Below are 142,023 nucleotides of genomic sequence, written 5' to 3'. Positions count from 1 at the left end.
TGTGAAGGCCGTGCGAGTTCCCTCTCGACTGCAGAGTGTTTAGTGCGATGAGATTCTCGCCAACGGGACTGTTGTGGTTGTTGAAGGTGGCCATCATCAGTAAGCCATCCACCCTGGTTTAAGACATCCATTCAGATCAAAGTTTTGAAAAATCGAGCTGCTTGAGAATGCATCGGATTCTTCGAAAAAAAGTAATCATATCCAAAAATCAAGTCAAGAAGAAATGAAATGGACATTATACAGTGGCAGCGACAGTGGCCGTCCCATAGACACTGCATGGAAATCTGATGTGCGATAAGTTCGTAGGCGGTTTAAAGTGACCCTAGGTGAGACTACATCATGAACACGTGTGTCGCATTTGAACACATACTCCTTTAGTGCACAATGCAGGTATTTTTTGCTCACAGTGAATTTATTTTAAGTCGTACTTTGTTTAGTTTTATCAACTGATTCTTCGAAGACATCATCTCTTCTTCCAGATACCCATACCTCTTGCAACAATATTTTCCGTATTGGTTCATTCGTCAGATAACGTTTATTTAAGAAATTTTTAACTCACCTAACAAAATTTGTCTCTCTCTTTTTCGAGTACCTTCTTTGATGTTTCCAAAAGTAACTACATCTTCTTCTCTCATCTTTTCACCCATCTGTGTAGCGCTTTTGGTAGTGAACATCTTCTCCGCTATCGAGTAGTTACTCGGATAGCAGATGTGTACGAAATCTTGCGGCAAACCCTGCGGAGAGTCTCAAAGACACCGTCCGCGACGTCAAATGCAGCACATGAATCCGACATCGGCGATGCCCACGGAAATCCCGATTGTGTCGCCGCGGAAAACACTCGAATGCGCGACGAGGAAAAAAGAAACACTCACTCGGCGGACGGACGTCATCGACGTGCCATTCGCAGCTGCCCATCTTCGTTAGTCAGAAAAAGAAGTTTGCGCTGAGACTCATTTCGAGTAGTCGGAATGAGCCCGACAATGACGCGCCGACGTCTCTAGGTGATTTTCTCAGTTCGAGTTACTGCATAACTGCTGCTAGAGATATGGGAAGGTTTTTGCCACTAAATATGTTTCTCTTTGAGAAGTGGGAGAACTAATAGAACAAATAACCATTAAACCATTTCTAGTTATGAATATGACGGTTTCAACAAAAATAAGGAGAAATGCTCGGAACACAGTACGGACTAAGTCAACAATTTAAGTTCTTGGAGATTCTCTGGTCTTGGTTTTCCTTAACCACTAGCTTTGGTTCCACGTTAGCCCTCGGTCTCATACACAGCTCCTCTTCGCAAACACACTCCACCAGTATTCCTATGACAATGATACCAGTACGCCCGATCGTACCAGCACGACCAATATTTCGCTTTCAAAGTAAACCATACACGCTGATTAACATTTTTGAGAATTGGTATTTTCTAAAATCTTTCCTCAAAAAGCCGTAAAGTTAGAGTCATCTTTATTTAAAACACTCGTTTATCAATCATAGTACGATGTACGTTAACCGTATGATATGTTATTTTCAAGGTATCAAGGCTCAAATGGCATAGTTCTAATTCTCTCATATGAACTAACCATTTGTTTACTGTTTATACAACTATTGCTTTGATCTCCAGTTAAGCGCTTTAAATCCAATGAATCGAAAGAGCGGAAGCCGATTTCTGGCAATTCCTGTTGGGATATCAGATTTTGAGACACGTAGAACAGGTGACATTAAGACCCGATCGTGAAAGCTCTCCACAGATTGGAATCAGCGCGTTGAAGGCTACACGTTCGTGCAAGGATCACACCACATAGTCCATTTATAACTTCACTATATAAATGAACTTTATAGTTTAGGCTTCAGCTTAGGTCCCTCCACTGTGAGTTACTCTGGCAAGGTCAGATCCTACTGTAGAGGAACTCTTCCAGCAGAACTCCTCACCAAATTCTATTGAACTCTAAGGAAGGAGAGTACTTCATGTTTAACACGGAGTTTTTTTTGGAAATTTTCTTTTCATATTTCCAGTAATTTGATGGCAATTACTACTTGAAAGATTGGAGCACTGATTTGACTGCTTTGATTCAAAATCGAGTTCTCTGGTTGTTGGAGTGTTCCACATAATTAGAAAGCTTTTCTTATGTGTTTGGTTATGTGCTGCTATCAGTGCTGTAGCATATTTCAACTCTAACTGGAGTGTGTGAAGGCCTCGTAGCAAAAAAAAAAACGAAACAGTGAAGAAATAAGATCTTTCCGATAAGATTTTGCCCTGTGCCAAGATCAGAAAGTCGTCCTAACATGGTGTAAGTTTTAATCTACCACATCATTTCTGGAAATTTATCTTTTTTTGATGACGCTCTCATGGACAAAACGTAAACAAATGAACAAGGTTGCATTTCCATAAGATTCATAAGAAACTCTTTCTTGTATCTTATGTGCGCTTGTTCAATCTCGAAAATATTGGAGTTGTTAAAATTCGACTGTTTGGAATCAACCAATGTTTGTTTGCTGAGAATTACCAAAGAATTTCTACGTTTGTTCTAGAAGAAAAATAGGTTGAAATAGGACATTCCATCCAGTAGATGTGTACTCATTCCTTGATTGCTTCCATTATCAAGATAAAATTACGTTGTTTGGGCGGATGGTGCGTAATCGAATAGACTCACCACCAATCGATCCTCGTAAATGATCGTTACGCTACTGAAAATAGCCGAGTTGTAGTGATCCTCCTTCATAAAGCCGATTCTTCCGTAAGTTCTCGATAAGGAACGTCTTGGAGGGTTGTTTTTAAAAAGGAATGCTCTTTCTCCATAAGGCTGTGATCGCTGAATCTGCGTGGGACTTTGAGAAAAAAGCGCACCACAACTGAGACATTATAACATAATCCTTTTTTTCATTCACTTTTAAACAGGAGGAAAAATGTGAAACGCCTAACCCTAATAATTTCGGTGTCGGTGTCGGTTTCGGTGAATGGTCATTTCGGTTACCGCAGAGCTAAGAGCTAATGAGGAAAATAAAACGTTTAATGAAGAATTTGCCGCATATTTTTCTGCAAACGGCCTAACGAGGTTTGTTTATGAGACAACTTGTTCAATTGTGGCCATTTTCGCCAAATGTTCATACTGGTGAAAAATACTCAAACTGACTAAAAACGGCTCATGCACAAGAAAAGAAACGCCTTGACATTAGTGGAACTAGTCCTATTAGAGGGAGAAAGTTACAGTTTTGCCCTAAAATTTGCTCAGCATGTACAACCCTTGTGTTAAGGCGTACATCAAATGTAACATTCAGTATTCAAGGTAGCGAAAACCATGCTTTTCAGTTTTTAAGGGTTTTTCCCAAAGCATTTCATTTCATCTTCCATTTCATCTTCGCGAAAACTTCCTCAACTCTGGAAACTCTTCGATGCTAGAACTCCTATCACGAGGACACCAGCCTGACAGAAAACAACTACAACAAAACACAATTTTCCATCACTCTTTTCTCCGTAAGAGAAAATAAATCACGTGTTACAGCGGGTTATCTGATTTTGCGTGTCCAACAGCTTTTTGTGTCGATGAAGGATGAGAGCGAATACTTCTCGATAAAGTTGTGTTACACATTTATCGAATATTGATGACAGCACTTGGGTTTCGCCAAGCGACCGCGACGCTTCCCTTGCCACTCACGTGCGCGATCTACGAGAATCGACGCGTACACTTCTTTCTTCAGTCTTTGATATCCACATAGATAAGAAGTGAATTTTAATCCAGACAAGTTACCGTAGGAATTAGTTTTGTTTTCCTGTAGATTTCAGACCAGCAATATTGCCAACATTTTTACCAGGATTCGCGTGGTTGGAGCTCTAATCTGTGGAGGAAACGGATGTTGCAGGAGTTGTACCTCCTCCGAGTGCTGAAAATGTACCCCAGCGAAAAACTCGCAAGGAAGTTGCAACGTTTTCTTGAAGGAGACGCTCTTTGAGATAAAACACTGCGGAAATCATCAAATTATGACACGTTCCGCTGCCCAAGCAAGTTTTATTCAAAAAAGTGGTTTTTCTGGAAAGAACTACAGCACACACCGCGATTCACAGCAGCGATGACACCTGTGATCTTCGGAGAGAAATGGCTGGATATTTTTTGGAGCAGTCGCCCGAGCAGGCAAATATTGAACTTGAGGTAAAACTAATCCCAAGTTCATACTCCTCTTTCTTGAGTGTACAACCAGGAAAAAATCTATTCTCGTAACTATTAGAACCTGTTAGAGCGCCACTTAGCAATGGTGAAGTGTTTAACCCCACTTCACAGGAATTATTGTGGAGCCTGTGGTCTTTCCTGTTGATGTTTTTAAGGATTTTTTTGTGAGAAGGAAAGATATTTAATGATAAGTTGTAGTCGAATAAGATAAAAGAGGATCACTAGAGAGCTTCCGAAGACAAATTCACTAAAGATAGCGCCAAGTTCGAAGAACTTAATAAAGTGATAGAAAACGGAATTGAAAAGCATGGATCGAAGTACTTATGAATTCCCGGACTCTGCAGAGCTTGGCGTGTTTTAATTGCTTTTTTTAAGGCAGCCGGAAGATCATCTCACACCATTTTAGTGGATCCGCGTTTTTGTGGTGCCAATGTTTCGTGTTCCCGCAGCAAATCGGAAGACCTCTCTTCTCAACACCACACCATGACTTCTTTCGTCTTCCAGCATGGAGAGCGCTGATGTGAATCATGAGTGTATCTTTCCGTTACTTCAGCTTTAATCATCAGTTTTTGAATTCAAGGGTGGAAAGCAAAAATCCACGACCTGCCCTTGACTTTGGAGAATCCGAAAAGGACGTCGAAGCCGATGTATCAACCGTAGTGATACAACGTTAACAGTTTCGGCTCACTAGTTAATGCAACTCAGTTAGAGAATGATATCATAAAAACATAATTTCACCATTCTCACATCTTAACATAGCCAGGAAATTTAGTGAAGAATTCTTCTCTGTTCTCAAACAAGAACCCCCAATTCCTCCCATCCCACCCCAGAAGTCCCTCTTGACCTGAACTCTCAGCTTTGCCATTCCTCATGACATTCGTGAACAGAGCGGGTGGAACCGGTTATTTCGCGCGTCTACGCATCGTCGGCAGATTGTCGTGCGTTTTTTGCGACCCGAAAAAGAATCGCGCGCACGGCGGCGGGGCAAAGGCGGCCCGCGTGCAATTCAGGACCTGTCATCGGCGGGCGCCCGCACACAGCCGCGTGTGTGTGAGGCCCGACGACCGGCAAACCACCACCTGACTGGCTGAGCGTCGGGGCGCATCACAACGCAAACAGTACCCACACACGCGCGGCGAGGTTCACGGTGCCGAAGACGAAAATGAGCGGATTTGCTGCCGGAGGTGCCCTTGGTGGAGGACTGCAGAGTGTATGCGGATGCCATGTTGCTATGCGAGGGAGTTTTTGTGGATGTTAGCTATTAGATTCTATTCCCAGGAAATCTGAAACGGCGGCGCTGATTTTGAGATTGTTTGTGCAGCAAACTGACGTCGAGATGCATTTTCCGTTTCGGATCTCGGAGAATGTATAGCTGCGACGGAAAAATTCTTAGGAATACAAGTTAGCTACGCATTCCAATGTGAATTCATGAACAAGTTTTCAAGGGGAACATCCAGAACATAGGTAAGGCACTTACCTATGGCATTAGGTTTTTGATTTCGGGAAAATTTTCTTACGATTTCTTTCAACCCGCTAACCATGTTTCCATTGCTGAATGTAGCGGAAAGAAACATTTTGAGCGATATGTTTGCGAATAATTTTCTTCCCGTTGACAGAGACAGCGGTGTGAGGTGAGGTGTTGACAGGGCACAGAGATGCAGAAAAACTAGAAAAATGCCATCTGGACCGCAAAACAAGCCAGTTTTTCCCCCACTCTCGAGCACAACAACTTGTTTGGATTCTGTATTCTTCGCTCGTTTCATAAACAATTTCTTAAGGATTTTTGAATTTGTAACGTACTGAAAATGTTGCAAAGTAGTATAGTAATACGACTTTTTGATCTGCTAGAGGTTGACTCGCTAGTGCGCCTAATAATAATATTGTCCTAATAGTTCCAAATTAATTTCCTTGTCTACCTTGAGCCAGGTCGGGGTAGGCCACCCACCTACTGCTGTGTGAAACCGTGCCCTGTTTACGTTTTGCGACGCCGATCGTCAACACATCATTCCAAACATGCTTATTTTCTCTTTGTTCCCCACTATTCTGTAACATAACATTCGACCACGCACTGTTTGAATCGTATGAACTTTTTTCTGGATAAACACATGATTGTTTAGCGTAAATGCTGTGCAGAATCGAACTAACGCATTTAAAAGTGTTTTATAAACGTTCGGACAATAACATTTCAGAATATAAATCTGTTTTCGCCACTGCAGAATCTGTTCCTCATGCGATTTTCTTCTCATGCACTTCACTACCATTTCATCAACCCCAACAAGCCTCACTTTCTACTGCTTTGGCAATGAAATAAGTTAGAAACTGATAGTGGATGTAAATTTCATTAGTTATTCATTTATTCCTAACCGATTTCGTGCACCGTCTTGTCGTGGCAAGCCTAATTAAAACTCAAGAAGTCCAGAACATTTCTTCCAGAATATACTTTTCCAACATTCTGGATGCACGCAGTGTTCCATTGTTTGGAGTGAACTGTACTCTAACTGTACTGATACATATGCATTTCATATTTAATTGAGAGCGTCCCTAGTTTCGGTGGCAATTTGTCCAAGGGTCTCATCTGTTTCTAGAGCTCTATTCCTCTTCTGCCTTCGAAGAGGTGAGGGATTCGTATGTCTTATGACTTCTAGTAAAAAATAATTAATGACTTCCAGAAAAATATAGTTCATTTGTTTCTGCTTGCGCATATACATCACTAAAAACCCCTCTTACAAACTCATTTTGTGGATTCGAGAGTCCTTTTCTACATGAAATTAGGAGCATTTCAAGGGATCTGACGAATTTTTTCCCAGAAACTGATGGCTTTTGTACACACAATAATATTTTCATCTTGTCCCGGCATTTCTCTTCCACCTACGCAGACAAGTGAAAATTTTTGATGAGTATGCAAAGAAGGAATGAAGAATTAAACGATAGAAAATTCTGTTTCGATTCAGGAAAAACTGTCATGCATGCGTCATCAGTACGAATAATCGATTCACCAATAATTTTGACCTCACATAAAAAATAGCGATTGAAATAGTGAAAACACCTTCGCAACCGCCTTATCGCACTTCCGCACGAATGTTACCGATCTTCCAGTCACGAGCACCAATAATTGAGACTTCAACTTTCACTGATTATTTTAAAACTGGGAATTCGCTGGTCTTCCAAAGATTTTTTTTACTCTAGAAGAGTTATTACCTTCTCTTTTGTGAACCTCCCATAGCACTGAACTGCCGCCTATGACCCTAATCTTCAAACAAATATGCCGGGAATCATCTGAGATCTGAAGCAAATTTGTTAATGGCTGCTCTTGATGAAGTGTTTTAAATTATGAAGATCACTCCCGCTTTGCCCATGTGCCAGAAAAGCTGCGAAACTCGTCAGCCCTTATCAAATGCTTTTTCCTTCTCGAAAATCAGTCATCCTAAAGACTCATAACGAAAGTACTACGCTCAGAATCGGAATCAACCTCTTCTCAATATTTATCGTCTCCTCCTAATTACATTCAAGCCGATTAGGTTTATAAACCGAATAAATCTGCAAAGCACCCATCTTTCTGCTCTTTCTGCTCTTTCTGCACCTTCATATTGTTGGATTTTTTTCCCAAATCTGCTTACATATTTATATTTTTTATCCTTCCGTAGTTTTTCTCTCAATCTAAGTTGTAATTTTTCGAGGAGCTTGCATTCGTTTCAAAGTCCCAGAGAGTCCCTCGATGCGTGGAATTTTTCTGGCCATTTTTGACTTGTTCTACAGTGTAGGGTCCACTAGGTCCAGTAGTTTTCATGTTTTTCGAAAAAGTTCCAAGGCTGCGATCACCTGGAAAGCCAAATTCTTCACACGGGGATTTTTGTCAGGTCCCCGCGTAGTTCGAATTGCCACGACCGACGTGGCGTTGATGTGGGGAAGTGCAGGATTACATCAGAGAGGGCGCGTGATGTGCGGCTGCGGCGAGCGACGGCGACGGCCCGATAACGTGCACACACTCCCCACCACCACCGTAACTTCTACCAATAATAACAATACTAGTACTATTAGCGTCGGATGAAGCAGTGTGCGACACAATATTACACACATTTTAGCACTATTGAACCGTTGTTCACCACGAAAGAGCACTTTTCAACGATAAGGGCATTGTAAGGAAAAGATCTCGGATTACATAGTTCGTACTCAGCTGTGATCAGTTTTTCTCCGAAACAATGGGCGATGTATTTCTTCGCAGCTTTAGGCACGGATTTTCTGGTTGGAGAACACCTTTGTCACTGAGGTAATGAAAACTTCGATGAAATTTCCTGATACATCCTTAGAGATATTTCAAATTATCTTTAGACCTTACTAGAAAATAATAGGAATCGAGGTTCTTTACAATATCCTTTTCCTCCCACTATTTATGCTCTTCGGACCTCCGAAGTTGAATTTTTCAAAGTAGCATTTGAAAATAGAAGCATGAAAGCAGAGATGTCCACATGATCGCGAACTGGATCGCCACCGAGTCGATAGCGACATAATGGCAGATGACAGCGCAAAATTGGTGCCTATCTCAGAAAAAAACGACATTTTGGGGAATCAACCGCCACAAAATTATCTTGTTTTTGTCAGACTCTGAACAAATCATCCACTAATTTTGCGGCGAAATTGTTTTCGTAATTGATCGCACCTGTTCTCTTTTCTTTACACTTATTGATCAACGAAATGGAGTTGCTCAGCAGGCTTTTTCCCCTACTATTTGAAAATTCTAAAGAGTTCTTTGAACTCATTTTTCTCTTTAGAATTCGCTGAATTCTGCGGTCTCGAAATTCTTTTCAATTAAAAAGGGATTGAATATGTTTTTTGAAATTAATTCTTTAAATCTCCAAATCAATTCACTCTTTCTTCAGTATTTAGAATCCTCTGGAAGTTATGTTGAAAATAGTTTCTGAAGCCGTTAAAAATCGATAGAGTCAGAGATAACGGGCGATTACAGTTCTGTACATTTAAGTGGCACTTTCCAAATGATCAAATTTTCATGTGCCTGATTTCTCAAACTCATATCATAAAAAAAGAATATTTTCTCAGAAAAAGAGAATAGTCAGCCGGCATTCCACACCACGTATATCAGTTTACCAATTCCTGAAGCTTGTTGAGTTGCGTATCCAGTGGAACTTCTCAACTCCTAGGTTATAGACATGTGAATTGTCTCAACTCAACTGACTACATTTAGATTTTTTCGCTATTTCTCCATTATAACATTTGCTCCTGCTACTAGTGGATGCTAGATGTCACAAGCACACGACCAGGATAATCCTGAGAATCTCATCTAAATTAAATCCCTCATTTGAAACTGCTTCATTCCAATTCGAGGAATCTTACCAGGCTCCTGCTGGAAAATCGACGTTCTTTTTTTCTCTGGTAGTGAGGAGAAGAACAAATTAGCCAGTGGGAATTAAAATCGGATGGGAATTTTTAGAACTTTGGAAAATAATCGAGTAGCCTCTAATCTAATCCTGGGATGGACTGTAATTAGCGTCAGCTGTTCATGATCTTCTTTATTGTCCATCCACACATAAATAGATAGAGGAACCCAGCGAAACCACACTCCTGGATTGTAATTGATCGTTTCGGGCAGTGTGGTGCTCTCCGGCAGTTTCATGTCATCCTGTTCGCTGTTGTGTACCTCCAAGGCCGTGCCGTTATGTTACAAAGTCGACCAGACACAAAAGATGACGACGGAACGGGGCCGAAAAATCTCGTTGTTCCGATCGTCAGCACCGTTTGAAGGGCACTTTGCGATGTGTTCAGTGTGCTGGCATTCTTTGTATTCTGTAATGGCGCGATGGCGTGAGCGGAAAAAACATCGCCGCCGCGTGGAATGATTTGAAGAATTCCCTCTGAAACAGCTGTGCGCCGATCGTTGACGACACGTCGAAGGTCAGCTGATCGACCACACCAACAATGCGCCGGCGATGACGCATGCCCGACGAAGTTTCGGGCGAGACATCGACCAGGAAATGATCAGAGATGAATGGATAGTTTTATACAACAATGTCGTTAAGCAAAGGTGCTGAGTGTAGGCTTAGGAATTTCTCCAGGAAAAATCTCATTATAGCGTCCCACATTTATAAGTTCCCTCGTGATTATAGAGCAATATTCTTGAAGTGTATCCTCCCTTTACATGAAGGGCCTAATCAAAAGATTCATCTAAATTCTGGGAATATTTCATCATTATTTTCTCGGCTTTCAAAGAGAAAAGTCACTGTCCACCTGAATATTTAGAAAAAAAATCCGAAAAATTCCAACGAGAAACCCGAAGAATTAGAAAAGAAAAAAGAATGAAATTCGACGGAAAGCACCCACAGCACTTCTGAGATAGTAGGAAAAATTACGAATACGAGAATCAGGATCGCCCGCATCTTCACCTCCACAGTCCCGTTTCTTAAATTGGGTGTTATCAGTGCATACATTTCGCTGCACTTAGCATTTCCTCGCACAGCCGCAATCCTGGATCTCCTTCTCCACATATGAGATGATCTGAGGACTTTATTTGACCACCTTGATGCGTTAAATAACACCGAACGTGTTTGGTCAGATCCAAAGATCAGCAAAGTTCCATCATCTGACGTGTTTGCTACTTTCAGACAACTTTTTATTAATTTCACCCCTGCACTGCACATGTTACTACAGAACTCCAATAAATAACCATCGGCGAAGTTTGAGACCGATCTTGTTGCGAATTGTTTACAGGGTAAAGGCCAAAAAAAAAGAGAAAAAACTTGCGACTTTGATGGAATGAATTTTTAAAGAGATTCATAATCTCTTAAACTATGTGTAGGTACTGGTTTATTACAGTGGTCGTGGTTGGATTAGTAATTAGTTTCAGAACACACGTACGTTTAAGAAAGGTTGCCTCTTTATGGATAGTGTGATTAGAGCAAAAAGTAATTTGATTCGTTTTGGAACTCGCACTTCACCTGGAATTTACACACTTACAAACTATCGCATAAATCGAACCCCATTACGTGTGACTCGAACAAAATCCTCCCAAAAAAGAGAGAAAAAAGAGAAAAAGTCTGGCTTTTTGTCACGTGAAGTGCAGCTTGACACGCAGCCATGAAAAAACACAACTGACAAGATAAAAATTGCTACTGCGCGAGACATCGTTTGTTACTGCACAGAAGCTGCATCGGTTATCGCCGCGATGGAAGCCTCAGGAGGCTAAGAAGAGGGGAACGTGGCCGGCCGTCTTCTGACTTGAAACCGGAACTTTTCTTACGTCAGCTCTTCCCCCGCTCCACACATCCGCCATGTTCCGTTCGTCAGCATTGCTCCACTCCCTCTGCTACGCTAATCGCCGCCAGTTTTGAAGCTGAACGTGTCCGCATCCCGCGGTCCCCGGCGGCGGCTGTCACGATGGTTAAGGACGCTCGATTGTTGATTGTATTCTGATGCGGACGTGATTCCCTGCAACTTTCGCCCGTCGTCCCACCGCGGCTGCACAGATCGTTTGTCGAATGCGACGACGACTGCGCTGCAGGCTCTTAACGCGGCGCCACGCAGAACAAAAAAAACTCATCCACAGCGATTTTCCCTCTTTGCCTTCGGTTTCTGTTTTCTCCTCGAATCGCAAAAAAGACACTTCAGTTTTGCTTTTTTGAGCAAAGCGAAACGTAAGAAGGCCACTGTAACAACTTAGGCGACATATTTGCACAATTAGCATGGAAATAAGATGGAAGACGTTTCGTCAACATCAGTAGATGGTTTTATTTTAGTTTCCTAGTCAATAGCGAATAACAATAGACTTATGTAAATCCCAAAACTCTGTGCACCATCTCTGTCGAATATTCGAGACTTAGATCCCCCTACTCCTTCCTTTTTGAAAGTTTCCTTCTGAAAACTTATGTCCAGCCCAGAACACCTTCACTTGCTATTCTTTCTTATTAAGATTTCTGGACTTTCTGACTGTAATGTCTGGATAAACTCGGTCCCCTCCTTTGAGTGTTGGATCATCACACAAAATTTATGTTTCGTGCACTATTGAGTACATTGCTTTCAATTTATTCAGTAGTTTCGACAATTCTCAGCTTTCTTCCTTTCACGTTTCCTTATAATTGTGTAGCTCTTTGTGCCTTTATGGCGGAAGAGCGTTCAAGACGTCCAAGACTGTGTCTCTCTGAACGACTGGAGCTTGGCTTGGTCGAGGCTTGCCTGCGTCTCCTCGGGATATGCACCTGGTAGTTAGTGTCTGGGGGGCATTTGCGGAAAAGTTTACGGGATCCTGTTTACCATTTCCCTCGTTACATGCACCGAGTGTCCAGATTGCGGCACTTGTCTAGCGTACTGTACTGCATGCTTGTATTGTTCGTCGAAGTTTTTCCACGACAGAAAGACGTGACAATCATCAACAATTCTCCTTAATTCGATTATAGACAGGTTTTTGGGCGGCTCTCGATACCAAACGCAAAAAATTCATTCAATAAGAATGTATGTTAATATACATTCAATAAGAATTCTATGTATATGTTATTTTTCTAATATCTTGTGTCGAGTCTTTGCATATCTTTGTTCCCATTTTTGGAGGAAAGAATTGAATTTTTTTTTTGAAATTTTATTGCTACAGATAAACTATCAGGAATAATTTCGTTTTCGAATGATTCCTTATCATTATCATTATCAGCAACATGTAACCAGTCAATTGGCAACGTTTCAGCGCCCGTCTTCCAGAAGAAGAAGGAAAGCCGTATGAAAAGTCGTTGAGTACGTTCCTGAAGTCATCGAGGCCTTTGAAAGTTTTCTCGCGCACATGCTGCTTCAGAGCTAGGAGCAGGTGATAGCAGTATAGGGCGCAGTATGGGCTGTAGGGGTATCGTCCAGCCCGGGTCCTCCAGAAATCGCCGTGTCCTTTCGCCGTCTGAGAGCTCGCGTTGTCAGGAGCAATGCGGCTTCGGAGGCATTCTGGGCGCTTTTCGCGCACTGCATCGGCCCATCAGCAGTTGTTTCATGTAGAAATTGGGGTTGATCTTCTGATAACTCCTTAGAAGCTCCCAAAACGGAACACCTTACGAATCCCAGAATACAAAAAAAAAATCAAAAGTGGGAAAATTCTGTGTAAATACCCAATTAAAATTCTAAAAGAAAGCAATAACAGTTGTCAAATAATGCTGTGATTATAAAATCTAAAGCTAAAGAGAAGGAAGTTATAAAAGCTAACTTTTCATTCTTTTCCCCTGAATGGAAATTAAAACAGCGGTACAAGACGGGTATTTGAAGAACAGAAAAAGTGAGTCCAAGAAAAAAGGTGTTCACTACTTTTTTCTGCTGATTTCACTGGATAACTTTATCTTATTTTCCTTATTCCTCACGATTTTGTCAAAATCCGACAAACTCTTGCTTTTTTTTTCGAAAGATACCTTTTTTAAACTTTACTTCACAGAAGTGTTTAAAATTTCAACAGTTTCCAAACACATTTATTTGTTTTTGTGAAAGCAGTTGCGGTTCTCAGCTTACAAACTACGTTTCCATCTTGCAGAACTTTACTGGTGTTCCCTGCAGCTTCCATCTACAGTAAAGAGAACTTTTCTCAAATAAAATTCTATATCTTTTTCTATGACAATACGGCAAAGTTGAAAAGTATCCTAGAAACTTCCAACAAGTGTTGATTTTCAGTGTATTTGCACATTTTGCAGTCTATCACTAGCTTATTAATTGCGAGTTGTTGCAGTTTGTATGGTTGAATTTAAACGCATCGTATCATGAATTTTCGGTCTTTGGAACTCTCGTAGACAATACAGAGTCCAGGTTCTAGATGACGAGTACGTACATGGTCGGCTGTAATTCCCCCTCGTTGCCCTCAGAAGTAGCGTGGGAAACTGCCTTATTTCCTACGAGGTACGTTAGGAAGCGCCACCCTTGTACACGCGTAGCATCCGCGAGCGAGCGGTCGAAAATAGATGAGGTCTTCTCAGCAGCCACTTCAAGTAAAATCAGTGAATAGGCTACTGAGCTATAGCATAAGGGTTCTGTCGTAACTCGCAGGAACTCGGTCGTTTTCCACCCCGTCTTTCAGGACCATTAGGGAAAATTCAGCCTGGCGACGCTCATGCTTGTAATTTACACCACGAATTCCATATTGTTCCCGAGCGATCCAAACATCGAAAATTTTACGATACGTCGCCTTTTTAAGATCTGATCTAAACAGACGCCTACCTCTGCAATGAGGGAAAAGAAAACTAATAGCTCTGCAAAACTCTGAGTTCTACTTAACTTTACGCACATTGAACTGAATCTTGTCCGTAATTAACCAAAAATCATAGAATAATTAACGATGGGTCATGTCCTCAACATTGCTAGCCTTATGTAACAATCATTCCGTCGCTGTATCTTAGCCTCTACCAGCAAACAAGTACAGTCAGGCCAAAACCAGCGGTTGTGCCTACGTGGGACCCCCGAGTCGGACTGTGGAAGTGAGTGAGGGTCCCGCCCACTTCGAGTACAACCGCTTACTCAGTTGGAGCACCTACTTTACCCGACTGCAGTGCAACAGCGCTGCTACGAGGAAACATCCAATTTAACCTTCATTACCATTTAACCTTTATTGAGGAAACAATCAACTGCCAAATAGTTGAAGGTAGGAAACCAAATGAGAAGAAATCTGAGATCTCGATTAAAAGAAACTAGAAGTTGCACCAAACAACGACTTTTATCCAAGCGCACTCGCCGAAACCATTATCCCGTTCATCAGGATCGTATCGAAGTTCTAGCTAAATCCGCTACCATATCCCGCTCACGGTGATCGTGTCGGGATCTTTCACTAGTGTGGTTACCGATTTGCTTCGATTTATGTCAAAGTGCTCATTTTTTGTCTGGAAGGAAGAGCAAGCTATTGAATTAAAACAGACTTGGCGTCAAATGTTTATTCTACAGCTTCTGTTTCCTGCTTTCTGACCTATTCTCTCGCGTCTTTTTTTTTCTTCTGCAAGACTGATGTCCAAAAGAAACTAGCATCGAACAGAAGGAACTGCTCTTCCTAGAGGAAATTGCGCTGCCAAGCTTTCTTGCGTTTGTGTTTCTTATTTATTCACTAATCATTCATAGATCAGCCTCCAAGAGAATGGTACAAAACCACAGAGGAAGCGAAGAACATTAATAATGACAACGGTGGACATCTCGTCCACTGGTACGAGGACTCGCCCCTCCAACCTTCTTTGCACTCATTTTAGTTTCAGAGTTTTTCTTTAATCGAGAATGATGCACTGCCATTTCACCTGCACTTCCCTGAGGACGTAAAAGTCCCCAAATTAGATTCTAAACATTATTTCTACAGTTACAAGCCACCTTTCCTCGTTTTCGTACCCCCGCGTGCCTGTTCGTAGCCACCAAGATAACCCCCGTCTTTTTGTGTCTATTTTGAATGCTAGGGGAGAGTGTCGCTCCTTTCTTGTTCGTGTGATAAACAGCGATGGGTCGACGGCGGTGAGCGGCGACGAATACTTTCCACGACGGAGTCGCGCTATCATCAAGTGCGAAAACAAGGCACTCGCCAAACAGACGCCAGGAGAACTGCTCCTCGACGACGAGTGCTCTCCATCGAGAGACACGCAACGCGTAACGTTATTTACGTACAATTACGGAACAGACATTAATAGACTCCTTGGGAGAGGATACGATCCTTGTCTGGTGCCCACAGTGGTGTTGCGGATGCTTGCGCTTCTTCAAGGGGATATTTCTTCGTTTCACTTGTTTTTTCCCCTCTTTCCCCATCTTCCGATGATGGTATCGGTATCACATCAATCATTACTTGTGCCTGGTTTTGCTGCTAACTCCGTTCTACGTTAGGATCACTAGTAATCCTAAGATTTGATGCTGTTTCAAAGATATTTTTGCAGTTCAGACAAGTTGCATTTCCCAACTCACGCCGACTTTACTGACTCATTATGACCAAGTGAACGGCCAAACTCTTCGAAAATGTTGTTTAGAAATACGCAGGACGTGGATTTATTCTAATCTTTTTCTCTGGAATTCTTATTGTTTAACATTAACTTCTTCTCATCCACCATCACTCTCATTACTCGAAGATGTTTTCTTGCGCTATCTGTTTAGTCACGTTTTCAGCGCACGAAAGCGGTCACTCTCATCCTTTCGTGGCTCGAAGTAGAACGTTTAGACCCCAACGCCTAGCACTATTTATACTTCAGATTGGAAATGAGCAATTACCAACATTTATATACGGGTCCACTTTTAGACCTATCAGCAACTGTTTTGGTTCTTATTTTTTGGAACATGTGACCATCTGCCACGTAAATATTCAATTTCAAACTTGAGAGAAGCTGTGAATTAGGATTTGTAGCTATAAATGTGCTGATAAATGCTAATAGATGTGTTCCACTGCCACATAACGTCATCGCGTTTTGTGCATCTTCTAATTTTTCAAACTACGTAAATTATAACTAGCCAAATTCAAAATTAAACTGCACTCAAGTCAAGAAATCAAGTTGAAACCGGCTGGGAAGCAATGGGTTCATTTCTTGTTCCACAGAAATCGCTAAAGTTGTGATTCACCGTCGTTGGAGGAACAATGATAGAAATGATAAAGAAATGCATTGCTTCCTTCCTATGACGCTGTGTTTGTTCATTCTCTTCCCATGATATTATGAGAAATGCCGATGAATGAGCCAGTGTCTTCATTGATAATATAATACGAGCAGAATTCTTGCACAATTCATGCACTTATCCTCAGCTACGGAAAATTGGAAGGTCCCACTTGAGGTGAAAATTCAAATTATTTTCAAGAGTACTCTGATGTGTATCTATTCTTCTTGTTCGAGAAAACTGGCCCCTCTTTTTTATGACGAGAAATTGAAGTGATAAAACCACTTGATTCAATCCTCGCATTTCAAAGAGATCAAAAACCTCACGGAAGTCCTATACAGCAAATTTTATCCTATCAAATGCGTGTCTGTCACCGACTGCTTCCCATTTCTCCAATCTTCGAGCCAGAGGGTGTCATGTATAACATAATAAAGTATAATCTTGGCGATATCATTTCTATCTTATTCTATTTCTATTGTTTATTATCTGTTCGCATTAAAAAAAAAACTAATGGATGTGTAGATGAACAGTGCTACGGCAATCGTCTTTTTCACAAAAGGGACGAAAAAGAACCGTTGCTTTCTGTAGCACTTGACAAAAATTACTCCAAACGAAAGAGAATTATCTTGTACAGCTTCTGTTAAGCACCTTTGTTTGTTTATTACTATCCGATGTAAGGGCCTCTTGGCCTCAATTCGCTAAAAAAAACTTGTTGCACATAACAAGTTCCTGAGTTTTCCGTGTCCAGCTATGTTGTGGAGGCGTAACTACAACAACAATCCATCTAAATCATCGCCCTCTTCCCGTTCTTATTTTCTTCTGCTCTCGATATTTTTCGAGTTTCTCCTTTCTGGTTATTGTTGTGGTTACTCGCGCAGGTTGCAAAAAGCATGTTTTTCTATCACATTGGATCATCGTTCAAGATGAGAACGACAAATAACGTGGATTTTGCACTGGATCTTCTCAGGCTCTCGTTATTGGAATAGAAGGGTGCGTATTCCTCTCCAGGCACTTTATGTTTTGAACTAAAACTAAAATCGGCTCCATCAGATTCAGACTCGTTCTCAAAATTTCATTCAGTTGAGTTCAGAAACCTGCACTTTGCAATGTATCATTCTTCCTTCTTCTCACATTTCTAGAAAAACACAGTAGGATGGGAGAAGTCTGACGTTTTAAAAGGCTTCTTTTTTGCTGTATGCAATGCGTCATCGCAGACTTTATGGAATGAGTCAATGGCAACGTGTTCGCGGCAAAAATACCCCAGCTTCAAGGCATCACTCCACGAATCTAAGGTGGTACGGATTTCAGATGGAGTATTCGTGTACGGGATCGTAGATTATGGAGAGAAGGGTGATCCCGTCCATTTCTTCCTAATTTCCGTAAAAAACGGCCCGGAAGATGCGGCTTCGAGCGTTCTGGCGCGCTATTTTCCACAACGGGTTCGATTGGAGCGCACCAGCCGTGTGCACACGCCTCATCTTCCCGGCCGTTTTTTTACGGAAATTAGGAAGAAATAGACGGAATCACCCCCTCTCCTTAATCTACGATCCCGTATACGAATACTCTACCTGAAATTCGTGCCACCTCAGGTTTGTGGGGTGATGCCTTTAAAGATAGCTATGATCGAATCTAATAAAAATTCCGTACGCATTTACGTCTCAATATTATTCAACCAAAGGCTTTATACACGATTTTGCCTGCAGCTGGTTTTTTAATCAGTACCTTTTTTCCTTACATTTCGATTCCTACTTTCGATGTTGCTCTGTCTGTCGTTAGTGCCTCTTTTTAAGTTGTGCCATTATTTCAAGTATTCTCTTTTCGTGTAAATACGTTCTTGATTTATTCGATTGTAGAAGAAGTCTTTCAGCGCTAATTTCTTGTTGAATGTGTCCAACCGGGTTAGCGTGATGAGCTTCCGATTGGAGCTCGACAAAGGGAATAGAGGTTGTGTATCGTATAGAGAAATCTACGAACATTTTTCCATCTCTTATCATTTAGGTGGAGTCCCAATCTACCCTTCATTGCGATTTCTGAGACTGCGAATATGAAGAATTATCTGTTTTGTTTGGATTAGCAGAATTCTCAGATTTTCCAACTCTCTGTAGACCGAGAGAGACGACAACTGAATGTATAGAGCACCCTGAATGGGATACTACCTCGCAGTTCATTTTCGCTCGCCTCTCGGTCTGTGTGGGCTGCGAAAAGTTGTACCTGCAAGGCTTAATTATTTCTCCGACAACATCACTGCTTAATTTTTCTACTTCATATCTTCAAATAATATATTTCCTGAGTAATCACAGACTTCCGAGTACAGTAGGGAACGGGGAATACCCCACGTCTTTCTTTTCTTTTTTTGGTAACAGATTAATTTGGTCTGTGGTCACGAAAGATAACGATCGTGATCATAACATACGGCTTGGGAAAATCAGTTGGGAGCGAAGGGTTTCCTACCTCACCAAATTTAGCAGACCGCATGATATTGTTTAATTATTTTATTCCTAGCCTGCGAGTCCCGATTTTTATCCTCGAAACATTTTGGCTGCATGGGAATCCTGCGGGGAAAATCGAGTCCGGACAAATCAAATTTCGACTCGCTCATAACGACGGTTACTTGAAACGTTCAGCAATGATGCTATTCAAAAGAACGACCATTGAGAAAAAATCGAATAAGATATCTCGTTTAATCTACTCTGCTGCAAACTTCCAGTGTTTTTTTTTTCGAGAAATGCAAATCGTACAGATAGATTGCAGGAAACTATTATTCATTTTTTATGAAGATAACCTCAACCAGCGACTGCGGACGTCACCAATACTTCACCTCACAAATTTCTGTGACATAGTTGTTTTTTTAGGAAAAGGAAAAAGAAGGGGAACTTGAACATATGCATTTTGCTGTTCACCATGTCTTTCTTGTATTTACTACGTACACTGAGAATCGCGCAATTACCGATTTACGATAGTAAAGTATTGAAGCGTTACGATTCTTCCATACTTTCCAAGTAGGATCCTCCCGATATCATACGTTTTTTTCGGGTATCTTCGCCTTCGTTGTCATCCAACATTGAGCTGATTTAATGTGTTGCTTTCTTTTCTACTTAACTTCTTTCTTTCCCCTTTGTTCTCCAAGGCATCGCATTTTCCCTTCAGTTAGCCCCCAGAGACGCTAGAGCTTCTCTGATCGGGAGTCTGTCCTGGAGATTCCATGTTTCTCTTGTTAGCTAGTTTAAATTCTGAATATGGTTCATCTTACAATCGGCGTCGAATTTCGCTAACCGGCTAACCGCGTCACGCCTTCGATTAGGATTTGGCAGAGGAAAGTGTGTGCGTGTGTCATGCAGAGAAAAAGAACGTGCACGTCAACGGGAGCCCGAGTCGTTTCAATACATCTGGATCCGACTATATGTATGATTGTTTTTGTTTTCTGAGTGCTCTTTGAATACTTATTTCCTATTTACATATTGATCATTCGTAAACAGCATCGTCTTTCTTTCTTTTCACAACTCGAAAAAAAAAGTATTTCCGCAAAATAAGTCCTTATATATCTTCATTTGCATGCAATGATTTTGTTCTGAACAAACAAGCCTGGAGGAAATCAGTACTGGCGTCTTCGACCACGGCGTACATTCCTTGATAGGCCTTCTGAATTGTGTCTTTTGCTTCTAGTACGCATGTTGATGTGATCGCTGTTTGCATCTGATCATTAATTCGCTTCTCACTGTTATTAAGTGTGATTTGTTCCAAGAGCCTTTGCAAAGAAAAGTTCCACTTAATCCAGCCTGCTCCTACGGAATTTACATGACATATCTAGTGGTATTCGTACTACAACACACATGATCCTGTGCACATCAGCTTGAGGCACAGAGGATATGAGTGCGATGGTCCCAACGCCTTCATCATTTTATGGAATGATGCCTTAAAAGATTACGCTATTGCTATCACGTCATCTGTTTTTTTCTCTGCTTCATTCGAGTCCACTCCCCGATAAAACACTGAAACGCTTAAACACTAGGCATATTCGGGATTCATTAGTGATTCTTCGAGTAGATTTCTGAGGAGATAATAACACAGCTGATATTATTCCCGCTTTTTTGGCCTAAATGTGGTAGCTTAGTCCTTCCGTAGAGCATGTTTTCCATTTCGACTTTCTGTTCGCTTCTAACTAGCTCTCTTTGTATAACTACGGTGATGATTGGAGCGACGCAATACGTACAAAACATGAGGTGGCTCCTTTCCTTGCTCAAGACGGAGTTTCAATCTAACTTTGGTGCAGATTCATATTCAACGAATCGAGGTGTGGTCAAGAATATTCCTGGACTTTCTTAGTGCTTCCATCAAACTTCTGTGATTGCAGACAAATTGGTGAAGTCCATCGGCTGCATAGGAATTAAAATTATATGTCCCGATACAGAAATCATCAGTTCTTCCGTTCTTCTGTAATCAGTGCCTTAAACAACGATAGTGTTGTTTTGTTCTGGAAAAGGCGAGACACTTTTTCAGGCGAGAGGAGGGCGATTCGGCGCAGTGCGATGACGACCAGGAACCGGCCCGCCGGCAGCGCTACATAAATACCGCGGTGATGTCATTTTAGGGTTTCAGGCAGAAGATGCAGAATGTTCTCGTTACGTTTGTTTAGAGGAAGTTGTTACTTCTTGTGGGTTGTTCAATTCTTAAATCACTATTATTATTTACTTCTGATCCATATTTATTTTTCTCAAACTACCAATTCTTCTATAAATTTCTCGATCCTTTCTCGAGGTTACAATAGTAGTGATCTGTTACTTAATCCACTAAACAGAAAACTGCACGTAGACGTTCGATCGAGGACTTTACCAGGCAGTTGTACTTGGGTCAAAATGACATGAAGTACGGACTGTTGACAAGGTTGCACTCGAAGGGGCGCGATGGACCGTAGCTGTTGGGATCGTGTAAGGATCGTCGCTACCGCCACCCAACTCTGCAGTTCGAGGTGTCCCACCTCAATTCCAACCGATACGCTCCACCGCACCGTTTCGAGCGCAGCCGCTTACGCAACTGTCCGTGCTTCATGTCGTTTTGACCCCACTATATGGTCTTCTTGGTTGACCTAAACCTGCCAATTCTTACATTTTCTTGAAGTACCCTCGATCCATCTTCGGCGGCCTTTTCAGCGTGGAATTACAAGAGAGGCTCTTTCAATTAGTTATTTAGAATGTTCACCAAACGGTTCCTTTTCGGAGTATTACCTGATATACAGAAATTTTATGGCGTGAGAAGGAAGCTAGAAAAAAACTACAGACTGTTGACTGAACTGTTTTCAATGTTGATGACCTAGAGATATCTCCCTCAACAATGACTAGATTAAACATCGAGATTTTCTTTGGGAAGTAGATAAGCGAATCTCCCCAAGAAAACAACTTCGATTCCTTTTTTTTCATAGGGCTATCATGAGGAGAATTAGATTAGATTTTAATTCAACACTAGAGCTTATCTCATTGACCCTGATGATCACGAATGTGTATGGTATAAAACAGACTTAGCTGTTATGGTTATTTGGTGGCATAACTACTTGTATCGTCCGAGAGTGCGACCGACCACGCTCTGCCCGCTCATTCCGTCGTTCCCATTCGTCGGCACTGTTCTCCGTCTGCATTGTATAATAAATGAAACCACTGAACCACCGTCTCGGTCTGTTCAAATCGGGCATGGAAACCCTTAAGTCTGGCACCCACTCAATAGAGCTCACTATCGAAGAAAGTGTTTTCACAGCTCAATGCAGGAATCAAAACACCGGTGTTGCTGTGAATTGAGTGTGAAAAAAGACACAGGAACTCTAAATCCAGCCTCCCATTTTATTGATAAGGTAGACAATACAGCATTTCCTTAGTTGCTTCTCGAACATTCCTTATGATTAAGCGATAGTCTTCCTCCCAAATATTGAATTACCACGTGTTCTTCCCTTAGAATTCTGTAAAGTTGCACCGAACCGCAACGAAACATGGTCGAATGTGTTCCGTACTTTTTTCAGAACTGAACTCATTCAGCTACCACTCACATTTACCATTTACCATTCAGCTTCATTCATTCAATACCAATCTATATTGTTAATTAAAGACGTATTGTTTCCGCAAGAAAATGGACAAAATTAATACGGGAGAAACTGTAATGTACGTGCATTACTTAGCGCTAGGACCCAACAGCACCCCTACATGTGTTCTACACAAAAACCCAACGCCTCTCTATCATTAGATTGCAAACTGTTTTTTTTTTGTATCCTCATGTTTATCCACATGTATTCAAAGGGATTGTTTAGCATAATACTACTCTGGGATGATTTCAGAGGCCTCTGGATCAGCAAAGGGCCGTGAATTATACCTCAAATCATGTGATACTATCTTGATCGACTCCATTCTATTCTTACACCAAAGTCAAGTCAAGCTATTCCTTTAGGAATAAGATGATGCCTAGTTCAAATTCTCTCCCTGTTTTAACAACTTTGTGGATGCTCTTTAGGAATATCAATCAATGAACCATGATACATCTCTGCACGAGTGCATATCTGAGATAATAGTATGCAAATGCTTCAGGAGAGAATTTCATGTTGACTCCCCTAGCACATCAAACCTTCCCCTCTCCAACCAGAGCTTCACAATTCTCGAATTTTCCATCTGGTAGCTCGAAAAACAGGAAGTTGAATAGACATGCAGTAGTTTGAATGGCTGTTGATTCACAGTTGGTGTTTAAGGTATGAATCATTCATAATGCTCTCTGATGAAACACATATGACTAAACAACTATGAAAATTCTCTGAATTATTCTCGAACGTACTTGTCGTTCTTTGCACAGTTGCGTGATTCAATTCATCCATATTCATGCACGTTCGATTCCTCCGCACGTCCTCTAGACTCATCCATATATCTCATAAGAAGTCACCCTATGACGTACATACACAAGTTCTGTTCGAGAGGGGCACTCGTTCACTTCGACGAAAGTTCCCCAAAACAAATGGTGTAATCTACGTGGCTCTGTATCCATCTGATCACCCCTCGCATTCCGTCTTTGTCATTTGTCATCCACACTCTTCAACTAGTCAAGTTCCTCAGAGAGGACAAAAATTTGTGTCAAAAAGAAGAAAAGAGGGCAAGGAAAAATAGGGGCTCTAGCAGAAGCAATGATGATATCGATTGTGATCAGATCAGAAATCTGACCGTAATACTGGCTTCACTGAAGAATCTAGGACGTGGTTCTTGTGAAACTAAGATACTTCGTTATTCATCTTTGTTAATTTCCATCGGGGCAAGCAACTCGAAGAAAAGCAGTCCAACCCCTCGGTTCTATCCGTCATTATCGCCTTGTTTCAAAATTGGAAGAATTTAATAGTGTTAAGAGTGTGAAAGGAATCAGCCCCGCGTCTTCCACACAGCTTCTCCTTTTTTTCCCCACAGAAAATGTTGCGTCCCAAGATTCGGCGCTCCAATGCAAAATCGATGTGTTAGAGACGCAGAGCCCGAATTGTCATCACTCTGTCGACCTGGGCTCTCATAGTCATCAGTGGAGCTGTTGCGTCGACTGCTGCCGTTCTTGATCGCTTCGATTTTCCACCGTTTCATCCACCGTTGACGGGATCAGATGTAAGTGCTTCGCTAAAGATTAGGATTTGGGGCTCGTATGCTCTGGAAGGTGGTTGAGCAGCAGGGAAATGACGTGGTTAAATGTGTTGTTGTGAGGATCTTCTGGGTGGTTGCTTTTCTGGACACTTCTCGAAGCTATTTCACATATAGATATTTCCTTGAACGCTGTATGTTCGGTACGAAGGCAGTGTGAGGGTTGATTTAGTAAGCAGAGCATCATTTCTCGAATGACCCTTACAGTGAGCGGTTTGTTTTTAGAACTCTTGCATTCCGCTGTATATGTCTTCATTTGTTGTCGGGCGAGCTTACCTGTCTTCGGTTTCCTCGGTTGTAGTCCTTGACCCCACGATCCGCACCGTTTGATGAGCTCACATTGCGAGCAATGGTCCCTGTGGATGACCTCATCTGACCTGGCCCGTGAATATGAATACCGGCGTCATCATTGATTGGAACAGGTGCCAGCCACGGCCCCTCTTCGAAAGTGGCGTGCTCGCGCAAAGGAATTGCTTTTCTTGCGACTTCAGCTTTTAACAAAGGAAGATTCCACGTATCTTCTGGAGATATCGGCTGACCTTGCGACACTAGACATACCTCAGCGGCAAGTGAGGGTCAAAACGATAAGATCAGTCGAGGTCAATGTTGAGAGTCATCTTACTATGGCGCCACTTTTCCGGAGGACTGACGCGCGTTGATGTCGATGACGGTTCAACTAGTGTTGACGAGTTGTGAAGGAGATCATAAGTTACATACTGCAGGCCACACACCCACTGTATCAAGTTGTACTCGATAAGTTCGCTGAAAAATCGCTACTTAAATCATCACACAATTACACAGTCAGCGAGTATGAGTTGTCTGTGAAGGAATTAGATGAGCTTCAAAATTGTGACAGTGTAGTAGCAAATTTATTCGGACAACTCATACTTGACAGAATTATTTACAACAGCATGTGGAAGCTGTATCTGCGCCAAGTGGTAATCCCTAGATCATTCGGCTTGATTCCTGTGAACGTTTTGCTACTGGCATCGGTGTTTTGGCATTGCTTTGTGCGGCACTCCGTCCAGGTACTGTTGACGAAGTACTGTGATTATTGTTTTCATGGATAGAGCGGATATCGTTAGTAGTAATATTAACGGGAAAGCGTACAATAACCTTTGTCTGTGCACACCTCTTTGCATCGCTCGATGTGGTTTATTGGATATACCATGAAGCAAACGGAAGTTCCAAATCCTTGCAGTTACAGTATTTGGTAGGAAGTAAGTCTGTTAAGGCCTACTTTGTTTTCTTCCCAAGGAACCGCGTGTTTTGTGACGTTATTCAAAATGTCATATGGCTTGGAGTGATCGCACTTCTTGTTTTGCTATGGGATCAGAAATTACTGTGGTTGCACCTTGAACAGAACATCAGATGCGATGTTGAGGTTACTAGACACATGGGCTGGGAGCTTTTTCCTGCGTGCTTGACATCACGTGAGCATGATGTGTGTGCGTCATCGATTTTCAGTGTGAGCTGTGCGGTACTGCACCACCAATACATTCTTGAAAGACTCTTTGTGTATGGCTCCTTTAGCAATTCTTTTGCGAATACTGTTGTTCCCGAATGACCACTGTGATCGAAAGGAAAATCTTTGGTGCTTTGCGGAGTTAGTGAAAAGTAGTAATGCAGTCAGGGAGAGCATTCTGTTTCGGAGTAGTTATCTGGAACATCAAGAAGAGCGGAGACAATTAGCGTCATTCGTTTGACGTCTTCTCATCGTACTCTGTGCGTCACGTGCCGACCCCAGAGTACGGCTGTACTCATTCAGCCGTGACCACGCCCCTCTGCGGCGCCAGCCCCCCACTCCACACAGCAGTGCCGTCGTCGCCCCACCCTCCCAGCCAATGCTTACCGCCGTTCTGGGGGTTCTTGTGACGCTGTCAGCCAACCACGCAAATGTCTCCATGGATTTGACTCTTCCTTATGCTATGGACACTATAGACAACTTACAGCACATTCCCGTTATTCTCCCTACGATTTCCTATTCTTCCACTTTCATCTACCTCAAGACTTTATGAGGGAAGAATTTCTTCTTTTATTGCTATGGTGTTTTCACCGTCAACTCACAGTACTTTTCATTGGCTATCTTCTCGTTGTGTGAGCGAATGTTTCCTGAATGTTGTTTCGTGTATATAATGATTAGCGCTGCAGGTCTTTCGGTGTGTGCTTAGTGAGAGCGTGCAGTAAACACCCATGATTGGGTCTACTTCGATTTCTAATCTTGGTGTACTTTTTTTCGGACGTTTGGTCACTTTTTCATCTCATGCTGCCGGATTCATTGTGGAACGAAGCGAAAGACAGTCTCAGTTCGTTTTGCGCACCTGTTTTAGTTCGTCCTAGTCGTCTTAGTTCTGTTTATGTTAACATTTCTTGGGTTCGACTCACTTTTCTGTTCTAAAGATTTTCTTGTACACATCTCCTAGGACCATCTTTTTCTTCCTTAATTTTTTTTGTCCATCATCCTGTCATAGAGATGAACTCCGTTTCTATGATTCCATTTTGTGCCTTATACTATAGTGAAAATCTTTTCACTTTTGACGTGTTCCGACTTCACAACGTAGCCTGTTTCACCATAGCTCCTACTTTTTGTCTCCCATATTTGCTTGTACGCAACAAAAGAAATGGAAATTAGAGATATAAGTAGGATTGCCTAATTTGTAGAATATTTCTTATAGTATATAGTAGTCTTATAGTATTGTCAGTAGTTTGCGTTCTTGTCTTAATGAAATCACTTCTCATTGTTCTGAAACAGATGCTATTGAGAAGGCAACACAAACAAGTCCCTTCAGCGATAGGAGTGCTTCTATTTTTTATTCATCTCGAGAGCGGTTGGTTAATTTTCCGTTGCCGTTGTTTGAAGAATGTGTGGGGCCTTTATGTTGCTTAGTGATGCTAAGTAACTCAAAAAGGTTTCTACTGAAAGGCTCAATAGCCTTCATTGCTTCTATTATGTGAAATCTCATTGCATATAGCAGTTGATGAAGGCGTTTCGTCGTTGATTATCCCTAGTGTTATCACTAATTGCCGAAGGAGAAGGGGGCGAGGATGCTTTTTACGGCGCCGATCTTGATATGGCGTTTGTTTGCACTCGTCAGGTGGCGCGGCGTTCTGTTGGCTGAATTGTCGAATTGCAAACGAAACGTAGTGAAAATCGCTCGCAGCAGCGCGGTTGTAATGCATACGGTGAAACAAGCTAATTCCGGGGAATACCGTTTGATGGGACAGGTTAGTAGACAGTGTGGGTTATTATTGCTTCCCACTTTTCCAATCTCATATTTTTAGCTTTTCCTTGTCGTGTTGTTCAAGCATTCTAGAGTATTGTTGTCGTTGAGGTCTCTCTCTGCATTAGTTCGGTCTAATTTTTCGGTTAGCAACCTTATTTCCGCGTGTTGTCATATTAGACGAGGTCTTTCATACCAGCCAGCTGTGCTCTTTGTCAGTCGTGAATCACCACGGCTTATCCTTTTATCTCAGCCCTCGATTGAAGGAACTCTGCTGTTCAAGTTCATCCACCGTACGCTGTTGCGGAGACGGTGTATTTGCGGTACGATAAATCAGTCACCTCAGTCTCAAACATCACACTCATCATTTTTTTTCCAATGAAAGCATTTATTTGATTGATTTGGTTTTCTTTTTTCTTATTTTCTTTGTGTTTGCTTTTTTCGATTGGAATCTATAAGAGCGGTGTGAATTTCTGCTCTATCAACTGTATTGAACCGTGCTGTTGTGGATTCTCGGAGAAGGAATTGTCGTTTATTTCCCGGATTCACTTGCTTTGCTTTCATTCGTCATATCTCTGTTTCAGCGAGCACTCATCGCCACTTTTGTTCTTGCTGGAGCTCAATATTGTGCTGTTTCTAGTATTTGAAGGTGGACTATGCATTATTTTCCCCTCAATATTTAAATGTAGACTATGCATTATTTGTATATAAGTGACGACAGGTTTCTGATGTGTTTGTGGGGCTAGCTGTCCTATGGTGGTCCCTTGTGTTCATTCTGTTTTCTTGTTGCCAGTTTTGTGATGGACATATTCATACGTGCTTTCCTATTGGAAGAGCTGGGAAATTGTAGTCATTAGTACTAATCTACAGAGTAGGAGAAGAGGCGGATCCTCTAACAAGTCAGTAGTCTGTCATCCTTCCGTTCTTCATCAGTTTCTCTCAAGAAAGGACTGGACTGCTTGAAGAGCTTGAAAAAAGCCGCTCAATATTCTCTATTCATATACAGTGTCTGTACAATAGTTGCACTTTGTGAACATATTCAGTCTGCCTTATTCCACCGTGACGCTTCATCTGAAGTCATGATTGCTCTCCTCGCTTCTCAAAACAGTTGAATTTCATCGCGGTGGTATGCGAGACCGTAACAGACATTCTAGCAAACAATGTTACGCTTTTCTTCGCTAGCGCGTGAGTACTGTGACATCGGCAAAACTTGTTTTCTTTCATGCTTGTATCTTTTAGAGGCTTGGGAATGTCATATATTGCTACTGCTGCTCTGTATTCATGCACCCATTAGAGATCAGTCCGACTTTTTTTTTAAACTGCTTCTTCTCTTGTTCACTATCCACTATTTTCACGCTGATTACGCGTTGTTTCTGTTGTTGCGTTAGCACTCTGGTCATTTTAACCCTACTCGTTTTCAGCCCGGTACACCGTGTATTTTTTCCTCTCAGGTAAAGATGGAGAATCAACAGCAACCATCTACAACCTCTCTTTGCCGGAACGGTTGCGGATTTTTTGGATCACAGGTAACATGAATAATATAATGTAGTACATGCGGGATTTTGTAATATTCGGCATACATTATACAAAGTGGATTTACTTGTGCATGTGTGGAAGGTACGATATGAAAAAGTTGTCAAGAAATTGTTCAAACCTTAGGTCCTCAACAGTCACGTTAATTTTTAAATTTTCGAAAAATTCGCTTTGAAATTCCGTATCTCTGAAATCTGTTTATCTTGAGTTTAGTTTGACGAGGATTCAATTCTGTTCCTGATTTTTCTATTCAAAATGATTCTTTTGTTTGCATAAGGGCTGAGAGTCATTCACTGACATGAGTGGAAGTTTGTTGATGTGTATAATGGGTGTCATGTGGGTTATGTAGTAGTTTTGCCTGCTCGCATCTTAGTGAAGTTCTGAGTCTGATTAGAAGCAAACAGTCATTATTTGTTGTTTTTGTGCTTTGCACTTCTCTGTCATTATTAATTGCTACTTCCAACTTTTAGGCGAATGAAGGTCTGTGTTCGAAGTGCTTCAAGGATTCGATAAAACGCAATCAGGACACTGCCAGGTTATCCCCTACGGGTATGTTTTTGTTTTGTTGTATCTGCATTCACTTGTCATGAATACGGCGTCACGGTATTAGCGAAGGGCTGGTTTATCGGTGTGTATACGCCGTATCGATCGGCAGTTGCTGACGGCGTAGTCTAATGGAGAGCGGGGGGCGCAGTGAGGTTTTCGATCTGTTTGCGGGCGGGGAGCGAAGTGTGTGGGGACGCAGAAATGAGCGCTGGGAGAGACACGGAAATACAAGCAATGTCCGGAAAGTAGGGATCCTACCACCTCTTATGAACAATTGGGAAGTAGGTGCTCTCTGATGTCCAATTTTGTCTCGACTTTTCGAGAATTATTTATCCTCATTACAGTGTTATCGATTTGCCCACTACATTTCCTATTTTTAATGAGGTACCGGATTAGATCAAATCTATGCTATCTGTACTACAGTATACTCTCAGCCCAGAAAACATGACGAAATGAGTGAGGTGGTTGATACTGAAAGCGCATGGAAAATGATAATTATTATTGGAAGCATTTTCGTGTACTTGATAGCTAAAGAGGTGAAAAAGTTGCTTGTAGTTCCCATGCCCATGGCTGCATCTTCTTCTACTTTGATGTCTGATTGCCCAATGTCTGAGCCTCCTGCCCAGACTTGTGCCCAAGCAGCTCATGCTGCAAGCGACGTCACTGCCAAGTTGGAGAGCGCAGAGGCAATTGCTGCTGCTAGCCAATCAGAATCCAGGTATGCCTTATAAGATCATGTTATGATGTATGTGATTTTTTTCCTTAAACAGAACAATTTGTGTTTTCTTGGATACAACTCCATCATTCCAGTTCTGCGGTTGTTGCTGAATCCACAGCTGTTTCTGTCGAAGCCCCGGTTCCTGTAAAGAAAGCCAATCGTTGCCATGTCTGTAAGAAAAGGGTCGGCCTTACTGGTGGGTGTTATTCGCTGTTTTGCGTATATTTTCATAACTATAACAATCCTGAAAGACCAATCTTCCAGGTTTTACATGTCGTTGCGGTGGACTTTATTGTGGTGATCATCGTTACGATCAAGCGCATAACTGCTCATTCGACTATAAGACGATGGAGCGCGAAGAGATACGCAAAAACAATCCCGTCGTTGTGTCGGATAAGATCCAGCGAATCTAGGCCATACCACACAGCTCCAACTACCCCGTGAATGCGTCTCCCACTTTTTGAACTTTTTCGTTCTGTCTCCACCGTCATGAAGAAAAACTGTGTCCTTTTTTCCAGTTTCATTTTCATTTGTCCTCCTCCTCGTTGCGATTCGACACTCAGTTCAGTTGATCCGTCGACTCGTGACTCATCAACACTCAGTCATTATACCCGATTCTCTCTGTAATGGAAAGGTTTTTTAATGTATATGTGTGTACCCCACGGAGAATATTTTAGGTCGGGCCACCATATTTTTTTTGTGCTACCGTCTTTTCAAAGTTCGTCACTGATTCGTATTATGTTTTCCTTAGGCTTATCGACTTATCCGTCACTCCCGACCTCCGAGTTCTCTCCAGGGGACCGCCGCACACGCTCTTAGCCTCTGTGATCCGAATGGTCTTTGTTACTGCTTGCTAGGTCGTTTTCGTTTTTTTTTTCTTCGGTATGTGTCTAAACATTTGCGCGATTGATCAGAAGTCTATATCCACGATACACAACCATCACAATTCCCTCCGTCCATCGTTGTCATGTAGTCAGGACGCGCGCCCTGTTGCGCGAAAGGCGCGCCGCCCGCAATTGCCTTGTGTATTGATTTATTGATTTGTTGCTTGGTTGACCTAGTTGTGTTGGAAACAGAAAATCTTGAACTATCTATATCCGAACTTAGGCCCATACAAGTGGTTGCTTATGTTGGTTAGGCATTGAGTATATACACAGGCTCCACTAATGACGCCTTTCTATTCGGTATGGACGTCGCCTTCCCACATTTACACCTTTTGTGTCCTCCTCATCACATACCTAGGTATATCTATTCTTCCTAAGAAGGCTGTAAATAGTATGTAATGAATCGTGAATGATATTGCAAATAAATGGCTGTGTGACGATCTTCATTCTGTTGTTTGTTATTATTTCAGGCAATCGATTGGGCTTTGTGAATGAACGGCTGAGCTAGTGGGGGCCAATGTGCTCAGTCAAAATTTCGTGCTCGAATGGGAATTATTGGTTGTGGCGTTTGCGTGGAGTGCAAGGTGTGATGCATAGAGCTCTAAAGACTAAGCCTTAAGCAGTTTATTATGTTCTGTCATTTATTTTGGGGAAGTTAAGGAGAGTAGTTGTAGTATGGAACAGCCACCGGGAATTGTAGTTAGTCGGGGTATGGTGATGTATTGAGTGTGTAGATACTTCCTTTCAATGTGTATATGATTAGTTCATAGGTGTAATCCCTCCGCATAAGAAAAAAGAAAAACTGGGAACTTCAATGATGCAGTTCAATTATTTCCAGAAGGTTACTCTTTAGTGAAGAAATATTCACTATAAAATGCAGCAAATGCATTATGCTTGCTGAAGCCTTGGTTTTTACTTTCGAGCTATCTGCCAGAAGGTGCATCGTTCCGAAAAACGCGGTTTTTTTTCTCGATATGTGCTCTATTTGATGAACTATCTGTGTTCTATTTAACGATGAACTAAGTCTCCATATGAAAAGCTGCCTATTATACAACTGAAGGAGAGAAAGAAGAACTAGCTGAGGATTACATTCAAACAGGAAGTCCGAATGATCTCCTGGATTCTGGGACTGAAATATCGAGTGTACGCATTTCGAGGTATTTCATTCACCAACATTCGTAGATGCTGTCATCAAAATCCTGAGGTTGTGAACACGATATGGGTACGCAGATCAAAAGCCTTACGAAGTGGATGACGGTATTCTTTAAAATATGTGTAGGTGGTATAAATGATGAGGCAAAATAGAGGTTCAATTCAGATGAACATGAGCAGTTTAAAGTGCATTTTGCTCTATATTGTCCATTTTTCATTTGCAATTGGTGAATCTTTATTATTACGTTCACGCATATGTAGTATTCAGGTATGTAGTCCTTGCAATGTTTACTGTCACAAAGGTTGCTGCGTTGCGACCATTAAAGAGACCACTGCGAACCAAATACCAGCTGTATAGGACGGTCGCATTTGGGGGAAACACATGAATAGTTCCTGCTTGTTCCTGATTGGAATGGTACGCGAAATTCCTAAAGATCCGATCGGTGTGTCATGTTGACCTCAGTCGGCAAGACGTGTTGATGAGTCGTGATGCTCCGTCTGTGTTCAGTGTGCATCAGCAAGTGTTATGTTGTGCCTGTTTGTGATATATGCCGACGAGAAAGCGAGAGAGGGGACCGAACGAACGTATGTGGCGTTGTTTTGGCGACGTTGTGTTGACGACGACGACTACGACGGCGGTGGCAGGCCCCCTCGTCGCGGCCGAATCACCATTCTGGTGCTGGAAGTGGAGATTGGTCCGGTCGGTGCGGGGGGAACAGTTGGAGAAGAGCATTCAAATTCCGCGTTTTACTGCAGTAGTCACTTCCCAGCACATTCACTGTAATTTGTACAAACGCAGTGCAGCATTCTCGCACTGGAATTTGTTAAACGCGTATGCATTGTCCTCTGGGTCATGAGAAACCTTCAGTTATCTCAGCACTAGAACAATACTTTGAGAATTGTTCGGAACTTCAAATCCAGATCCAGATGTCATGAAATCTACTCGGAAAAAACACCAAAACAACGACGCAAATGGGGCCCCCTCCAGCTCTCACCCAGCAAAATGGATCGCTAAGAAACGCCATGTATAATACAAGGAAATGGAAGTTGTCTTTGACACCAATGTAACTGCAGTTTTTTGTGATGACAATTGTGTTACTGCGCACGCTTCATGATGTTTGGTGCTGTATGTAGGTGTGTTTTCATCGATTCCACATCAGCTCATGCTGACGTCGAAATACGCGAGAGCTGTTTTTCCGAGATACGAAACATTGACGACAACAAGGACTTTTTCCAGCACGTGGAATAGAATGATATGTCTGTGAAGAGGTTTGCATTTGCGTTCATTTGCCATCTGAACAAAGGATGCTTCTGAGAGCACAAAAGTGCACGAACGGATAATCCCAACATGCCTTTTACATATATTCTATAGCACAAACTTACACAAATCTTCCCCTTATGACCAAACGTGTTGTGCTCAGTGAAAGGCAAGAGGAGTGCATTCACGTCTCAAAGTGCAATATTGCGTAGACAGCTACATATACACAAGCCGGCGGAATTCTCAGCTGAGCTTATCATTAGCTAGCGGCTGCCCGAATGATAGGAGTACATTCGTTATCTACTGTAGACATTTGACTGATGAGAGCCTAGCTTGATTCATCGGGATCAAGCGGAATCAGACGATGTTCTCACCGCTTAGTCATCCAGATACTTCGGAACCGCGGTGGTGCGCAGCACGAATGGTTCAAATTTCTGATCGGACAGTATTTAGGTGAAGATCGTAAAGAATTGGATTTAGGGTGGCTATGCTCTTTCTCACGTAAAGTGTCAGCGTTTGTTGCTATGCGAAATATTACGGGGTAAATACTCCTAAAAAATCTTACGTATGATGACAACGACCATGATATCCCTCGACTAGTGAGAATATGTTTTTTTGTTAACATTGAAGATAAACACTTCGAAAGAAGGAACATGGTTTTTCAATCACCATTTTTTACAGTAGCAAAGCAAAAAGTAGGCCTTGACTATTTCGGAAAAAAGGGTTTTGCTGCCCTTTTCCTTTCATTTGCCTGAAAAAGAATCAGAAAGCTGAGAATTGGAATACACTTCAGCCGTCTGGAGAACTTCACCGTAAACTTTTTGGATAATATTTTCAGTGATCTGTGCTGCATAGTGATGATATTCTTAGGCATACTGTGGATCATTCCCTAATTCCAACCTAATTAGTTCAGTATCCTAATTAAATGTCTGCTGTGAATGTGAATACACCACATATGCAAATGTCCACTACAAACGTTCTCTGCTTCGTTAAAGCTTATTATGTTGATGATAATCTCATAATTATAGAAATAAAGCGACCAAAAAATAATATAATCATAACATCATGTTCATGTGCTATATTATTGTGATGTCCCTACGACTGTAGCAGGTTCGTGTCCTAATAGGGAAAGAATTTGTAAAATATTAGAAGTCTCTAGTGACCGTATCCTATTTGAGTATATTTCTTCTTCCTGAAATAAGAAGATTATGTGAACCGCGACGAATATTTTCTGCGACCATTTTTAGGACGAACTAGTACTAGACATGAAGCAATCGCACCTGCGAAAAGAGCAGATTCACGTGTTTAAAAATTCACCAATTAAATTCAACTATTCACAGTTCATATAATGTTTCTTGATACCTTCAAATGTTTAAATGTTTTCACTAGTGCTGTTAAATGCGCGGTAACTGAACAAGGAACCTTCAATGAGAACGAAGATCGGTTTCCTTGCGCTATGTGAACGATTGTGCTGCTATAATCATGGGCCGAATTCCAGGCGCTGGCTACGGTCTGTACACTGGCCGGTGTGACTGTACACTAAGCAAAGATGAGAAGACGCCAATTAAGAATTACGCAAATTTGAAATTTGTAAAATGTGCACTTACATACTGTAGGATCTACTATTGTCATATTTTATCTATTGCTGTCAGACTGTATGTACTACATTTTTAACGCTTATTTCTATTTATTCTTATTGTGTACATGCTGTCTACATGCATTTCTTATTGTATCTACATGCACTTCTTCCCTTTTTCTGTTTCACCTGCTTGATTGTAAACGAAAGCCATTTTGCTTACAGTTTCCTTCCTTTTTTTCTGTTGCAAAACATTTTTCTTTTGCTATCCTAATATTTTGAGATCATCTGCAGACGAGGCGTTCAAAATTCTCTGATGAATTTGTATAAAGGGCAAGGTTCGTTAACAGTAAGGCTCTTCCCCAATTATTAAAAGTAGCTTTTTTTAAGTGTTCGTTTTTGACAATTGTTAGCGCGCAAAGAAGGCTGATTTAAGCCGCATCACTAGCATCTCTGAACGCGGCAATGAGTGTTTTTCACTTCGATGACGCAAAACTATGTGCGCTTCAAGCAATTTTCCTCAGCACATCAAACAAGCACAATCAAAGGTCTTCATTATTCGTATTTTCTATGTTTTACTCCTCTGTATTCATGTCACCCCTTGGTTTCCCATTCCTCGCGTTGTGCGTCCTCTATTCGTGAAGGACAGAGACGCAGAGAATGCCATTCATTCTTCCCAGTGTTTAATTTTTTCGGTACATACTGAAAAGATGATGAATAAGGTGTTTATTTTCTGGAAAATGTCCACTTTTCGTTCCTAAGTCAATAATTACTAACTACTACTTCCCTTGTGTATACCAGAGATAACAAAACAGCCACACCCTATCCAACATTCAAGAAAGCTAGACCTCTGTGTGGAGCAGACCCAACCTCTGCTGACCTACAACTAAGCGGCTTCTAGTACTCTGCTCTATCTTTTTTCTGTTTCACAGCTATCGATGTAGTGTTTGTCATTCACATCAATTCCGGCCCAACTGGAAAATAAGTGCCTTTTTTCTCGTGGATAAAAACTCTCCCAACGAGTTATCAAACTCACGAGATGTGGCATTTGAATTGTTCGAACACCAAAAAGAATGAAAAAAAGAAGGCAGACTATGAATTCTCTCCATTCTACTACGGATTGATGCAAAGAAAAGTAAACTTTCTCTTTTGATAGCCTTAGCAATTATGGAGAGAGAGAGTTGGGCAGGAGGGAACGAAGTTAATTGAGTTCACAAGGTGAAGAAAAATGCAACTGAGCATGGTCGGACCTCGCCGTTTGTGACGAAATAGGACTTTTGTTTGTTTTCATTTCGCTAGGGTGACAATCTTGAAGAACGCGGTGGTTTACCAACCCCGCCAGTCGGTGAAAAAGACGAGTTTGTCGAAACGTGAGGCCAATAAAAAAGTTTCACCTAAACCTCGTTGGCATAACAAGAAAACGTAAACACTTTTGTTTTATCAAAACTTAAGTTGTTGTCGCTGTGTTTCTGTTTAATGATTTTTAAAATTGCAATATGTAAATATAGTCTCTCCCTAGGCTGATTTCAACCTGCAAAAACGTTCTGGATTTTAGGTCAGGCTTAGTCTATTTCTGCTCACTTTGACACTTTTGATTAGTACATATGCAATGGTGAGGTGTAAAATTCAATTGTAATTGATAATTGTCAAAATAAAAGATAAATGGACGCTGGTCCTGTTAAGGGATTTCAAAGCTTTCTAACTTTCATGGCATAGAAGTAGTTCGACTTCCTTTCCGTCTATGCACAGATAATGCTGAGTCGAAGTCCTGCGATTACGCGCACATAAGGAAGAAAAAACCTCAAATTGCAGAAGATATGAGGTTCCACAGCGAATCACTGCCACTGCCTTCTGCAAACACTGCCGAGAGTCGAAAAGGAAAGAACGGTAGGTGAAATAGACGATGCAAAAGTGTGCAAGGGGTGAGTTGTTTGTGCAAACGATCCGAACATTTCTCATTTGCTGGATGTCGCTAGGGAGGAATGTGCATCTCGTTTGCGTTCACACCATATCGGAATGTAAAAGGGTTGAGCCTTTTGTTCGTTCTCGTTATTGTCTCGTTTTCGGAAGACGGATATCAATTCTAACAGAGAATTTGAAGAGAAAATAAACGAATTCAAGAAAGAATCTTTTTAAAAAATTGTATAGAAGCCCACAATATTACGTGCACTCTTCTTATTCACACATTTCTGCAGTCTTTCGGTGATAAGAAATCTGACGAATTGTTATGTGCTGAAAGATAGAAGTCGTCAAACTTTGAACCTTCAAAATCTTCGAGTTCATAACTCTGCTTTTGCTCATGTTACAAACTACAAAAATGTCAGCCGAATAGCTGGGATTAGTTGACCACGTATGTGACGTCGTCAATCGGACGAAGGCCCTTCGGGCGGCGTTGTCGTCGACGGTGGCGAGACGAAATCAATGCGGTGCTTAGACGTAGTCGATCGTCTGTCTGCTGTTTGGCCATTCGTTCAGCCCGTTATGCCCTTTTCGCATGAAAAACACGTGTGTGTTTGTGAGGAGCGAACACCGGGGAGAAGATGAACGACAGCGCATCACGACGATTTCTGTCGGGCCGGCGGCCGGCCGTTCGACGGTCTCTGTTAGCGACGGGTTATCAGAGCCGGGCTGAGTGGGTGATGGAAGGGGGCGAAACGGGGGAGCAGCATGAAATAGCCGACACCGAAGTCGATCCCAAATACGGAGGAAAGGGGAAAAAGAAGAAAGAGAAGATAGAAAACTTGATATCTCTGAACTGATCATTTTCTCAATAAAAGAACTAATATGAGCCCAGAAAAGAAAGAGTTTTGAAAAGAAATAAGCTGTGCAAAAATTTCTCAACAAGTGAAGAGAAAGAGAACCGATTATTTAACTATGTATCGAGTAGTTTTGAGCGTACAAGTTCCCTCTATCCCCATCCATCCCATTCTGTCATGAAGAGCACAGAAGCGCGAAGTTAGACGAGGTAAAAAAGCTAGAAAAAGACAGAGTTCGCTTCAGTGAGCGCCACGGCTCTTTCTGCTGCTACGGAAAATGGGATATAGAAAAAGAGATGAAGCGTCAGTACTTTGAACGAACATCAGCTTTAAACGTGTGCTGGCATCGGCATTTTCAGAGGGTAGAACGAAAAGAGGCGACTTGCAACCTCTTTTTCCCTACTTTTTATCATTAAAAAGATGGATAACGCCTGGTAACTCTGCTAAGCTCATTTCCTACCCTATTCATCTCTGGAACAAAATATTACGATGTCTGTCGAAGTGATCATCGCTGAGTAATTCCTAGACTTTTGTCCTTTTCAATTTCTACCAAACCGTTCGCGACACCCCAATTCTTCTGGGGCACCACATATCCTGAATTTTCGGCTCGACTGTACGCGATTATAGTAAGTTGCCAAAGAAGTCGGTATTATTGAGTTCAGAATTGTTTTTAGTTCTTCTGCCGTGGAGATCTGCAGCCAATCCGGTCGCTGCTGAGAATGCAGAAAAATCCTGCTTAATAATTATTAGCATTTGAGTGGTTATGCAACAACATCAACCTTGGACCAGAAGATATTATTTTCTAGAGGAGTGACGTGAGGTTTTGTGACATAAATTTTACGACTTGTTGTTATGATCGGGGATTTGTAGGTTTGGTCTCTCTCTGTGCTATCTATCCGAGCGGATCTGTTTTCTGTAGTTGGGTGGGAAGAGAAGCTTACTAAAAGCTTAATCGGACCAATAATTAGCGAGAATTTCAAAACAGTCGAGGTTTTCAGACGATAATCTTTCACAATGTTTCAGATTCCAAATAAAATGATAATGAGTACAATTGTAGGAGGCAGGACTTCAATATTGTCATCTATGTTGAAGTTCGAAAAGATATTTCACTATTAATTGCATTTTTCTGATGAGCATGTTTTCAACTCAACTAGAAAGTTTTCAAATTGAGTTGAAATTGTGCTGATCAGGAAATTTTCGAAAGTTTGTGGGAATTATCGATCAGGAGTTCCTGCAGGGAACTCCATGTCCCATAAAAAGCCAGAACTTATCCATCAGGGCGCATGCGCCTTTCTTGAAAGGTTATCGTAGTATATGGCGGCATTGTGGATGAATCTATGGAGGTACTAGCCACATACCCAGACCGCCGAAAAAATCCTTAATCGACCGTACATTTCCACACTTGTGCCTTTCTTGGAATTTTCTCCGACTTTCTCCTGAGAACTGGTATCATACTAGGTGCAACCTGCGCCATTTATCTCATGCTCGTGGATTGAGTACTTTAAAGGCATCACCCCACGAATCTGAGGTGGTGCAGATTTCAGGTGGAGAATCGTATACGGGATGGGAGACTACGGAGAGAGAGGTGATTCCGTCCATTTCTTCCTAATTGCCGTAAAAAACGGCCCGGAAGAAGCGGCGCCGCACAAGACTGGCGCGCTCCAATCGAACCTCTTGTACAAAATAGTGCGCCAAAACGAACGAAGCCGTATCTTCCGAGCCGTTTTTTACGGCAATTAGGAAGAAATGGACGGAATCACCCCCCTCTCCGTAGTCTCCCATCCCGTATACGAATACTCCACCTGAAATCTGCACCACCTCAGATTCGTGGGGTGATACCTTTAAGTGGCACATCTATCATGTACAGTAGCCCTTACATATGATGCCTTCCTTGCATGTTTCAGGAACGTTCACGCAGCAATTGCACATGTAAGGCCCAACACCCTCAAGACGCAAAAGAAACCTGGTCGTTGCATAATTTGGTTAGCTTGGGGTTCGATAGTTCTGTTGATACGAAAAGGCAAGAATTCCATTCTTACGACGACGTTGAGAACGTATAGGGGTAAAAGCCAGCACTGCCTATTGTGTAGGCAATACAATTAATTCTTTGAAAGTAGCTTCATGATTAGATTGGTGTTTCAAGAAAAGTTCTTCTCAAGAATGATTTTTAGTCATAACAGTTATATCATGTAATGGAAACAAAAGGAACAAAAGTAAAAGTGGCAACTATTAGAATGGAAGAACGATAAACTCAGAAGAAATCGAAGACGGGAGAGCAAAATCCTGGAAACATTATTACGTCAAAAAACGATTTCTCTTCATCCAGACGACAAGACAAGTTTAGTGCAATTCAAAGTTTGAGGAAAGATTTATGAAAAAGCTTCCTGGCCAAACAGATATCCTTGATGCTGATCCGATGCTTTTTCCTAGTACGTAGCAACAGGCATCGGCCGATCGATGTCGGAGGTGGCTGCGCTTCGTGCGCCTGCCTTGCTTATCACTTGATTTCTTTTGGAAAGATTCTCGAACTTGTGTTTTCGACCCATCTTCCACATTCACTTTTTACATGGTTACTGATGACTTCACGTCATCTGGAAACCGTGTTTCAATCCTCTTTGGAATAACTAACTGTAGCATTTAATAACATGATAAATAATAAGATATTTGTGCAAGAAAAGTAGACTTAAATGTTTGTTGATCGTAATACTTTTGATCTTGAATGCAATCGATATGTTATATATCATATCACAATGACATGGAGCAGATTGAATTTGTTTTACGGGGGCCTGTCTTATCTCCGCTCTAATTCTAGGATAAGGACAACTTCCTTGTTGTAGGCGGAACTTCCTACTGCCGATCCTGCGCTTAGTATAAGCGGCTGAGTTCACAATCGTTCCGGGTCCATTTCATGTATTATCCGTCTGGAAAAACAATTTCTGTGCTACGATTTCCCAACCCTAAAGAACCTAGAATACTCAATATGTCTGTTGTTGTTGTTGTGCACGTTGGCCGACGAGATCGCTGAGAACCGAGAACCGGTGTGCAAAGATCGTAGAAGCATCGAAAATGACGACGATGGCGGCAGCGGCGGCGAACGATCACTTCCTGCTCTCCGTCCCTCATGCATCATCGAGTAAGGGGTCAGAAGGAAATGTGTTTAGGCACAAACTGCCTAAAAGAAGCTGCGAAGGACTTGCATACGTCGAAATCATAGGGTTTATAAGAATTGTTGCTTGAAATTTGACGTATTCCGAAATTGCAGACATAGTGCAAGTCTGACCATCAACTTCAGCAACTAAAAAACTTGCCAATGTGATGCTAATTTTCTTCTTATGAAAAAAGTTGCATTTGAACTTCTCACTGATATAGCACTGTAAATTCTGATTCACAGACCACTATTTTCTTGGAAGACAACTAACTTTAATTCACGTCTGCAATTGCTGTTTTTGACATTTTAGCTCTGCTCTCGACGCTGTTTACACAGTTTAACTAGGCATTTTTGAAACTAGGTCGATGTAGGGCTTTCTCAATCGATATTTGTTAAAGAACAGCTGAAAAGGCGTCCATTACTCCGAGGTGGTCTTTTTTTGCGGAATCGTGGTGTTGTAACGCAGTGTAGTTCTCGAGAAAATCCTCAACCGCATGAGAGTTATCGCTCGATTTGCTTCTAACGTTCAGAGTTTTCCACCGATTCTGAACAGTTTGTTCGAGATATGAGGAGTTTGCTCATCGGAGGGGAATTCTTGGTCTCTCTTTTCGCCTAGTCAAAGTAATAATTTGAATTGAAGTTCGGGATTTTGCGTGTCTCTATGTGAGGAATTTGTTTAGATGGTGGGAGCACTTTTTCAAATTGGTGTAACTTTAGAAATCCAGTGAGCGTACTGCAGAAATATGATAACAGTGATAGTAACCCACTTCCCCAAAATACCAAAGTTTCGTCGATAAATGCTATAATGTTAAGACCTGGAGCTTCCCACTTTTTTTATCCAGAATGGCTCGAAAGGACAGTTTTTATGGAAATATTGTTTTTTGTTGTCGTTGTCTAACTATTGTTCAAGCTCACAAAAACTTCTTACGAATTTGCGAACTAATTTTCTCACGGATAACGTTTGCACCTTTATCTCCACAGATGCTTCCAGAATATTCTGCAAAATCCTATCTCGGAACAGAGCGGTGTGATATGTTTACACTCAAAAAGCTATTGAAATGAAGAGCGTTTCTTTACGGAGATTTGCCTTGCCCCTTCTATGTGCACTGGTTAATGATGTATGGTAAGGCAACTGCCAGGATAACACTAAGAAACTGTAATTTATCTTGGCCTGCTACGCAACTACAGTATGTGAATGTGCCTTTTATCGGTCACCAGCTTCTAATAAATTTTCATTGTTTTTACACATTATAAATTTGTTGGCGGTTTCACGCGTAACGTTGGTGTACGATGAAAAGTCGTTTTACTGCAGCAGTAGGTGTTTCTTAGTTACTTCGATCGAATTGAAGTAATGGCGAAGCAGTATCTTTGACTGAAATTCTGCATTCCAAAGTCAGAAAACATAAAACGGAAGAGTCTCATAACTAACGTAACAGAAAATCAACTCAAAACAGCATTCTGCCTACAATGAACGTCAACAGCTATGCTACTTCTAGGATTTCGGGGATTCTTCTCAAATAAGTTAACATGCGGAGTGGGAGTGAAGCTGCACTTCCTCGCAGGAAACACAATCTTTTATATAGTATTTCTTCTTATAATTAAAGATTAACGATTAACGGATATTTCTTGTGTGGGATTACATAGCTTTGCGAATGCGAGAAGAAATTTCTCCTGAAGGGATTCTAACTAAAAGAATACTGATAGTTCACCGTCATTTCTTTTCGGCACTATGACGTTTGAACGTAATCGACAATATATTTGAACTTTCCAACACTTTTTCACTGCTCGTAGGAGTCTTTAATTCATTTCGGTCCCGATAAAGTGTCATGAGATGCAGCTTATTCGTTAAAACTTGTCCTCAACGAGTGAAGCACAACGACCGAATGAAGTTCGGAAAAAAGAGAGCGTGCTATATGTTTTTTTTCTTCCCTTGACGCTGAAGCAGTTACAAAGCAGCTAATTTGGAAATCAAGCGTTGAATATTGGATTTTCAAAATTCTTAGAAAATTCCGAAAATCTAAGCTATAGCAATTTAAACTAACTTATACGAAAAATTAGATCGCTGAAGGGCACCTATTTTGGAAGTCACTACATTTGTAATGATAATTCATAATTAAACAATTTAATTAAATTTAATCAATTTTCATTCATTTCTCATACGTATTTTGCACGGAACCAACGAGAACTGCTGAATTTCAGCTGAATTGAAGTGACTGCAGACTGGATAATTTCTGTATATCTTGTGACTTTTCAGAAAAAAATAAGAATTCCGCACATACTAACACGATCTGCCTTAGGCAGTTAATTCCGCTTGGGCTATTTCTTAGGATACAGAGCTGAAGAAAAAGGAATGAGCTTGAAGTTGCTCTAAGGGACTTCGAGTGTCTTCGGAAGTAAAACCATGAAATGAGATATTAATCCACTCCTCGCGTGACAAATTAACGGAATGATACGAATGTACGTATGTTTGCTTTTAACGATTCATGATGTTTCTTCACGTGAAGATGTCATGAACACTAATGAATTCAAGCAGTACTTCGTTGTTTGTGCCCAACAAATTAACACCAGTCAATTACTTGAAGGAACTTGAGTGTCTACGCGGAAATTAGGCGAGACGTCTATGCGTCTATGACGTCCACGAATGCAGGTGACAGATACGGAAGAATGCTAAAAAGCTCTGATTACTTCCTTGTGGGCCCGAATGGATGCAATTAAATTACAGCGGTTAGAAAGAAACGCGAGAAGCCGGTAGTGATCTTTAATTATCCATTATTTACTTGTTCATTTATTTATCATATTAACACCTGCATGGTAGCAGCGAAACAAAAGTATTCTTCATGAAAAGATGACGTGGAAGCTAAAATTGTTGTTACACAACGTACATGTGAGAGAAAAAACATCTTTTGCTGTTTTTGGAGCTCCATGGCTATGCTGAGAAGAACTGAATTTTTTCAAAAAACCAGATGCTTAAATATTCTTCTCCTGGAACTTTTCCAATTCTACTTGCATTGGCTTTAAATTTTTTTAAATTTAAATTCGACTTTATTTTGATGCATTTTAAAGGCAAAGAAAAATTTTCTCTTCATCTAAATTCAGAGAATTTATTTTTTGAAATTTGTTTCTATGCGAAAATGTTGTCCTCCGTAATAAACATTTCCAGGTGAAGGTGGATGCATCATTCATGGCTTTAGCTTAGTATCATTTACTGCAGCCTTCAAGGAGCTGATTTCTTTTTATAAATCCATATCCTTCGACTTTTTTCCCCTTTGGGTACAGATGTTCAACCGGCATTTACCAGACTATAGTATTATTCTTGGTATCAGCAAGTAATGCTCTCTAGTGCTGTCGTTATCAGGAACACGAGAGAAACGCACGTTCGCTCTTCCGCCTCACCTCACAGCTGAGTATTTTCGTTGTCCAACAAGAGCGAATTGTTCAATGAACGCATGCATCTGTGTTCATACATACGATTCGAAGCAATACGAGCACACATGTTAGTGAATGTGCTCAGTCCACGAAGTTGTTTGATGTTTAACACACGCTAGAGCATCATCATCATTCATGGCTTTAGCTTAGTATCATTTACTTCCGAGGGTTTTGTGGTGGATTTGTGGGTGCATAGTTCAGCATTCGCGAATAACGTTGGTCTGAAGAAGACGATGACAAAAAAGCAGGAAGTGAAGAAGAGGACCCGACGTTGATTATACTTCTCTCGTAGCGTCATCCTATTGATGATGTATCGGAGGCTCCACGGCTGTCGTGGATACGCACGTCTCTCTCGCTCGCTCTGTCGATGGGGACCGATTTGTTTTCGCTCGCGCTGTGTTCAGTGTCGACGAAGAGAAGACAGAGCACAGCGGTGTGCGATAAATAATATCGTAGATTTGCTCGTGTCTGAGGAATTCCTCATGACGTCGAGTCTTAAAATGAGTCAGGTCATGTTTTGGGAAGCACCCGATCAGAGGGACGCGTGACTATCCGTAGAATTATTCTTGAATAGGTAACGAGTTGAGATGAGTTCTATCTGTGAGGTGAGCTGGCTTGCATGGCTCAGCAGGGAACTGGTTCACAAAGGTTTGCAAGCGTAAACATGACATCACCGTAAAGGAAACCAAGGTTCCATCTCAATTAGAGTTCTCGAAAGGGATGAAGTACTCAAGCTGAACTTTATTTTGAACTTTTGTCCGTCTTCTTCATCTTAATTCCGACGTTAACGCAATATTAAATTTAATTATCAATTATTATTATTAAATTTAATATAAATATTATTATTAAATTAACTATTCCTTCCTTACTCTTTAACATTTTTTAAATTTCAATTTGAGCCCACATAATGATGACTCTGCAACATCTCACAATTATTAGAAGTCGCCTGCTTCATGAACCACACATTCGAGTTTTTCTAATCGAAACAGGCTTCAGATTCCGTTTCCATTTAAGACTAACAACGGGCAGAAAATGAGTGAGTTTTATCAATGGTTTAGTGTAATAATGAAATAAAGTCGCATGAAAGTTTTGCGCTGAGAGAATAACACTAGTGTGAAAGATTATAACATTTTTTTCTCTACTATTTTTTGCGTAGTTGAATTTTCCTGCGTGATTTTCTTTTTGAGTCAGAGATTCGGGAATTGGTTTTGCTAAAATTCGTTACAAAAAAACTCACTGACTTCAGTGACATCACACGATTGATTTGGGTGAAGAAAAAGCTCACGCCTTTTTTATTGTAAAACAGAGGTAATTTGACGATGACTTTGATACAGTGGGCAATTAGCACAGGAAGATTAACCGACAACTATTATTTGTGGATTCAAAAAAGTATCTACAAGGACAAAAGACACTCCACTGGAACAGCACCTTTAAATAGTTGTCCTTACACTAAAGCTTCGATTGACGTGATGTTTTCGCGCTTCCATTTTATGATCCACAAAAATCATTGACGATCATCTCGTGACAATTTACATACTGCAAGTCATCAGTTCAAATTCAAATATTTCTTTAAAGAGTTTGTATTTTACGAATCGCTAATAATTTCCTCGAGAATGTTCCACAGGTTATTGATTGAGAAAAATTGTATTGTCCCAGCACTTGCACCGACCCTCGCTCTGACTCAGACGAGCTCTGGTTGCTGTCGGAAATAATGGTCTGTTGACGTTATTACAGCGTAGAAAAACATGGGTTTGGTTCGAGTACCAATGTACTGTTTATTTTCAGCAAGGACTACTCGAAAGGATTAGAAATCAAATGAAGGGATTTCGTTTATTCCATTGAAGCGTGTTGGCGTCGAAGAATTAAGTCTATCCGACGTTGTAGCAATACAACTATTTGTATTAAAGGCATCACCCCACGAATCTGGGGTGGTGCGGATTTCAGGTGGAGAGTTCCTATACGGGGTCGTAGATTATTGAGAGGAGGGTGATTCCGTCCATTTCTTCCTAAATGCCGTAAAAAACGGCCCAGAAGATGCGGCACGTTCACAAGGCTGGCGCGCTCCAATCGAACTCGTAGAAAATAGCGCGCTGGAACGCTCGAAGCCGTATCTTCCGGCCGTTTTTTAAGGTAATTAAGAAGAGATAGACGGAATCATCCTTCTCTACACAATCTACGACTCCATATAGGAATAACCCACCCGAAACCCCTACCACCCCAGATTCGTGTTGTGATGCCTTTAACAATAGCTTTATGACTAACTTACCCTCCGTAGTTGAAGAGTGTGTGTGCGACCATCCTCAATTCCCTCTAGTAATTCAGAAAATTGTGTGTGAAACTGCTTCATATGATACCTTCTTACTAACGATCCAACTTATTAGGGATAGTAGAACAGTGGAAATTTCTAATTTTTTGAACTTTCTATTTCGTATTGTTAATTAGTTAATTTTATTTCTAATTCCAACTGCTGACAAAGGCGTTCCATCGCGTCCTGCATCGTATGAGGAATAGGTGCACCGAAGTTGTTTCCCACTCCTTTTTCCAAACTACGAGGGAGAGGCGTAGTCACATTGTTGAACGATACCTGCTACTTCTACTAATTCATGGCGAGATCCTAACAAGTGACAAGCTGAGTTTAATTCTTCCTATCTAAACTGTAACTGTATACTGTAAACTCCATATCAGTCTGAACGGAATTGTATAGTCACTACAGCTCTCGTTGTCGTTGTTGTGTTGTTCGCTGTTCGCCTTTGTACGCTTCATTAATCGCGTCAACCAGTTGTTGTGAGTGTAATTTTATAACTGTTGTGACATGTCATGAATACGATGTGGAATTTCTGAATTGTTGCCTTAACTGTATCGATGAGGGATATGTTTATTTGCTATGATTATTTTTTAGTTAGTAACAGCAATAAAATATTATATATATATATATATATATATATATATAAGGTTAATGCATAATTATGGAATATTTCTTAAGAATATTTTTATTCAACAAAAACAATAACAATATTTAATCAAAACATGTTTAAATGATCATTCGAGAGCATAGTCACCATCCACTTCAAGAACTGCTTCCCATTTGCTTGGCAGTCGGTCGATTCCACGTGCGAAGAAGTCACGATTCTTGGAGGCAATCCACGCTTTGACATCAGCCACCAAGTCATCCAAGTCGTCGTAGCAGCGATTGATATGATAGTCCGTTGGTGCTTCTGTCGGTGAGTACGGCGGATGTGGGAGCAGATCCCATCCCTTATTGGCGATGGATTCGATTACACGGCGCTCAACATGTGGACGGGCGTTATCGTGATGGAACGCGATGTGGTTTTTTTTTGCGCGGTCTTTTCGCCTCGATTGCAGCGTTAAGACGATCAAGCTGAGCCAGATAGACGTCGCTGTTGATGTTGAATTGCCGCTTGCCATTTTTGTCAGGGATTCTCCATTGTTGCCTTTCATCTGCGTCATAAAACCAATAACAAATGCCATTTGAAATGATTTCCCAATGGATGATTCCGCTTCTGTCCCACCACACACACCACATAGCCTTCTTACAGTGCACGTCTTTTGGTATTCCTTTGGGGGAAACACCTGGCGAAACGCAGATCTTCTTTCTTTTAACGTTTTTGAAGAGAAGCCATGACTCATCCCCAGTGACAAGATTCTTCAAAAATGGTGTTTGTTCGTTTCGCTGCAGTAAATCGGTGAAAATTCGACGCGTTCAGCCTTGTTGTTGTCGGAGAGCTCGTGGGGCACCCATCCAGCCAATTTCCATACCTTTTCAAGCTTCTTCAGGCGTCGAACGATCGTTGATTGATTGACCTTAAAGTCTTCAGCCAGCATTCACGTTGTCAGGCTTTCGTCCTCTTCCACGGCTGTCAGAAGTGCTTGATCATCAAAATCCGATGGCCGACCTCTTCCTTCTTTATCCTCCAAATTAGTGTCACTGATTTAAAGCGAATAAACCACTTCCGTACTGCACTATCAGTAATTGTTCCTTTGCCAAAAAGTTCGTTGAGATCGCGAAATGACTGGGCTGCGGTCCATCCTTTCTCGTAGTGGTAGAGCATAATATGGCGAATATGAGTGATTTTCGAGACGCATTTTTTAAACTAAATATTGAGGATTATTTTTATGAAAATAAAATAAATAAAACCCAATTTTTACTAAAGAAAAACGCGTTAGTAAAAACGTTCCATAATTATGCATCAACAATATATATATATATATATATATATATACCAGTCTGAATGTCCGGCTAAAGCCGGACTTCAGACTTTCGGCGGTTTTTCGCTCCCCTTCACTGATCAATGAAAGTTGATAGTAGTGGTGTTTTCTGTAAAATCAGATTTGCGTTTTTTTTTCTTAACAACGCTTTACTTCTCTTCTTTATATTATAAATTACGGATTAAAGATTACGGAGTTTTCCTTCCAAATGCGTTAATTCTACATTTGGAGAATATTCTACCAACAGCTACAAACACTCCTTCGATGCCAGAATAATATAGATACAATTTGAAAGCATTACTCGAAGTATGGGTATTCCTCTTGATTTCCCCAATAGTTATCACAGAATGATGTTTTAACATAAAATGTCGTGAAAAACATCTTCCTACTGATAAAGATAACGTTCCACGTCAGATCACACAAACATCCTGCTACTATTTAAGCAGCCGTTTTCATGCGCGTTTCCACTTTCTGAGAACGGCATGCTACCAACTTGAGGCGAACGAAGAAGGAAATAGATACGTGGAGGAGTCATGAAGGTGGAAAGCAACGCGCCTAGTGGCCACGGCTATGAAACGGCTTTAACCATTTATCTTTTGCAACATGCACGCGAAGCTATTGCGCACCATTTCGATTCCGCGGGACCCTTCTCACACCACGTTATAGATATCTGGCGCCGGCGCACCAATTCGACGCCGGTGGACCCGTCGCAGCCCATTTTCTTTGGGCACTAACCCACGTGGCCCCCCCCCTCCTAAAGGTATCTGGTGGTGGACCGCCATCCGCTTTTGCGACCCGCGTTATAGGTATCTGGCGCCAGCGCACCAATCCGACGCCGGTGGACCCGTTTCACCCCACGTTATAGGTATCTGGCGCCAGCGCACCAATCCGACACCGTGGGACCCGTCGCAGCCCATTTTCTAGCTCTCTGGCGCCGGCGCACTAACCCGACGCCGGTGGACCCATCACACCCCCTCCTAAAGGTATCTGGCTCGGTGGACCCGTCGCATCCGCTTCTACAGGTATCTGGCGCCGGCACACCAATTCGACTCCGGTGGACCCGTTTCACCCCACGTTATAGGTATCTGCCGCCAGCGCGCCAATCCGACACCGTGGGACCCGTCGCAGCCCATTTTCTAGCTCTCTGGCGCCGGCGCACTAACCCGACGCCGGTGGACCCGTCACACCCCTCATAGGTTTGCTGGACCCGTCGCACCCGCTTCTACAGGTATCTGGCGCCGGTGGACCCGTCGCACCCGCTTCTATAGGTATCTGGCGCCGGCACACCAATTCGACTCCGGTGGACCCGTTTCACCCCACGTTATAGGTATCTGCCGCCAGCGCGCCAATCCGACACCGTGGGACCCGTCGCAGCCCATTTTCTAGCTCTCTGGCGCCGGCGCACTAACCCGACGCCGGTGGACCCGTCACACCCCTTCCTATAGGTATCTGGCTCGGTGGACCCGTCGCACCCGCTTCTACAGGTATCTGGCGCCGGCACACCAATTCGACTCCGGTGGACCCGTCGCACCCGCTTCTACAGGTATCTGGCGCCGGCACACCAATTCGACTCCGGTGGACCCGTTTCACCCCACGTTATAGGTATCTGGCGCCAGCGCGCCAATCCGACACCGTGGGACCCGTCGCAGCCCATTTTCTAGCTCTCTGGCGCCGGCGCACTAACCCGACGCCAGTGGACCCGTCACACCCGCTTCTATAGGTATCTGGCGCCGGTGGACCCGTCGCACCCGCTTCTATAGGTATCTGGCGCCGGCACACCAATTCGACTCCGGTGGACCCATCGCATCCCCTTCTACAGGTATCTGGCGCCGGTGTACCCGTCGCACCACCTTCTACAGGTATCTGGTGCCGGCGCGCTAGTGCAACGCCGGTGGACCCGTCGCATCCCCTTCTACAGGTATCTGGCGCCGGTGGACCCGTCCCACCCCCTTCTCTAAATATCTAGCGCCGGTGGACCCGTCCCACCCCCTTCTCTAAATATCTGGCGTCGGTGTACCCGTCGCACCACCTTCTCTAGGTATCTGACGGTGGACCCGTCGCACCCCTTCTATAGGTATCTGGCGCCAGAGGACCCGTCGCACATCCTTCCATAGGTATCTGGCGCACCGCGGGACCCGTCGCAACCCATTTTATAGCTATCTGACCCCAGCGCACCAATCCGACGCCGGGTGGACCCGTCGCACCCCCATTTTCGAATTTCGTGACACACAGACAAACACACACACACATACACACACACGGACTAAGCTCGTTATTATATATCATGATATACATATATATATATATATATATATATATATATATATATATATATATATATATATATATATATATATATATATATATATATATATATATATATATAGTAGTTTGGTTCTACATTAGCATGCACAGATGTTGCACCAAGGCGTTAATGTCTGCACAACCCAGTCGAATGATAGGATCTCTAACGATTAATTTCAAGATATGGTGTCACTCCCTAGCAATTGAAGGGTGCGTATCACGAAATTGGCATTGTACGAAAACTTTAAAAAAAACGTAGAGTTAGGATTGTGGATTGCGAAAACGAGGTTGGCTAGACTGCTCATCTCCAGCACGCCATCCATGTGCACGCGCCGCATCCACGAGCGAACGGTCAAGGATTGATGCGGTCTTCTCCCCAGTTTATTGAAGAAAAACCAAAGAATAAGCTGTATAAGAGTACCGGTGTGTGTACAAAGGTGCCCCCTGATCCACTCGATTTCTATCGTATTTCAAGAGTAAGAACGAAAAGAGAATTACGCATGAAGACAAGAAGCTCAGGGCATTACGAAAGCGACCGCGCTTGAAGCGGTGCAGCGGAGCATGGCAGTTAGGATCGCGGAGGGTCCCTTGCTAGCACCACTTACCGCTGCAGCTCGCGATGGTCCCTTTTCTATCTCAGCCGCAGCACCTCCGCACCGCTTCGAGCGCAGTCGCTTACGCAACTGCATCGAGCATCATCTCGTTTTGACCCAACTATGATACATGCTATTTCCTTAATTGCAAAGAAAAACATCTTTGCAGGTTATATTCTGCGCGTTCATACACAATCGTAGCAAAATACTAGCATTTGTCCCCCTCAAAAATCTTAGCGGTAGAAATTCGAGCCATCTGGAATTATTTGCTACTACTTTACTACAACAACTACAGCTGAGATCAGGTTCTGGATGGAGAAGACGACTCCACATGTAATTTCCTTCGTTCTCGCCTCCTCATACTATGTCGTTTCTGCGGCGTCTGTTTGAAATCCTTGAATGAGCACAAATCTAATGTCTAGAACAGAATATGTCCTTTTTAAAGGCAGCACAGAACGACTCTGATGTGGTGGGAGATTTTGCAGTAAGAGCTAAAGATGGGACTGCACATCGCGGGATCAGACGTGGTTCCGCTCACCTCTCCCTTATCGTCATAAAAAAGGCGTGGAAACCGCTTCAGTTCCTACGAGGTACGTTAGAACGCTACCCTATGTACACGCTCCGGTCCATAAGCACCTCATTCATTGGTTTTACTTGAATCGGTTGATGGAGAGACTTCATCAATCTTCGACTGCTAGCTCGTAGACGCAGCACCTGAGACGTGATCTTCTACGCCGTTTTTAAGACGATTAGGTAGAGTGGAGCGGAACCACATTGGATTTAGCGATGTACAACCCCGCCTCTAGCATTTCTCGCGCGTTCCTTCTCCACATCAGATTCCTGGTACGCTACCTTTGAAAGGCTTGGGCTTGAGCAATATTTTGACCCAGGCGCAAGCAACGAGTTAATGTCTATGGAGCTTGGATGCTTGTACCTTTGAAATGCGTAGCAGGCTTTGGAAGTTCCGGTTAATTGACAGTTGTAACTAATTTCGGGAAAGTTTCAACGAAGACGTTGACGTCAGTCTCGCGAAAGAAATCGCGCACGGCACTATTGATTCGCCCTACGACGAAAAAGAGCTGGAATGTTCGTTCACCTCGCCCTTGCTGTTCAAACTGAATGAGTTCCTCTGAGAGTTCCGCTGTACCACTTATCGATTGGCAGCAACTGTCGAAAAGAACGCAGTCGTTTCCTCTTGCTGATCGATGTGCGCGATTTCTTTCGTTGCATCCTGATTTCGAGGGATTTTCGTGGGTTCTCACTGTATTGTTGATTTATAGATCAGACCTCGAAATCATTAGTGTTTTCTGAGGTGCACCAAATTCCGTCCCAATTATAAATTCCGTTCTAACGGTGAAATGGCTGTTTCTTGAAGAGATCGTATCTTAGTGGTCATTTATTGGTAGTGTTATAATTAAGATTTTGCAAATATATCGGGTATTTAAATCTTTGTTGAACTTAATTAGAAGCTTCATTCTTTGATTTGCACTCCACGTTATTCTATATTGAGTTTTTTGTTGTACCCTTTCTATGCTATGCTGTGCCATCAATACGTTCTTTCGTAGAGTTGCACCTTTCATCCAGCGATCGTTACTGGATTTCTTGGTCTTTTTTCTCAATTAGGCGGATCTCAACGAGAATTGCGGTCTTCGTTATTTTTCCTGGAGTAACAGTCAATCACATATAGAACGTAATTCATTCTGAACGACGAGTTAGACTACAGTCGAACTTGAATGATGGGTCAGAGAGAAATACTTTATGGTAACCTCTAGAATAATGCGTGTAACACCTGTTTCCATCAAGAGCTTCTCAAATGGAATTCATGATAATGTGGGAGGAAAGGGCTTCATAAAATTGACAGGCACCAGGAAAATGTTGCCTTCATGCAGTCGCTGCTATGGTATAAAGGATAAACTGTCTGGCGTTAATCAATCCGCCTGCGATGCGCCACAATTCACTTCAATTCAGAATCGTTTGAGGATCACGAACGTGTTACTGGCCTCTATAGCCGGGTCAAAACGACATGAAACACGGACATTTGCGCAAGCGGCTGCGCTCAAAGCGGAGCGGTGGAGCTTAGCGGTTGGAATCGTGTAAGGATCCACGCTACCGCCACACACCTCTGCAGTTCGGCATTGTCCCACCTCGATTCCAACCGCTGTCTCCACCGCACCGCTTCCGAGCGCGGCCTCTTGCGCAACGGTCCGTGCTTCATGTCGTTTTGACCCAACTATATAATGGCTTGCGGTGGCTAGCCGATGTGTCAAGTCAGTGTTTTTATCCTCCCAGAGAAGTCGAGTACCAATTTATCGTTATGCTATGGTATCAGCCAGTACATATAAGGATGTAGATATCATGGTTATTTCTATTCTTTTTCTATTTCTTGACAGCAGTCGGTAAGGAAATTCGGTACACTACGGTCCAGTGTAATCTTAGATGCTGGCTTGTTTCCGGTATCAGGTAAAGTTTCGCTAGCAAATTTTGCAGGTATCACGGCGGAAATTGCGTAAAATAAGTGCTGGAAACGATTACCGGATAAATCAAGTGTTCACAGAGGTACGAACAATCTGCTCTGGTTTGCAGTCCGCTTTGCGAAATTTTCTATTTGTGTAGATGGTTGCCTCGGGAGTAAACATATGCCTCCGGAGGACTCTACCTCTACCCTGGATTTGGAGGATTCGCTCCTCCTTTTGCTTTGATACTTGCAAGCTGCATCACTTTCAGACATATGAGAGGCGCCCAACATCGGAAATTTCTTGAAACACTGCCTTCATGAATATCTTATAGGAGAGTGTTAGGTTGTACCTAACTGTAGACAAGTGTTGACTCACATGTGCAAAACCTTTCGCATCGATTGGCACCGATCCTTCCTCTTTTAAAATCGAAGTACCGGATGTCTTTTTTTTTCGCTAGCTCTTTTTGCCTCCCATCTCACCTAGTTATCGAATCTTTCCGTTTCTCCTTATGGACCATATCAAAAGTTAGTAAGAACATTTTTTTCTTTTTGACATGCTTCTACTTTTTAAGATAAACTCGGAAATACACACTTTCTGATTATGGCTCCTATAACTTCTAATTTGCTGTCAGCTGTTTACGAAAAGCATTAATTGTTAGAGGATAACTCAGTGAGTTTCTAGGTTTTAATTTATGCTCTGTCGCCTTCCAGCACTATTCTCTGTACTGCGCCACACATGTAGAGCTCAACTCATATATGGCAAGCACCATTTTCGTCATTCTTGGTAGGCTTCTGTTGATGTCGTTATCAGCTTCATATCACAAACTTATAACAAAGTTATAAGCTAAGTTAGTTGGTTTCATTCGGCTTCGGGTAGCCTCATCGCGTTGTCGTGCCTGGTAGTGGTCGAATTTTGTACTCGTACATATTTCGTATTGCTAACATTGTTCTTCAATTCGTAAGAAACATAAGAAGATTCTCCGAACTCCATATTTCACATAATACACAGATCGGATGGATTGGATTGAACCTTGGATTGATTTCTTCACGTCCTTTCTGTTTTCTTATCTGTGGCAAGCATTATTTTTTGCCGTTATTGGTAGGCTTGTGCTGATGTCGTTACCACGTTCTTATCACAAACTAAGAACCACAACATAACGAAGGTAAACGAAGAAGGAAACTAACCTAGAGGTAGGTTTCATTCTTCGTTTAACTTCATCATGTTGTCGGGTAGAGTCGTTCGAACTTCGTATGCTTATACATCTGCCTGCTTTCTAAAGCTTTCAGATTTCAGGGACGGCATGGCAAAGGTAGCAAATCGTGTCTGCTTGATCGTCATTGACGGTTGGGGCCTGTCTGATGAGTCCAACGGCAATGCCATCAAGAACGCGAACACGCCTGTCATGGATGGCTTGTGCTCCGGTGATCTTTGACTCCATTTCTAACCATTTCAATCTCTTGTCTCTTGTAAATATTCCATTGTGAATGTAGGTAACTGGACCCAGATTGAAGCACATGGCCTTCACGTCGGTCTTCCCGAAGGACTTATGGGTAACTCTGAGGTGAGGTTGTTCGTTCGTTAGTTTGCTCACTACGTGTTGATTCCAATTCTAAACTGTTAGAGTGCGCATCAAGCTCTGTTAGTAAGAGATTTCTCGGCAAGTGAACGGTGGTCTGTGGTTTGAAACCGCCCGAGAGCCAGCCGAGCCCTTAATCTCTTCGGATAAATTGCTAGTAGACTTGACTTGGAGAATAAAAACTCAAGCAGTATTTGACTAACGCCAGACACTTTATCCGTTTATCTTTTATTTTACATTCACTGACCTTTTTTTTCTAATATTTTTCATTCTGAGATGATTTTGACATCTTTGAGTGGCGTAAATAAATAAGTTTCGAATATTTGAAAAGCGATTCTCGGAGATTATTTTTATCTTTCACTTCTCTGCCGCCACTTTCTCATCACTTAAAAAAGAAGTCACTCTGCCAGTTCTTGTCTGATATGTTTCCAGCCCACACCGTGAAGATTTCACAATCATCTACATACCTGTCCTGAACCTTAAATATTTTGAATAGGGTTGCCATTTTACAGTAGCATATCGTTACCTTCTTGTCTTCCTGAAAAAGCAACATTTAGGTCGGCCATCTTAATATAGGTTCCGGTCGCCCGATCTATCAGGACATTGTACGTATCAACCTCTCAATCAGGGATAACACCTTGGTAAGTTATCGAGTATTTCAAATAAGCTTATGTTGTGCATTTTAATTCAACTTTAGCATCATTGTAAATTTTCACTTAATTTAAGGTGAAGAATGAGGCGCTTGTAGCGGCATGCAATCGCGCCAAATCTGGAAATGGACGTCTTCATTTGGCTGGACTGGTTTCTGATGGAGGCGTTCATTCACACATTGGTGCGTTCTCTTATTTCGGAAAAGTTATTTAAAATGTTTTGTAGCATCAAATCGAGTTCTAAAGTCATTACTGTTTCATTACTGTTGTATACTGTGTTCGTAGTTTACAGAAAAAGTTTTAATGAACTAACTTCAGATAATTTTACCAAAGGTTGACATTATATGATCTCAGCTTCCAGACCACTTGTTCGCCCTCATAAAAGCTATCAAAGTGCTGGCAGTGCCCGAATTGTATCTTCATTTTTACGGTGACGGACGCGATACCTCACCAACTAGTGGAGTTGGATTTTTAGAGAAGACCATCGCGTTTATCAAGGAGCAGAATTATTGCCAATTAGCTACGATTGTTGGCCGGTGAGCTTATTTCATCTTTTCTTCTTCATCTTTTGGTGCTTGAATAGCTTGCGCTCAAACGCGTTGCTGCTCACTTCGCTAATCTAGCTACTACGCTATGGATCGTGACAAGCGATGGGAACGGATTTGTGTTGCATATGAAGCTATGATCGGGGGAAAAGGCGAAGCAACCACTGTTGATCAGGTTTCTTGATTCTTCCTCTTTTTTTTTCTCAAAATAAACATTTCACTTTTCGCTTTCTTTCCATATTCTCAATGAAAACCAATATTCAGGCACCAGCTGTAGTACGAAAACGTTATGAAGCTCAGGAAACTGATGAATTCCTGAAGCCAATTATTTTGAATGGCGATAAGGCGCGCGTGAAAGATGGGGACACGCTCATTTTCTTTGATTACAGAGCTGATAGAATGAGAGAAATTTCGGAGGTTAGCTGAAGATAACTTTGTCTTAAGTTTCCGAAATATTTTACCTAATATTATAGGTTATGGGAATGGAGCGATACAAGGATTGTAAATCGTCGCTTCCACATCCAAAGAACGTTCATGTTGTTGGTATGTAATGTGTGTTTGTAAAATGAACAGACCGTTTTACTAGGCCGTTCAAGGTATGACTCAGTACAAAGCCGAATTTCCATTTCCCGCTCTCTTCCCACCACTTTCTAATAAAAACGTCTTGGCAGAATGGCTGGCCACGCAGGTTTGTCTCGTTTAGAGTTCCACTTAATGGATTGTTATCGCTGATAATTATAACGTCGGAATAGTGCTCACGAATAGTAGGTGGATAAGTAACACTAAATAATAACGCTAGTGGTATTATATTGAGGGCCAGATGAACGAAGTGTTCAGGTCATTTGCACTTGCTGTTGTACGAATGACAAAAATCTGCTAGCTTTGGTTACTTTTGAAAGGAACATACAAACCGAAGATAGTTGTTGTTCGAATCGGCTTCGTAACTGTTCTACTTGTGTTGTATAGAGATATACGAAATGGTCTTATTGCTTCAATATTTTTATAAGAAAAGAAGTAGAACGAACTTTTAAAACTGCTACTTCGTATGTGATTATTTGCGAGAGGCTAGAAGGTTAACCTCGATTGTAACTAGGCAAGGTGAAATAGTTTCCATCGATGGAATATCTTCTTCGCGTCAAATCAAAAGGAACGGTGTCAAAAAGTGGAAATGAGATTGCCGAAGGAATGCGTTCCCCGTAATGGAAATATGTACATACATTGACATTATCATTCTCCATTTAAAAACTTGGAAGCTAGATCTGGAAGTGTTACAAAGCTATTGAATTTGAGACTTCATCTTGAAGTGTTGGAAGATTGTGTATTGCTAGCATAGGAGTGTAAAATTAAATCGCTACAAAAGTTTATAATCATCTGTTAATGTGACTTGAGGAAAGTTCTGCATGTTCCAGGGCTTGACACAGTTTCATTGCGCTGAAACTGAAAAATATGCGCATGTAACATTCTTCTTCAATGGTGGTGTTGAAAAACAGTTTGAGAATGAAGAAAGATGTATGGTGCCGAGCCCTAAGGTAAACGATAGCTTTTCTTTCTATATGGTGTGTAGTTACAAACAACAGAAGATTGCTTGCTTCAGGTGGCTACATATGATCTGATGCCGGAGATGTCTTCAGCTGGAGTTGCGGACAAGATGGTCGAGCAGATCAAATCGAAGAAACATCCATTTGTCATGTGCAACTTCGCACCTCCTGACATGGTCGGCCACACTGGGGTGAGTTGGATTGCACGTTCCACAACTAAAAATCATATGTGCTATGCTTCTTGTGATGTTGAAAGTGTTAGCATACGAGTATCTGTTCGATAAAATTGAGCAATATGTGAGATCCACGTACATTTATTTCACTTCTTTTTATTTACGTCTGTTATCCTTCGTACCATAAACTTGTTCGCAATCCGCTATATAATATCAGGCTTATTCTGTCATATATATATATATATATATATATATATATATATATATATATATATATATATATATATATATATATATATATATATATATATATATATATATATATATACCAGTCTGAACGTCCGGCTAAAGCCGGATTTCAGGCTTTCTGTGGTGTTCGCTTCGCTCCCCTTCAGTGATCAATGAAAATCAATATTAGTGCGCTTTTCTGTCAAATTGGACTTGTGTATCTCGAACAATCTTTCTTCATCTTTTTTTTATTATAAATAAAGGCAAAAGATTCCATAGTTTTCTTTCTAACCGCGTCAGTTCTACATTAGGAGAATATTCAAACTTCAGCTTCAAACACTCGATACCAATACAATATAGACACAATTTGAAAGTACTGCTCGAAATTTGGGTTTTCCTCCTGTTTCTACCCAAGTGTTATCAATAAATTATGTTTTAGCTCAAAATGACGTGAAAGACTTCAACCTACTGATAAAGATAACGTTCTACGTCAGATCATGTAAACTATTCGCTACTATTCAAGCAGCGGTTTGCATGCAGTTTCCATTTTCTGAGCAAGGCATGCTCAGAAAACATGCACACGAAATTATTGCACACCATTTCGATGCCGTGGGACCCGTTGCACCCCATTTTATAGCTATTTGGCGCCGGCTCACCAATCCTACGCCAGTGGATCCGTCGCACCTCACTGTATGGATATCTGGCCAAAGTTCCTTTTAAAAAAGAGAAGAAAACGTTGTTAGAAAAACACAATTCTAATCTTACAGAAAATGTCACTTCTATTAATTTATTTTCATTAATCAGTGATTGCGAGCGGAGCGAACACCACAGAAAGTCTGAAGTCCGGCTTTAGCTGTTAGCTATATACATATATATGTATATATGCATATATATGTATGTATATATGTATACATATATATATATATATATATATGATATATATATATGTTATATATGTATATATGCATATATATGTATGTATATATGTATACATATATAACTGATGCGCCGCCGTGCGGTAGTACCCTGCAATAGCTCCATGTGAATTTGTCAAGGAGTAAACGGAACGCTGTTAACCATTTTATATCCATGAAAGCTGCTGTGTTGCGTTTCACCCATGTGTACTTCACCGATTGTTAGTAGATAACGGTGTTGTAGCAGGGGTTTGTGGAAATGTTTTAGTACAACACACGTTTGATATCTCTTCATTTCCTATAATATCCAAGCTTTCCCACTCTGTTTAGGTGTATGAAGCTGCAGTAAAGGCCTGTGAGGCTACCGATAAGGCTATTGGAAGGATTTTTGAAGCATGCAAGGAGAATGGTAAGATCAGCTTCCTTGACTTGTTGCAAGAAATATGTTCATGTTGCGGTTCCATTGCAGGTTATGTCCTAATGGTGACAGCTGATCATGGCAACGCTGAGAAGATGAAAGCTCCGGACGGTGGTAAGCATACCGCCCACACTTGCAACCGTGTACCTTTCACTTGCAGTAGTAAAGATTTCAAATTCAAAAAGGTATGAGAAATTCTTCATGAGCGTATGCCTTTTCGGAAGACTTATGAAGAACGGTGTTGTAGAAATTGTAGGGGTGAGGAGACGCGGAGACCGAGCAAGTAATTTAAGAAATGTCCAAGTCTCTCACGTTTGGCAACAGAGCTTTTTTTAAAATCTGCTTTCGTTCTGTTTTTGCTAATATTGAACAAAAAACTTTAGCAAAAGTCATAGTAGTAAGGATGATTTTCCCTGATCGCTCACATGTAGGGATGACAGACCCAATATGTATGGACTAGGATTGCATCGCAGAAACAAAGCTCCTGGCGCCTGAGCAAGGAAGGTTCTCGTGACAATAGTGTTCATTGCCATTTTTTCATTTTTGCTGTCTGTGCTATTTGTCAAGAGAATGCACATAAGTCCCGTGAGACTTACGTGCTTAAATGCGAAGTATGACCACTTCGCAATTTTTGGATCCCTCCTCTGATCATTGAGAGAATCTGTATCATCAACAACACCTTTTCTCATAGATCTTTCAGAATGGGTTCTGTATTTAGTTTGCTCTCAGTTTTTGTGAACGCTTATTGGTTCTTCCGCAGATAAGTGAACGGGCTCCTGCGCTATGCGATGTAGCACCGACCGTCTTGGCTGTCATGGGACTACCCAAACCCAGTGAAATGAGTGGTGTTTCCCTCGTCGACAAAGTCTAAAAATATCTAATGAGATTCCGCACTTTTCCTGCCAAGTTGTGTCCCGTATTATATCAAGTAATTCCTAGTCTTAGCTCTGTTGAATATCTCTCACTCCAGTTTTACTTTTTTCTAATTTAGAAGATGTTCTCTTTGTGGTGAAACGAAAGAATAGGTTCTGGCTATAATTTATGCCCACTCCAGTGATGGTTTGGTTTTGTAGTCCCAGAATTGAATCACTGCTTGCGCTCCTAGTAAGTCGACAATGTCGATGTATAGTTTTTTTTAGTTTACAGGAGTCCCTTAGAGATTGATTTGTTCATTTTGTGTGAGGTATGTGCTAGGTAACTTAGATTAGTAAATGATTGTTTTTTTCTCGAAGTTTCGGTGGTTTGTCTTAAATTGCTAGTCATTTGCTGAGCAATCAAGGCTGTCGCTCCTTTTTGGTGGGTTCCAGGCAATTGGTGATACAAAAATTAGAATAGTTCAGGAGATCGTAGAAGTCCGAGCTCATACAGAAAGAGTAGATGAACGAAAGAAAAAAAGAACATACTGAAATATTAAAGAAAGTAATGAAATAAAGAGGGGTAATACAACGAAAATACCTCCCAAAACTAAAATGTGTTCGCTTCCTTCTCTATTCGACCACAGATGAGACAGAAAGGTAGAATAATTCAAGTTCATGTAGGATTGGACTTGAATGCCTTAGTAGTGATTAAAAGCAATAACAATATTTCATGCCGTATAAGATTTTCAAAAAAAAAATAACAACGAGTAGCAATCAACTATAAGCTCTGTACACTAATGAGGATGATGTGTACCTTAGTCAGCGAATGTGCCTTATGCAAGAGCACAACCATTGCTTATAACGTGCGATCCTCCCGTCCTCGCTAGCCGCGCCGTTATTCATGCTATGTACTGTAATTTCGATGAAAAGTGTAATAATAGCAACTAGAAGTCCACCAATAAGAATCCAAAAAGCTCCCTGAGCCCTTTTCAGGTCTAGCGTGCCTGAAAAATGTATAGATTATGTATCCAAAATCACTAAGTAGTATTTTAAGCGGTGGATAGAAAAGTCTTATGAACGTTGAATACCTTTCATGGCAGGTGAAAATGTTTCATTACAAAACATAGTGTTTTTTGAAGCCATGTAGCTGGAATAGTCACGAATCCATTTTGCGGTAAATCCGAGTTCGACAAGATTTTGGATTCTGAACTACATCTCGGGATTTTTGTAAAGATGGGATGCGAAAGATATCTAATCTCCGATAGGTCCATTGCCACAAATAACCACGACACACGCGATTATTAATTGGCGATTTGTAGTCGCGTTCAACTGGCCCTACACCTTCAGCCTCAACATCGATATAGCAAGTCGCACCTATTTATTAGTTGATAGGGTCAAAAAAGCAAATAAACGAGAAAGAGAGAGAGCGAAGGTACACGAAGTAAAGTAAGTCGTCAGCTAAATTAGGAGTAATTTCCGTTTGAATGTTTCGCTAACATTACTTTCCCGACAGAGTTTAGAAGCGTGCACAATTTCGATGTGGTTATGCGCGAGTTCTACTCTGAATTTTAAGATTGTAATGAACCTATGAGTCGCTCTCTGGCTGTAACCTAATACAACCGTATTGCATTTCAAAAGAAGTGTTCAGTTCAAATCAAATAATCAGAAAACAGATTGAATTGAAAATTGTACTGTTTCTGATTCGGTTACATCAGCAGCTACGATTTCTTAGAGGGAGGGAGGGGGGCGAGCGGGCAAACGTTTTGAACAGGACTGCCTCAGTTTTCTCAAAATGTGGGGGACAGCCACGCTCACTTGCTCCATGCCTTACATTTCGCCGTTCATATCTTATTGAGCCGAGGCGCCATACCGCGGTTACGACTGTGAGTAAGTTGATAGGCAATCCTTGATCTAAAGCAGCTGGACCATGGTTTAATCATACAACGGCGTGGCTTTTATCGGCCAGTTGACCTCTTGGCAAAATGAGGAGCTAACAGCAAAATATTGGGCCCAGGGCACGAAAGCAGGGCTGTAATCCAAAGTTGCTCCACCTCTTAAGAAAAGTAGAACATGCCATTTCAAGATGTCATGCCCCTGAATTTCAACTGCGCAAATAAACTCAAAAAATGGTAAATAAAACTAAAACTAATTAATGCTCGAACCTGTTTGAAAAGAAGGTTGTATATGGTGAATCCTTTGTTAAAGCAATACTGATTAACGTTGGAAGAATAGTTTCTTGCAATAAGGTAAGACGGCAGTCAGTTTGCGCGTACATTCTTAGAATTGTTGTTGATCCAAGGATTACGTAGCTAGGATCGTTAAGCATAAAATCCACTGCTAAAAGCGTTACATATAAGTCAGATAATTGCCAAGAAAACATGTGATTGTAAAATGCACGTTCGAAACTTTTTAGTTTTTTACCGTCTTTAGTGTTGTTTGCATACTTGATTTTGTTATTTACGTTTACCTCGTACCACAGTTCCTTGTGTATTGGAAGCGGAGAAATCTAAAATAAATAATCTGGAAGAAAAACTGAAGTTTAAGGAAAAGCTCCGTATACCCTTTTATGTAGCTCATGTGCTAAACTGACGTAAAGGTGAAGAAGACGTTCAATTGACTATAAAAGGGAAGTCATTCGAGAGAAATGGTAGCACTCACCTTTATTATATCCGATTTTGCCATTGATTGTTTACTCATGAGAATCATGTATTTTCCCTGCTTGACCAGGTTGACTAGTTCTTCAAACGCTGCAACCGGATGGAGATCAGGAACACAATATCGTAAATAATCACTTGTGTCCTTGAGAAATAAATGTGGAAACAAATGTGGACGATTGCGTTGTGGATAGACAAATGAAGCACATCTCTCACCTTTTTAGTTCGCTAATGATTTGAAATGGCAGTTATTATATAACAATAGGAACATAAATAATAAAAATTCCATTCGGGAGGATCCTATCTACAAATCTAGCACACAGTCTGACTCCACATAGGGATTCTCTCAACAAGGTTGCCATAAATGGGATGTGGGAGCAAGAGAGGGTCGGAGGGGGATAGGAAGAAGAGGAAAAAATTGAGAGAGCAAAGAGTTAAGGAGTAAAAGAAAGTTGCTGTTAATTGAACTCATATTAAGATGTGCAACATTTAGTTTTTATAATCTAGTACGGATTTTGCAAGAGACCCAGTGTTACCGGCGAACACTGTATATAAATGGCACTGCGTAGCGTTGCGGCATTCTTATTGGAACTGTCAGAGATCAATTCTTAACAAAAATGACATTGTTGCACAGGACTCAAATAGTTTGATGAGGACGTTTCTTATCCAACGATGATAGATTTTCATATTGTTAGTCAAAAAAGCAATGCTATTACTAAGCGAAAAAGGACATCTACAGCTGGAGATGGGAATAAAACCAGTTCTAAGTAGGGCTGAATAACATCCCTCACATTGAATTTTATGGAATATGATTAGGCATGGGTGTAGAATAAGATTTTGTCTATATTTGAGTGCAATTTGGTCTTTCTAACTTTCCTAGTTCCGTTTTTTGGAACCTATTCGAGAAAGATTATACATATTCTTCTCATTTCCACATTTTTCTCAACTAGGTCTTGAGAGAACCAAAACACCAACAGAGATAAAGATTTGCAGTTAGGGGTCTTGCTCTTTCAAAATATAGCAGGATTTTTGACACCCACTACCGTAATGTCGCCTCAAAAATCTCGATAGAGTTAAAGACGTTTGTCTCAACGTAACAAAATCCGACCACATCAGCAGTCATTTCCAATCAAGGTCAGTGCTAATCGCTAAAAACACTTCAAAATCGCGCGTAAACGCTGCAAATATCGTAACTTTGGGAAAATTGGAAGTGAAGTGTTCTTCTCGGTAGTTTTATCAACATTTATTCTGCTATATTATTTCACTTTATTTATTCGGGGCCCAATTTCTTTATTTAATTCTACCTATTAAAGTAAGGTAAAGTGTCTGGCGTTAATCAATCTGCTTGGGATGCGCCCCCACGTTCACTTCAATTCAGAATAGTTTGAGGTTTACGAACGTGTAGCTGACCTATATAATGACTTGCGGTGGCTAGCCGATGTGTCAAGTCAGTGCTTTTATTCTCCCAGACAAGTCTGGTACCAATTTATCGACCCCGAAGGGATGAAAGGCTTGGTGAGCACTAGGGCGGATACGAACCTCCGATCGACCGCAAAGGAAGCGGAACTTCTAACCGCTACACTACACCCGCCCTGCTAATTCTACCTATTATATTTAATTTTTGATTGCCATATTAGCGGCTTCAATTTGTCCCGATCGCATGCCAGAGTAGCCCAGTGGTTCCTCCTTTCGCGTGGGACACGAAGAGCATCATATTTTTCTTTGAAGGACTTCGTGAAGAAATCTGACCATCGGGTCGGCGGTCTTCCTGTAGTGCGCTTAATATCACGGAGAACTCAGTCGCTCACGGCTCTGGTCCAACGGTTGTCATTAAGGCGCATCACGTGTCCGGTCCACCTTATTTTACTTTCCTTGGCTAACGCGGAAAGTAAAATAAGGTGGGCCGGACACGTGATGCGCTTTAATGGAAAAATGGAAAATGGAGGAATTACTGGCGCCCGCTCGACCAGTTCGAAGATCAACGGGAGTCAAGGTGATCAAGGTGATATTAGCGGCTACAATAGGAAAAAAAGATGAAGGGAAGGTTATTTTCAATAGTATTTTCCTAACTTCCCGCTTGAGCCTGCTTCCACATCTTACTGAAAATAATCAAAAACAAAAGTAAAAGAAGGAAATAAGAAGTAAATAAGAAAACAATCAACAGAAGAATTTATGAGAGCTACACCTACAATTGAATGGAAGGTAGGCCTTTTCAACGGCGAATATAGCAACGAGACTTCCTGTGAATGTCGCCATGAGCGTGATACTTGCAAGCCACCACATACTGATGAGTATACGAATGCTCCACGATCGCGGTTGTTCAGGAATTCCTTGAACATTTGTATGTAGTCATCATATCATGTACAGTCGCCAGCGAATGTGTTCAATCGGGCTAACGCGACGCGTCTGCCGCAGTGCACCCTTCTTCATGACACCTCTTCTCTGCACCAATCGAGTTGATCTTTCTCTGACCATATGTACATTCCTATACGTCAAATATAATGGTGATTATCACAACGCTTTTCAGAAGTAAAACTAAAGTAGTCTCGAATTCCAAGTGCACATTTGTTTTTTTTTTGCATTATTTCTTCCACATTTCAATCAATTTCGACCGAATTTCTATTGTTGGTTCAATTCATTTTGCGATTGACTATAAAACAAAGTAAAAAATACTCTTGGGATGCCCCAATGCGTTTTTGCTGCCACTCGTAATCGTTGAGGTTTTGGAACGCGTGTTGGCTCACACAATAACTTGCGGGTGTCAGCCGATGATCAGATCAGAGATTTTGTTCTCCCAGACAAATCTGGTAGTAATTTATTGACTCAGGAGGAATGACGGTTTCGATTGGCACTAGGGCGATTTCGAACCATCGATCGATCGTGCAGTCACAGCCGACTTCTTAGCGACTGTGCTAAACGCCCATCTTCCCCCTCTCTATATTGACTACATAATAACCAAATAAAGTAAAATAATATAAATATTAACAACATAAAAGCCACATCTTGATGTTGGAATACCTACCTTGTTGGACAAATATTGAGAAGAACACCCATACTGATCCAAATAAACTGAACGCCTCCTCATCGTAGACTCGTCTTAGTGTGTTCGAGAGGAAGAAAAGTACCAGCGCGGAAACAAAGATGCATATGGCTGTCGCCATCCACACCTGAACATCACATTGCGATTGATTGATTGCGTTAATATACCAAAAGATAGTAAAATATTAGATATTAGATAATATATACAAAGTAGTATTAAACAAACATAAAAACACTGACCTCCCATTGGAGCGACTCTGTGATTATAAGCATCGCATCATTTCTCGACCGTTTAGGAGCAGCAGTGAGAATGCCGGTATGGACAAATTGAATTGGATATGTGAAATCAGCTATGAGACTGCGATTATAAGTCATGATGGATGTTCCAGCAACTATGTCTGCGTCCTTCAAAAAAAAAAATTAAAAACTCAGAAAATGACAGACATCCGCCAGAAGAAAGCTTATGTTGAAGCGCGTTCGGAAAAAGTTATCTCATTTCCGGAAAACTGGTGAACACACTTATACAACTCCAAACTAGAGTCTTAACAAATCATTGCGCTACCCAAACTGAAAAAAAAACAGTGCGCTAAAAAGCAAAAGTAGGTGCAGAAAAACAAGCTTATCTTTAAAAATAAAGTGTTAAAAGCGGTCTCCTGGTTGAAGTAGTGAGGTGTTGGAGTGGTAAGAAATTTCGTTCCTAACCTTTCTTCGTAGTGCGTCGAAAACGTCATCCCAGTTCATTTCCATTGCTTCAGTAGTACTCCATGGAAGAATCTGAATGATATTGTTCTGGATCATCTAAGAACTGGCAATGAGTAGATGCTTCAAACATTGTATTTTGTAATTTGAAAATAAACATCTCAATATTTGAATAATCAAATGATATCGGCGATGAGCTCAGACACATTTGAGAATCAGTTTCACTGAACAATTAAACATCCGAAAAGTTAGCTAAAAAGACTAAAATTAACTTTAATGTAATTAAAATAACTCAGTCAGGCAAATGAATTAGAAGGGATGTTCTTCAAACAATTTTCCAAACCTCATATTTAAGATCCAGCAACTCTGCTAAATCTTTCAAGATTTCCATAACAACTCCAGCACTGTATCCATGTTTAATCTCTGCTTCTTTCGTGAAATTTGGATAATTTACCTTAATATTCTTTTTAGAAAATTTTTTAAGAAATGCATTGCTTGAAAGCAGCCGAATAACTCACAAATGGTGGCTCTATCACTGGTATTATCACACGTAACGTCGCTCCTCTCAGTCCTTCTATTGATTGATTTTTTACCATGACATGCTTAGAAACAGATTAAAGACCCTCGATATCTTATCATATGAACAAATTAAACGACATGATATTCATCCCTAAGACTTTCGCAGACGACTTTTTCTTAATGCTTTGTTATCCTCCTTTTACATTTATTGCTTTTTAAAGTTGGTTGTGAAACGTCCCAAAAATTCCGAAGAAAAATGGATTAGAAGAACAGTCCTGATTGCACCAGGTCCGATACGATGCAGCTTGCTACGCGAAGGATCCTGGGGAGTCCCAAGCAAGTCAGTAATAAAACTAATGTAACTCGAATAAGGATTAAAAGTGGCGTCATGGGGAAGAAAGGATCCTCGTTCTCATCGCGTCTGAGAGGTCAAACAAGAGAACGTGTACGAGCGAAGCATGAAGGTACTACACATATGCAGAGAGATCAATCGAACATACGCAGACTGCGATCGAATAAGATGCCAACTCTTTCAAATACTAGGAAAAAATTTATAGTTTCCACTTTGGAAACACAGTTTTCAAACTAGTCATCACTTATCGAAAAAGTTGGCGGCACTTCATCGAAAAAAGTTGCAATAGCAAGAAATCGGATGGGAGAATTTTGGAAAAGGACTATTTTTCGAAATGAAAACAGTTTTTATTACACTCTCCAACTTATGTAACATCAACGATATGAAATTCAAACTATGCAAAATAGCGGGATTTATTACGTTCGTTGAAATGACTGGAAATTCCAGTCTAGCCAGCAATTCCTAAGGTGAGCGCACTTGTATTGCCGTATTTTGATCTCATCAATCATAAATTCAAAATGTTCCCAAGGACTTTTCTTCCGCAGGTCACATCTCCCATCCATATCATATTCCTTCGACGTTTATGCTTTCTGAACGTGCCTCACAGCTTTCAATTTGAGTGTATCAAAATTCTTTACTTTTCATAAATTTGGACATTTCCAAGATTTGTATGATAGTTCAATACACTCCCAAGAAGCTGAAACCTTGTCCTGCCTTCGAAGTGGTGTCTTTGAGAAACGATTGGCAGTATGAATTGCCCTTTCCATGAATAGTTTCAAGAACTTTTGAATGAAATAAACACCCTTGAGAAACATAAGTAGTATATAAGTGTTGCAATTGTTGTTTGCCCAGTTTAAACGGGAAAGGATAACGGTGGCAAAAAAAAAACAAAAGTAAAAAAAAAACAAAGTTTTTAGAGAAACAAAAATGGAAAATCCTCGAAAACTACCTGAGAAAATGGAATGAAACTGTAGAATAAGAACGACTAGAAAGGTAGAAGACAAAATCCCCACATTTTGATTATTTTGGTTTGCCTACGCACCGCAATAATAAAGAATTAGGATTCCCAACGTTTGCATGGTCAGTCCTCCAAAACGCCGAAGGCCAGTCGAGCCTTTCATCCTTCTGGGGAGATTAATTAGTGCCAGACATGCCCTGAAGTTAAGGGGAAACTTGAAATAATGATTAGCCTCCAAGTTACTGTATATTCAATCGCGTTCTTCAAAGAGCGCGTCTCAAAAGTTTTATTAACGTCAACTGCTCCTCCTTCCATAAATTCGGTTATAAAAATCCCGAAGGAGGATAATACCACCTATACAATGTACAGATATATGTATATATTAAATATACCTTCTGCTCTATCTCATAATCACTTAATGCAGAAAATTCTACTCATCGCCATTACAATACAACGCAATTTCACTTCGAATACTAGTGGGATAAGACAAATTGAGCTTACAACTTTAAAACACGTAGCAGTCAGCTGACATTACCCTTTTGCCGGATGTGACTCTAAAGAAGAATTGAAGTTTCGATGAAGGTGAAAAATGAGATCGCTAAGCGGTGGAGCAATAGGACACGCGTGGAATTTCCACAAGAGCAGTGAGTGTTCTGAACCTATCAATAAGCCATAGGAACACTTTTTTTTTGGTATTCATGCTATTCGATAACCTATCTCAACGGCTGATGTAAATATTAGCATACATCGCCTCCAGGACAGAATTTCCATCTAGGAAACTTACTGAACGAGATGTTATTCTTAAGCTTATGAAAAGAGATTCAAATTTTATTCCGTGTTATTTCTTGTTACTGCGACGTCGGATCTGAAATTACGTGAATCTTTCTCACTCACACGGTTTGATTTAAAGGCAACATAACACGAAACTGAAGATGTTGGGGTCTGTGCTGGACAATGTGCGGTTCAGATTGTAGGAAGGAAGGAAGCAGCCCTGATTCCTGCGAGATGCGTTAGAAGGCGTCAGCCTTGTACACGCGTCGCAACCACGAGCAAGCGGTGAAAAATCGATGATGTCTCCTCAGCAGCCTGTTCAAGCGAAACCAATGAACAGCCTCCTGAGGGAACCGGAGCCTGTATATGAGTGACCTGTTCTGACGTATCTCACAGAAGCAGGGCCGCTTCCTACGCCGTCTTTCAGGACGAGAATTGAGTGTGTCATACTCGTAATCTACAACCTGTACCCTACATTGTCTCGCAGAGACCCCAACATCGTCAGTTTTGTGACATGCTACCTTTCACATTCATCTCTACATAAAGAGTACGCATTTGCAGACTACCAACTTACTGGCTTATTGAATTTACCAATGTTTCAGGTAAATTTCGACCGCCTCTTGCTGGATTTCGAGGTTCTAGGAACAGATAAAACACATTACTTTTTCTTCTACGTTCTCAGTCAATGCAATTGGCTATATGTTTATATGCAAACTCGACTATGTATTACATACTTGCCTATAGTTTTCCTCACAAAACTGTAAGCTTATCATAAGGCGATTTTCGCACTACCATAATTAAAGTCAAAAAGTTTTCAGAACATTTTCCTCGGAATTTTGTTTGTAGTGTGGAGAAAATGAGGACGTCAAGAGAAAACGAAGAAACTGAGGTTTATGTACGGGTTCAATAGGTAAAGGAAAAACGGTAAGTCTACAGCAAATAATGGTGATGAAACTGTGCTGAAAGGCACCAACTCCAAAGAAACACAAAATGTATTATTTGGAAGACTTTGTTCTGCTAATAGTAAGTAGTAAGAAATTCTATGCGCTGAAAATACGGTCGGACCTAATTTATTCCGGCTCACACTCCTTAGTAAGTCCCTACAAAACAAAACGTCATAAGTAGAGATCATTGGCAGCGTATTTGTACTGTCAACACAAGATCAGTATGCTTCGCTCGTATAGACGAAAAATACCCAAATGAAGGTCTCAGGTGTAGACGCGCACATTACGTTAGCGGTAATATGAATGAGGGGTGTATCGGATTACCTGTTTCCTTCAATGAATATTACGCGATTCTTGACAGGTATATAAGGGGGAGGGGAAAGGGGAGGGGAGGGGGTGGCAAAGGGTGCCCGTTCAGCTTTTCAATAATTTTGTAGAGTGCATTCAAACATGAGCGTGTACATGTAGGAATACTTGATTATTCTCGAAGCACTTTCAAGCACGGCACAAATTTTAAATTCTGAAATCTATGTAGCACGAATGATAGCAGCTTTCAAACATAGCTACTTTCGAACGTATTTCATTTCTTAAAAAAAGATTCAAAGAAATCGTGCGAACATCACATCATATTTCAAGATATGAAAAAATGTTTACTTTGACAAAAGTTCTTTAACTGTACAAGGAACGGAAAACAGAGAGAATTCATAAATTATCACAAGTCGTATCATTGTAAATTTCAAAAATGCTATGTCCAGTGCTTGTTGACATTGTGTGCTCTTTCCTCTGACGTTTTAATGTAAACAGCTAACTCACACCACGAACAGGAAAACTGGGGCTAAAAAGTTAATATGAATACGACTACCTCTTCGCGAATGTCCGCAGTGGCAGCATTGGCATCATTTCAACCCCGCACACCCTCTCATCCAACGATTCTCTGCCCTTATAACTGATGTTTCAACTCTCTAAGGACTGTTTTGTTTACAGCTCTGAATGACCTTGATGATGTCACCCTATAGGTTTTAGAGGTAATAACTCTGCAGTGGGTGAGCAAGCCAGGATTCATATTCGAAAATTACAAGGATTTCGAATAACTCATGTGCTGAAATGAAACTCTGTAATTGATGGATCTCATAAGAACTTGCACCTAATGCAAGTATGTCGACTTAGTTTATGTGGTCTGAAATATTACGTTCACTGAAGAAGAAAAGTGCACATTATTTCAGAAAATTAACTCTAGAGGAAATTAAAACCTAATTTATCCACCGGAACTAACCAATTTACATTCAATTATTCACAGAAAAAGAAAATGAGATCGAAAGCTCAAGTTTCCTTACGGCAGAACAAAACAGATGACACTAAATCTGAAGTAGACAAGTGAGAAACCAGTTCCTAATCAATTCCCAAATTTTTAAATACGTAATTCAAAAATCTAATGACTGAGCAAATCACAGGGACTTTTTCAAATGAATTTCAATGACATCTTCAGCTTCCATATCAATAGACGTCGGTGTGTCAGAGTCGTCTAGGACGTCATTATCAAACACAAGCCTTTCTACGCCACTCGATAGTTGCAGCGCTTTTTCTATTCGCTTTTTAGCATCCGCAAACGTTTCGGTCTAAAAACTATATTCTTAGAAGGAAAACCAAACAAAACATTTAAAATTAGCTAATGGAAATTAGGTTCTCATACCAGTTTTAAATATACACAACGAGGTCGTCCGCTCTCAAAAATACATCTCACTGGAATAAAGTTTGGGTCGCTGCTAAGATCTTCATCAGAGTTAGAATTAGGTTTTAAACAGAACACGTTCACCAGTGCAAGCTGAAATAAACGATTATTTTCTTTGTAGAAAAATTTATAGTTATTATCTCACGCAGATCGAAAATGAAAAAAAAACTTGATTCGTGGGATTCTTGAGCAAATCCAGAAAACCAATAAAGCCCTCGAATAAGGTCTAAGGGCTTAACTAGAGAATTGGCTTCTAATTTTGAGCCCTTCGACTCAATGATTACCTGACGATTATCTAATTGTTTGGGTTGTGGAATAGAAATTTTCGTCCCGAAAAAAATCTGCTGTGAAAACTTCCGAACGCAAACAACTACCTGGAGGGCGTTGTGGGTATTTGATTTCCCATTTAAACACCACACTGTAATCGGAAAAGAGCAAAAAAAGCAAGCATGGAGCTACATGGAAAACCTAATCAAGGTTACCTCATAGAGGATTATAACGTGATTTAACGGTAGAGAAAACGACACAGAATAAGCGTCTCATATCTCACCTTTTCTATATCGAGACCCATCGAGTCAGGTGTGTCACCAGGACCAGCATCCACATTATTTACATGAATCATTACATCCAACTGATTACATTTCAGTTCCTTTGCAAATTCTGGTCGCAGCTTATCGAACGGTTCATCCTTAAAAATTTCTTTGAAATCACCACGTTCAACGAATTCAAAATGGAAAGATAAAGGGCAGAATCAATCTAACTAGCTAACCAATCTTCCAATTCATCCCTTACTGCCATTTTATCCTCTTAGCAAAGAAAACTAGGTTTCTCCGTTTCTTGTGTAACTGTGCATGACTAGCACTCCCTATAACCGGTTTGCAGGAGATAAATTTCCGCCCACTACTTATGTAGCTACCAGCTAGAGCTCTTCTAGAATGGATCTTAGGAGGCGCCTTAACTGGTGGTGTCATCAGATACAGTTGATCCTTGTATTGATGATGATTTCAGTAGCAACAATTATATGCCGTGGAAGCACCCGTGAAAAGGCGGAATAGTACAAAATCAGGAGAGATTTCTAGAGAGACTCACATGAAGTATGCTCATGAAACGTCCTGTCTTTCCATTATCTTGGTCAAGGAATACAGTCACGAATAGGTTGACCTCCTTATCTAGTTCGATTACATCAGAAGTAGCAGACGTTTCGCCGCTTTGTTTACAGGTCTTGACAGAAGATGGTGTAGCATCATCACTAACAATGTCTATGTCAATGGTATTGCCAGGGCGGTCATACGTCCTGATACGTCTTGTTCGTTTTGGACAGGGAGCTACTACTTGTATGACGGGCTCAGATAAAATCTCCTCTAGTTCTAAAAGCAGATAGGTGTTAAACACAATATTAATATAACACAATATGTTAAATACGAGGCAGTTGAGGTCAAAACAATATACCTAATAATTCCTTCTGCGCTAACTGTTCCACGCGTTTTCGACGCGACTGCTTTGCTTTCTGCAATGATCGACGTCTGCAGGTACTTATTTTATAACTATCAAACTGATATGATAATATCAGGCTCTCTTGAATACGGTTTTTCCCAAAACTTCCCAGAACACTACGAAGAGAGACATAGTACTCAGACAAAATAATGGGAAGAGAAGCATGTCAAGAATTGTAACTGATTAAATAGAAATCCTTCTCGTCTGGAAAATATTCGCTTTTGTGAGGTGAAGAGTGAATGTGCAGTGATACAAAATGGAAATTTCTTAAGCAAATAATGGGAAATCAAATGGATGGTTACTAGTTGTAGGTGAAGAAACAGTAAACGTAAGGCCAAAAGACGTACCGTTGGAAATGCGCAGTCTGAATCGGGCAGGTCAAGCGATTCATCATCATCAAGGACCACAACATCTACTTTTTCTGAAAACTCCAACACAAAGAGATGAGTATGGAATCTCCCAAAAATAAGAATCAGGAATGTTAACTGTAAAAATACAAAGTAACTTTGCAGTTGAAAGGAACGTGCCTTGTACACACTTATTTTTAACCGAGGAGATTTCAGTCGTGGTGTTTCTTGTGGTAACAGCACCTCTTACTTCCTGTAAGCTAACGCTTCTCGTGTACAAATCGTCATCGCTATCAGACGAACACCCCTGGGAAGAGTTACAATCTCACTGAGAGAATAGAATCCTTCATAAAAGCAGACATTAGGATGTTTTAGCAGTACAAGCATATCTATTTGTCTCCTGCGCAAAAGGGAGCAAAACGAGTGCAACAAGTTAAGGTAAGTGAAACCAAGTTACTAAATGTTAAACTTTCGCATTTCAGAGGACACTGACTAGTCAAGAAAGACACAGACTTCTAGAAAAAAGAAGTCGAACACAAATAAAACTCTTAGTTAGTCTTAGTTTTCAACAGTCAAATTCAAATCCGCATTTCTCAGAAAGGATTCCAAAAAAGACACCTCAATTGTGCCCATTGGACCTCCTTCGTAAACTGAGGCAGTTCCAAACACCTGTAAAATAAAAGGAAAATCACAAAAGAACAATACTATGCCAAAAACATTCAAAAAAAAAACCTCACTTTTGAAGGATGGCGTACTAAACTAGCAAGCACGTCATGTTTGAGATGATGTGTGCAACTACGCCCTCTTGAGTTTCTCGAACACTGTCTGGGTGAGCAGTCAGCTGGAACAATACGATTCTATGTACATTCGGCTGGAAGGGGTTCTAGGAAGAAAATAGCAGTGAAAAGGGAAGAAGGAACAGCGAATAAAGAGTGGCGTTACTCAGATACCGAACGAGCAATGAGCGGAAGAAAAGGTTCAGCGCTTCCTCTCCACTTTGTCCATACTCATACATACAGTTCATACTCTTCGGGCTAGGCGGGCTTAAACGGTAGCTTCAGTTGCCTTCTTCAGCATGTTGCAAAGCTTAACTGCGTAGCTTCTGTTCCTATTCCTGTTCCTTCAGAACGTCGAATTCACGCAAACGATAGAGGGAGATATGGACGATCCTAGCGCCAAACGCTTCACCGTCCGCTATGTAAGCAGCCAAACAAGTAGTAATATTGAAGATGGAACCGCTTGAAAAATGCTAAAGTTTACTAACGTTTTCTAAATTAGAGGTCGAGAAAATCAAGATGTCGTCAAAGTATGCCTCGATAAACAATTTGATATTGGTGAACATACTCACGGAATCTACCATGGAAGGAATATCAATTTCGTCAACCAAGCAACAGGAGTGCCAATGAAGCAGAGACGATGCTCACGCAAAGGACCAATGCAAAGAAAGAGAATAGGATTGCGAATAAACCGAAAGAAGGCACAGTTCATGAAGAACGTCTACTGCGAAGACGGAGGAGTCAAACTTGAAGGCCAAACTATGGAAACTTTGTCACTCCTGTAGATCGAACTTCAATGCATATGGAGAAACACTTGAAGGAAGAACTGAGTAGAAGGATGAGAGCAGCGTGTATGGCATTTGCATTTCATGAAAGTTAGGGACCAAGATCTGCGCGCCCATCTGTTTGACTCGACAGTTCTTCCAGAGCTCTGTTAAGCAGCGGAGACGTGGGCAGACACCGCTCCCGCGTCTAGGAAGCTACTTACTACCTACAGACCCCTTGAGAGATTTCATCTGAAGTTTAACCGGCACACACAACACCTAGCCGGTCTCCGACTTGCGAGCAATGCTCCGTCTTCGCGACTATGAGAAGAATCGACGATAGATGGACTGAAAGAAGGCTAGACTGAATCCCAAGAGATGCTAAACGTCTTCGAGGGAGGCCCCAAACGAGATGTGGTGATGTGTTCGCTGCACTGATGGACCATCTGAGAGTTCAGCTGGATACAACTTCGTCAACATCACTAAAACTTGAGAACATCCTGGATGACAATGACGAGAGAACGAAACGAGTGGAAAAGATGCTGGGTCCCGTACGTCCACTGAAGATGGCCCATCTAAGTAAGTATCTAAGTAGGCGTGATCGCCCTCATGTTGTGAACTACACCCTTCATATTATCTTTGCATGGAGAAATCTCAACATTGTAAAATTTGGTGTCCTGCTTTTAAAAATGTTTTCCGTTTGCATACGTGAGCCTAACACCGTATCTATACTTACCACTTTTTCTCGTGTTGTACGGGTCCATTTCTGTCAATTGATAAAATATAATTCTAACTTGTGCTTCTTATTGTGCTTTCTAAGGGAAACCTGAGTTAGTTAATTACTAGTTTATAATTGCTTTGAAGTTAATTTCTCTGCGTAAAGCAACTAACTTTCGTTATTTTGCGTGGAGAACAGTTAATTTCTAAAAGAATTTCGATTTTTTCTAAGGCCCTTGGGAAACTAGGAAGGCTTGGAACACAACTGCCTCTACTAAATTATTGCTATTAAATTATTATTCTTGCCTCTGTAATTAATTCCCCACATGTTTGGATATAATAAAATAGAATGTCTAGAAGAAGGACTCAAACAGCATTAGGAACGGTTTTGAAGTGAGGATTTTGCGATAATTTGACTTGTGAGAGGTATTCCACGTAATTTGTTCAGCGAGACAAAGGCTTCCGGGAGTGGAAAGGTTTTGGTCATTCAGAGGCGCAATAAGCAACCTTTGTTAACGAAAGTAAAGTGGATTACTGGAAAATGTTGGAGAGAATATGTTGTAGAAAGGGTTTTTCAAGAAAATGGTTAATAAGGATAATGCTTAATAAACCTGCAAATCCAGTTCTGCTTAGAGCAAACAATTAAAAATTATATCATACTTTATGGGGCGTGTGTGGTGTAGCGGTTAGAGGTCCCGCTTCCTGCACGATCGATCAGAGGTTCGAATCCGCCCTAGTGCTCACCAAGCCTTTCATCCCTCCGGGGTCGATAAATTGGTACCAGACTTGTCCGGGAGGATAAAAACACTACTTGACACATCGGCTAGCCACCGCAAGTCATTGTATAGGCCAGATACACGTTCGTAAACCTCAAACGATTCTGAATTGAAGTGAACGTGGGGCGCATCCCAAGCGGATTGATTAACGCCAGAAACTTTATCCTTTATCCTTTATCATACTTTATAGGGGAAGGGGATAAGATCGCCTACCGATTAGCGACCATAATGGCCGTAACTTCATAGCGCCCCGATTTTTCGTTGAAACTGTGCGTTCATCGTTGCACAACATTCCGAGGTCGGTCGGTCGGTCCACTATCGGTTTGTCGGCGAGTTTCAGTTTGCTTTTCTTAGACTGTCGTTCGTCATTTGCGGCGATTTCTCTCGAAACAACATTTCTTTCACGGACATCGTCGCTGAGCGTTGCGTCTCCGTTTACAAGCCATTTTCTTCGCCTTTGCGTCGTGAGTGCTCAACGATGCCGGGTATTGTCCTTTAATGTCCGTGTGCCTCTATATTTACCCGTAGCATCCGGAATAGAATCTTCTGAACGCCTTTTTCTTTTACATCAGGCTTAATTTTGCATTCTACTACATTATAATATTAGGTTTATTTTCGCATGTGACATGCAGCAAGCAACTGAAATTGCGGTGTTCACCGAGTAGTTTACTATGAGTACTCCCACCTTTGTAACAGGGTAATGCATAAAATTTTTGGGGAACGCAATGCATTGTCAGCTTGATGTACTGATTTCATTCCTCGGATCTGTACACTATTTTGAATTGCTTTCGCATGATTATAAAATTACCGAACAACCAATCTCATAAGGTGAGGGAACTAAAATGAACTTATCTTTGTGAAAGTCTGCATTATTTTCCTGAAGACTGGCAAGTTATAAAGAAGGGGAATACGCATTAATCTAGAAGCTCTGTGAAGCTCTGTGAGCAATCGTACTACACCTTAACTTTGAAGCTGTGAAGAACAGCTGGTTAGAGGTTACGTTTTAAATTTGCCCGGTGAATGCTGACATCCAGTGAAAAAAAAACCTTGAAATGATGGATGAGATATGCATGTGTACAAGTTGCAAGAACACTGTCGGCATCATTGTAAGAAGACATCTCTCGTCAACTGCAGTCCAGTTGGTGGATGAAGAAACTTTATTTATTCGTAAACTGGCTCTACAAAGCTACGTACGAAGTTTTTAGCCGATTCTACCGTCAAGGCGAATTCTTTGTTTCGTCTCCACTATCATTGCTAGGTTTCTGGGAACCTTCGAGCAACATTGCGTAATTGACAAGACACTTATCCACAACTCTTCATAAACTATACTTAGAAGAAATCTGTTGCCATCAAGCAGCGACATGACACCCAATTTCCAATCTTTTCAACCGTTACTGTCAGTCATTGAAGTTCTCTAGAAAATGGATAATCATCAGCAGCAGCCGAAAAAGTCAATGGAAATTGCTAGGAAACTATACTAAACTATTATACTTCTCAACATGGCAATTAGCATAACAAGTCGTATTTTTACCATTATAACATTCCAGTTACTGTACCTATAAAAGACGCCGGAATGTATAAAAAATAATGGGTTCGCACACGGATTATAGATATCTGGGTTGAGTTGAACTTAATAAGAGGTGTGATCGTTTCCAATCTGATAATAGTGGTTATCCAATCAAAGGTTTTTGCACTTCCAAAAAAGCAAGAGTGATCCATAAACAACTGTCTATTAGCATGGTCAGCCATCATACTCTCTACTTTACATCTATTAATGCAAATACATTTTTCTCGATGATGTTTTAATTAGCACTACTCTTAAGAAGGTGGAAATTAACGAAATTATAACAATAGTATTTCGACAGCACCAGCAAAAGGTGATCATCGGAATTTTTTTTTTTGAAGTTACCAGGAAGTCCTACAACGTTGCAGAACTAATTCCGATAAAAATACTGTAATAATATTTTGGAGCAGTGGCAGTTAGCATGACTGTGACATCAGAAGGTCGATGCCCAATGTGCTATGCATAAATACGATTTTTGACTCTTCGAAAACTTCTCGGCTATTTCCCTCGCTTCACACAAATGCTATTGGTGGAATTTCCTCAGTGTTTCCTAAATCCGCTCTTCCTTTCCCATTTCTTTCACCGCTGCCCATGCATCACATCGGCAAACAGTAATCTTCTCAAAATTGCTATATCTCCCGTTGTTTATAGTTTACGTTAAACTTATGGGGCGTGAACAACATGCACCTAAAGAGTCACATATATAGCCCGTCGTGCAGTGGTATCTCATCTTTGATGGTAAGATAAGATCTGACCGAAGTTACGAGAAGGTCTATGCGAAAGCCAAGCGTATAGTTATCGATCTGGTTTGCAATACGAGTCTGTTTCAAGAAACCCTTCCTTTGTGGTTGAAGAGAAGATGACTATTTTTAGTTTTTCCTCCCTCTCTGCTTATCACTTTATAATCACATTTTAATTAGAAGTGAATTCTAGCTGAAAAAAAACTAGCTGTGGATCACTTGCTGTTTTCACATCTTGATTTTGGCATTACTGTGCTTCGCAAGTGGAGCGAATACACCCCCCTTTAATTGGAATGGTCATAAATTGTAAAAGTGAGGAAGTGTATAATTTGTGAATGTGGACCGTTCCCGAACTTAGCTTCAGCAGAAGTTTGGTCGCAAGTAATTGAGACACCTCAAAGACAAACCGATTTGGAGGTGCTTCCATATCTACAAACAAATAGTTCCATATAGAATCAAGTACTATGAAATGGGTCGGATTTCTTTACATTCACAACAATTCCTTAAGAGTGTCTTTAACAAGAGTTCACATTTCTTCCGTTCGCTGAATTAGATGAGAACGTCCAGTTCGACTAATGTCTTTCTGTTTGCTGAATCATTGGAGCCGCCTACAGTCACACTTTTCCCCAACATCTCTGTTCTCGGATATCACCATGTGTGAGCCTTTTCCAATGTTTTGTATCCCGAAGGACTGCCACTCAATAGCTTGAAATTCCTCGAATCGTTGTAAAGAGAACTGGGGTGAGTCATCCGAATAGTTGCAATCACCACCCTTCCAGCGCCTGGTCGAATCGCTCCGTTATCTTATTCCTACCCGTTCCGTTTCTGGCGTGCACAAATCCATCAAATCGAATACACCACAATAAAACTGTTGTCCACTGCTGCTACTTCCGCGACGATCCGTCCGTCCAAGCCGTGGTGTGAATTGAGTTTACTCGGCGGCCGTCACCGGCTGGGTCAGCCAGTGGTACGAATCCATACGTTGAGAGTGTCCTAGAGAGTGTGGCTGCATGGATGGCGCAGAGATGAGGCCAGCGCTGTGCACGACGACTCCATCACTCACCGATGGGCTTGTGCTGGTTGGACTTCGTAGAACATCATCTTGAGTGCTGCATGCAGCTGACGTCCAAGCTGCATTTTGATTTCCTGCACTGCCTCGATAGTTCTTCCCAGGCTAGATCCATTTGAGTGATTTCTACTCTCGATTATTTTGTCTCTTTCAGTATTAATGCAGAAATAATCTACCAGATGTTGTGAAAAATCTGACAGCCATCACTAATTCCTATTTTATAGACGTCAAATCATGGAACATATCTGTCCGAGGAATATTTGAACTTTTGGGAAAAATCGGACGGAAATCCGGAAATATAACAGTGAATAGCTAAAAAGACTTCCGGATGACATCAATTCTTAAAAAGCTTAAAGGTTTTCCGATTTTACACTACTGTGGTACTTTATCGTACTCATCCTTACCTATTTTCATTAACACGGTAAAATAAGATAGATAGGGCAGGGATATTCAATAAGGTGATCCTACATTTTTGTGTCAGCCGGATGTCACTGAGTCTTCTCACATGTCTGCGTCGTGAATTTCCACTCGTTTTATGAACATACTCACTCAGCATTAGTGTATACTTTTGTGTTTAGTAGTGGTAGTGGTTTCCAATTTTGTCACGATGTAAATTTAGACACAGAAGGGAGTGATGTGTGCATTTGTTGTTATGTTCCCGTTCCTGTTTTTAGTTACATTCCAAATATTTAATTTGTACTAATTTCCTCCGAGTCGTTGCTTGCCTGAGCCCGTTTTAGAACAGAACACTTCAGAAGAATACAGTAAACTAACCAAATTTTACTTTTTTCTAATTCCCTAGCCTTTCTTTAAAGGGACCAATGGCTTCAGCTCCAACTTTTGAATCATGATTTATTGCGGAGTTATTGCGAGCGCTAGTCAGTATCCTTGCATGTTTTTCTACTTGTTTTCAGTGCTTCATTTTGTTTGCGTTCAGTTGGTTTCTGGTTGTTTACTTCTTTTTTGTCCTCTTCCTTCTAACTTGAAAACAATTCACCTCGATTAGTGAAAAGGGACGAACAGTACACAACTTCAGATACTTATTGAGACTAATCGTATCGTTCTGCCAGCTAGTTGATTAGGCGCTGTGTTTGATTAATCGATGCAGTCCTTATTGTTAAGAAAACTGGTAGAATCGATTGGAGCCGAAAATGTATAGCAAATTTGGACCAAACTTACTCTCTTCGATCCAACGGATAGAAACAAAGAAGTTTAAGAAATTGATCGAATAAAGAGTAAAGATTTGTCTCTTCATGGTCAAACAAGAAAAGTCATGATGAATTCACGTAGCGGATTCCTTTGATCTTTAGGATTTATCATTGGTTATTTAATTGCTTAGATGACGTTTTCAGCCCGTAGCAAAGAATTCCGAAATAATCATCCGTACAAGTTAGATATTTAGCATAAATGTACAATACCATACTTCAATTTTAGTGTGCGTACAAAGGAGTACCCGTGGATTTTCGATAATCTACGTATACGAGTACCTCTTTATCGTTTCCCTGAATTTTCGACTCGTTAGATATGTGATATGTCATGATATAGATATCCATAGAATGCAGAAATGCATCCGGGAGAACAAGTTTGTTGATTTTCTTCATCACCTTCATAATCACATCTCTTTCTCTTGGATTCTCCGTGCTAAAGGTTCATAAGGAGCAATTCTGTAACTAAAGTAAAGATTAGTAATTGTTGAGTCATCCCAGAAATATCCCAATTTTTTAATTCCTTAATTTTTCTCTTTAAACCTAGGATAAATATAGTTTTTATCTGAGATACACTCTCGTTTACTCTCTGCAACCCTCCATCCTTCTGATAGACTTCAATGGCTCTCTTCCAAAATCCTTCCTCACACATTAATTCATGCGACTGGAAATATCGCATATTTATGAGATGATCTAATAAAATATGTAAACAAATAGGAATTCAGTCGTAAACACATGCCCTGTATTTCCAGAATTTACAGTTAACAACATGACAGTCGCCTGAGTTCGCTGCGACCTCGTTTTTCACCTGAAATTGTCGTAAGTTGTCACGTTCAACTCGTATTTATCTGTTGTTTTTGTCAGAACTTGTCAGCTGCTTATCAGGTCGATTTGGAGCATTTATCAGCAGCCATCTCCACTTTCTATACTGCATCCGTCCTCTTTACTATAATCTACCAAGAAAAAAAAAGAAATACAATCTCTAGCTATAAATAACGCTTATAATTTAAGTAGTGTAATAATGATATGCAAATAATAGTACGTAATACATATTAGTTTAATATAAACGTTCCTCTCTAGACCTTTGTTTAATCCTTTACGTTGTGATTTAATCGGATACTTAGCTGGGCGTACGCCCCAATGTTCCCAGATAGTTGATTTTTCCTTTTCTTCTTTTCTGGTTCTCCGAAACAGGAACGCGCTTGCAGAGCCGCTATGACACGTCGACTTGGCGCGATTCCAGCTGCGTCAAGTTTTTTTGCACCGAACACACTCCTCCGTCTGTTCCTCGCCGCGCTCCAACTCACTGCAGACGACGTGGAACTATTGCGAAACGCCACAAACACAGCCTTAAAGGCACTGCAACTCCAGTCCTTCCTTTCTGCATCATTGTGTGCCTTAAAAGTTGTCAAGTTTTGAAGCTGAACTACTCCGTCATACCGTTGCGTCGAAAATATGAGACACATGTACAATGCATTTGCACAGTTATCTGAATGATCGGTTGCTAATACAGGATTGCCCTTTGAAGGATTAGAAATGATCCGGCATGGGACTTCATTCACATGAAGCTTCCATATATCTCATCGATAGTCATTGAGGTTCTTTTTATGACGTGCTCATAGCTACCTGTAGGAGTAATCCTGATGTTTGGCTGAAAAAAACAGGTTCCCGTCTAGAAATCTTTAACCAACTAGTTTTGCGATCCGGCTTACTTTCCGCTTTTTCCATAAGAAGGTTTCCTCTCCTTTATTGGATCATGTATTGCAAAAGGTGTCATTGTTAATCGAGAAAGAAAGATTGGTCCTGTCTGTGTTATGTTTTTGGCCGACAGTTTAATTATTCTGAGACATCACAGCGATTCCTAACGAGCAACCATGAAATAAAAATTGAAACATACAGCGAGAAGATGTGTTCAACCAAGTCCAAAGAAGGGGGACAGGGAAAATTGCGGATTAAAGATAGCTAAAGTACCGTTGGGAGGTCTGTGGGCAAATGTAGAGTTCAAGGTGTAGATCACGAGTGTGAAGGTTCCTATAGATGTCCTGAAAAACGGCGGTTTGTTCTTACGAGGTATGTTGGAACCCGTTCCGTTCCCCTTAGCAGCCTATTCATTGGTTTTACATGAACAGGCTGGTGAGGAGACGTCATAGATCTTCGACCGCTCGCTCCTGGACGCAGCGCGTACAAAATGATGGAACGTCTCCACGTACCTCGTAGTAGCAAACACCGTTCTCGCGTCGTATTTCAGGACGATGAAAAACTAAAAAGTCGCGAAATCGACTACGTCAATTTCATGCTGCCTTTGACGGATATCGATTTCTCACTGTCCGCAGCAAATTTTGAACATGTAAATGCGCCATTTCGACTGAAAAAAATAGGTAAATCCATAATTCCTAATTATGGAGTTAGAAATATTCATTGATTTTTTGTACTTTCATAACTGAAATACTGATTTACAATACTATTCCCGTGGGGAGGAAATGTAAAAATGAAAAACGTATGAAGAAGACGAAAGTACAGGTTGCCTTATGCTGACCTATTCTGATGATTGCACAAAAGTTTTTCAACAACGCAGTTTTTCAAGGACTAGGTTCTGTTTAGCTCTTTTATTAACCAGTAATTCCAAAAAAAAAAAAAAAAACTTGATTACACTTCTTTAACTCTTTTCCAAATCATTTTTCTTTCCTTATCTGAGAGTTTTCTGTTTCTCCGTAAGCGTGAAATGAACATGAACGGATGTCTTTTCAATCATAATAGTGTCCTCTCAGTATTGTTTTTCTTTTTCAGTTTTTTTTGTATTGGCGGTCTTTGGCTCTCAAAAGATTTTTGTGCTGTAACTGAGTTATGTGATTTGTTGACATAGTTCTTTTTCGAAATTTTATCAAATTGTGTTCCACATACTTCTGTTTTCTTGACTCACTCTGTTTTTTTTTGTTTCTGGAAGAGCTGATCTTTTCACGTTCGGAGAAATTTTTCTTGTACATTTCTGACGTACTTTCAGTAGCATTGATGTATGTACTGTGCGGCACTGGATACCTATCACTTTTTTGCTACATTTTAGCTACAATAATAACATATGTTCTTTAACCTTACCTTTTTATATTTTCAATTTTTTTACTACCGTTTCTGACTAGTTCCTTCAGGAAGATTCCAACAGTTGTCGTTAGTTGTTCATATGAGTATAACAACTGATCTCAGTCCGACGCACAGTAATCCTTTTACGCACGCAGCAGTGAGATGGGATCTTGGGAATTCTTTTTCTTCTTCCATTTGTTTTCTTTTCTCAGTTTCTGTCCATGAATTGATCAAATATTACTCGTATTTTGCTGACTCCAGTGTAAGTAAGAATTTAATTCACACAGAAAAACTCTCCTCTTCTTCATCTTACATTAGGGATCAAGGAGGGCAGTACCCAATAACGTACTATGTACTAGCAGCATGTGTGGATTGCTTGAAAGCTTGAGCATGTGCATGTGTATATTGGATTTATGTACATAGTTATGAAGTGGGGACCAAATCAAATTGTAATATTATACGATTTCCAGATAGACTCCTGTTCAAAGTACTTCGCAGTGGGCAAAAATGACTTTTATTCAGAGGAATTATCTTCTATATGCTGGACTAAAAAAAAATAATAAAGAAATAGTAAGGAGGTTGAAAGGAAGAAAATAAAACCATAAGATGAAAGTGGCGGTAGTTGACGCCCTTGTGAAGCTCGTAGAATCCCTCTCAGCGATGAATAATGAGAAAACTTCTGCATGTGCGAGCGCAACGAACGTGAATCTTTTCCGACAGTCTTATGCGACATCATAAAAACGCTCCTTTTCAACAACGGCGCAGGTCTCACGGAGAAAAGTTCCGCGACAACGTCTGCTAATGCGATCGAAAGAGCGTAGCGCATTTACTTCAACGAGAAAAAAGCATAGGAACCTGCTTTTTGATGGATATTGCAGGGAGGAATTCACAGCATCTTTTTGTGGTTGTTGAAGGGATCAAAAATCATGCTATATAATAGCGGCTCGTTTCTTCACGTATGCTTGTATGTGTAACGAAGTTCCAGAAAGCAGTGAGACAAATCCAACGGCGTTAGATAGGTGTGCTAGAACCTCAAAGCGATAAAATTGGGTGGGACGAGTGCCAAGGCATCGTATTGGTGCGCCGCAGTAGAGTACTGCCGTTTAATGAGTCCAAGGGAATTTGTCAATAAATAAATAAGATGTTGTGAACTGTTTCACGTCCGTGATGCGCTACACCCCTACCTACTAACCGTTCTTCTGCACCACATCAGTTCTCCACATCAGGCTAGTAACGTTTTCCCTCCGAAAATTGGAAACACGCATGTATAAGGCTGCTGCAAACGGCCACTGGCCAACAGTTTATGTGATCTGAGGTTTAACCTTACCTTTATCAGTACGATGACGAGGTTCACTTCACGTCATTTCATGTTAGCACATCATTCTTTGCTACTTGTTGGGAAAAAGGGGAGAGAATCCCATATTTTGAATAATCTTCCCAAATTGTGGCGATATCGAAGTCGTATAAATGTGAAATCAAGCTCTCTTTATACTCTCTAAATGTACTAAAATAGTACCGACGTATTCAAGAAGAAAACTATGGAATCAGCATTTCATCACCATTTCATCAGTACATAAAAAACGTAGAAAGCATTGTTATATGTTTGGAAAAATAATAATTTGGCCTTACAGAAAATGTCACTACTTTTAATTTGTATTGATGCATATATGTATGTAGCTCTATAAATTTCTGCTTCACATTTAAAGGCATCACACCACGAATCAGAGGTGGTGCAGATTTCAGGTGGAGTATTCGTATACGGGACGGGAGACTACGGAGAGGGGGGTGGTTCAGTCCATTTCTTCCTGATTGCCGTAAAAAACGGCCCGGAAGATGCGGCGCCGCACAAGACTGGCGCGCTCCAGTCGTATTTCAGGTGGAGTATTCGTATACGGGACGGGAGACTACGGAGAGGGGGGTGGTTCAGTCCATTTCTTCCTGATTGCCGTAAAAAACGGCCCGGAAGATGCGGCGCCGCACAAGACTGGCGCGCTCCAATCGAACCTCTTGTACAAAATGGTGCGCCAAAGCGAATGAAGCCGTATCTTCCGGGCCGTTTTTTACGGCAATCAGGAAGAAATGGACTGAACCACCCCCCCTCTCCGTAGTCTCCCATCCTGTATACGAATACTCCACCTGAAATCTGCACCACCTCAGATTCGTGGGGTGATGCCTTTAATAAGTGGACGTGCCTTCGTTGCTGCTTCCATTTTTTACAGCATTTATTTTTAATCTCTATTTTTAAAACGCAAAAAAATCACCAACATGAAAACGTGCTATAAATGAAATTTGTAGCATGTTTTCGTGTTGGTGAAATGTCTGTTCATGTTGCCTGTTTGCCCTAAAATTGTTCATTTCAATACGAGACAGCTTCTAAAGCTCAATAATCTTATATTATCTTTTTTTTTTGGTAGCACACTCCCTTTCTTGCAGCTAACCTTTTCAGCGGTGAGGATGTTGGGATGTTCTTTCTATGGAGATCCTCAGGTGCGTATAAAGTTAACGTAGTGCAATGTCCACAAAAGAACTCCACCTTAAAGGCAGCATACCACAAAACTGAGGTGGTGCGGATTTCAGGTGGAGTATTTGTACACGGGATAGTAGATTATGGAGAGGGGTGTGATTCCGTCTATTTCTTCCTAATTGCCGCGTGCACAAGGCTGGCGCGCTCCAATCGAAGTCCTTGTGGAAGTTTTCTACGGCAATTAGAAAGAAATGGACGGAATCACCCTTCTCTCAATAATCTACGATTCCGTATACGAATACTCCACCGGAAATCCGTACCACTCCAGATCGTGGGGTGATGCCTTTAAATTTCTCGGTGTTTGGCGACTTATTTCCACGATGGATATCCCCTTCACTGTGCCTCTTTTTGTCAATACAAAGAACATTGTTCTTATTTATTCTTTACACAAAATTGAGCATTTGAAGCAGGATCTCTGAAGTCTAATGCACGCAAAATTTTCGCTACATGAAATGAATTTATTGTGCTGCGCTGTCGCATGACAAGTGTTAAAGAGCGCCCGATTCAGTGGAAAACAATGATATTGAGGTCATCAAATTTAATCATGCCCATTGATATAGCTGACAACAAACGTCAATTCATCCAGATAGATGGGGTATTGGTTTTGTTTTCACATCGTCTTGCCTTATTCTCAAACAAGAAATTGTTCTGGACGTTGTTGAAAGTAGGGTGCTATGTATGTTTGTGAGAGTTCTTGACAATTCAGGAATTTTCTGTAATTACAAATTTTCGGGTGAAAAAACGACTTTTTTGAGGTGCTTCAGTGTTAGTGAAAAATTCAAACCCCCAAATACTGATCCTAATTCAGCATAGTTCTTTCTTTTTTTCAGCGTTCAGGGACTTCAAAAAATCTTCAGTTAGTCTGAATGAAAATGTAAAAGCTTTAATGAACTGCGCGCATTGTCGGTGGCATTTTGTAGGACTACTTTCATGCTTATTTTTCAAAAGAGTTTTTCGTCCACTTTCATTTATCTTTTTTCAACATTTGCTAGAATTCTTCTCCTTTAAAGCGAGCAAAGTTGATGAAGGAGACATTTTATTATGTTGCTGTAGCGTTGACGCAGCAGACGCTCATGTCGAGAGAATGTGTGCAAAAAGATGGCTGATTGGTATTCACCGTTCGTTCAAAAAGGATTGTGGGACAAAATCTACTCTGCGCATGTATAATAGAAAAGAGAGGAAAAAGGAATATAGATGGACTTGTGTTGAATAGATTTTGTTGCTAGTTTTACCTCCTTCAAAGAGATTTATGTTTACTTACGTGTATCCCCGCCTTTGTAGACGTGCGAGTCTTAACAAAAAGAAAAAAAAATGGTGGTGAGCAGATATTTTCAAGCTGCGCAGAAGAAAATTATTCAAATTTAGCGTTTCATGTTTCATTTTGTCCTTCTACGACGTCTGTACATGTGATTCATTTTAATGTTTTCTCAATTTCTCTGTTTCGGCTGAAAGTGTTTCTAATAACAGTATATGAAACTGTGTTGCAGAATTAATTGAATTAATTATATTGAGGACTTCTACTTACAATTTGGACAAAAGGTTTCAGTTGTTTTTAGTCAGCTGACTTGACATCAAAACATTACTCACTTCTCAGGTTCGAAACTCATCGCGTTCCGCTTAAAATTTCTTGTAATTTTCAGGGAGATCGCGATATGGAGAACTGAGAATCTCCTCTTTAACTGAGAAGTCATTATAGGGATTATAGACAGAAATCTGTTTTTGTTTTTAGCGTGCAAAAAAAAATTGCCTCATTTTCCTGAGAATTCTATCACATTCTAATAATATAGGTATTTTTACGCGTACGGCAGACACTACAACCAGTAGAGGCATCAATTTAGTTCACGCCATTGATTGATCTCTTTATTGCCTATGCTCTTTTTTTCGCTATGTTTTGTTGCAGCTATTGCGTTACTGCGCCTAGTGTGTAATATCCATTGAGATTGTTGAGAGAGTCGATCCGGACAGCAGTTGAACCTTTCTCGGGAATCACTGCAGAAGTTCACTTTCTTCTCGTTTTCCCTGTAGAACATTTTAAATCATGTCCTTGATGTGTTGCTGTCGGCAATTCATTCTCTTTTCTGAATTGCTGTGTGCTTGACGTCAATGTCGCTGTCAACGTTGCAGTGAAACATGCGGCTGGCTGTGTTGAAGGTCCGTATTGAACGGAAATCGTTGGATGGGATAGGCAGATCCTGGAGCCTCCTCTTCTCTTTGCAAGCTTGGTCGACATCATTTCCATCCGTAAAATTTTCTGATAAGGTTATTTACATGCCTCCGCGTTGCCTTCTATTCTGTCTTTCATGAGGACTTGTTACTTTGCTATTATTCTTCTAAATGTCCCCTCCAATCCAGCCCATTCAAGGACAAAGGTCGCCGCAGAATGTCCGATTTTATCCGTAGTTCGGCCAATGTCCGCGATTCTCTCGTTGCTGCCGCCGCTGCCCGGTTCCGTGACCCTCTAAGTTCGCAGGAACTTCTCAAGATTGCAACGAACTGTCCTTTTGTCGATTCATATTACACTGCATCCCAAAAAGGTGCAATTTGTTCTTTCTCCCATAATATTTCAGTCATGGATGATTTTGATGAGTAGCTATGAGCAAACATTTTCCCACATTTTCGTTTACATGACGGTTGTGGCAATGAAATCAGAGAAAAGTTCTGAGAAATAATCGTCTCTGAAACGATATTGCAGCTATATTCCTAAACTGGCAGTTGACATCATGAAAATTTCGTAGGGGTCCTTGCAAAATATTTCATTCTATCATATATATATATACATATATATATATATATATGTATATATATATATATATATATATATTCAGATCAATCTTAAGTAGTCGAACATCAGTGTTATTTTTTTCTTTTTACAGTTTCTCTTGCTAACTTCTGCTTATCTTTACTAAACAGTTCACTGGATGCTGATAATTCGTGTACCATTTTGTAATATGTTTACGTGTTTATCTCTGTAGTGAAATAAGAACATTGCTCTCAGAGATTGATAGGTGCTGCCTGGATACCCCTATTTACAGAGCTACGTGGAAAGACAATATTTTCTGCTTGAGTAGAGTTGTATTTGGGAACGGTAACAAATTGAACATAGTGAAATAACTAATACTATTTTTGTAAATAATATAATAACAAGTGATAGTAGGTAATAACATGTTAATACAATGAATGCCAATGGATCAGTTTAATTAAGTGCATGAGTAGATGCGTCGCGCTCATTCGGTTGAACATATTCAATGCCGCCTATGCATATATTCTGAAATTCTCACTGAATACTCCTAGTCTCACTGCTGCACCTGACCTTTTGAGGTTGCTCAATGTTTTTTATTGTCTTTGAATGTATGGCTTTCTCAATGTTCAGCAATTTTTATTTCTATTTCACCTCGAAAAGTGGTGCTAAGTTTATCTTATCATATAGTAGTGTCAGAACGACATGAAGCACGTACGCAGTTGCGTACGCAGCTTCTCTCGAGGCGCTTCGGTGGAGCTTGGTGAACCCTTTGCTGGCACCACCTTTCGCTGCAGTTTGCGAGGGTCCCATTTCGGTCCCAATTGCTGCCTCCACTGCGCCGCTTCGAGCTTGTACGCAAATGCACCGCAACTGCACACGTGATTGTCGTTTTGACCCGACTCTACAAAAGTTGAACAATTAGACATTCTGTTGTGCAATCACATATTTGAGGAAATTATCCTGAAGATTCGTTATATATTATGTGAGAAATTTTTTCAGTCAGTTACATCCAAATTTTCGTTATTTTCCTCTTATTCCCTCATTATCACATAAGTGTCATCTAAGATATGGCATACATACTGCTTTAGTTTAGTATTAGATTAATGAAGTGACTATGCCTATGTCTCCAATATGTCGCGTAGAGAAGAGCGAACTTTTTTCCCAATAATATGATGTCAGTGAAGGAACAGTGTAACTGCTCAGACTATCTGTCGGCTGCCCTCCTCGTCACCGTTGATGGGAATGATAGCAAAGCTACCGTTTGCTTTTCACTCTTTGAGAATTCGATAATTTCACTATAGCAAAGCGCCAGTTTTGTTCATTCAGCAGGAACGTTCACGAATTCAAGAACCGATCTATTTGAAAATTTGCTGGCTTATTTCGATCTCTCATTCATAAAATATTTTTCTGTTCCCCATCAGCAAATGTGCGCAAATCGATTCCTGCTCCCACTCGTTTGTACTTTGAGATTTTTATTTTGAATACGAGGATTTAGCTCTGTCTAGTGACTGATTACTCGTAAATTTTCAGCTTCTGGCTAACATTTATATTCATCTACTCCTAGCACTCTATTTTGGACCATTCTAGTATTTTTTTCTGCTTTTTTGAACTGCACACAGAGTTTAGCTGAATCAATCTATTCTAGGGACAAAAATCCGTTTTAGAAAATTGAGGTCATAATTAGTAGATTACGTTTTCAATAAATTCTCCAGCTGCAGGAAATTTTAGGAGTTTACGAGACCATCATAATATCAAGTCAAAATGACTTGTTATTATGATTGTTTAGTCTCCAATAATTTACGCAACTTTAGTAATGGGTTTATAGGATCGAAGGAAAGAACTTGGAAGCAGCCTGGTTGCTCCCAACTCTCATCTGTTTTCTTTTCTGCTTAAGACTTTTAACTCTTTGTCCTTCTTTTGTTTGGTATCTCTGCTTCCTCGCGTTCCTAGCACACTTTTTTCACATCAGAATACCGAGACCATGCACACAAAACTTGATTTGCATTTTTATTTGAAGATATCAAGGACACTTTTTCCGGAATTTATGATAACATCAGTAATAGCAACGTGCGTAGGCTGCAGAAATGTTCAATCATTTTAAACAGTACGTAGTTTTCTAAAACTAAACATCTCAAAAATCTTTGCATTGTTTGTGTTAGATCGGAAATCTATCACAATGTGCACAGAATCCTGGAAGTACATGTAGTTCAGTATTTTTAATAGTTCGCTTAGCTTGCAACATTGTTCATAATTTTTTTTCCAGCTGAAATTTTCAATTACACTTCTCCGGAGGTCTCTCGAATTGTACTTCGACGTCCTTGGATTTTTTTTCTTTCATTACTCGTAATTTGCCGCGGAACTGGTTTCGCTAACTCGTTTCCACAGTACCTTCGTTGCGAATTTATTGTACAATATTAGTGTGACATTAGTTTTCAGCACTTACGTCACATGACAACCTCAAAGAGACGACTGTCCCTTATCAGCTGTCTTTGTGCGCTTTGAGATATCTAAATAGTTCAAGACGTTGTTCTACTGTTGACGCACTCAACGCGAATATCGATTGATTGACAGCTATTTTCAGTCCATTTCGCTTCCTTGTATTCAGTTGTACAGTTCTTTTATTCCGCTGCAGCGTTCTCAGTATCAACTCAATCGATTATCGTCCATTTTCCATTGATGTATGCCCTTCCTGGATGACGTTTGTTTGTGTTTGCTTTCTATGGCGATCCACCCATTATTTGTCAGTGTCGAGTCTCTTTATACAGTTGTGCACCTCTCATCGATCCCTCGCATCCACCCTTTCATAGTCCTTGCCTCCCCGCAGCTCCACCCACTCCCATCCCCGCCATGATCGCGACTGTGTTTAATTTAACATCATCGCCCTAGTTAGCATTTCCGATTCCGTTCATCCGTTGGGTTTTCATTGAATTGCTGTAGTTTTTATTTTGGGCTATTGTTTGGGAACAATCGTTGAACCTATTTTATTGTTCTCGTCTACCAGAAATTGATTTTCATTCGAGCTTTCACCAACTTACAGGCCAGCCGCCATGGACTTCGACTTGAACATGGATTTTTCGTTCTTGAATGGCGATGATCCAACATTAGGCATGGTATTGGCGGCTGATGATAATTCATTGTGGGAAAATTTTTCACCGTTTTTGGATGACTCTGAAATTGCACCGGAAGGTATTCGTCTCCTATTTTTATATTCTAATAATTAGTCCTAGCTTAGTTATTTCCAGCAGCTGAGGACACATTCTGCAGTAAGATGATTTCACAACTTGAAGGACTTGAACAATGTGATGATCATAGCTATGCTGCCCTGTCACCGTTGAGTTCACCTCGTCAAGGATCATTAAGTCTTGGCAGTAATTCGCCAACGAATACATCAGGCTCTGAGGGTGAGGAAGGAAGATTTGCGAACTTGGTTTATTTCACTGCATGCTTCCAATGAAAGGCAATTTACTGATTTTGTTCTTTTTTTTACCAATTTTTTTGAAAATACTTTTTCTTTTTTTTCTTTTTCGCATATAATAAAATTTTTCATATTTATGGAAATAGCGCTTCTCACCGCCGCTGTCCTCAAATATCAATTCGAATTCTATAGATATAGGCTTGTTAAATTTCCATATTTTCCCGGTGTTCTGTGCTTTATTCTTTGATAATAACTTCTGATTTTTAAATATTTTTCTTCGTTTACACTTATAATTTGTGTCCAAATGTTGTAATTTCTTTCAACAGATTTTAAGTTAGAGTTTAATGTTTGAGAACACGATATGAGGATTCCATGCTTATTTCCTCCGTTATGTTCTTGACAACATATCAAAGATAATAAGCAAGATTTCAGCCTCATATCCGCTCGATATTCTGGAAGCGGCTAGTCAAGAATTATTCACTCAAACTTCGTTTGATGATGTAAAACCGGAGGTGACCTCACAGGTGAGCTGCTATCCTCAGAGATTTCTGGAATTCAGTTGCATATTGAGTAGTTGCAATTATCTCAATTAAGTAGGCAAGGCGTAAGTATTTTTTTCCGTAAATTGGAGTTTTTTTTCCAGCCAACCACTACAACCGCATCAAGCACCACCAACACTCGTCCTCATTACGCACCATACCGGCTACAATCGCTCTCCAATCAACAGAAACGTGCACCAACTCTTACGACAACTCGTTCAATCGCTCAGCGACCAGCTCCCGTTGTCAGATTCAGTGCGTTTTAAAACATTCCTCGTGTTCAATTTCTTTTTTTTTCTTATCCTAGCGTGCACGTAATTCACTCGCTTTGGTTAATATGGTCGCTTAAAGGTTAGTGAAGCAAGTGTGGGCGGGAATATTGACGTCAGCTGAATGTCGACTGAAGCGGCTCGCTGACGTCCTCAGTGCTGAGTGAATACGTGCCTCGATTAGTGGGGTTTTTTGTTGATTCAGAGCCAAATACACGTATGCTTAAGCGACTTGCGATAGTCAGTCTTGCTGGGAATGTCAAATGAAGATGAATGAGGGAGTACTAGGTTTTTCCATAAGTTCCTTACCAAATGTAATCCACGGGAGCCTGAGTCCTATGCCGAAGGAATTAACAATCTATCAAATCGATTAACGAGGACTATTGATTATTCTGTTGACTGTATCGTTGATTTGAATGGCTTTTTTGTTGAATGAAACATAAAAATGTCAGGAATGCAAAAAAAAAGAAACTCATTGGACAATCTAATTGTTTACTGGACGTCTGACTCTTGAACAAACAAAGAAAAAGAAACAAAATGAAAAATGCATATTATAGCTTTAGAATTTTGCTTACAGAAATAATCCTGGTGTGAAAAATGGCAATTTTGACCACCAAAACTTGCTGCGAACATGCTAATGACTAAAGATGCTTCCAAATACAAGTGTAAGAGTCAGAGAGAGTGAGAGAAATTTCAAAAAATCCAACGCAAAATTGAGCCTTCTGACACCTCTCTAAGAAGCGTAGGGATTTAGACAGTATCTTGATCGAAATAAAAGTATTTTTGGAGTAAAATTGTTGAGAAAAGGCGGAAATTACGCGGGGAAAAATCAGGAGCAAGTTAGATCATCTGTGGATTTCGGTCAAGTAGAACATTCTTCAGTAAACAGCTTCTAATACGATTAATTTCGCTTTTTTTTCCTCGTGCACTAGTTTCTGACGTTCCTCTCATCACTTTTGCCTTACAAAAAAGAACTGATCTAATACTTCACAAATATGAGAACTGATAACAGATGATGCAATATGGGGCAGTTCCCCTTTAAAAACCTTATCAGAAAGGCTTTCTATGCTACCATTTGCTTCAAATCAGCTTCTTGAGTAGTTTGGGAACGCCCTATTCTTTCTCATATATTAACCCTGTTTTCAGGATGGAAAATGTGAAATGTTCATATTTCTTTATTTCTGTCATTGCGAGTGTTAGAAATATTTCAAACCATACTTCAGTGTATCTACTGTTGTTTCTTTTGTCCGAACTAAATCCACAAAATTAAGTGACACTATTTTATTTGCGCTGTTATTCAAATATTGCCACGAATGAAGGACGGCGAAAACATCACACCATTTCGTGGTTTTATTCCGGATTCATAAGCAGAAGAACACATTTCTAGTCGTCGGAACAAATTAGTTAATCTGCTAGAGTCAAGAGATACGCTCCACAATTCTGTACTGCTGAATATAAATCACATTATTTAAAGGACTAGGATTTCTTACTACTTCTTACGTGTAAAGTTTTGCAGATTACGCAAATCTCTTCAGATGCTAATGAACCACACATAATACGAGAAGAAGAATAGCTGATGACCTTGGCGCAGTGACCGCATCGACCGTAAATAACTGTTTAGTCCTTCATCCTTTATAGGGAATTTCTTTGCAGTTCCATGCGACTTTTGGACTGGTCTTTTTATGGACCTGGATTAGTGGGGAATAGAAGCTGGCTTCAATTGTCAGCTCAGGACTACTGCGACTTTGCTTCCTAGAAGGAATGGAACGGGTTTTTCCACATTGCCGATTTTTCAAGCAAATATTGCAATCATAATCAATAGTATCATTACGCTTAGGCAATAACTAACTTCTTTCAACCATATCAAGGTTTATATGAAATTTGTGATGGTTACTGCGAACATTATCCACAGAGATTTTGTGATATGAGCTGACACCAGTTGTTGTTTGAACCTTTTTGTCGTGTCACTATGAAAGAAAGGGTCATAGTTTGCACCCACGTAGGTTTTTCCACAAATTTTCAGGAAAGGTAGAACATACAACGGTGTCATTGCATCCCATTGTACGTTCCTCGTAATTCGTAGTAAGGTAAATACATGTCAGCACGAATAGTGACGTCAAATCCGAGACTTGTCGGGAAATCGGAGAGCGCGTGGGATTGTCGCTATCATTTATGGCGAACGTTTGTGGGGGGGGGGGGGGGGGGGACCTTCAATGTTTAGGAAGCTAAATCTCGACCTTGTGCTGACACCTTGGATATTTACGGCCGACTTGCGCCGACTGAATTGCTGACCAAAGGTCATCCTTTTGGTAGGGAAATTCGGAGGATTCCTGTGGCTGAGATCCTTAACATGGGAGGGACAAATTTAGGGAGCTTACAAATTTTTGATAGTTGGGAAAGAACAGTGTGAGATGCCGTCTTCTCTCTCTAATTCTTTTTCCTTGAGTTCTTAGGAATATTTGAATTATTCACCTCATTTCTTTTTCAAAAGTCCCATTTCCAGAGCCTGCACTTCGAAATCCGGCCAATATCTCTCTTAATGCACCGTCAACATTCTCCTCACCATCTTCATCAACTCTCGGATCAACGCACACTAATTCGATTGTTAAAGGACCTACAGGTAGCAGAAGATAAGCCGTTATCATTTTCTCCTATCACAACGCGAAAAGGATTCATTTTCAAGGCGAGCGACAAAGAAAATATCCAGCCCTAATTTTGACAGAAGAGGAGAAGAGATTATGCAAAAAAGAGTCAATTCTGCTACCAGAGTTCTATCCATTAACAAAGGCGGAGGAACGTGATCTTAAGAGGATTCGACGAAAGATCCGCAATAAAAGAAGTGCCCAAACAAGTCGAAAACGCAAACAGGTATTAGAGTCTATTATAGAGTTTGATTAGTGAGGTTTTTCTGGCGCTGTTTTCCACGCATCCTTCTGCGACAAGGATCAGAAAACTGGCTGGAAATGAATATTTCCTCTATCAAACCAATCTATGCAGTTTCGTATGGGTTAGAGAACCACTAGCTGAACTTTCTTTGGTTGTTTCTTGAAAATGTAATCCAAACTCAAGTGTACCATTTACTGAGCTCATGTGAAGTTATTCTAAGCTTACGGTGTCGCACGGTGCCATTGCACCTCAGTGTGAGACCAATCGTTGTTTGATCGCCATTCGTTGCGCAACTTTGACGCTGATGTTTCACTTGATCCGGCCGATCGACCGCCGATGAACAATCCAGAACGGCCTCATTAATGTTGAGAAGATGAGAATGATATGTGTTGGTAGTCAACCGATTGATATCGCGAATTTCAAGGTTATCAGCGCTGTTTCGTCATGTCACAAGATCGTCAGTTATCTAACGAAAGGATCCTTTCGCTCTTTCTTTAGGAATTTCTGCCGATATCTATCAGTTCTTTCGTGAAAACTTTAACGGTGTCATATCGATGCGTTCGCGAAAAGATTGGCTCCGTTTCATGAACTTGACCTGAATTTTTTAGGTTTTGACGGTGAATACTGCTAGAATTGTTTTTGGTACAAGGGGAAGTGTACATATTCGCTTTATCTCTGTGATAGACTTCATCTTACGTTCTATCTCCTTTTTTTGATAGAAAAATAATTCTCGGAAAAATCAATTGTATTCAGTTATATCGTAATCAATTGTATGTCTCTGGAGGGTCGACTCCTTGTTAAACAAGCTGATTCGGAGCTAATCGTAAGACGTACTAGGAATTTCAGATTCTTTCCAATAAAGCTGTTCTAAGAAAGGTAGAATGCGAACGTTTTTTTATGTAAAAGTAATCATCACCGCCTATGTACAGTGTGTTTCGCATATTTCTTATTTTTTTAATGTTAAAGTTTGCTGCAAACGCCCCGTTCGTTTTTTGGCACTGCTCAGAAATATACATTTATTTCCAATAAGACTTAGCTTTGAACACCCGCCCTTTCATCGGCTGTAGCTTTACTACTTCACTCTAAGGACGTTTTAGTTAGCAAATGAAAAACTGGATTTTTCAATTTTTCTCTTGTCACGCAAGACTTATCAAAAACTTTTACGAACAGCCACTCGTTCAGCTTATGTCGTGATATCCAATAACATGTTCGAAGAACTGTGTCAAAGAGTCCCGTCATAGTGTTTTGAGTGGTTATTCGCGATGGTTTTTTGGATTCATTGTTTTCACACTTCGTAGTTGTTCTCGTGACGTGACGGAGAACACCTATGTAGATAATTCTTTACGGTCACGAGATGAGTGTATTTTCCAGATTTTACAAGGCACTCTCTGGAAACAGTTTTCCAGAACGTGCTCGATAGAATTTTAACGAGCACTTATTGTTTATTCAAATTGAGAAAAATCCACTGAGTTTCAACTACAGACGATTTTTTCCAGGATTATATCGAACAGTTGGAAGATCGTGTTGCTGATTGTAGTCAGGAGAATCAAGAACTAAAAGCACAGGTATTTTGATCATACCTTATTCTTTTAGCATCTCTCTATCCCTATTTTAAACAAATAGTTTGAAATAATTTTTGCCGATTAAGGTTGAATTGCTCACTCGTCAGCATCAGTCAGTACTTTCGCAACTACGAAAACTACAAGCAGCACTTGGGCAGGTAAATATCTGAGTCGGTATAACACGTTTTGATTTGTGGTGCACTGTTGCGTGGAGTAGGCACGAGCAAAGGCGGCACGGTTCTCATCTACTCCCATGTGACTGTTTCCTACCATAGCTAGAGTTAGATGAGGATCTCAGTGCACGTGCGCCTACTGCATGCTGATCAGATTTCGTTTCACTCCGGACTATCGTTTGTCATCATAGCATAGCACATGAATATTGTATTGTTACAGAGCACCAGACGAGGAGCGCAAGCAGGTACATGTTTGGCGGTTCTGCTGTTGTCAGTATGCCTCCTTGTTGCCCCTCATCTAAACCCTCTGGTGAGTTTCGTTATGTTCCATCTTCTTCGTAACATTATGGAAATGAATAGGTGGTTTTCCTCTGCAGCAAACCAAACAAAGAGCAGTAGAATCAGACGAGGCCACCCGTGCTGCCGCCCGCCAACCGCACAACCTCAGTCTTCAGGAAGTACCGAGACGAGCTCCTGCACAAGGTAGTTGTTCCATCATTCCTCTTTTTCAAAAGTAATTTGACATTCTTTTTTCCTCTTTGAATTAAAGGCAGAGATTTCAGCTCGTTCACGAACATTGATGGAATACGTTTCGAATGGGGCCCAGTGCCCTCAGGTGCCTGAGGCATCGATTCCCACGGAGCCACCAGCGGCTCCTGTAAAACTGATCAAACAGGATGCTCCGTTGGTGGCTAAGCGTCGAACTTTCGCATCAGCAACACCTGTACCGAATCCTGGAGGAGGAATTAACTATCTACATGTTGGTTTATTGCACTAGCTAGTGTTATTTGTACTGTCTTATCGTTTCCATTTCTGTTCGACTGGAATTTACGTTAATTTACTCCGTTAGCCACAAAAACATCTATCATTGGTTTTTTTCTCGGAACCAGGTAAAAAAAGCTGGAGTTTTGCAAGGGCTTTATGTTAATAAAAATGTGAGATTATCCACCCTGATGAGACTGTGATCTCTTAGCTGGGAAGAATTCTAGTTGATACAACCGAAGAAATCTCGTTCTGAGAAGTCTGTTATGTTATGAACGCAGTATTTTTTGTTGATGTTCCTCGTCTCTTACTTCTCTTAATCGGGGGAAACTCCCTTTCAAAAATGTGCTATTCCGTCGCAGGAGTAATTTTTCTGCATTTGCTGCACCTACATTACTTGTTTCAAACAAAACTACCACCTTCCATACGTCCAGTTCATTCCTGCGCATGATAGTGCGCTATTACTTTTTATTTTTATTTTATAACAAATATTGGACCAGGATTTTTTTTTCGAATAGCTCCAATACCGAGCTTCAGGTCGTTTTGACCCGGCTGTACTTGTTGGTATTTTCGTTCCAAAAACTTTACCGTAAAGCCACTTGAACGTGGTAATCGCGATTCACGTATCTGCAGCAGTTTACCTTTTTTGAATCTACAAAACAGAATATATAGTAGAAGTGTATTTCCCTACAAAACCGTCCTGGCTTATTAATCATTTTCTCTATGTGTTTTATCCTTGATTTTTATATGAATGTGACTGATGTATTACAGGAACCGAAGCTCGAGTATTCGTCGGAAGGTATGGTTTATACGACAGGATCGGGTGGTGTGCGTCTGACGAATTTTACCAACCAACGAATCTACAGCACACATCCGCACAATCATCAACAACAATACCGTCAGGAACCGTCAGTGAAAAGGATCAAAGCCGAGCTTTTCTGAATAGTATATGTCCTTAGTGTTCTTATTTCTTATATCTGTAGTGTCAAGAAGAAGTCTGTTGGGATCTGTTGTAGGTGGTTTCGTTCCATCTCTGCTTCTTTATTCATAGCCTTTTTCCATGTTATGCATGTTCATATATTTCTCCTTAAGCTTACAAAGTGCGCATATTTGTTTCTGAGCGATTTCCGTCTTTTTGCTTCCAAAGTGCTGTTGAAATTATCGACTTAGTCTTTTGGGAAGGAGTAAGTGTTATCCACCCGTGAATAAGTATTTCCCAAACTTACTTCCCTATTCTTTCCTTTTAATATTTAACAAACTGTCTAGCTCTATTTGTGGAGTTCATATCCGAAAGAGTACTTACGGATCGATAGCTAAATTTGTTTTGTTACTTGCAGTATGGACTCTTTGGAAGACTCAAGACACTCGAAATAAGGTTTTTCCCCAGAAACATCGATCCGTTGGTTTCCGTTTCTACAGCTTATTTCATTTTTTAATTTTGAGAAAGAAAATTCTACATTCCACCGCAATGCGTTGATCCTAATATCTTAGTTATCCTAGAATTAGTGCCAAAAACAACGCATCATTTTGTTGGCGTCAATGGCGCAAAGTCCGCGAATGAAAACCAAGCTGCTCTCTTGTCATCCTACCCGTAGGTTTGCTTCCGGAGCTTGTTTGATGTTGAACATCTCGGCGTTCGTTTCATTGTTGTTCTCCTTGTTATCCCATTCGGACCCGTCCTTTCTTTTTCTTAATTGCATCTCTCTTATATTCTGTCTGACTATTGAGCTTGTCTCATAGGCGGCACCATTTTTCTCCGTGGATTACTGTATTTCCTTTTCCGGGTTATTTCACTTTTTTCTATATTTGTTCACATAATGTAGAGGTCTGGTGGAATGGAGTAATGTAAACTGTTCTAATTTAGATTAGAATGTTTAATACACAATCACCTAAACGTTATTGTCTGTTACAATGCGAAAATGGTGTAAATAAAGTATGGAAAGAAAATGGAAGTGAAGATTAAGAATATTTGTCAAGAATATGTGTAGGGAATTCTTTTGGAAAGCGAATCAAAGACTGTGTAAATCCTGTCCTACTTGGAAACAGAACGACTTTCTCTTGTCTCACGCGTTGTCATCTGAATTCCAGCCGAATATCGTTCTCGACGTTTGCAAATAAGTCGCCGTAAAAGGTAGACGGATGGAGGTACAATGAGCAAGAGTGGAAGAGCAATAATCAGGATGAGTACCTAAATGTGATATGAAAATATGGGAGTCGTTCTAGTTTCTTTGAGTGCTAGATTAGGAAATAAGAATAGTTCTTACCCACACCCGCAAATGTGAGCAGCATTCCTTATGAAGATGTCCGCAGCATTTGTAGTAAGAAATGAGAGAGTTTTCTGAAAAAGTAACTACCGAAGCGAAAACCATAGAATTAGCTTTTGAGTTTTATGCATTTTATATCTTCCTAGGAAGTACTGACGTGAATTCCTTCTCTCAATTCAACGTACAGTCGGCACTGAACGTGTTCAACCGGGTTGCCGCGTTGCGCCATCGATTAGGGCAGCGAAGAGTTGAGCGAGTGGGTGTGTGTAGGTCGGACAGAGAAAGAGCGTGTGTTGCAGCAGACGTGTTGCGATCATTTCGTTGAACACAAACGGCGTCGGCTCTTTTTGAGGCGCACATACATTCTGCTCTGCAAACTCACCTGGACATTGCGTCCCTACTTGAAAAGTTGGGCACCATAAGGTCTGGCGTAGTGGATCTATTGGATTTCCCTGAACGAGCAGTCTTTAACAACGCTGTATATAAAAGAAGTTGTTTTCCTATCATCCAGTGGAAATAATTTACAGGTGTTCATACTACAATTGTACTACAGTAGCGCTATCCACAGTTCCATCGTTGGGAGAACGACTAACATGGGACTTGTCGAGTGTATAGGGAGGATGAATGGCGTATTACTATTTGGGTCACGCATTAAAGATCCTGAGAATTCAGAAGATTGGTTGCTATGGTTACCTCCTTGTGAAAGCTACTTTTAAAGAAGGATAGAGAATTCTTTTAGTTTAATGAAGATTTTCAGTTTTAAACAGAACGCTCATATAACAACCATCTACCAATCACCTTACCTTTCCGGAGATCACCTATTATATCCAAAAAAACAGTTCACAGATGTTCTGTCGAGTTATAAACTTGTTTCTTTGTAAAAAAAAAAGCTTGTGTGCAATTCTTGTTTTTGATTTCCTGTTTTGAATTAAAGGTAGTATGTCACAGGATTGACGACGTTGGGATCTCTATGCGAATAAATAGGCCTAGGGTTGTAGTTCTTCGCTACGAGCGTGCTACCTCAGTTCCTTACGCTCAGTTCCGTATAGTCATCCAAGAAAAGACAGTAAGAAAGAGCCCTCGTCGCACCGGTCCGCTCTAAGGTGCAACTTGTTGCACCTTTGGACGTCAACAATTCGTCATCGTCCAACGCCCGGAATCTAAGCAGTGTAGCTCAAATAAACGAAGAAACTCCTCAACCTGCAAAAATCCAGACGCATTGTGGAGTGCTCCCTGAGTTCTATTACTCGTAATAAGTTACATTACTTAGTTACTGAGACGGGATCACAGAAGGCTGCTTCGCACATCTTTTTCTGGATTCGAAAAGGGGATTGAACGTGATCACACTTATATCTCTGAGCTACACTTCCAATCCTGTCTATTTCGTGGTGTGCTGTCTTTAAATCAGGGGAAGCACGTATATTCATTATTTGACTGTGAACAAATAGCACTTCCAAAAAGATCCGTATTTGACGGCAAAGTCGCTCCATAGCCTGGCAGCCTTTGCAGATGATGATCACAGTAACTAACAACCGCAGATCTGGGTCGTTCACACGTGTTCCCTACAGCAGAGGGCCCAGACACAAGGAGCCAATTGAAAGTTATCTAGGCGAAGAAATTTTAGGAATGGGGTTGTTATGGGCATGATAATGGTGCGTTGTGTTGTCATGTGAATTGAGGTCCCTTCGGGAAACCTATTGCCATATGTGTTCTTCAGATTACGGCATTTAAGCTTACGTCAGGTTTCCAAAAAAGGCATAATTCTCCGTACCAACCTTCAGGAGCTATTAATTTTGAGCGTCATATTCGGGTAATTTTTTTTGGGGCAGAACTGTTTTAGAAATCGTGCCTTCAAATAAAAGAGAAACAGAAACATATCTCCTGAGAGAAGAAAATGGACTGAGGAGCAACTTGCATATTTTGAATAAGGGAGCGAAAAGAGGTGAAACTTACCTTCGTTACAATTTCTGTAATCACAGTTTGTGCAAAGGAGGCCACAAAACAGCTGGAAATCTTCATAACAGACAGTGTGATCTCTGCCATGTCGGCTAAAATAATCGCAAACAGATGAAATATTGGGAGAAGATAAAGCAGTAGACTACGCAACATATGTGGGCTCGCATTCAGATCACAATACATAGAAGTGCACAAAACTTCGAAATGATTTCTCATATTTCATCATATAATCAAATTAATTGACCAGAAAAAAGAAAACAGTATTTTCAAAAAGAAATCTTTTTTAATAATCAGAATTCTAACAAAAACAAACTTCTCTTTCTAAAGAGAAGTTTGTTTTTGTTTTTGTTCTCAAAATAAGCTAAAGATCTCCTTAAAACAAAAGAAAATTCTGCGGTGGCAAAATATAACAACGGAGTTCCTGGCAAGGGAGGAACTTCGTGTAGTTCAAAGTCGATAATTTCCCATCTTAAGAGTGGTTATTAATAAATTTCTGAGTTCTAGGCTAGATCTCAGGCGTTCTATGATTTTCATTTCACTAGAAAGAGTTTGTTTGTTTCTCAAAAAAAAATTGAGAAAATGCTCGCAATGTCGACCTCATGCACGTTGAAAATCTTCATTAGAGTTTCAGAAATAAAGCAGAGATATTCAGATTTAATCTACAGATTTAATATAGAAATACAGACTTAGTCTACCTTCGAATACAGATTAACTAAATATAACCCGTCAACACTTAAGAAATAACAAAATCAACAACTGTACAGCAACGTTGATGTAGGAGGCAAAAAAGGAGAGAATTGAATGAATAGAGGTCTTGTGAGGTTCCGCACATGCTGGCCAGATCGCTGGCAATTTTGAGGATTCGTTGCTGGGTGTATTGAGAAGTCATCTCAAACACACACAATAAAAAAGAGACACGTAAACAATAGAAATTAGGATGGAACACGTTCACAATTTTTAATCAGCAAGTGTTAGTCACCCTACAGTCACTTTACTGTATATCTTGCTATAAAGTTCAAAATTTACGAAGACACTTCAACGTCAATTGTAGGACGAAAAATCGAACTCAAACATCATAGAAACATCAGCTATCGAAGAGTATAACAATTGGAAGTTGGAATTGAACTATGTATTCCACTATGGGACCAATCGAGAGAAAATTTTCTCCTCGTATGAAAACGAATCTACATCTGGCACATCGCTGTTTCGTGGCGACATCGTCGTGTCATAATGGAGGTCCCGCCAAGGACATACGCGAACATTTGAATCCTGAGATGGAACGGCAAACGAAACTCAGAGGGAAGTCGTTGAAAATGAAAAAAAAAACACGGCTGAGGAGTGCAAAAATATGAGACATGCAGAAATCGTTCGGACATTCTGAAAAAAGAATTCTAGGAAAAGTTCCTGAATCTTCCAGAGTGTTCTTTACTGAGGTTCTTGTGCTGTCGTTTAAAGGCAGCATACCACGAATCTGGGGTGGTACGGATTTCAGGTAAAGTATCCACCTGAAATCCGTATACGGGGTCGTAGATTATGGAGACCGGGGTGGTTCCGCTCTTCTCTCCCTGAATCACTGCAAGCAGCCGGTCCCTGAATGCTGTTTTTTACGATGCCTTCTATTGCAGCGCGGCACCCCTGCACGCGTAGCGTCCCTTACTGCCTATCGGGGCAGTCCGAATTGATTTTCGACGAATCGCAGGGCGGAGGCGGCGCAAGGGGTGGAGCGTTGAAATAGATGGCGTCGTACAAAACAGCATTCTGGAGGCGGCTGTTTGCGGTGATGCAGGTAGGGATGAGCGGAACCACCCCCGTCTCCATGATCTACGAACCCGCATACGGATACTCCACCTGAAATCCGCACCACCTCTGATTCGTGGTATGCTGCCTTTAACTACATCAGTAAAGTTTTAAAAATTGAATTAGAATAGCTTAGTGACGTCATCCATCATGCGGCTACTTCAGCACATACCTCTTGGACAACGAAAGTGTGACCCACCAGACCACAATTTTTTGGCAACTAGAGGCCGTACGACTTATCCTTTTCTGTAGTTTTTTTTTTTCTTAATAATCAAAGTATCGACAATTCTTCAGTATCATTCTTAGAAATGGATAGATATGGTAACAAATGAAGACAAGGAAGTATGGTAGTAGCCAAAAATGGCAGAATCACCTCTAGAACGAAAATGCTCAAAGTGCTTGAGGGAGATGTGACTCTTCGATTGTGTTTCTGCGCGCTCGACATGACGTTGTTCTGCTTTTTACGTTTTTGCATGGACAGAAAAACGACTTCGGCACAGACACAAACGTGAACGTCGTTATGCGTCGGTTTGACCTCATATCTGCTGTATTTAATCGTTCTTCCGCGCAGCCTTTCTTGTTACCAGAGACGTCTAACGAGTCACTCAACGATGTTTAATTTAACAAGAATTTCAACGTATGCAAACACCAAGCAAGACAGGCTTATTCCACACAGTCACCACCGAAAGCGTTCAGCCGCGCCGCCGGAAACCGTCTGCGTGGACATCGAGTGCTATGTCTCTCTGGCGAACCCGCCGACCAGCACCTTCACTGCAAATTCGTCGCATCAACTCGGTTGAACGCGTTCGCATGGCTTGTAGCCTTGTCACAACGACCTGTGCAGCTGCGTAAGCAGCTGCGTTCGAAGCGGCACGGCGCAGCCAGCGGTTGGATCGAGATTAGCATGACCACGGCAGCTACTTTCGGACTGCTTCAATAAATGGTGGTAGGGAAGGGCCGTCCTCGATCCTAACCACCACGTCGCTTTGAGCACAGCCGCTTACATTACTGCACCGGGTTGCAGATTGTTTTGACCCGACTGTAGTACCGGTATCGAGATTATAAAACGATCTCTAATAAATACGCAAACATCCGAGTGAGGTGTGCTCCATTTTATAGTTACTGCAGCAGTGATCATGTCGAGCCAACCGCTAACCCTCAAAAGGATCGAAAAGATTGGTTAGGAGCGCCGACAAGTATATCCTCAAACTTTGGCAATGTGCCACGTTTTAGTAGCGCCTCGTCCCGATGATCAACAGTACACTGAGGAGGAGCTGAAAAAATGCGAAGAAATCCTAGTGGAATATGCCACACAACTCGCTAAGGAAGGGAACATCGTCGGTAGGAAGTTCATCTTCCAGTTGGTTCTACCCTTTTTTTCGTTCGATGTGACATCGTCCAGAATTGCGGAAGTTGCTCGTGATAACTCGTCCATTTTACGATGTAATTGGCAGAGCAAAGGCTAGTAAACTTGTTCGGACTTTGGTAGAATGTTGTTTGATGGTGCACCAAGAAGACCACGAGAAGGTAACGAGGAGACGCAAATTGCTGCACCACAATTTCCACCCACAACATCAATTCTAGATCAATCTGGTCAAAGAGTGCATTAAGTGGGCTACCGAAAATAGCCGACTATTCCTACGCAGAACACTACAAGCTCGTCTTATCCGGCTCTACAACGAATTCGGGCAGTATGTTGAAGCGCAGAAACTCGGTACTGCGACAGAATAGCAGTCTTAGTCAGTAGATGAACGCGAGTGCTTTCAGCTGGACCACTGGTCTCCGAGCTGAAGAAAATAGAGGACCGTGAGTTGATCATGGAGGTGACACTAGAAGAAAGTAAAAGCGCATTTGCTTTGAAGAATCTTTCCAAAGTGAATGTTTTATGAACATTTTTTTATGAATGTGAGAACTCAGAGAACTCATTTAAAATTTAGGCCAAAACTTCGCTCGTTCTCGCAAGAAGTAATGCCAACGGAGCCTACGTCTCTACACAGATGCAGGTAAACTGGTAAAGCGATTTCTGGTAGCATCGTCGTGAAAAACAGGCAACTTTCCAGGCTGGACTCGACCTTCAATCGGGGATTCTCTACAGCGCCGATGAGAAAGATTTTAAAACGGCTTACTCGTATTGTTATGAAGCACTCGAAGGATATGTACTAACAGATATGCCTAAAGCTGTTAAAGCACTTAAATATATGTGTCTCTGTAAGGTATTTCCGCTCGTCGATAAAGATATTTAATCCTGTACCTTAAGAGTTTCCTTCTAGATAATGTTAAATGAAGCAGATTCGATACCGTTGCTACTCTCAAACAAGGTAGAGCCAAATAACAACTCGTATCGTCCTTTACAATTCCGACAATCGAGGACTCAATTCAGGTTTTGCAAGCAGTTCATGGAAGAGATGTGGACGCAATGAAGTCTATGGCGGAAGCTTTTAAAGAAAGAAGTTTAAGTAAATTTAACAGTGTGAGTGAAGTCAGAAGCTTTCTCCTGTAATCGAATCGAGTATTCAAGCAAACAGAAGTCTGTAGGAAAGATTGGTTTAATTTCCGGAAAACTCTGGAGTAAGACTTGACCAGTGAAATTAGCTAGATCCTTCCTTTTCAGTGTTTAAAGGAATACAACAAAGAACTGATGGGTGATCCTGTGGTTTCAGCACATTCAAGACAGCTCCGGGATAATATGCTTGAAAAAGTGGGCAAAGTGTTCAAGAAACTGTCGGAAATAATCACGAAATAATCAATATCTGAATCAGTTATGAGTTCCAGGAAATCTGCCGCGTCATCGAACCTTACTCGGAAATCGATCTTCATCACATCCAACAATGTGTTGGACTGTCTCAGAAGCAGATTGAAAAGGCAATTTCCAAAATGCTTCTGGACAAGAAATTTTTTGGTCTGTTACAGAAATCCTCCCAGTCATAACGGCTGGTACTTCGAGAGTTTTGTCCCATCTGCTAAATATGGTTATTTAGGAGTTATTGACCAGCACAGTGACACCGTACAAGTTTACCCAACACCCCACAAAGATAAAACCTATCAAAAATCAGTGGAACTGATACGAGCACTCTCCAAAGTAGGAATTTGCAACGCGAATTCATTATTTATGAAATTATGACTAACTGTTTCAGGCTGTTGACAATATTTACAGTCGTGCTGGAACTCTTCTGAAGTGAAATGATTTCAGTGTTCCGCAACTAACAAACATCACAGTTAGCAGCACTAATCACATAAGGAAAAGTTCCTTAGCTGGCTTGATGCGAAATAAATGTGTAGATTATAGAGTATGGTGGAATTAAATCTGTGGTTCTTTACGAGTACGAAAGCATAAAAAATATTTATATTCCTAAGGAGCATATATAATAATATATCACAAAGTGCACTTATTGCTTAAATGGATAGTCTACACAAAAATTAGTAAAGCAGGACGGAAAACCAGAAAGAACGATCCACAGGGATCACAGTAGTTAGAGAAAATAAAGATGAATTTTAAGGCCAAGAAAGTCATTCATGGTGAAACTTGAATAATACTTCGTAGTGTACTCTAACTAGGATAAATAGCTATACAAACACTGTGATTGAGCAGGAATGCAGTAAAAGCCTGATATTTTGTCCTGGTAAGTGAATGACTACGATTAAAATAAGGCAAGGAGACCAAATTATTAAGGTGACCGATATCGAACTACAATTAGGCACTAAATGAGCTATTCAAATACAAACAAAAAGATTAACTAAATGCCATGCTAAATCTGTGAGGAAAAATGATAAAGATTCAAAGGACAAAACGACAAGAAAAAATTTAAAGACTGTACATCCTAGAGAAAACATCGAAAACACAAGGGCGCCAATAAGAAAGAAGAATGAAAATGAAAAATGGTAAGGTCAAAGAGTAAGGCAGTGAGTCAAGACACATTATTTCTACTATAAAACAGACAAAACCAATCATTGTGAAATATCAATACAATGAAAATATCACAAGCGCCATCACCATTAGCGCATTAGTGCATTAAGAAATCCTAGAAATAAAAAATTTAGCATGAATTAAAATGAACGACAGACACATTCAATTTACCAAAAAAAAAAACCCTCATAAAATATCGGGACTGTTGGGATTGGAAGCAAAGCTGTAAATGTTGGGATTCCAAGCCGAGCCTACTCGGTGCTAACCGATCAAATCAATATTGCCGATTTGAGCTAAGCTATTCTATATAGAACAAGTGCTCAAAGTCAGCAAAAAACCGCTCACAAACTGCTCCCGCACTACATAAGCTGAAAATGCGGCAGAAGAAGGAATAAAAAAAAATACGAGAATGAAATTTTAAAAAATGTTTTTGAAAATCCATGCACGGCTTAGTTCTGCTGAGTTTTGCGCACTACATTCAGCAACTTGGATAAAGCTACTGTTGTCTAATTAAAGATCTATAGTGATGAAATTGGAGCGGCATATTTAAGGGACGATGCCGAAGAAATTCTTTTTCGAAGTTTCTTTATCCAATTCTCATCCTTAAAAAATTCTGTCACTTTGCAGTTATTTAGCTAAATTCCTTAAAATTTTAGACGCCTCCGTCAAACCTCTGCCTTTATATGCTGATATACAAAAATAGAACCCCTAAGAAAAAGAAAGGAAAAGTTGAATACTTTCTGCCATTCGTGAAAAGCACTGAAAACGAATGAACGGATTCGTAAGTAAGAGAGAAAGAGAAACGTATTTTCAGAAAAAAAGGGGAAAATAGTCTAAATAGCGAAGGCGAGAACAAATCAAGCAACAGATATGAGGATAAGGAATAAACTACAGGACCCTATGCAAATTTCCACTCTGACAAGAATTTTAAAAAAAGGTGATGGATCGGAAGATGGTGCTTCTACAAAGCATGCTTCTACAGACCTTCGTACTCGTGCAAAAAGGACAATGCTTCATTATGCTTATCAAAGTTTGTTAAACTAGAAAAGAAGAGAGAAAAAAAATAAGATACTCACTTTTGTTTACGCGTCCTCTGCAGTCGGCTTTCTTCCGATCTTTTGAACGCCATCGTTCATCGACATTCCCCTTGTCATTTGTCTCGTTAGAAGCGCTTTCTCCTCCTCCTTTTGAGCTTCTTCAAACTTCTTTTGCGCTTCGTTTCTTATTTCGAAACGACCGCGACTCCCCTAAAGCAAGAGAAATAGAACCTTCACTAAAAAAAGTTCTTATGACACTCACCTGTTTGCTTTTCTGGTAGAAAACGGTTCCGAGAGTGCAGACAACAAAGACTGCTATACCAACAATGCTAATTGCAATGGTGTATAAACGCTCTGGAGTTCTCCGACGCTATAAGATTGCAATATGAGAACAATGACCTTGAAAAGGCAGTCCTGTTGAAAACGGAGCTCAAACCTTTTTAAGCACTTTCCCATCAACACCCAGAAGCAGTTCTTTCTCTTTGGCTTCACTGAGACTTAACAGTTGGCAACCATGAGCATTTGCCGTATTTCGGAAATATGGACAACCCTAGAAGGAGCAAAGTTTCAGTTGAAGCAAAGAAAAAAAACCTTTGTAAGTGTAATTCTATTTGCACACGAAGAAGATGAAATAGGTGTAACGCACAATCGAAGGACAAAAGTATGCATCCTGCGACAAAACCGCAGCCGATAGATTGTAGTTTTCTCCGGCTATCAAGCGATTCCAAAGCCACTTAGTCGCGTAGTTATGTCCTGAATATCCGAAAATACAAATAGTCTCGCTTAAACAACAGAATTTATTACCTCTCCTATTTAGCAATGGTTTGTTTGGAATAAACAACCCGTATGGATAACGTGAAGTGATTGTAAGTTCTGGAATTGCCAAAACACCAAAGGTAGGAACCTTAATAAGTGAAATTTAGTGGTAGTGAAATAAAAGTAAGAGCAATTGAAACAAAGAGTAAGTAGGACAAAGGAAGAAAATGAAAGTAATAACAAATGAAGGAAAAAAACTGACCCTGAAGGGACTCTTGTCGACATGCTCCTGAAGCTCCTCAAATGCTCTTTTCCAATCCGCGCTCAGCTGTTCCATAAGCGTATTCGAAGCCTCTCTCGAACATTCACATCGTGATCTGAATAAGAAACGGGAACACAGAGTTCTTATGGGCAGAATATATCACAGGAGTGTCTTACTTCAGCAAATTTCCTTTGAGTTTGTGAGGAAATGACACATGGATGGGCCCAAGGAGTACGATAAAAGCACGGGGAAGATGAGTTTGGAGAATATCTATTGCATCCATGAGTGCTGTGATGTTTGGTGAAGTGCATCGGGAGCACACCTAAGGTTGAACTGATCGTAGAAGAGAAACTCAAAACAAGGTAACTTCCAGTAAACAATGTTTGGGCGTTGAGGAACCGAGACAAAATTAAAAGGAGAGATAGTGAGATCAGAAGAAGAAATTTTCCGGCATGGTCGGTAGCTTAACTCAGAGACTCAATGAAAAGGTTATTAGAGATTTCCCCACCTCTTCTGTGCCAATGGTAACAATTACCATTATCCAGTGCTTAGTGTAGTCGACTTCTACTAGTTTTCTCAGACGTCGTACAAGTTCCTTCGCCTACAGTAAAGATTTTGTTGGGTTTAACTTAAAAATCCATAACTAAGCACATTTAAAGTGAAAACAACAATAATGAGAACGATGACGGTGATAGACTCCTAAAACGGCATTATAAAAAATGTGAAATTTGTAGGAAGCACAGGGAATAGTTTATTCCAAACAATATGTAGAAGAAACTCTTTACCTGCTCTGGCATTTTATCGGTGGTAGCACCACTCTCAGCAACGCTGAGTTGTGTCTCGGGAAGTTGATCTCTAGTCCCCATCCCATGAGAAACCCCGATCAAATGGTTGTTAAACTCGCGAAGAATATCTTAAGAGTTTCCCAATCAAGATAAAGTCAAAGAAAAGAACAAATTGCTTCACTTGGAATAGTGACAAGTCCATCAATAGTCGCGTCACCCCCGCTTGGGAAAGCAGCTCCGCGAAATTCAATGGTCGTCTTCGGCCATAGCCCCAGCCCAGTCTGAACATTTCGCTGCAATTATTGGTAAACTTATACCGTTATACAATTTAGCACGATACTGTTGCAACATATCGAAACTAAACACAGGTCTTACTACACAATGAACAACACAGGATATCATGAAACGACGAAGGAAACAACATATGGAGAGAGTGAAGTAACGAAATTAAAACTGAAATGCAAGCAAAGTCGCAGTAATGCAAGTCGATCATTAGTACTGCGACTTCTGTTAGTACTGCGAAGCCTGTTTGAAACCCACAAACAAAGGAACTCGGAGTGACAGCTTAAAAACAGGAAGGATATCGAAGGGACACAGAAGGAAAAGTGAATAAAGAAGAAGAAAAATTTTGAGAATTAAACAAATGAAAAAAAAGAAAACCGGATACCGCGAGAGCGTCACCCATGGAAGCTATGATAGCTATATCTTCTGGGCTTAGATCCCCAATTGATGTGCCAGTTTTCAGGTCACTTTTGATCTTAGGGCATGCGAAGGTTTTCCTGGAATAGATTATGTAATATGTTCGCACAGTGGTTTAATGAAGCTACAAACTACTACTGAACTCCTTATAAAATCTACTATGTGACTGTACATTTTTATATGACTGCTTTGGGAAGTGTTTCATTTTTATTTAATGTAGCGGAGCTGTGATAACTATATGTTACAAATACGCATGAGCAATAGTGGGTCGTCTACAGTCGTTGTGGCTTTCGGGAAATGAGACGGAGGCAAGAGAAATCTGGCAAACGGAGGAACTATTTTAAAAAAGGAGTCAAAGGGTGAGCTTTCATAACTGTAATTTGGCGAACAGAACGAGACAGGAAATTTCCAGATTCTGATCTGAACCTTGTTTTTGTTGCTATTGTCGTTGTTTCTTATGTACCTTCCACTGTAGGTCAGAATTCAGCAGTTCTTGAAACTCGCGTAGACTGAACGTGAAACTGGTTAACGGAAATGAATACTAGACAAAGGGAGTTTTTACTTTAAAGGCAGTGTTTCTCGAATCTGACGATGTTGACGTCTCAATGCGCAAAAATATTGGATTATTTTATGAAGTTCGAATTCTTGAATACGAGCGTGACCCACCCAATTCCCTTTAATCGTCCTGAAAAACAGCGTTTGTTCCTAAGCGGTGCTGAAAAGCCTTTGCGCACTCGCCGAGCCCACAAGCGAGCGATCAAAGATCAATGAAGTCTCCTTACCAGGCTCAGTGAAAAGGTTGCTGAGGAAACCGGCGTGTGCGACCTCAGCAACCTGTTCACTGATGAAAACGACGTATGCACAAAGGTGGCGCTCTTACACAACTTGTAAGATGAAACGCCGTTTCCACATGGTTTTCAGGTTGATTAAGGAAATTGAGTTTGGTCACACTCGTGATCTAAACCCGGAACTTTGTTCACAGAGATCCCAACATAAACAGTTTCGTGACACACTCCTTTGATAGATGCCACTATTTGCCCATGCTACATACAACTGCCACCATTTTAATATTACACAATGTAAATATAAACGTATACAACCGTCATTCCCAACCTTAACCGTGGAAACACTAACCGGTTATTGAACGCACTGTTGATTACAACAACAGGAGCAAGACGCTTTTGATCGGGTTTCACTTCCTTAAGTCCTTCGCGGTTTTCACCAATAAAAATGCCGCGATCTCCATTCCTGAAAGAGTGATGGTCAATTAGGGAGAGATCCACAAAAATTTAAGTGAGTAAAAAAAAGCATTTGAAAGGAGATAGTATTATAGTGGGAAGGCTAAAGAACACCATGCATACACAGGCAGCATTCATAAATACCTAGTGCCCTTTTGTGAATGATTCCTAAGCAGAACATCCTGAATTTGTTCCCTGGAAGAATGATTTCGTAGCAAAACATGCGCTTCATCGATAAAGGGAGAACTCAAAAATTAGTGAATCAGACCATAGCAGAACATTGAATAAGCAGAAGGCTAATTCTACTGCATTCAAAGTAACTTCTTTCAACAAACCTCTCTTCGCTGACTTCACTGTCACCCTGGTCGACTTCGGTATCATCTTCCTCTCCGCTTTCTCGCTGATTACGAAGTGTGTTATTCAAGTAATCCTGGTAGTCGTATTCAGCGTTCTGCTCACCAAGATAGGATCCTGTCGAAATATCTTTACGAGGGAAAAATGAAGAAGAACATTCGATACTCACAAAAACGCAAGGATATCAGTGTTTTTTTCGTTGAAAACTAGTGAGGACACGATTTCAAAACAAGTAAATACAAATACAATAATGCTGTTATTCCAAGAATAACCAGCACAACCTTGACTTTATATTCAGTTGTCTATTTATTCATAAATATTTCCATGCTTATTTATATAGCTAAATATTAAAGTTTTTCATCCACTTATAAAAAAAAGTATATTGGAGAGGGTGAGCACTGTTCAATTACGTAAATTTCTCAGCTCCGCTATCAGTCAAACCCATACTAGCAATTGCTCAAAGCATTCGATACTCACAAAAACGCTAACTGAAAGCGCGATGACCTTATCCTGTTAGAAAGAGCAAGGTTAAGAATTAGTTTTTGGTTCTAAGTTCCTAGTTTTTGAAAAAGCTGCATCTTGCAACTTTCACTACCAATGGCCGTAGATGAGCAGAAGACCTTCTTTCAATTTGTAAGCATGAAACAAAACGAATTGATTTTGTTCAATCCCGTTTTCACTTATGGTTATTACAGAAGTGGCAGTAATTTTTTTTTCTCAGGTAAGAATGCTTTGAATGGGAACGGATGAAAGCAACATATGGTCTGGGATATGTGGAGGCGACAACGTAGCGAACCTCCTGATCGCAACTAAGACAGGAAACAAATAGGAATACATCAAAGTCGCGAAGCAGCGTTACTACTAGAAGTAAAACAAATAGTCCTAGGTTTTACCATCACAACGAAATTTTCGAAGACACCTACCTCTGGCAGCAAGTTCATCCGGGACGATGGGTTGTTCCACAACTGCATTCAAAGCTTGTCGATCAACAGAAGGAGCTGTAGCAAATGAGATCGTAGCGACGAAGAACACAATCTGCTGTAGCTCACCAGCAACAAACACCATAATAAACGCACATTAACTAAAGTAGATGAGAGAAATTAGAAACTAGGCATAGAGAAAGCTTGAGAGGAAGCAATTTGCGTACGATTCGTTCCTATGGAGACAAATAGCTAAGAGAAAACATGCAAGAGAACGGAAATGTTGGAAGTTAACGAGAGCATATGCTCACGAGATCGCGAAGCGACGAAAAACACGTTGGACCTCGAAGCGCCAGCCCTTGTCCAAACTGCTAACAGCCATGCAGCTAAGGCTTGGAGCACACAAAGTGATCGGCGATAAGACGTGTGCTGACAACTCATGCCGAACGATTCCGCGCTCGAATGAATTGAAGAAACCTGGCAAAAAGCCCAGTTGTCCCCAGAACAGCGCGTCGGCTTGCTAACGCAGAAGATACGCAGCAGTGGCATGAGGGTCCTCCATAAATCGTTGTTCACATTGAGTTCCATTGATTTCCTGTGTTGTGGTTTAGTTTTAAGCTCTTGTTTCAGTTTCCCAACGAATCTCACCATGCATGGGAGGGAGGCGTCCCGCTGCTTTTTTCTCATTAATGGGTTGTGGGAGGGATCTTAGGGAATTGTTCAGAGTGAGCTCCTGGGACGCTGGGCGAATGAACCGAAAATTTGGGTTGGAATTGCTAGGATACGTTCATTCAAGATATCCAGAGATCAACATGAGCAGTATCTTTGAGCACCACTTGGGTCATCGAGGAAGGAAACTGCAAATTAACAAGCGTAGACGGCAAATGATGGTACTCCTTACGGGACCCATCATTCGTTTTAGTTCCATCGTTTCTTTTCGCTAGCAATTGTTGGACTTTATTTTCATCTCGTTCTGAAAATCTTCAAAGCCATTCCATTTACAAATGGAGTGGTAAAACTTCCATATCCTGGTCCCTCGTTCGTATTAGTTGAACTGTTGCTCCTCTCATCTACTCTTCTTTTGTCGAAGCCACAACAGTAAGCATTCGTTAGCTTATCTCGAAAATATGAGTGTGGTTAAGGTAATCTAACATCGTCAATCATGGCAGACCAGGATGAAGCCCATCTCGCTGAGCTTAAGAAGAAGAGAACATTCCGCAAGTTTACCTACCGTGGGGTCGACCTCGAGCAGCTTTTGGACATGTCTCGGTTAGTTATATTTGCATTGCAACTCGTTTTACTTGGAACTTTTCCATATTATTTAGAGTTACCTATTCTACTTGATGCATTTGCCTTGTTCTTCTTTTCACTTCTCTCACCAGCAACTTTTATGTAGTAAACCGTTGTAACGTTCTATTAGCGAAGGGTCATTGTTTGGGAAAAAAATAACCCATACTATTGGCCTGTGTCGGGCGCAATTCGCCCAATGGGTGGGACCTTAGTGTTATTCTCTCAGTGGCGCCCTTCTTTCTCAAAGCAAATAATCAAATCAATCGGGGCCCCAAGGCCTAAGCATTAGTCTTAGAGGATTTATGACATGTGAACTGAAGTGACTTGGAGAAAAAAGAAAGTTAGAGCTTGGGAAATGGCACCACTGAGTGCTTCCTCCATTCCAACTACATTTTTCCCTGATGTAATCAGCTCTATATGAACAGTTTCCGCTGCTTCTTCTTCAAATTTTGGCTTTTGCTGCAGTTTTGTACACGCTTATGTTGATCTGATTCTTGTATGTCTGAGAATACGAGCAGTATTCCCTTCCAGGTGCTTTTCAAATTCTACTCCTTCTGCTGGACTACCATGTCGTTTTTGCATTAAATGTTTGCTTCTCTTGAAAACTTCTATTTTTCTCTCCTTAATCCTTATCCGAAATCAGGAGGACAAGCGATTTGATGAACTTTTCATCACTATTTGCATCGTTATTGGAAAGAGCTCCGAAAGTGATAAAATGGACAACCATTTTATTGAGACAACCTTTTTATTTGAATACCATAGAGCTTTTTAGGGATCAGTTTGCAAAGATGCTACCGTGCCGTATGCGCCGACGTCTTGCCCGTGGTTTGAAGAGGAAGCATCTCAACTTGATCTCTCGGCTTCAGAAAGCCAAAAAGGCTGCCAATGTGCTTGAGAAACCAGCCACAGTCAAGACCCACCTTCGTGACATGGTTATTTTGCCTGAAATGGTTGGATCAGTCATTGGTATCTACAACGGAAAGGTTTTTAACCAGGTTAGTTTAGCTGTGTTCTCAACATTAGTACTTACGTTAGCTGTGTTCTCAACATTTGTACTTACGTCGGTTGTGTTTTTTTTTTCGCCAAGACAATACTGTTTTTGCAGACTGAAATCAAGCCTGAGATGATTGGATACTATCTTGGAGAGTTCGCTATTACCTATAAGCCTGTCAAGCACGGTAGACCAGGTATTGGAGCTACCCACTCTTCAAGATTCATCCCTCTTAAGTGAAGTTGTTATTGTTTTTGATAAATAATTCGTTGTTTTTTATTTGTCTTGTCTGTGACATCGTATTGAACATGCTCCCGACTAAGGTTAGTTAAGGGCCATTTTTGATGAAAGACCTTAAGAAACTTTAGAAAAACACAGCAGTATCTTTAATAGATTCCCCATGTTTTTTTTTTTCACAAATCAGCTGATCAGGTCGTGAACGTTACATTTTCCTTTCTTCGTTTTTGCTTGTTTTCAGTCCTACTCCTGTGCTTATTCTCCAGATGTTTTGGTCGAATTTCCTTCCACCGGTTATTGCAATTCTTTGTCAACTACCTACCCTGACTTTGTCATGTATTTCCATTTATTTCGTCTCTTCGATGGAGTGAAATCGCCGAAATCAAGAAGCGCCTACACCGCAAAAAACACTTTCCTCGCCACATGCACTCTTCATATTACCATTACTGTTGCTGTAAAAATGAAACTTTAACTCATAGAAAAGTGTCCCAAATTGTTCTTGCTCCAAAATAATTTAGTTTTTTATCAAAAATAAAGAACCATTTTAAGGTTAGAAAACAATAAAAAGAAGAACTTATATATCACAAATATCTAAGTCTGACAGTCTAGGATCAATATCAAGTGAAAGGACTTTTAGAATCTAATTTTGGCTCTTGTTTGTTCCAATCATTTTCTCAGTAACATAATAGCTTTTTATCTTTTTGATGCCGCAGCAGTGGAAATCCACGGATTTGAGGGTTTTAGTCGGAGCTATGTTTCCCCAATTCGAATTACATCTATGCAAGATCAATTGATTAAAAAGTAAATTGATGTTTCCTCTTGAATATCATTTCATAAGGTTTTTTGTATCTCCTCTTACCAGCACCCCAACTTCAAACCCGCAGAAATTTTGCTACGATAGTTCATACTTAATGGAAGTCTTGGCAGCTGTTGTTTTGATATTCTTACTCTAAGATGTTTCTATGAAACAATTCCTCTGGAACGGCTCATAACAAATGCTCATACTGAATCTTGTGAATAGGGGTAATATTGCACAGGAATGTCGTTACAAAATTCATTTCTCAGTGAATTATGTGTATCTTACTATCAAATAAAAACAAGCCAAACAGCACTATTTTATTGACAAGAATATTCTACATATCTAACGAGTTCCTCGTGCCTTGGCGGCTTCGATCATTTCGTCTTGCAATTGCTCCATGATCGATAATCGTTTGTGGCTCCTTCCATCCTGGTCCAAGCTAGAAGCAACTACCATTAATGCGAAGAATACAAGTCAGCTGCTGAAGTGACGAATTTGTTTCTAAAGTTGGATGCGGAGAAACGTACAAAAGTGTAGGCTTCTTCCAGTAGTTTTCCCGGATTCTTTCCCAGTCCCAAGGGGCGGTGGATTTGCCTGAAATTTAAACAGATATGCTTCAACAAACAAAGAAAAACTCGGTGACCTTAACGAATCGTCTGACCTCTCTTCTGTTAGAAGCAAGAAAATGTATCTGTAAGGTCCCTTACTTCTATCAAGCCAGACTTCCATCTTCTCAAATGAGTAATATATGGCGTAGCAGAACATGATAAACCAGAGACCAGTCAGAACATAGAGAGGATATAGCTCATATGCATGACCAAGTTTGCGGAACATGAATCTGAAGAGGTTAAAAATGGAATAAAGTAAAGAGTCATAAAATCACTGACGTATCAATCCACTTGGGATGCGCCAACGCGTTTTACTGAATTCGTAATCGTTGAGGTTTTGGAACGCAATGACAATGACTTGCAGGACCAGCAGATGACTAAGTCAGTGTTTTTATCCTCCCAGACAGGTCTGGTACCAATTTATTGATCCCGAAAAGATGAAAGGCTTGTTTTGCACTAGGGCTGTTTCGAATTCTCGACAGTGGTGGCATCTAACGGACTGCGCCACACACGCCCCAAAAATGGAATAGCAGCAGATAATTCACAGCAAAGAAGTAATGAGATATTTCGAAGACCAATTTTCGTCTAGCGAACTGCGTTTGTACTCTCTACTGTTATATTCTACTTTCCTCTGTCAATTGCTGTTTTCAATTGAAAAGCATGAGAATTTAAAGAATTTCCAACTAAAAATTTTCTCCTAAATTTCCGTTAAAAAAGAAAGTAAGATGGTTGAAAAGATGACTTTTAAGAAGCGGCGAAAGGAGCGAAATGCATGAAAATTAACATATGATTCTGACAGTCATTATATGGCCAAAATATATGCAAATAAAAATATTGCGAATTGCGACTAAAAATAAGAGTGGTAATAAGGTGGTCTTTAGTTGAAGTAAGCTGATCACAAACAAAGCTTCAACAGAAATGAGGAAAGACAACCATTTTAGAAATAACACGGAAATCGAAACGAACTTACAAACACGGAAATCGAAACGAACTTACACCATCTATTCAAGAATATTAGATGAAATAGCGGAGCCTAAAGATAGATTTCAGCTAAAGACAAAAGTACACTTCTGTTTTGATGTATGAAAAAACCAAAAGGTGCTCAACTGACGGTTGGAATTTATCAATCTCTCTTCATATATCCAATTTTTTATATTCAGTTGATTTCGTTATTCTTTATTTTTTCTCCTTCCTTATCCCACACTCTTAAGAGTAATCAAAATCCTCGCATACATTCGGACCTATGTTATTCTTTTTTTCATCAACAACTACTTCCTGCCTAGAAGATTTTAATTTAATTATTTGCAACTAAGCAGTCAAAGACAGATCATACATCAAAAATTACCTCAGTGGAGTGTCTCCCGGTTTCTGGGGGTTGTCATATCGCTTATCTCGAGAAATATCTCGTTCATACTTGAAGAATCCTTGGGCTGGATCGGCTTTCAATGTCTGCTCGCCCTGAAAATCTACAAAATTAATAAAGTTACAGAAAATTTACAAAATCCCAATAGCATTATTTTGCTGAATTTATCTGCTAACGTTGCTCAGGTGGCAAGATCCTACCGAGTTTTTTTTACAAGCCAAAACATGAAAATATTTGCAAAAGGTATCAGGTGATGTTAAATATAGAGGTGCTTTGAACGTTACCTGAAGTTTCATACCACTTGCGCTTCGTATAGCAAGGATACGGGTAAGACATTGTCGTGAAATAAGGCGTGGTGTCAGTGTTGACAGTGACATCTGAAATTATGTAGATTATGTTATTTTCTTTTAATTAGCTTCCAATAGAGGATCTAGGAGAAAAACGAGTAACTATGATTAAACAGAAGAAACAGCTGAAAAAAACTAGAGCAAATATCCAAATATAACTAGCAGTCAATCAAAGTGCACTTTCTTGTCGTGCAGAGGTTCAAGGTACTATCTTTTTTCCTTCGCCTTTTAAAACACCAGGAAAACCCTAGAGTTCTAACGGTCCTTTTTCTAGTTCCTAAGACTCCACCCACCCAAATTACCAAATACTTGTTCCTATTTTAACGTATCACTCGAAATCTTTCTACCCACGCAAACCACGATATGATTAATTCACCTACCTTTTCGAATCTTTACGAAGTTAATTCGATTGGATCGATTCAGACCACCCTGTTACTTAGCGTAATCTTACGGACGGTGCATGTTATTCACTTCTGCACACTCGCATGAAAAGACGCCAGTTAACCACTGGCGTATATTGCGGTATCACGATATTTCGCGGATAATAGGAGACGCACCGTGATCAGAAAGAAAACGCTTGGTTAGATGAGTCAGTAGTTTTGGCTTGTTTCCGTCTCCCTATATGGTTTAAGATGATAGAGTAATGATGGCTAACTTAAAATGCTGGGAAGCGTAAATTGTACACTCATTACCTGGAACTTCTCTTTGAGATCTACCCACCACCAGGCGCGAATTCTGCTCGCCTAGAAAGCGAAAATTATGCGAAGATAAGAAATTCGCGATTTTTTGTTTGTATAGGACAAGCTTTTGAATATTGGAGAACAGAACTATGAAGTGGTCGTTTTCTTTTTTCCTCGAAAATATTCACAAATTTTCCCAATCTGAAGTTCTCGAGGTCAAGAAAGGTTACGCTTAAGCAACTTTCTCTTACTACTATTGATCTATGAAGGATTTATAAGCTTCTGTCAGTAACCTATAATGCTACCTATATGTTATTTTCGCGCTGGAAAATACTGGTAAAAACTAATGAAAAATAGCACATAGCAAATACAGACATACTAGGAAGGGGCAGAATACCTCACTTTAACCTAGAATAAGTAAGTTTGCGATGACAGGACATGTACATACATATCCACTGACGTCATTTTAATATAGGACTGGTGCTCTCCCTTAAGTACTCATTCTCGACCTCTTTCCAGAGTTGCCGGCGGAAATGTTGGCAAAGTGCCGAGAACTACACTATCATCAGGTCGATGTATCAGTGGTCAAGGGCATTTTCCGCACCTCAGATACCTCAGGCCGAGGCATTATGAGGTCACCTCAGAGGGACTGCAAAATCGCTAGGTCACAAGTGCTGAGAAAATTTGTTGTTTGACAACCCGTAAACGGTAATATGCAGGTTGAGAAAAACATATTAGGTCTGTTCGAAAAGTTTTACACCAAAAATCCTTTCTTTGCGAGCGTCCGGAAGTTGCTGTTCGCTTATCATGTTTTGTAAATTAACATGAGCTCGCATCCGCACCCTTATGTACTCATATGTGAAAACTTCGAGAACAGTACAAGGTTCGTGCACTTACTAGCACATTCGCTTCATTTCTGGAAAATTGTGGGTCATTTTAATGTCTAGTGCAAGACTCCCAGTATTTAGTAAAATCTGTACTAAAAGGTGAATTAAAGCAACTATCATACGAGCGAGTTAGATTTCCATGGAATTGGCATAACATTCTTCTACAAGTATTCCCTCTAAATTCTTACCCAGTGATATTTTTTATGAAGACTTTTTTTAATTTTCAACAACAAATTATAGGAAAATCATTTGTATTAAAAATGTCAATAGAAAACTGCTTTACCGACTTTTCATTAGCAATGTGGAATAATTTGTGATTTCGAAGTACTTGCAGAAACAAGTAGGTGGAAGAGAACAGCTGAACCTCATAAAATTGTGATTTAAAGCTATATTTATCAAACATAAAATATTGAGGATTGATAGCTGCCAGAAAAGAAGCTAAAGCAGCTACGTGTAGCTATGTACGATGATGTGTTTGGTACGACCTCGGACACTGACCATTTGAACATCACTTTTCTCTTCTCTGTTCGTATCTGCGTTATTCATGTTATTCCCCTTTATTCTTCTTGGATAACGTGGGCGAAGAAGATTGAATGAATAGCGAAGTGCCCATATCTGTGCTATCAAAATAGTATGCAAAGCCGATGTCTCATCATTTCTTCAGATGCCTGAGCGGCGGTCTCTTCTTCAAATGGCTGAGGTACGGTGGGTGTTTGCTTTTTGAAGATGCATAGTGTACAACTTAATCAATAATTCTTCCGAACCGGAACTCACTTCTGTTACTTTTCAGGTGGCCATTGTAAGTTGGCCGTTATCATGACTAGCTGGGAGGCAAGTTTCGGCGCATTTTCAGTGTAATTTATTGTTTCAGGAAGACGATCTCCAGTTATATAAAGCTCATGAACGTATTCGTGCTCTAAACAGGGAACTGCTAATGCAGAGCGATGCTTCTGCCCAGGTACGTATTAAAATAGTGGGATTTCCAGAAAGTCAAAGTCTCTAATGGCTGAGCCAAAAAATGTGTCCTGTTGTCCATCCTGCTTCCGATAGAAAGCTTTACCTCTTCTGAAAATTAGAGAAACTAGTGTTTTCCTTAGAGAAGTTCGCTCGGGTCATTTGACTGTTTCTGTTATCATATGGCAACATATCACAAAATTCAAGAATCTTCACGTTGTACACAACGCGCAGAAAAGAGGTTCCTCGATAGTTTCTAGTGTCCGCGACGGATAACTTCTTGCGGAAGGGAATTATGATGGGCGTCTCCATGAGTCAGGTGTTTTTTCGTCTATCTATATTGAGCATATCTATATCAGATATTGAGATTTTCGTTATCTCACATATCTCAGATGAAGGAAGATATTTCAGCGCTAATTCCGGTGTCTCCCCCAGATTTTTCATCTTTTAGATACAGTACAGAATCTCCGACTTTGTTGGTGGTTCTTTGTTAACCGCATATGGCGGTTCATGAACGTGCTTGACTTCAGGAGTTTGCCGGTTCTGCAACGTTTTGATGTGATCCCTCCAAATTGGCAACGTTGTTTCTCCAACACTGCCAGCCACCCGTTGGCAGTGTTGAAGAGAACATCCTTTGTTCTTGTTGCTAGACTGCTTTCGTAAAGCAAATAGTTTCCACGTGTTCTTGTACTCCCACGCCTTTTCAAACTCCATCGCTCTTGACGTCCACTCATTATCGTGGTATTGTCGTGGTTTACGACGCAACTTCCTTCTCAGACGCTTTTCTGGGTTGAAATCACCGGTGCTCCGTGCAACACATACATAATTACAAGTGTCTACGATAATGCAAAGGCAAACTTCTTCCACGGGATTTGGACCTAAGGCGTTTCTTTCGTCTTGCATTCTTCGTCTTTCAGACCTGCCATGGTCTGAAAGATTTTCGGTTGAGGAGGAACTCCTCAGTTTCTCTTGTGGAACTGTATCTTGAGACAGAGAAGAACTAGACGGTGGTCATAGTCGAACGCAACTTCCCAAACAGCTCTGGATTTTCGGATATACGACTGAAGAATGTTCTTCTTCAGAATGTAGTCGAGCTGAAGTTTGAGACTGTTCGCCTTGATGAGGCCAATCTGCTAACATAAGTCGACCAGGCAATCACCATTATCCGATGTGGGCTCCGCTGATATTAAATGCTTACTCTCAGTTATTGGAGCAGAGGGACAGAAATCATCTTTTTTTTCAGCTCGAAGAGAAATATTTTATTTTTCTCGGCGGTATTTCGGGTATTCTTAAAAAAAAAAACGATTTATGACGAGGTCATGTTTTATTTCATCTATCACAGTTATGTAGAATTTTGCTAATTTATTATATTATCTTACAGAAAGGATGGTGAAAATGTTCAGGTTTTTTTTTTCTGATGCTCCTTTTTAGATAAGTGCTGTGCGAAAGAAATTAGCTCATTGCAAAGAGAGAGCGCAAGAGATACTTACTATGGTATGACTAGTGATATTACCTGAATGAACATTAGATAAATGTCTCCACGATAGCGTACATCTGCAAATCAAATAGTTTAGGCAAACAAAAGGATTGCTTATTTATCAGGAATGTGGAAGGAACAGTCGGCAAAGGAACCTATCAAAAGCGATGCGAGCAGTGTTGTCTCATTAACAAGGCACCTTTTCATTTCCCTCCAAACATTTGTTCTTTACAGCGAACCTGTATGCACAGTGGGGTCAAAACGACATGGATTACGAGTGTAGTTGCGGTGAGTTTGCGTACGTGCTCGGCTCGAAACGGCGCGGTGGAGGTAGCAGTTGGAACCGAGCTGGGACCGTCGCAAGCTGCAGCAATGGGTGGTGCCAGCAAGGGTTTTAGCACGCTCCACCGAAGCGCCTCAAGAGAAGCCGCGTACGCAACTGCGTACGGGCTTCATGTGGTTTTGACCCTACTATATCGTTTTCAAGCAGAGGATGCGTCTGTGTTCTGACAGACGCGTCGCGATCACTGGGCTGAATCTTGGGGTCGCCTCTAGGAATAAAAATTGTGATTTTAGTCAATATTTAATTCTACCACAAACACTATTCAGAACTGCGATTGATTCGGGGACAGCAGACCACGGTGCTCAAGAAGTGAGGAGGTTTTCTATATTGATCAACACAAGGTCACGAAATGAATCAAGGCGTTAGCGCTTCAGAACGAATTAACTGCTGTTGTCTTAATTTATGGAAATTCCGCGAAGTATATCACGAACAATTTTCTTCGCAATAATTCCTAGTGGACGTCTCGATGTATTCCACGACGCACACGTTCTGCTTTCCATTTACTCCTTTTTCTCCCTGCTTCAATTTAACCTGCTTCATTCCGGCAAGGTTAGGACACCTAAATTTCAAAAAAAAAATCACATTATGACAGCCGAATGGCTTATGAGATAATGTGGAAAGAAAGGCTTAGAAATTTCATTCAAGTTTGATTTGGTCGAAGAAAATACTACAAATCTAGATACATAAATGGCCCAGCATCTTGTGGGATGGGATTTCTGGCTTGATTTCTTGTGGGTTGGACCCAGTAGAGATGTTCGTGGAGAATTTCGAATTTTCAACCTCACTTCAAACAATTCGCTGCGATCTTTTTTTTTTGCGAAGAACAAGAAGAAACTGAAGATTCGGGCTACCCGAACCTCGAACAGATATTTCCAGGTGTTTTCTCGGGCTGTGACAACACTTGATGCGATAAGTTCTTCGAACGCACTGAATGTCGAAACGAAAAAGGAATCCTCTCGTCTGGCAGACGATCTTCGGTCATTTCTATCCAAAATTCAGGTGATAAGTTAAAGCTGACCTTCAAATCAGGATGATAGTAGCAAATTATTTTTCTGCAGTGAAGGGTTTTTCCAGATTACGTGCAAAGTAGAATTAATCAGTTAGCAGATAGAAATTCTGTCACACTGCTGTAGTCTTCTTTATTGCAGCGAAGAACTCCTTAAAATTCTTCAGACGTGGGAAAAGGATGGCACTATATTCTCATCTGCCAAGGATGCACCTGCTGTTCCACAAACAACAATAACTGCAACCGCACGAGCAGTAATTTCATCGCCCACTGTCGCTACTGCAAAAACTACCCCTGCAGTCGGCGAAACAGGAATCATACCCAAAGTGAGAATATATTTGTGCTGAAAAAAATAAATTACTGCACTGCATTTTGCAGCTGGCAGCTCAGTCTGCTGGCAGCGACGTTCTACCACTAAAAAACGAATCACTCGCATCCACGAAGCCTACGCCAGCAGTCGCGATTGAAGAGCCGCAGAAGAAAACAAGCACTACGCAAGTGGTATCCACAAACTCAAAAGTTATGTCGGAGCTGAGGACAGCACAGGGCTCTCCAGTCTCCCTTAAAGTATGTGCTATTCAACTTATAATGGAATACTTTTATAGAAATACTTCTATTAAATATGTTTACTCCTAAGTGAATCTTTCAGAAATAGGTGCATCATGTTTAGAATGCTAAGCCAGCTCTCGATGCTCCACAAGATGGGTCGAAATCTCAGCCATCCATCGGTGCATCCTCTTCGAAAAGCCATCCTTAATTTGGTGCACTTTCTGTCAAAATTTCTGCTTAAATACTCGTTTTCTTCGCGTATGTTGTTATTAAGCGACAGTCACGTAAAGGTTGTCACAGTTAATAAAGTTTTCAGAGAAGACTTAGGCACTTTTTCTCACATTTTTGACTGAGCAGAGGCTATCACTTTGGACAAGAATGTCTACAGAGCAGCTTAAGGGCATCACCTCACAAATCTGACGCGGTACGGGTTTCAGCCGGGTAATGCCTATACGGGGTCGTAGATTGAGGGGAAGAGGATGATTCCGTTTATGCTTTCCTGTATCAGTGTAATCGGACTACCTCGAAACTGTTTCTTACGACGGTTTCTGTTGCAATGCGCGAACTTTGCGCCCCGCCACGCCAGCGATTCGTCCGAATGTGTTTTCGACGAATCGCAGACGGGAGGGCGCTTGGGTGGCGCTCTGCAATAGAGGAGGTCGTAAGAAACAACGTTCCGGGGTCGCCCCTTTATAGGGAGAGACGAACGGAATCACCCTTTTCTCCACAATCTACGACCCCGTATAGGCATTACCCGTCTGAAACCCGTACCCCCAGATTCGTGGGGTGATGCCTTTGAATGCACAGGCCAATGGCACTCAAACAAGTGCAAACTATCACAACGACTGTTTCATTTGCCACTAATTCTAAGGAAATTTTAAGCATTCTTAGTTGCAAATACTCTGGCCACAGCGACATGAAGCTCGGTTCACTTATGTGGGCGGCTGTACTCGAAGCGGCGCGGTGGAGCTAGCGGATGAGATCGAGAAGAGGCTATCGCCAACTTCACTCGGACTGCAGCAATGAATGGTGATGACGAGGGTCTCACCTCGATCCTAACCCTTTGCGCCACCACGGGCTTCAGGTCGTTTTTACTCGGCTACGCTCCGTTTTCACTCTATCTTTTTGAACCTTGGCAAAATGGACTTACTCGGGAGGCTCTTTCCTCCACAAATATTGAACTTTCCAGAATAACCTAATTCTACTTTGGTTTCAGGAGTTCGAAATGGGAAATAAAGAAATATTTATATACCCACTGTATTTGCTAGAAACAGGTTTAACACCTTTGAACATACCGTGTTCGGTATGTTCAAAGGTGTTAAAAAAAAACGGTGTTCAGTGGAATGCTTGCTATTGAAGGCACACAGAAATATGCGACCAACTGAGTAGAGTGGGCAGACCGTTCAGACCGAGGACTTTCTAAGATGACGCCACTTTAATATCATAGGGATCTATGATACTCTGGAAATTTCTGCCTTCTATGAAGAGAGTGCAGCAACCGCGAGGACTGCTCGAGATTGGATTGCTATGTTCAAAGTTGAAACTAAAGTGGCATTGAAAGGAGAGTAATTTAAGGGAAGGTCATTGAAATAATGATGTTATAGATAAATTCAAAAATGACTATGTCGGGTTTTTTCAAGCTTTAAAGAGAAGGAGTGGAAAAAAAAAACCAGAAAAATGAATAAAACGGCAAGGTTTTGTTACAACCGAATAGGACGATCACGGTTTTATTTCAGGTAAGGATTGATTGCGGACGGCCAGTGAACATAACCATTGCCCCACTTGCAATTACTACCCATCTGAAATGTGTATAGAGATAACTAAAGCAAATCATTCGTTATGATCATTCTCTGAGGTCTACTCGAGAAGAATTCTTCTCGAGTAGACCTCAGAGAATTCCTTCGAGATCTAGTTTCTACAGTCAACACACCGAAGGTTTCCATTTCTTCCTAATTGCCGTTAAAAACGGCCCGGAAGATGCGGCGCGTGCACAAGGCTGGCGCGCTCCAATCGAACTCCTTGTAGAAAACAGCGCACCGGAAAGCCCGAAGCCGCATCTTCCGGGCCGTTTTAGGAAGGAATGGACGGGATCACCCCTCTCTCCTTAATCTACGATCCCGTATACGAATACTCCACTTGAAATCCGTACCACCTCAGATTCGTTTGGAGATGCTTTTAATAACTTCGAAAGTCAGGGATGCTGTAATGACATACGAAAGGCTGCAATTGCGTCCGTACTTTCCGCTCACGTCTTGAATTTTCAGAACCAAAATGGCTTTGTAGTTTTCAAGCTGGAGATTTGTTCTGTACTTGTGCTCGGGGTCACGGAGACTTCTACGCGGCGGAGTTCCTATGTTGTGGATTAGATCCAAACAACATCATCGCTAGGCTGCATTGTGAGTTTGTTTTCCGAACTGGAGCAGGAGAAGTAGTTATTTTTGAAAAGAAAGAAAAAATCAGAATATTGAGAGAAGGTTGGAACGCAGTTATTTCCACCTAGCAGTACACAAACCGTATAAGATCATTTTCCTTATTTTAGTTGCGTTGCTAGTGACTATGCTTCAGCGAATGCACGGGCGACTGAGAAGAATTACCGTATATGAAACAGCTGGGAGATTTTACCTTGTTGGATGTGATACATCAGGGACGAGATTTAAAGTACTGAAGATTGATAGGATCGATTCAAAGGCGTTGCTCACGGGTGAACCAGAATGTGACTATTCAAAGGAAGAAGTACTGGAACTTCTCGCAACTATAACTGAAGGAAGTTCTGGTATGCATCGACATTCCTTGTAATTTGGGATATTTGTATTCGTGCAAGATTTAACTAGTAGTTTCTTTTTTGCAGTTGTGTACAGATCTTCGGCGAATTCCAATGCAAAATCAAACCGAAAAGGTTCGCCAGGGCTCATCGAGAGAGTTAGCAATGCATTTGGATTGCTCGGTGTCGTTCGTTTTCTTGAGGGTTATTATTTGATTGTGGGTTATTTCATTTACGAGAATTTTTATTTTCTCGAACAGTACTTTTTTCTTGAAAACTTTTATACGGCAATAACATTAACAGTAACATGTGCTACTTCCGTTTCTTGCAAACTCGAGTAATGTTGACTGCGCCATTGAAGTTACCATTGCTCATGTAGTACTGTCTATATTGGCATAGTTGTTTTTGTAAGCATGGAGCGTGTCACTTGCAGATTGTCACCAAAGCGAATATCATAGCTAGCTTTGGATATCACTCAATATTCAAAATAGCTGAAGTGGCGATGATTTCGATAGCTATGGACGGGTTGTCCACGTCGACTGAAGAACAACGTTATGTGAAGATTTTTCAGGTTATAATCCCTCATAGTTTTACTTCTTTTTTCTACAAATTTACATTCAACTGCGACTACTTGTTGTTAAACATACACTTATGGACATCTCTTGTTCAGTCTGTTGATCTTTCCACGGATTTCTACTTCTCTTATACCTACGATCTAACTCGTTCGCTACAAGAAAACGTACTATCAGCCAACTGGACTGAAGATGGACAACGATTGCTGAGTTCAGATCAAAAGTTTGTTTGGAACAGCTTTCTTCTCGAGCCTCTTCGCAGTAATTTGATAAGCGAGCGATGGTTCTTGGAAATAGTGCATGGATTTGTGGGTAAGCGATGTTAGTTTCACTGTATTCAGGTCTCTATCTAAGAAATATAGAGTTAAGGTCAACAACTGATTGATCTACCTCTTACCAAACTTTCTTTGACACTGATTGGTCGACGTTCTGCTGAATATGCGGGCACAAGGTTTTTGAAGAGAGGAGCAAATTTGCGAGGTATTGCTCTTCAGATTTTCATATTAATATTTTAATTGTGAGCTGGATTTGTAGGAAGTGTTGCAAATGACGTGGAAACTGAACAAGTTCTTTGGGATGTCACTTCATCCCCGAGTTTCAAAACAGGTCGATTTTCGTCATTTGTTCAACGTCGGGGATCTGTTCCGTTGAGGTTCATTTTTAAACTTCGTTAATCACTATCTTCTTTATCCGTCTTTCTGTTAACCACGCTAGTATTAAAGGACACTATCTCCTGCCATATTCCTATCTATCTTGGTTTCCTTTACATAACGAATCTTGTCATTTTTTTGTTGAAACAAAAACATTTTGTTTATTTTACTCGTGTTGTTTTTTCAAAGTATCCTCGTTCATGAAAGTTCATTTTAAGTTTTACATGAGCCATTCTAGGTGGTCACAAGATCCAGCTACCAGAGGTGTTGTCGGAAAACCTCTAATTCTTGTTGATATCCACGAGCCGCATGCACAAACAGCCGGTGCGCATTTCAGGTTTGTAGTAGTAACTCTTCCCTATTCAATTCTGCTTACTATTTTCTGTTTACCTGGTACCGGCTAGGAAACGTTTACATATCCGAGCTATCTGTCTTCACATGTCGTAAATTCTACAGAGATTTACGTGCGAAATATGGCAATCCTATCATTGTGATGAACTTAGTGAAAAGAAGAGAAAAGAGGAGGCATGAGAGCTTGTTGCATGATCAATTCTTGAAGGTATTTTGTTGCTTAATTTTTCTTCTCTTCTTTTCCATCTTTTTTCAGGTTAAGTTAGTGCGTAATTCAGGCTGTTAACTACTTGAACCAGTTTCTTCCACCATCCGAACATATCGCATACATGAGTTTCGACGTTGCGCGCTGTAACAAAGCATCTAGTGTCTCGTCAAATGTTCTCACCAAGATGGAAGAGATAGGCTTCAAAGCTGTCCAAGCACATGGATGGTTTCAGGTGAACACCCTTTATATATTCTCCGACTATACAATGACGCTAATTCTTATTGCTATATCTGTTTCAGTCATTCCCGATGCCATATACCCGGTCTATGTATCATCGCTCTGCCTTGCCGAATTTCAAACCTGTTTTTTCACCAGATGGGCGATTCTTACTTCAGCATGGCATAAGTAGAACAAATTGCGTAGATTGCTTAGATCGTACAAATGTAGCACAGTTTGGCATCGGTATGACTTCCTAATTCTTTTCCTAGGTACCTAGTGCTGATGTTCTGATCGTTTTGTGTTTCAGGGAGGGTAGCACTGGCCTGTCAACTCTATGCTATGGGTGTCCTTGATTATCCGTGTTTATCTTTGCACAGCGATGTGAGTTTTCAATTCAGTGATCTTACACAGTAAGTAGATGTGTGATATTTTATAAGGAAGATGTCCATACCATCTATAGACAGACTAGAGACAGACATTTATTAGGACTTACTGACTTAGGAAATAAACACACATAAATCGCTTACAACAATAACAAAGTAGTAGTTTAGGAGTAATTGATTGTTTGGTATTGTTGTAAGCAATTTATTTGTGTCTGTTTCCTGAGTGAGCAGGTCTTAATGAATCTCTGTTCCTTCTAAGGATGCAGTGTGCAAAAAGAACGATATTATATTTTCTGAAACTTCGGCCGTAATGAAACTGCGTTAATTACCTTGGCGATCTGCTTTTTTTTATTGGAAGTACTGCATCTATAAGTGCCTTTTTTCAGTTGTCTCGTGCTTTTGAAGATATATTCGACGATCACGGTGACACGTTGGCCTGGCAGTATGCCGGTAGTCAATTGGTACATTCAATAAAAACATATAAAAAGATGTCTGCATTGCAGGTACGCGAGATTATCGTTTAGTTTTATAACATGATAGTGCAAGGAAGGTCATGCTACAATTATTCTAACTGTTAAGGAACGAAGTAGAGATGTTATCCAAACATTGTCTCGTTACTACAGTAACACCTTTGGAGACTATGATAAACAAGCCGCAATCAACTTATTCCTTGGTGTTTTTAGGCAAGTTGTTAATTCTTTTGCATGGTGGATATTTCTTACTTTAAGATCTTTACTTTCTTATTTCTTCTGACGAAATCAAAGAACGACAGGATTTTCCTAAGGAAACGATGCTGAATAACTAAACACAAATGAGTCTCTGTTTTTCTGAAGGACTGATCTCTACCTATACGCTTGACTGACTTTGCGTCATAAGGCTTTTTTCTGGACACATTTAAAGGCATCACTCCACGAATCTAGCGTAGCATGGATTTTCATTGGAGTATACCTATATCGGGTCGTATGAATACAGGGGTGGTTCCGCTCATCTCTCCCTGCATCACTGTAAACAGACGACGTCAGAATGCGGTTTCTTACGACGTTCTCTAGTGCAATGCGCCACCTTTGCCACGCCAGATTCGTGGGAAGATACCTTTATTACTCCTGGGGAGCGCTTCACCCTTATAACCAATTGCTTTTTGAAGGAACTAATGTTTTATTTTTTCTTAGATTCTTTTGATTGTGATTAAAATCTTATTTGGATCTTACATTTAGGCCACAAATCACTAACAGCGTCCCTCTTTGGGACTTGGCCACTGATTACTATCTTCATTTTCCAACCTATTCAAAGGTATGCGAATCTTCAAGGACTTTGTTTCAGGAGTTTCCAGGTTATCAACGTAAACAGATATTTTTTACTGCTACTTATTTGTTTGAAGGTTGGTACTGATTATTGCGCTTGGATGTACGATGAGGATGATCTGGATAGGATTGTGACGTTGGCTATAGAAGCGACCGAAGATTATACGCTGGAAGAAAACGAAGATGAGACAAAAACACGTAAGCCTATTAATTGTTAACTTATTTCTTCGGTTAGTATGACCTACTTATAGTTTTTGTAAGCTGTACGTTTTCCTTTGCATATGCTTGTAGAAACTGTTAGGGTATGAAGTAAGTTCTGATTATAGCTCTGGGAAAGTTGTCTCTGGAAAGGAAAGTGCTATTGTAGTCTGCTACCTTCTTCCATTGCCCAAAATTCTTTCTGGATGCTTGCTTTTCCTCCAGAAGAAGAGCTACCGCGAGTTGTTTCGTAACTCTTTCTATATTCTAAGAGATATTCAATGGAGCAATTGAAATACCGTATTACTAATTTCAATACTGGTTCTTGAATTAGAGCACTGTCATATGTCATATCAAGTGGAGTATGTCTAGAAGGTGCCTATGGGTGCAAATTAGAAGCCGAACGTTTTTCGGACACTTATTATGATTTTTCTTTCTTAAGTAGACAAATATTTCCAGGATGCGATACCTTGGCTACGCGCATGTCGCTGAAACTTTCATCTGCGGATGATTTTCGTGACTTCTACAGAACGTTCGAGATGACCTCTCTCGAAAATCGAGTGAAGGCTCAAGTTTGTTGTGTTTAATTTCTATACTGCACTTCATGACTACGTTCCTAGTGATAGAAAGAAAGTAAAGAAGCCTGTTTTGCAGAACTAATTTTTCACGATGAAGATCTTGCGGTCAAAATCTGCAAAAATCTATTCGATAACATCGTAGTCGACAACCATTTATATTTATACAGCTAACAATAGCTTAGTCACTTTCTAACTGCAGATTATTTCTGATGCTCGAGCACTGAGCTTGCATGGGATTAATCAAGAAGGATCTTCCAGCGGGCAATTCATGAAGCTTTTCAAAAGTGTTTGTGATCTTCAGTCGTGCCAGTTTTTTGCTATATCGCTTCTATGTACTCTGTACACTATTTTTCTAGGAGGTAAAAGAAAAGTCCAAAAAGAGTAAAAATGGAGAATCGGATGATGAGGATGACGAAGAGGAACAAGTGGATGATGAAGTGGTAGAATATGAGCCAGCCTGGGTTAGGTTGGTTAACGGTAACAGTGGGGAGGAAAAACAACACCGATCCTTGAAGGCTACAGCTAGCTCAACGTCGGAAGGCACAGGTTAGTGCATATCAACGGTCTGTTTTTTTTTCAAGTAGCTAGATCTTCTGACTTGATGGAACTCTCTTAAGAACGTCCGGTTTTGGCGGCAGGACTGAAGTTTGCGAGAGAAATATATGGGTTACGCGTACGTGGTCCCTCTTCTGAGACTCGTGCCTTCTACAAAAACTACGTGAACTCAGGCGCTTTTAGATTTGATACTAAGGTATATGTGGTGGTGTTTAAGTAATCAGTGACTAAACATGACGCATGGTCAGAAATTCTATAATTTTAATCAACTTTAGGATTGGATTAACAACAAGCCTACTCTGTTAACGGACTTGAACATACCAACTCCTACTCAAAGTGCAACTGCTCGGCCTACAATATTTACAACTGACGATGTATTTATGGTTTGTTGGGTTATTCTTGTTAATTTCCCCGTCACTTTTTAAATATCTTTCTTTTTGAACTAACCTATTCATGGTTGTTGCAGACTTGTCTACCAGAAGTATCGAAATCTTCGTTAAAATTCTATCAAAAAAGCTTTGTAACTCTGGATGATTACTTTGCGAAAATTGAGTCGCCTGTTTTTGCTGCATATCCAGCGGTATTTTGACCGGAAGTTTTTTTTACTATTGATTTAATGTTGCGATCGCTTGTGATATCCTGTGTGATAAGAGTCGAGGAGAATTTGAGATACTAGTTTGTTGTTAAAATTGTCGCTCTGTGTCTGTACATACATTAAGTTAAGATTTTCGTTGTTCTGATGCTACAAGTCGTCAAAAAGTACATAAAATTGCTCGAAAAAAAAATCAAAAACTGGAAATGATTGAATTAGTATTAGAAATGGCAGCAGTGATAAATTGATACAATTATGGTGTGCTTATTCAAATATCCGTTGTTGATGTCTGATTGGTGCTTGATGCTGACTTGGATGTTTCAACTATTTTCTTCACCTAAAAATTATTGAATTTTTTTTTTGTTTCCAAGTGTTAAGGACCCATCAAAGTGTTGGGGTTGGACCACACATGGTTACATTGAATGAAAGTGGAGAAGTTTCACGGGAACATAAGATACCCTGCGCATTCCTTCTGTTGATCTCGTTCCATTCTGCTGAGGATTTGCGGCAGGTGTTGACAGGAATGACGACGTTGTGTAGAGACTCGAAGACTGCAATGTATGACAATATTCGAATTGTTTCTGCTCAACATGAGGAAAGAGACAAGTTATACATGTAATTATTTACGTTTTTGTACAGAACACGGGGTTCAGTACTCAAATTCGAAATGAAATAAGTTGTGAAGCACTAGCCTCATTAGTAGGCACAGTTGTTCCACTGATCCCAGTTGAAGTCAAGGTGGTAGCCCAACCACGGCGAGAGTCCTCATGGACACCGGGCGTATGCGAACGAGAGTGGTTTACAGAATGAACGACCTGAAGTTAAGGTTTTGGAGAGGTTGTTTTACATGACATTCAGAAATTATTGGATTGGAGTTGTACTATCGAGCGCTTATATTGCGCTGGAAGGACTGGGACACAAAACCACGCAGCAATTAATTTGACTATCTCGCCCCTCACTCCCTCTCTCACTCACTATCTTGCTTGGACGACACCTCATCAGGAGGAGCACAACAGTGGTGAGACCTATGAACTGCCATGATTTTAGCTTGGAGTCCAGCAGTGGGGTTCCTGCTGCGCGGACGGTACATTCGTCGAATACAGGCACGCGGCAACGGGACGGTGCACGAAAACTGCAGTTTCTTAAAATCAAACTGTAAATCGACGCTCATGTCACTTATGTGGGTCCCAAAGCCTGATAAAAGTGAATGCTTCCTTTCAGCATTTAAGACGTGGAACTGAAATTACGAGTCTTTTTTTATGGGAGATTTTGTAACATCACCATCTATATAGCCGGATCAAAACGACTTGAAGGTCGATAAAATCACGTAAGCAGCGTGATGAAGGCAGCGGATGGCATCGATGTGGGACCATCACTAGCTTCACTCGGACTGATGAGTGCTGCTAGCGAGGGTCCCTTCTCGATCTTAGGCTCTACGCTCAAACGCGAGGAAAGAGGTAAAGAAGGTTTTCAGAAGTAAAAAACCACAAAGCTTGATCACTCCGATTACGACCACTCTCTGGAGCAGTGTAAAAGGTTTACCGTTGTAGTAGGAGTAGTCCCTTTAGGTTTGGTCTATTCAGCTCAGCCTAATTAATGACATGCAATTAAGATAGTATTACATGTTACAAATAGCTCCCTCACATTTCATCTTACGATTAGTTGGATTTCAAAGACTCGCCTGATTCGGTAGTGCCGCTAACAATTGACCTAATGCCCTGACCACTTCTTCTATGTCCCTCCTTTCTTCAGAATTTGCATTATTTGACAATGATCTCTTTTCAAGAGCTGTGACAGCCTTTTGCATGGTGCGTGCAGGCTAAAACAGATACTTCTGAATAAACATATCTAAAAACTTTTTTTTATTGAATAACTACATTCTGTCCTTCGGAACGAAAGTTCATACTAGTGGCTAGCAAAGCTTTGTGGCGTTCTTCGACCTCTTTCAGCTGAAGAGAAAGAAAAGATAAGAAATTTATTTCCGATTAACATAGGTGTTTCAAGGGGAAGAAATGGATGATTTACTCTTTTTGATGCGATGGTGAGCGTTTTATTATCTTCTGTTGCTCGTTTATGAGCTTCAGCTGCTTGGTCGTCAAGCAGTATTAGTTCAGCGATCTAAAATTTTGCTTGTATTTCGGCATTAGTTTTCTATCATCCCTTTTACCTTATCTTTGAGGATGTTAACTCTAGTAAAGAAGTCGCCATCAGTTTCCTTGTTTAAACCGATGCTGAAATCTAACTGTACTTCTGATCGGACGATAAATTCCAACCATAGGTGCAATAGAGAGAATCCGGACGCCCTCAGATGAAGGGGTCTAGCTCATGGTGTGCAGGTCAAGTGATGAGGATACGTTCGCCAGCCGTCCAAAAGTGAAAGGAGTCTTTTCGCCAACCGTCCAAAAGTGAAGTGGGTCGGAGCACAGGCTCCGACATTCGCATCTATCGTTCCAACATTATACTTTGTGAAGAATGATTTATTTTTGAAGTTGATATTTATTAGAAGGGAAAGGGATGTGTGCCAGGTAAAGAAAGCGCTTGCGCTGCGGCAGACGCGTTGCTTGATGCCAACCAAGACTGCTCCAGGATATGATGTAGTGGCGTCTAAATCAGATTCTGAAGCAGTCAGAGCATATGAAATGGTTAGTGTATAAATGCCGATTAAACATAGCACAGTGTACCGCACTAGAAATTCGAAAAACTAGAAAACTAGAAAAAACACTAGAAAAATTTGCTACTTCAGAAATATTGATAGTAGATTTTCGTTTCAGAGGCTCTCAGAAATTTCAGCTGCGGGAGAGTTTGAAATTTGTTTACTCAACTGACCAAACCGGCTCGTTTACAGCAGTTCTCGCTAGTTCAATTATCTCATTATCGTCCTTCTTCGCCATGTATTCGTCCCATAATTTGCACAAATACGTAATGCGCCTATCAATCTGTGAAACAATTACAAATGAAAAAATAATAATAAAACCTTCTCATGAAATGTCGTTACTTAATCTTAATGAAGTAAACTGTAAACGCAAGTGACTTACCATATTCACTAAACCTTGTGCTCGATCTTTACATGTAGAGAGTTTTTTACGCAATACAGCAATCTACAATAATGACTTATAAATTACGAAAAGAAGCATTCCTAGCGAACTGCGGTGTGCAGCACAGTGAGCCTTGATTTCACAAGAGCATTGAGACAGGGAACATCGAATTTGGAACACCATAAAGTCAGTCCATCAAATTCACCTGTACTTGTGCATCATCGTGCATGGCGAGTTCCGTGTTCAATGTATGAATTCTCTGTTGTGCTTCACTTAGTCTTCGTTCATCACTCTGAATTCACAAGATATTAAATTCATAATTCGAATTGTTCTTTTGTTTCGCTTGGATTTCCGCTCGTAATCTAGACTCGACAAAAACCCTAGTTATTGGAGATTTCCCTCATACAATTGATACAGTTGATACATGAAGTAGCTTATCAATCAGGAATTGTAAGGAACGCGCTCGCGTGCGCACTTTGTCACTTCTTGGATGTAGACGCAGCAACGAATGGGGAATCTACGTACGAATATTTTGCGAGCGAAGAAGACTGTTTTTCATGAACAGTTTGAAGACAGCATAGCAAGAAATAGACGATCTTGGGATCTCTCCATGAGAACATAGTGGAAGGGTGCGGGTCTCGAGTGTGAGCACTATAACGCTTAATTCCACCCAGATTCCATTCAAAAACGCCTTGGGAGGACGCCATGCCATGCCGATGGAATTTCCTTACGAGACACATTAAAACCGTCTGCAGCGTTTGCTAGCGCGAAACATTGGAGCTTCTTCAGCAGTCTTTTCAAGTGAAGCCAATGAATACGCCGCAGGAACAATGTATGGAGAACAGGCACGTTAAAAGGTGCCTCGTAGGAGAATTCGAACACGAAAGCTCCCGCACCTCTTCTCAAGATGGTTAGGAGAAATTGTTTGAGCGTGATCGCACTCATACTCATAGTCATACCACACCAATCCTATATTTTGTGGAGAGATCAGAACATCGTCATTTTGGTGATTTGAGGATTAACGTTCGTGACCAACCTCTGGAAGAACCTCCATTCCTGAGATACCGGTAACAAAGACTGGTGAATACCATGGAATAAATGTTTGTTGCTAGTGATCAGATACTATCATCGCTTGGCAAACGAGGTATAACTAGAGAAGCATATTTTTGACTGTCAGTGTTCGTGTTTGTTTCACTTTTTCTCCTTGTGGGAAGAAAAACAAAACAAATGCACGCTAGGTGAGTACAAAGAGGATGCGCTGACATGTTTCGTTAAATTGAATTATTTTTTACTACTGTAATAAAATATGAATCAGATTAAAATTTACATCTCTGCATTCTCTGTTCACGTTTTTAAAATAGTTCGTTTATGCATAAGCGTTTTTTTAGTAGATCTTCCAGAAGAGGCATCAAGAGCATTAAGACCTAATGATTTGAAACCTCAAATAGTGCATTTAGGAATAACTCGAAATACAGTCTTTCTGCTAGATCTACCTCAGCGAGATCTCTCAGCCCCAGTGTTGATGTCACTGGTTACCCTCCTCTGTGATTAGCAAATTCAAGTGATGTATTGCGACCAACGCTGTCATCTCACCGGTTGTAAATCGCGTGGTTCTGACAGGTGACCCCACAAGCTGTTTGGTAATATTTGTGTAAAAACACAACATACCTGTCAAGTGCTGTGCTTGTTCGATACAAATCGCAAGTCAACAGGAAAAGAGGATAAAAATGGAGGAAACATTTTCATTTTTTGGTCCTTATCAAGCTTCAAAATCTCCACCATTCAGTGAAACATTCGCTTTTCTCGAAACCTCTATTATATTTAAAAACTTGTCATCTTGGTGCATGCAATGTGACAGAGCTGTGCACCAATTGTTTCTTCCCATGCAAGTTTATAGGAACAGGAAAGAGCAGATTAATGACTATAATTCCCGCATTCAGATCAATCGTTTAAGAAAACTACTCTTAGGTTTTTGTCACCATAGTTTCATAGCAATCTGCAATCGCAGTTCACTTCTTTTCTTCTTGTTTCACTTTTTTTTCGTGAGGGAGTCTGAAGGATTTCAGAGTGTAAAGTGTGCCGTCGATAGCTCAGTTGGTAGAGCGGAGGACTGTAGAGTCGCAGCTATCCTTAGGTCGCTGGTTCGAATCCGGCTCGACGGAGTTGTTTTGTTGTCAGCGTTCTGAAATTTGTTGTAATCCTTGCAATGATTTCTAGATAAAGTAAGAGATAAAACAGACATTGTTTAATTGTAGAATTAAAAGAGATCAGTTCCAGAACATCTTCTTTTCTACTAACTATCTTTTTAATTATTATCGTTCACGGGAATTTTATACTAACCTCATTATGAACTGTGCAACCTAGTGGCTCTTCAGTTAATAAGTTTACTGGGATTTTAAATATTGATCGAATCTAGAAACCTTCAATGTTTTTTTTACTGATTTTAATGTAGTTCGTAACTGAAGTTGTGTTGCAACTTAAAATTAGAGAAAAACGAATCGTGCGTTTATTTTTCTGGTCTCGACTTACATGTGCTAAGTGGTTATGCAAGTTCTGAAAAACGTTAAGATAATTTCTTCTCCTTTCCAGCTCAGAATTTCCCTAAATTTTCTTCAAAGCATAAGGTAGCACATATCTCTTGCTTGTTTCACTAATCCTACTCCAATTTCTGCAATCTACTTTTACAAGAAGGAGGGGGTGTGCGTAATCGGAGCTCAGGAAACTTATGGAGGACCTAAGAAATCGTGTACAGCAGTTTTCAGAATACATATTTCCACAAGACTCCAACGTTAGACTATCTCATGGTTCCTCACTACTCAATTACTTTTTAACGTTCGATATCGGATGGAATCACGTTCGGTCTTGAAGTCTTAACTGAACTGGCATTGCGGGGGATCATAGATTCGGTTAATTCATGGTTTAATTCACTAAATGTTTTAGTAAAAGCTACTCAGGTCAATTAAGGAAAAGGAAGAAAAACTGCTTCCCAGAAACTCTATG

General features: G+C 40.7%; 15 protein-coding genes across 27 annotated transcripts; 7 read left to right on the top strand and 8 right to left on the bottom strand.

Annotated features, from left to right (window-relative positions):
- Positions 1–23,409: 23,409 nt before the first annotated feature.
- Positions 23,410–31,003, top strand: RB195_006297 (uncharacterized protein; the record flags this gene model as incomplete). 2 transcript variants are annotated; one of them, XM_064179316.1, is made up of 9 exons in its annotated part: positions 23,410–23,439; positions 24,191–24,325; positions 29,031–29,105; positions 29,583–29,661; positions 30,214–30,376; positions 30,469–30,572; positions 30,641–30,682; positions 30,804–30,816; positions 30,895–31,003. In XM_064179316.1, 9 exons carry the CDS (start codon positions 23,410–23,412, stop codon positions 31,001–31,003), a joined length of 750 nt encoding a protein of 249 aa, XP_064036278.1. The 2 variants fall into 2 exon arrangements, with proteins under 2 accessions (XP_064036278.1, XP_013303397.1); XM_013447943.1 differs by lacking the exons at positions 23,410–23,439; positions 24,191–24,325; positions 30,804–30,816; positions 30,895–31,003 and having other exon boundaries at positions 29,037–29,105; positions 30,641–30,789.
- Positions 31,004–32,938: 1,935 nt separating this feature from the next.
- On the top strand, positions 32,939–33,196 carry RB195_006296 (uncharacterized protein; the record flags this gene model as incomplete). The annotated part of the gene is made up of 1 exon (XM_064179315.1): positions 32,939–33,196. One exon carries the CDS (start codon positions 32,939–32,941, stop codon positions 33,194–33,196), a length of 258 nt encoding a protein of 85 aa, XP_064036277.1.
- A 14,419-nt stretch (positions 33,197–47,615) lies between these two features.
- Positions 47,616–48,065, bottom strand: RB195_006295 (uncharacterized protein; the record flags this gene model as incomplete). 2 transcript variants are annotated; one of them, XM_064179314.1, is made up of 1 exon in its annotated part: positions 47,616–48,065. In XM_064179314.1, one exon carries the CDS (start codon positions 48,063–48,065, stop codon positions 47,616–47,618), a length of 450 nt encoding a protein of 149 aa, XP_064036275.1. The 2 variants fall into 2 exon arrangements, with proteins under 2 accessions (XP_064036275.1, XP_064036276.1); XM_064179313.1 differs by having other exon boundaries at positions 47,616–48,035.
- Positions 48,066–54,847: 6,782 nt separating this feature from the next.
- RB195_006294 (uncharacterized protein) lies at positions 54,848–61,069 on the top strand (the record flags this gene model as incomplete). 2 transcript variants are annotated; one of them, XM_013447942.2, is made up of 15 exons in its annotated part: positions 54,848–54,939; positions 55,450–55,577; positions 55,647–55,717; positions 56,290–56,373; positions 56,459–56,564; positions 56,744–56,918; positions 57,006–57,102; positions 57,192–57,344; positions 57,401–57,470; positions 57,524–57,615; positions 58,337–58,456; positions 58,522–58,656; positions 60,111–60,189; positions 60,250–60,383; positions 60,959–61,069. In XM_013447942.2, 15 exons carry the CDS (start codon positions 54,848–54,850, stop codon positions 61,067–61,069), a joined length of 1,647 nt encoding a protein of 548 aa, XP_013303396.2. The 2 variants fall into 2 exon arrangements, with proteins under 2 accessions (XP_013303396.2, XP_064036274.1); XM_064179312.1 differs by lacking the exon at positions 54,848–54,939 and adding an exon at positions 55,170–55,228.
- Positions 61,070–61,472: 403 nt separating this feature from the next.
- Positions 61,473–61,732, bottom strand: RB195_006293 (uncharacterized protein; the record flags this gene model as incomplete). The annotated part of the gene is made up of 2 exons (XM_064179311.1): positions 61,473–61,600; positions 61,654–61,732. The coding sequence occupies 2 exons, from the start codon at positions 61,730–61,732 to the stop codon at positions 61,473–61,475; spliced, it is 207 nt and encodes a 68-aa protein (XP_064036273.1).
- A 142-nt stretch (positions 61,733–61,874) lies between these two features.
- RB195_006292 (uncharacterized protein) lies at positions 61,875–68,043 on the bottom strand (the record flags this gene model as incomplete). Its single annotated transcript, XM_064179310.1, has 11 exons — positions 61,875–62,059; positions 62,144–62,259; positions 63,218–63,392; positions 63,477–63,561; positions 63,714–63,802; positions 65,899–66,039; positions 66,732–66,876; positions 66,989–67,153; positions 67,451–67,522; positions 67,791–67,901; positions 67,966–68,043. The coding sequence occupies 11 exons, from the start codon at positions 68,041–68,043 to the stop codon at positions 61,875–61,877; spliced, it is 1,362 nt and encodes a 453-aa protein (XP_064036272.1).
- A 4,393-nt stretch (positions 68,044–72,436) lies between these two features.
- RB195_006291 (uncharacterized protein) lies at positions 72,437–81,035 on the bottom strand (the record flags this gene model as incomplete). 2 transcript variants are annotated; one of them, XM_064179306.1, is made up of 11 exons in its annotated part: positions 72,437–72,607; positions 72,682–72,813; positions 73,271–73,408; positions 73,810–74,087; positions 74,170–74,227; positions 74,562–74,635; positions 74,742–74,868; positions 75,180–75,230; positions 75,299–75,402; positions 77,808–78,010; positions 80,962–81,035. In XM_064179306.1, the coding sequence occupies 11 exons, from the start codon at positions 81,033–81,035 to the stop codon at positions 72,437–72,439; spliced, it is 1,410 nt and encodes a 469-aa protein (XP_064036270.1). The 2 variants fall into 2 exon arrangements, with proteins under 2 accessions (XP_064036270.1, XP_064036271.1); XM_064179307.1 differs by having other exon boundaries at positions 77,808–77,977.
- A 12,523-nt stretch (positions 81,036–93,558) lies between these two features.
- On the top strand, positions 93,559–101,059 carry RB195_006290 (uncharacterized protein; the record flags this gene model as incomplete). The annotated part of the gene is made up of 12 exons (XM_013447939.2): positions 93,559–93,697; positions 93,754–93,912; positions 94,359–94,450; positions 94,570–94,720; positions 97,238–97,354; positions 97,418–97,602; positions 99,117–99,185; positions 99,269–99,340; positions 99,576–99,665; positions 99,733–99,838; positions 99,919–100,115; positions 100,889–101,059. The coding sequence occupies 12 exons, from the start codon at positions 93,559–93,561 to the stop codon at positions 101,057–101,059; spliced, it is 1,548 nt and encodes a 515-aa protein (XP_013303393.1).
- A 1,090-nt stretch (positions 101,060–102,149) lies between these two features.
- On the bottom strand, positions 102,150–106,946 carry RB195_006289 (uncharacterized protein; the record flags this gene model as incomplete). Of its 2 annotated transcripts, XM_064179305.1 has the most annotated exons (5): positions 102,150–102,305; positions 102,382–102,455; positions 102,764–102,833; positions 104,335–104,429; positions 106,847–106,946. In XM_064179305.1, the coding sequence occupies 5 exons, from the start codon at positions 106,944–106,946 to the stop codon at positions 102,150–102,152; spliced, it is 495 nt and encodes a 164-aa protein (XP_064036268.1). The 2 variants fall into 2 exon arrangements, with proteins under 2 accessions (XP_064036268.1, XP_064036269.1); XM_064179304.1 differs by lacking the exon at positions 106,847–106,946 and having other exon boundaries at positions 104,335–104,424.
- Positions 106,947–107,270: 324 nt separating this feature from the next.
- Positions 107,271–109,313, top strand: RB195_006288 (uncharacterized protein; the record flags this gene model as incomplete). The annotated part of the gene is made up of 13 exons (XM_013447938.2): positions 107,271–107,313; positions 107,368–107,475; positions 107,537–107,661; positions 107,719–107,848; positions 107,902–108,008; positions 108,072–108,137; positions 108,195–108,347; positions 108,405–108,452; positions 108,515–108,604; positions 108,746–108,832; positions 108,907–109,033; positions 109,113–109,213; positions 109,269–109,313. The coding sequence occupies 13 exons, from the start codon at positions 107,271–107,273 to the stop codon at positions 109,311–109,313; spliced, it is 1,230 nt and encodes a 409-aa protein (XP_013303392.2).
- A 1,807-nt stretch (positions 109,314–111,120) lies between these two features.
- On the bottom strand, positions 111,121–116,530 carry RB195_006287 (uncharacterized protein; the record flags this gene model as incomplete). Of its 4 annotated transcripts, none has more annotated exons than XM_064179301.1 (16): positions 111,121–111,285; positions 111,338–111,445; positions 111,512–111,625; positions 111,722–111,828; positions 111,880–111,979; positions 112,094–112,208; positions 112,270–112,415; positions 112,602–112,694; positions 112,879–113,006; positions 113,060–113,159; positions 113,546–113,657; positions 114,712–114,825; positions 114,960–115,010; positions 115,151–115,286; positions 116,093–116,167; positions 116,401–116,530. In XM_064179301.1, 16 exons carry the CDS (start codon positions 116,528–116,530, stop codon positions 111,121–111,123), a joined length of 1,794 nt encoding a protein of 597 aa, XP_064036264.1. The 4 variants fall into 4 exon arrangements, with proteins under 4 accessions (XP_064036264.1, XP_064036265.1, XP_064036266.1 ...); XM_064179300.1 differs by lacking the exon at positions 116,401–116,530 and adding an exon at positions 113,419–113,442 and having other exon boundaries at positions 116,093–116,234; XM_064179302.1 differs by lacking the exon at positions 116,401–116,530 and adding an exon at positions 116,219–116,234.
- Positions 116,531–117,251: 721 nt separating this feature from the next.
- On the top strand, positions 117,252–118,610 carry RB195_006286 (uncharacterized protein; the record flags this gene model as incomplete). Its single annotated transcript, XM_013447936.2, has 3 exons — positions 117,252–117,358; positions 118,152–118,374; positions 118,485–118,610. 3 exons carry the CDS (start codon positions 117,252–117,254, stop codon positions 118,608–118,610), a joined length of 456 nt encoding a protein of 151 aa, XP_013303390.1.
- A 1,138-nt stretch (positions 118,611–119,748) lies between these two features.
- RB195_006285 (uncharacterized protein) lies at positions 119,749–123,837 on the bottom strand (the record flags this gene model as incomplete). 2 transcript variants are annotated; one of them, XM_064179299.1, is made up of 9 exons in its annotated part: positions 119,749–119,845; positions 119,934–120,000; positions 120,114–120,244; positions 121,360–121,472; positions 121,662–121,754; positions 122,105–122,114; positions 122,254–122,342; positions 122,417–122,467; positions 123,790–123,837. In XM_064179299.1, the coding sequence occupies 9 exons, from the start codon at positions 123,835–123,837 to the stop codon at positions 119,749–119,751; spliced, it is 699 nt and encodes a 232-aa protein (XP_064036263.1). The 2 variants fall into 2 exon arrangements, with proteins under 2 accessions (XP_064036263.1, XP_013303389.1); XM_013447935.1 differs by lacking the exons at positions 122,105–122,114; positions 122,254–122,342; positions 122,417–122,467; positions 123,790–123,837.
- Positions 123,838–123,955: 118 nt separating this feature from the next.
- Positions 123,956–135,985, top strand: RB195_006284 (uncharacterized protein; the record flags this gene model as incomplete). 4 transcript variants are annotated; one of them, XM_064179297.1, is made up of 33 exons in its annotated part: positions 123,956–123,991; positions 124,082–124,090; positions 124,163–124,249; positions 125,677–125,739; positions 125,820–125,917; positions 126,332–126,374; positions 126,942–127,064; positions 127,239–127,397; positions 127,450–127,638; positions 127,742–127,799; positions 129,885–130,016; positions 130,186–130,215; positions 130,280–130,393; positions 130,469–130,599; positions 130,815–130,952; positions 131,052–131,265; positions 131,323–131,433; positions 131,488–131,605; positions 131,842–131,940; positions 132,060–132,162; positions 132,233–132,394; positions 132,462–132,624; positions 132,689–132,762; positions 133,151–133,267; positions 133,344–133,447; positions 133,979–134,054; positions 134,143–134,263; positions 134,723–134,835; positions 135,041–135,127; positions 135,198–135,387; positions 135,459–135,592; positions 135,672–135,779; positions 135,863–135,985. In XM_064179297.1, 33 exons carry the CDS (start codon positions 123,956–123,958, stop codon positions 135,983–135,985), a joined length of 3,627 nt encoding a protein of 1,208 aa, XP_064036260.1. The 4 variants fall into 4 exon arrangements, with proteins under 4 accessions (XP_064036260.1, XP_064036259.1, XP_064036262.1 ...); XM_064179298.1 differs by lacking the exon at positions 124,082–124,090; XM_064179295.1 differs by lacking the exons at positions 123,956–123,991; positions 124,082–124,090; positions 124,163–124,249; ... (6 more) ...; positions 127,742–127,799; positions 129,885–130,016 and adding an exon at positions 127,881–127,928 and having other exon boundaries at positions 130,186–130,393.
- Positions 135,986–136,256: 271 nt separating this feature from the next.
- On the bottom strand, positions 136,257–140,077 carry RB195_006283 (uncharacterized protein; the record flags this gene model as incomplete). The annotated part of the gene is made up of 11 exons (XM_064179294.1): positions 136,257–136,325; positions 136,447–136,539; positions 136,681–136,803; positions 137,670–137,807; positions 137,866–137,937; positions 138,014–138,106; positions 138,156–138,219; positions 138,815–138,924; positions 139,024–139,086; positions 139,229–139,315; positions 140,060–140,077. The coding sequence occupies 11 exons, from the start codon at positions 140,075–140,077 to the stop codon at positions 136,257–136,259; spliced, it is 930 nt and encodes a 309-aa protein (XP_064036258.1).
- Positions 140,078–142,023: the final 1,946 nt, after the last annotated feature.

This window comes from Necator americanus, chromosome I (assembly GCF_031761385.1).
Source record: "Necator americanus strain Aroian chromosome I, whole genome shotgun sequence".
NCBI classification, from domain to species: domain Eukaryota; kingdom Metazoa; phylum Nematoda; class Chromadorea; order Rhabditida; family Ancylostomatidae; genus Necator; species Necator americanus.
Note: the sequence above shows the minus strand (reverse complement) of the source record. Positions and strands in the feature narration are given on the sequence as shown.